Raw genomic sequence first — 143,589 nt, forward strand, 5'->3', positions numbered from 1 at the left:
AATGTGTAAGAAGTTCTTTAAGTGACTCAACAAGTTCATCTCTGGGAATTTTGGAATATACCTCGTTTTCATCTTCTGAGTCTGAATCTGATCCAGCTTCTGAAGTTGCTGTTGCTACCAACCCAACAGCTACCTTTGCATCTTCATCAGCTTCCTCTTTATTAGATCCAGATTCACTACCCAAATCATCCCAGGTTGCCATTAAACTCTGCTTAATCTGCTTCTTGAGTTTGCTTGGTTTGAATGTAGACCTCTTTGACTTGTCCTTTGACTTTTCTCTTTGAAGATCAGGGCATTCAGCAATGAAGTGTCCAGGCTTCTTACAGTTGAAGCAACCCTTCTGATCTTCTTTCTTTGAGCTTCTGGAGTTACCCCTTCTGGAGAGAAACTTTCTGTTCTTCTTGGCCAGATATTGAAGTCTGTTTGAGAGCATGGCCATTTCAGCAGCATCTGGTTCAGAATCTGAACTTGACTGTTCTTCCTCTTCAGATTCAACTACTTTGAGAGCTTTTGATGACTTGCCTTTGGATGGAAGAGCTATTGATTTACTCTTCTTAGTAGACTCATGTTCATTAAGACTTAACTCATGAACTTTGAGAGAACTAACAAGATCTTCGACACTTAAAGTGTTTAAATCTTTAGCTTCCTCAATGGCAGTCACCTTTGGTCTCCATCTGGCAGGTAAGCTTCTGAGTATCTTGCTTACATGATCAGAAGCAACATAGCTCTTCTTTAGAATCTGTAGCCCAGAAACTAAGGTTTAAAACCTTGAGTACATTTCCTCAATAGTTTCATCATCCTTCATCTTGAATAACTCATACTGATGTACAAGCAGAAGAGCCTTTGCTTCTTTGACCTTCTTGCTCCCTTCATAATTTGAACAGAGAGAAGCAAACATAGCTTTAGCAGTGGATTTGTCACTCATCTTCATGTATTTTGCTTTGGGTATGGCAGTGACAAGAGCTCCTCTGATAATATGATGCTTCTTGTAGAGTTTCCTCAGTTCTGGAGTATGTTTCTTTCTATCCACAGCAGCTCCTTCTTCATCAAGAACTAAATCACCAACACCATCTTCCAGAATATCCCATAATTCTTCATCTAGGCTCATGATGTAACTGTAAAAGTTGGTCTTCCACCAAGAGAACTCTTCAGCATCTCCATTGAACTTTGGAACTTTTCCAACACTGGATTTCTTACTATCACTATAATCATGTGAGACATGTTTATAGCTAGTATCACTAGGACCAGTAGGAGGAGGAGTAGACATGTTTTTCTCAGATCTTTGACTGTTGCACGGTTAAGTGATACACAACAGACCAAGGCTCTGATACCAATTGAAGGTGAGAAAAACACAAGAAGGGGGGTTGAATTGTGTTTTGAAAAATTCTTCGTTTCTCCTAAACAACTGAATACACTGATCAGAAGCTAGATGAGACAGCTTCTGAAGTGATAATCAGAATCTAAATGCAGTGGAATAAAACAGAGAGAGAGAGAAGAAGAACGACACAAAGCAATTATACTGGTTCCTTCCACAATCCGGAAGTAGTCCAGTCCCCCTTGCACTTCCAAGGAGATTTCACTATGAGTAATATCTGATTACAAATGCTCAAGCACACAAGCAAGAGACTTCCTTTGCTCAAGCACACAAGCTAGAGACTTCCTTTGCTCAAGAACACAATCAAGAGACTTCCTGCTCAAGCACAACTGCAAGAGACTTCCTAACTAAACAAAATTACACAGAAAATTGTTTAAGGTTGAACACTTGATATACAATCAGAGGTGCTCACAATACAAATCAGATACAGACTCAATGGACTTAAGAATTTCTAAGATATGACTTTGAGACACAGAAATTCTAAGTGAATGCAGAACAATTTCAGCAGAGGTTTGGTACTTGTGAAAATCTTGTGAGTCTTTCGTTCAGCGTTCTTGCATTACCAAATCTCTAGGTCTTCACTCCTTTATATAGAGGTGTGAAAGAGACGTTGTGAAATTGCCAGCACACCAAAGAGTCGTTGTTGAAGCTTGATCTTTCACCAATGATCTTTTGCCTGATTTGGTTGTTGTCCTATGAAGAACAAATTTGAAATCCATTCCTTATCCAAAGGAACATCTATGCAGGCGTAACCGTATTCTGGAGCTGTTTTCTTGTCTTGTAGCGTGGACACAAAACAGAGTAGTGGAGAACGTGGTTGTACAATTCGTACAAAGTACAATGTCAACGCTTTCGTCCAAATTGCAAGCACAAGCCTTCAAACACCTTTGAAATGACCGTTGCAAAATTCCACTAATCCTTTGTTTGTGTTTTCGAATCCAATAGACAGCTTTTGCATTGATAATTCTTCAATTCTTGAATCTTTTGCAAATCCAGTTGAGATTCAGCTTCTGGTGAAATGACTTCTGATGAGGCAGCTTCTGATGATGCAGCTTCTGATGAAGCAACTTCTGCAGCTTCTGATGGTGCAGCTTCTGATGATGTGGCTTCTGGACCTCTTGTCTTCAGAAGCACTGTTCTTCAGAAGCAGCTTTACTTCAGGAGCGCTATTTCTTTCAGGAGCAGCTTGACTTCAGGAGCGCTTTGCCTTCAGAATCATCTAAGCTTCATTTTCTTTTGCTCTTTATTTGCTCATTCAGAACCAATGATGATGTAACTTTATAATTATGGTCCTGTACACTTGAACAAATATTAGCTAGTCCAATTTACAATTTTTAATACCTTGTTATCATCAAAACTCTTTAAGGTTCATTGTTAAACACATTTTGTTCCAACAATCTCCCCCTTTTTGATGATGACAAACAAAAGTATTTAAAATTGATCAATTGTTGTTAATCTAATTAACAAGTTGACTTTGGGGTTCTGAGGTTTGTAAGCTCAGAGTCTGAGGTTTGTAAGCTCAAACTCCCCCTGAGTCTGATAGTCTTTAAGGTGAGGTTTGTAAGCTCCCCCTAAGTTCTATCCAGGTTAATTAAATTCATTTTTCGCACAATAAAAATATCAGAGCTTTAAAAGAAATTGAATCATTGAAAGAATTAACTTATAGATAAGAAGAATGGTTCAATTAATTTTACTTGAATTTTGATACTTCTTCGTTCGTTCATAGCTTATACCAATAAGGTAAAAAAAATGATAGAAGTTTTTCAAAAATTTCAAATGCCATTAATGGGGCTCAGAGCCTTTAAATACTTGTCACATATACTCCCCCTTTTGTCATTATCAAAAATAATAATAATAATAAAAAAAACATAAAAGACAAAAAGATTTGAGAAAAACTCAAACAGGAGAGAGTATACAAGAAATTAATTAATTCAATCAGATCAAAATATATGAGCATGAATATCCAATTATCAGAAGCAGCTAAGCAGTCAGAAGCAGTAAGCATTCAGAAGCATAAAAATAAAACAAGATGGTTTCAGAAGCAAGGACTAAGAATTTTAAAACAAACAACAAACAAAAATAACACAAAGGTGTGCAACTAAGGGTTGGTTTGTTGTTGTTTCTTCATCTCCCCCATTTCTTCAATTTTCTTCTGCAACAGTTCTTCAAGCTGTTGTTGCCTCTGGAGAAGAGCTTGTTCCCTTTCTCTAGCTTCTTGCTGCTGCTGTGCCATCTGTTTCTTCAGAAGCTTACACAACCTTGCTTCTCTGGTCAAGTAATCCGTTTCTAAGAAGAAAGGCTGGTTTGCCAGGAGCAGTGTAGAACTTCTTACTCTAAGACTCTGATTCAAATGCTCCATTAGCCTTCTGACTGAAGCTTGCTTGACTCTGATGCATTTAGCCTTGATATCTTCAATAAGCTCAGCTGCCCGGTTCTGAAGAGATGCCCAGGAGTCTTCATATGCACTTGTGAGGTCAATTGTCCTTCTTTGATCCACCAGATTATGCATCTGACTCAGGATTGTGAGAAGCTCAGCATTGATATATCCAGATTCCAGGATGTTTGTGGGTGGTTGTTCAAGGGTTTCAAGATCAGAATCACTGATTTCCAAATCTTGAACAGGGTTAGGAACTGGAATGGTAAAGTGTGTTTGTGTGTTTGAAGATGAAGGCTGGTCAGAAGCAATGTGTGTGGTAGAGGTTGAGGCTTGAACATTGACTTGAGAGATGTCAACATCCATAGGAGTTGGTGCTGGGGAGTGTTCAATTTCAGTTGGTGGTTGTTGTGGTGAAGTTGATGTTTGAGTGTTGAGTTGGGGGTCAATGGTAGCTATTGGTGATTGTGGGAGTGTTGTGGGTTTATGTGGTTCAGGTGTGTGTTGATGGGGGTTTTCTGAAACAACATTTTCAGAAGCAGCTGCTTCAGGAGTTGTTTCAGAGGCCTTTTCTGAGGTAAATTTGTCTATAGGTAACTCACCTGAGTAGTGGAGAGCAAGATTGTCTAAGACAGAAGTGTCTTCTATTGGTTCAGGTACTGATGGTGAAGAAGGTGAAATGGGGATAGAGGTGACTGGAATCTGGATTACCTCAGCTGCAGGGCCAGCTTCAGAAGTGATCTTCTGTGGACCAGCAGCTTGAGGAACTACTTCTGAAGTTCCCTCTTCTGGAGCATCTTCCATAAAAATCATCATTTCTTCATCCTCATTGTCTTCAGTAGACTTACCAGCAATGGCTCTTACTTCAGCCAATTTCTCTTTGAAGTACCTATCACAATCTTCCATACCCAGAGCCTTGAGCTTTTCATCTCTTTGATGATTGTATTGTGCTTTTAGATCCTTTTTGTCTGAAATAAGATCAGAAGCACGTTCATCTGCCATCCTTTTCCTTATTGGAGTCATCTCAACCATAGGACTCACAAGTTGAAGGGGAGCCTTCTTCTTCTTTAGCTTAGGATCAGCCTCTTCTTTCTCTATTTCTTGAAGAGCTTCCTGCAGCTGCTCTTCAGTGATTACTAAATCTGCCTTACCTTTTCTTCTTTTCTGAGGAATAGAAGCAGCACCAACCTTCTGCATCTTTCCTTTATCCTTGATAGAAACAGGTTTAGCTTCAGACTTAGCAACTTTTTGCTTTTCAGATTTAGCAATAGCAGCTTCTGACTCAGTACTAGTTCTGGCCCTCTTTCCTTTAGTAGGAGCAGCAACAGATTCTGAACTAGTTCTGGCCCTCTTCCCTTTAGGTGCATCAGAAACAGCAGCTTCTGACACAGCAACTGCCTTGGCCTTCTTGCCTTTCCCTTTAGCAAGAGCAGCTTCCTTCTGAGAACTTGCATCATCCTCCAAGACGTACTCAGCTACTAATCTAGCTAAGTGTTCAGGATTACTTTCCTTAATTAAGGAAGGAAAGTCCCTGATAATCTCAGATTCTTCTGTGGTCATCTCCAACCACTTCTCATCTTTAGGAGCTGTCTTGAAAAAGTGCATTGAATGCAAAGTCTTGCTACTGATAGTCTTCTCTGCAGTAGAAACTTCGAAGCATGTATCAGAAGCATCCCTTGTTCTTCTCAATAAATCCAGCACTCTCCCTTGATAAAAGATCTCAGAGAGCAATCTTCCATAGGGCACTTGTTTCCTTCCTTTGACTGTGCCTTCATTAATAGCCCAGCAGAGATGATCCAATACATATCTTGGGAAGTTTATCTTTTCCAGATTGGTCATGAAATAGATTGCTAGCTTCTGTTGGTTGTTGGGTTGATCAGACCCACCTGCTCTTTGAAAGAAGCAATTGTTACTGAATTTCACCAACATTCTGTTGTGAATCTCCATTTCAGAAGGCTTAGCATCTTTGTTACCACCCAGAAGAGTGTTGTAGTAGTTTTGCAGCAGGACATCATCCTTTTTAACTATTTCTTGAAATCTTCCTTCTGCATCCATTCTACAAGCTTTAGCAATTATCTCCTCTGTGATGATTACGGGAATACCCATCACTTCAGACCTTATCTCAAGACTACTGAAGGAAGTGGGATTCAACTCAATCTCCTTCTTTCCTTTCTTCGACCCAGCTGGTTTATCTGCTGCCTTCACAGGCTTTCTATTGACGATTTCAGCCCTTAACCAGAAATCTTTGATCAAGTTCACATATGTTGGCCCATTTAGCATGTTGAAGTATCCAGACAGTTTCTGAGTTTCTACATAGCCTTCCATGTCCACTTCGTACTTCTTGAGTGAAGTGAAGTCCACTGGTGATTCTACTTGGACGATTAAGGATTTCCATGGAATATCCATAGTCTTCTCTTTGTAGATGGACCCAGATTCTGGTACGCTTTGCATGTTTGATGTAGATTCTGAAACTTTTGAGCTTGATGATGCCATTTGATGATTGACGAAGATTTGAAGAAGATGAAGATTTTAGGGTTCTAAGGTTGAGAGAATGCGCTTACTTCGCAAGAGGTTTGAGAGCAAATGTGTTTGTTGTGAATGAGTAGTGTGTGAATTGTCAAAGTGTTAAAAGTAAAACGATTGCAATTCAAAAGAGACAAACAAACATAACATTAATGACAAAATTGGGGGCGCGTGAAAAGTACTTTCAAAGCTTTTAAATCATCATTGCCCTTTTAGTTATACACAAACACATACAGGCCACGTAAGAAGTTCACAGAGTAACTACCAAATTAGTGGGCCAGAAGTTAATTTTTAAAAGGTAACTTCCAACGTTTCCACTAATTCAACTATTTAGAAGCAACAAATCCAGCTTCTGGACTTCAGATGCTGACGTCATCATCAGAAGCGAGTTTTCCTCAGAACCTCAATAAAGAGCTTCTGATGGACTACCGCTTCTGAACTGACTTCAGAACCTAAAACCCTATTCAGGAGCAAGCAAGCATTTTAATCAGATACAAAGTGCATGTTCAAATTTTTCTTTATAAAATCAAATCTTTCAACAGTTAAAGGCTTAGTAAATATATCAGCCCATTGATTTTCAGTATCAATGAATTGTATATCTAAAATTCCTTTTTGAACATAATCTCTGATAAAATGGTGTTTGATTTCAATGTGCTTAGCTCTTGAATGCAAAATTGGATTTTTAGACAAACAAATAGCAGCAGTATTATCACAATAAATGGGAATACTGTTAGCAGTTATCTGATAATCTTCCAACTGATGTTTCATCCAAAGTAGTTGTGTACAACAACTTGCAGCTGAAATGTATTCTGCTTCTGCTGTAGACATAGCAATAGTTGTTTGTCTTTTGCTAGCCCAGGATATAAGATTATCACCCAGAAATTGACAATTGCCACTGGTTGACTTTCTTTCAATCCTATCACCAGCATAATCAGCATCACAGAATCCAATTAGCTTATAATCTAAGGATTTCCTATAAAGGAGTCCAAGATTAGTAGTTCCTTTCAAATACCTGAAGATTCTCTTGACAGCAGTCATATGAGATTCTCTAGGATCTGATTGGAATCTTGCACACAAGCATACACTGAATAAAATATCTGGCCTAGATGCAGTGAGGTATAACAAAGAACCAATCATACCTCTATACAGCTTCTGATCTACTTTAGCTCCTTCATCTTCTTTGCTTAAGTTGCACGTAGGGTGCATTGGAGTGTTCATCACTTTACAATCTTCAAGTTTGAACTTCTTCAGAAGCTCCTTTGTGTACTTTGATTGATGAACATAGACTCCATCTTTGCATTGATTGATTTGAATGCCCAGGAAGAACTTCAGCTCTCCCATCATGCTCATTTCAAATTCATCCTGCATTAACTCAGAAAATTCCTTGCAAAGAGATGCATTAGTAGAACCAAATATTATATCATCAACATATATTTGCACAACAAGAATATCTTTCTCAAGGGTCCTTCTGAAGAGTGTAGTATCAACCTATCCTCTTTTAAAATCATTTTTGATTAAGAAATTACTTAGTCTATCATACCAAGCTCTGGGAGCTTGTTTCAAGCCATATAGTGATTTCTTCAGTTTAAAAACATGGTCAGGATATTTAATATCCTCAAATCCAGGAGGTTGTTTGACATACACTTCTTCTTCTATGACACCATTTAGAAATTCACTCTTGACATCCATTTGATATAATATTATGCCATGATTAACTGCATAGGAAAGAAGTAACCTGATTGCAAACAATCTTGCAACTGGAGCAAACGTTTCAGTGTAATCAATGCCTTCTTGTTGACTATACCCTTGTGCAACAAGCCTGGCTTTGTTTCTTGTTACTTCACCTTGCTCATTCAGCTTGTTTCTGAATACCCATTTTGTTCCAATAATGTTCTTGTGCTGAGGTTTGGGTACCAGATCCCACACATCATTTCTTTGAAATTGATTCAAATCTTCTTGCATAGCTAGGATCCATCCATCATCTGAAAGTGCTTCATCAACTGTTGTAGGTTCAATCATTGAGATTAGTCCAGTCATTGACTCTTCTTGTCTGAAATGTGATCTTGTTCTTCTTGGACTATCTTTGTTTCCAATGATTAGCTCCTCAGGATGTGAAGACTTGTGTTTGAAAGTGTTTCTGGGAGGATCTGCTTGATGTGAGCCATCTTGTGCTTCATCAGAAGCAGCTTCATCTTGTGCTTCTGATGTGGGTTCAGCTTCTGGACTATCTTCAGACTCAGCTATCTGATCAGGTTCTGGAGTAGCTTCAGGAACCTGTATCTCTGCAAAACTTTCACCTTGCTTTGAAGTTTTATCTTCAAGCTCCTTGTCATCAAATTTAACGTGCATAGATTCTTCAACACAGAGTGTTTCTGAATTATACACTCTGTATGCCTTTGACCTTTCAGAGTAACCTAAAAAGATTCCTCTTTGGGCCTTGGCATCAAATTTCTTTAGGTAGAGCTTGTTGTTCAGAATGTAACATGTACATCCAAATTGATGAAAGTAAGAGATATTGGGTTTTCTTCCTTTAAAGAGTTCATATGCTGTTTTCTCCAAAATAGGTCTAATATAGATCCTGTTTTGAACATAGCATGCTGTATTCACTGCTTCTGCCCAAAAATGTTTTGGTAAATTGTTTTCATGAATCATGGTTCTGGCCATTTCTTGTAAAGTTCTATTCTTTCTCTCTACAACTCCATTTTGTTGTGGTGTTCTAGGAGAAGAGAATTCATGGAAAATTCCATGTTTTTCACAAAAAGCTTCAAATGGCTCATTTTCAAATTCTCCACCATGATCACTTCTGATTTTCAAAATTTTTGATTCTTTTTCAGATTGAATTTGAGTGCAGAAGCTACTGAATACATCACACGCAACATCTTTACTCTTTATGAATTTCACCCAAGTCCATCTGCTGTAATCATCAACAATGACTAATCCATATCTACTTCCATATAAGGATGCAGTACTCACTGGTCCAAATAAATCAATATGGAGTAATTCTAAAGGTCTTGAGGTTGAAACAATGTCTTTGGTTTTGAAAGATGATTTCACAATTTTCCCTCTCTGACATGCACCACAGAGTGCATCTGAATGATAGTCAATGTCTGGTAGCCCTTTCACAAGTTGTAACTTACTAAGCTTAGAGATTAACCTCCAGTTAGCATGTCCCAACCTTCTGTGCCACATCCATTTCTTATCATTCACTGATAGTAGGCAAACCACCTTCTGATCAGCCAGTTCAGAAAAATTGATTTTATAGACATTGTTAACTCTCTTTCCCTTGAACACAATGGATTTGTCTTCCTTGTTGATTACTGTACAGTTGGGTTTTTCAAAAAGCACATCATAACCATTATCACAAAATTGACTAATGCTCAAAAGGTTATGTTCAAGACCATCTACCAACCATACATTATTAATTGAGGTAGAGGAATTACCAATAGTTCCTGTACCTATGATCTTGCCTGACTGGTTGCCTCCAAATTTCACATTTCCTCCCTCTTTCATTGTTAGGCTGAGGAACATGGACTTGTCTCCTGTCATGTGTCTTGAGCAACCGCTGTCTAGGTACCATGATCTTTGCTTTGGCACTGCTCTTAGACATACCTGCATCATTGACATTTTTAGATTTAGGTACCCATTGTTCTATGGGTCCTGGAAGGTTAGTACTTAAGGCTTTACTCTTCACTTCTTGTACCTTGTGTTGTGAGTTGGGTTGCTTCTGATTAACCATCACCTTAGGTTTTGGTACTTCAGAAGCAGTAACTATCTTCTTCTGAAACTTAGACTTCAGAACCCCAGATTTTGGTTTCACCAGACTCTGAGGAATAGGTTCTGATCTTTTCAGGATCCTGACCTTTGAAGTCTTGGAATCAGATTTGATCATAGCCTTTGACTTAGAGTTCTTTGGCGTTGAAGTAATCTTAGCCTTAGGACTAGAAGCTTCAGGTTCTGATTGAACAACAGTTTCCAACTCAGCCCCTTCTGGTACAAAGAATGTTTTCAGACCTTCCTTGATGCATTCACAACAAGATTTTAGATTGGTTTTCTCAAGTTTCACTTCTGGAAAACCAATTCCTCTACCATTGTTCTTGTAAATGCTATAAATCATAGAAGCTACTCTGCTTCTGTCAATGCCAAATATAATAAAATCTTCAAGAGCAATTTCATGGTTACTTAAAGGTTTTTCATTACACTTTTCTTGTAGCTTCTGACATAAGAACCTGAGCTGATCTTCATATGTTTTACACATGAAGTCAAAGCCCCTAAGTCCTTGTTCAGAAGCTTTCAGATCCAATAGAGTTGATTTTTGCCGTTGTACCAAATCAGCATATTTTTCTTTTAAATCCTTCAACTCATTGGTTCTTACTTCAAAATGTGTAAGAAGTTCTTTAAGTGACTCAACAAGTTCATCTCTGGGAATTTTGGAATATACCTCGTTTTCATCTTCTGAGTCTGAATCTGATCCAGCTTCTGAAGTTGCTGTTGCTACCAACCCAACAGCTACCTTTGCATCTTCATCAGCTTCCTCTTTATTAGATCCAGATTCACTACCCAAATCATCCCAGGTTGCCATTAAACTCTGCTTAATCTGCTTCTTGAGTTTGCTTGGTTTGAATGTAGACCTCTTTGACTTGTCCTTTGACTTTTCTCTTTGAAGATCAGGGCATTCAGCAATGAAGTGTCCAGGCTTCTTACAGTTGAAGCAACCCTTCTGATCTTCTTTCTTTGAGCTTCTGGAGTTACCCCTTCTGGAGAGAAACTTTCTGTTCTTCTTGGCCAGATATTGAAGTCTGTTTGAGAGCATGGCCATTTCAGCAGCATCTGGTTCAGAATCTGAACTTGACTGTTCTTCCTCTTCAGATTCAACTACTTTGAGAGCTTTTGATGACTTGCCTTTGGATGGAAGAGCTATTGATTTACTCTTCTTAGTAGACTCATGTTCATTAAGACTTAACTCATGAACTTTGAGAGAACTAACAAGATCTTCGACACTTAAAGTGTTTAAATCTTTAGCTTCCTCAATGGCAGTCACCTTTGGTCTCCATCTGGCAGGTAAGCTTCTGAGTATCTTGCTTACATGATCAGAAGCAACATAGCTCTTCTTTAGAATCTGTAGCCCATAAACTAAGGTTTGAAACCTTGAGTACATTTCCTCAATAGTTTCATCATCCTTCATCTTGAATAACTCATACTGATGTACAAGCAGAAGAGCCTTTGCTTCTTTGACCTTCTTGCTCCCTTCATAATTTGAACAGAGAGAAGCAAACATAGCTTTAGCAGTGGATTTGTCACTCATCTTCATGTATTCTGCTTTGGGTATGGCAGTGACAAGAGCTCCTCTGATAATATGATGCTTCTTGTAGAGTTTCCTCAGTTCTGGAGTATGTTTCTTTCTATCCACAGCAGCTCCTTCTTCATCAAGAACTAAATCACCAACACCATCTTCCAGAATATCCCATAATTCTTCATCTAGGCTCATGATGTAACTGTAAAAGTTGGTCTTCCACCAAGAGAACTCTTCAGCATCTCCATTGAACTTTGGAACTTTTCCAACACTGGATTTCTTACTATCACTATAATCATGTGAGACATGTTTATAGCTAGTATCACTAGGACCAGTAGGTGGAGGAGTAGACATGTTTTTCTCAGATCTTTGACTGTTGCACGGTTAAGTGATACACAACAGACCAAGGCTCTGATACCAATTGAAGGTGAGAAAAACACAAGAAGGGGGGTTGAATTGTGTTTTGAAAAATTCTTCGTTTCTCCTAAACAACTGAATACACTGATCAGAAGCTAGATGAGACAGCTTCTGAAGTGATAATCAGAATCTAAATGCAGCGGAATAAAACAGAGAGAGAGAAGAAGAACGACACAAAGCAATTATACTGGTTCCTTCCACAATCCGGAAGTAGTCCAGTCCCCCTTGCACTTCCAAGGAGATTTCACTATGAGTAATATCTGATTACAAATGCTCAAGCACACAAGCAAGAGACTTCCTTTGCTCAAGCACACAAGCTAGAGACTTCCTTTGCTCAAGAACACAATCAAGAGACTTCCTGCTCAAGCACAACTGCAAGAGACTTCCTAACTAAACAAAATTACACAGAAAATTGTTTAAGGTTGAACACTTGATATACAATCAGAGGTGCTCACAATACAAATCAGATACAGACTCAATGGACTTAAGAATTTCACTACAAGAAAAAATGCGTTTTGCGACCTTTAAAATTGACGATTGCGACTGTTAGAAGGGTCGCAAATGTACATTTGCGACTGTTCCCCAACAGTCACATTTGTTGGGGTCGCAACAGTCATTTGCGACCCTTCGTAGAACAGCCACTCCAACTGCCGCAACAGATGTTGCGACAGTTGCCAACCGTCGCAAAAGAGCGCTTTAATTTAATTTAAAAGGGCTTGCGACCCTTCAAAACAGTCGCAGATGTAAGTTTTTTTTTTAAAAAAATAAAGGCTTGCGACCCTTCAAAACAGTCGCAGATGTTAAGATTTTTTAAAAAAAAAATAAAAAATGAATGGGGCAGTTTTTGTTGCCAATTTAAATAAATATATTAATAAATACATAAAATACAAAAATATATAACTAAAAATAGCAAGACCATCACATAAAATGTGTCTTAACTAACATCCTTAATAATGTTAATCTATTTGGTCATCACAATCTTCTTGACCAATGACATTATTCACAGCTTAAGCATTAGATAGCAGCCACACACTCACATGCGAACCTAACCTAGTGCCATCTGAATGTGACATGCCTCCTAAAGGAATTTTAGATGTAGATCTTCTGACGCGACTTGAGCTGCTCGGATAAGGTGATGTTCTGCTACACTCATGTGACAAAGACCTATCTTTTCTCTCCTTAGGCATTTTAAATGTTCTGAACTGAATTGAGTGAAGTAGAAGCTGCATACAGATAGCATCAACATCAGAAATTTAGCGAAACTGAATTTGCTTTAAAACTGATGTTTCACACATCAAACATCAATGCCAAAACAAATCCTGTAATTAGACATCAAAAGCAGACCATTAAACAATTAAAATGTGATGTACTCCAAAAAAAAAACAATTAACATGTGATGAAGGAATCAGTACAATACCTGATCTGTTTCTGGAATCAAAGGACAAAAGCATCAACTGGATGTATGGAAGGATCCAATATATTAGTTGCGGAAAGAGGAAACAAGCCTGCAACATAACAATGGGTTAATAACTTAAACAACGAACCACTGCATTACAAATTAGCTCAAACAATTATCTTTCATATGCATATTCGATTACAATGGCAAAGGGTTAACAACAATAACAGAGGACAAATAAAAAAAAACAATAACCAACAACAACAATAACCAATATCAGGATTATTAACAAGGAAAGGGATGGTTCGCCAAAGAAAATCAGGTTCAGGTTGAAAATCAGCATCAAAGATAGCAACATAATCACATTGTTTCACATAGCTATGTTTCATTCCCTCCTTTAGTGCACCTGCTTTGTAACCATTTCTATTGTCCCTAACTTCATACTATATATTCACACCTTTGCTTCTCCATCTATGGCATTCTACTTGTACCAACTCCTGCATTTTTTGTTTGTTCACTTGCCACAATCATTCACAATCACCTTTTAATACAAACTTAACCCTATCATTAGTCTTGTTACTCGATTATTCTCTATTTTAGAAATATTTGATGGACTGAAATGAAAAACCGATATAAATGACTATAGTGTCTAACAAGAGAACCAAAATGGAACCAAAGAAAAACTTAGGTGAAAAATAAAATTTACTAGACCAAAAGTGTAATTTAAGGTGACAAAAGTGCACATTAGTTTCGTAGCATGTATACCTTAATTGTTGGATCAGTTGAATCATCAAGAATTTGTATGATGATTCTATCAAAAGGCCAGCTGAGTCCACATGCAGCACCAATTGATAACTGATAAACCTGCATTTTGAACAATTTTTATGTCAATTTCAAAGACAGAAAGTTATGCTTTAAAAAGGTCACAAATTACATTAAAATGGAAAAAATCGATATTGAAAATTCACCTCTCTTTCATTATACATTGGAACTTGAACAAGAACCATAGGGTAATTAGAGTTTCCCAACTCAACATCATCCTTAATAGTCTCCCAATTTATCTAATCATCAAATGCCAATCCTGGAATAATTTCCATGTTTTGCGATTATCATTTCGGACAGTTTGCAAAGCACAAGACAGTGTGTGTATGACTGCCAGTCAAATTGACAACGTTAATATCAAATGCATCTTTAAGAATAATTATATGTCATACAAATTTCAATTTATCAGCGACCTACAGAAGACCAATAGCCTATCAATATATGGAATAGAATGTCTACATGGATAAGTGCATGGCTGACTGCCTTTACAAAAAACACATGCTGATAGCCTCAATGTACAAAGTACATACATATGATCAATTGTAACTTAATAAGGAAATGTCATAGTCAACTGAAGCCACGGGATTAGGGAATATATGCATTGGTGAAACATTTCTATAATCCAGCAGCAGGCATCTGTAAAGTGCAGTCAATTATAAATCCTATGGCATTAAAAAGGATGTGCCATCATTCAGTTCACAAGTTTTATGAATAAAAGGTACATGTTAGATATTGGAAAAAGAAAATTACGATCAATATATCAAGATGTTATAAATGGCAAGCACATATAGTGACGATTAATGCTAACTACATATCTAACTCATGAGTTATGAAATTGACATAACAACTAGGTTAATGTAAAGAATAGAAAACACAAATTAGCAACAACACCTCTTCAATATGGTACCCTTTTCTGGATGCTCGAACTATCATCTCCATTTGAAAGACATATCCCTTACTAACACAGCAACTAATAATATCTTTAAGCGCTGATTTCCTATAAAGTCTACAAATAACAACAATACATCAATCTCAAACCAATCAAGTGATCAACAGGGAGCAAAAACACTCACTAAACTTTTAGATATCCATTATCAATCTCTTTACCTGAAAGACCCTGTCAAATCTGAGACACCAGGCCATAAAAGTGTTTGTGCAAGAACATTTGCTCCCCTGCTTGTTAGTTTGCGCATAAGATTCCATCCATGCACACCACCACCTTTAACATAACGAGTCCCGGTAACTATATCAGCACCAGTTTCCAACTGTTTTCTGAAGAAAAAAAGGGAAGAGTTAAGTTGTGGCAGGTAAGAAGAAAAAACAGAAAGACGTTATTAACAAATTATTGGCGGCGGCGTAACATGACGGAAAACCAATTGCACAGAACTGAGAAACTAACAAAATCAATAAATAAATTAACAAACTAAATCACTCTCTCTATATTAACAAACTAAATCAATAAACTAATTTAAAAGGGCCTGCATGAATATAATATATAAAGATCATGATGACATTCATATACATAGAAAAGAAACATCAAGCGTACTTGGAACCCAAACAAGCATGCACACATATTACATATCATTTTACACTATATAGTAGCCATTTTAGGTGAGAGCATGAGAACTTGAGAAGAAGTATAGATATTTTCTCTTCTCTTTTGGTTTGATTTAAATTTTGCCCCTGAAAGTATATTCATTTGTAGTAAAATTTCGACTCCATTATACTTTTACTTGGAAGACAACACAAATTGTAATATCATTTACCATCAACATTTTTTTTTTCTTCCTAAAATCAGATTTACATTCATCATCACGTTTACTCTCTATAGTGGAATTTAAACTAGAGTTCTTCGTAATACTTTTATATGCAATTAAAGACTATCAGAAGTTTGAAACTACAAAGGTATGTGTAAGTTTCAATATATTTTAAAAGCTTCTTTAACATGTGCATGTACAACCTACTTTGTTAGTTCATGCTCAAAAGTTCTCAACCGCCTAAATTCCCATAATATGTACATGTTTTCAATGAGTAACCTTAATGAAGAATGATAACAAAAATCATCATCAGTTTATCTTAAGGTTAATTTAAAAGACTTAAAATTTTTCCTAAAGTAAATTATGTTGAAGTTCCCCTAGCCCTACAGCGAAACCCATTTGCACAGAATAAGAACGCAAAATTAGAAACTAGAAATTACACAGATTCAATTAACTAGAAATTAACTCGGGCAGCAAGAGATTACCTGTGCTCTGCTTTTTCCAGAGCCAAAAGCCCCTGCCATATTATAACAGAGATTTTAGTCATTTTAAAACGTTTTTGGTACCGAAAAACGTAAAACGACAACAATCTTACCAATGTAACCGAGGGTTAGCGGTAACACACTAAGCGTACAGGGAGAAAGGCTGGTTACAAGTCCTGCCCCATAAATTACAGCCAAACTGTAAAGTTGAATAAGAAGCATATAAAAAACCATATACACAAGTTTCAATTATTAGTGGAAATGATAGAAATAAAATCATTCGGAGGAATTTATAGTGCACCTAGTAAAACTCAGGGACGATAGTTGGTCCAGAACTGCTTCATTGGCCTGTTGTCCGGCTGAAAATAGAATGCCTCCAAACCAGTCACCGATACCTCCATCAGCCAAAGTAAAAACAGTTGCAACCACTTCCTGATTAAAAAACACAATTCTTGTTCCTGAGACCAAACTTACCCCGGAAAATAAACAAATGAAAAGAAACATTGGAAAGAGACAAGAATTGTAGAAGACATTAATGCAACCGAGACATTTAAACTTACAGCTTTTGCAGTGACTGGAGCAACCAATTGTGCAGCTGAAAATGAAAAGTTGAAGATTATTAGGTTTGAAGGCTGACCGTAGCTTTGAGAAAGAAGGTGGGTCATGAGAAATGGAAGGAAAGAGAAGTGGGGACCGTAGATTGGAGAGACGAGTGCAGGATTTGTCAATGTGGTGATTGGTTGAACGAGATTGAGGCACGGCGGCGTGGTTGGTGTAGAAGCACGGCTGCGGCGATGGCAGAGAACAGAGGGTGAGAGAGATTGGGAATTTTAGGGTTTATGAGATTAAGCATGAGAGGTGATGAAAGAGAATGAGGGTGAGATGAAGATTTCAGAGATTGAGTGAGATGAAGATTGGAGGCTTAGGGTTTGAATTTTGAGAGCGGGGAGAGTGAAATTTGGGAGCGGGGAGAGTGAATTTGGGAAAGCGATAGTCAGGAAATTGGGTGAAGAACACGTGATATAACCCAAAAAGCTCAAAAAAAAACTAAAAAAAAAAACTCAAAAAACTGCGACAGTTGCTTAAGGGTCGCAATTACTAAAAAGTTTGCGGCTGTTGGGCTTAAGGGTCGTAGAAACTGTCGCAAAGGTGTAATCAGAGGCAGTTTTAAGCTAAGGGTCGCAAAGTAAGTGTCGCAAAATTCAAAATTTCTTGTAGTGTTTCTAAGATATGACTTTGAGACACAGAAATTCTAAGTGAATGCAGAACAATTTCAGCAGAGGTTTGGTACTTGTGAAAATCTTGTGAGTCTTTCGTTCAGCGTTCTTGCATTACCAAATCTCTAGGTCTTCACTCCTTTATATAGAGGTGTGAAAGAGACGTTGTGAAATTGCCAGCACACCAAAGAGTCGTTGTTGAAGCTTGATCTTTCACCAATGATCTTTTGCCTGATTTGGTTGTTGTCCTATGAAGAACAAATTTGAAATCCATTCCTTATCCAAAGGAACATCTATGCAGGCGTAACCGTATTCTGGAGCTGTTTTCTTGTCTTGTAGCGTGGACACAAAACAGAGTAGTGGAGAACGTGGTTGTACAATTCGTACAAAGTACAATGTCAACGCTTTCGTCCAAATTGCAAGCACAAGCCTTCAAACACCTTTGAAATGACCGTTGCAAAATTCCACTAATCCTTTGTTTGTGTTTTCGAATCCAATAGACAGCTTTTGCATTGATAATTCTTCAATTCTTGAATCTTTTGCAAATCCAGTTGAGATTCAGCTTCTGGTGAAATGACTTCTGATGAGGCAGCTTCTGATGATGCATCTTCTGATGATGCAGCTTCTGATGAAGCAACTTCTGCAGCTTCTGATGGTGCAGCTTCTGATGATGTGGCTTCTGGACCTCTTGTCTTCAGAAGCACTGTTCTTCAGGAGCAGCTTTACTTCAGGAGCGCTATTTCTTTCAGGAGCAGCTTGACTTCAGGAGCGCTTTGCCTTCAGAATCATCTAAGCTTCATTTTCTTTTGCTCTTTATTTGCTCATTCAGAACCAATGATGATGTAACTTTATAATTATGGTCTTGTACACTTGAACAAATATTAGCTAGTCCAATTTACAATTTTTAATACCTTGTTATCATCAAAACTCTTTAAGGTTCATTGTTAAACACATTTTGTTCCAACACATGAAACAAAAATTAGATTCATTGTTTCTCTAACAATCTTGCTTTTAGTGATTGATGGAAAATGATTGCTAGTTAGTTATTTAGAAGTTAACTAATCAGTCAACTATAACGTCACAACGAGGTACAAAGAAATGTATTATTCATTAGCGTTTTCTAATATTCAAACTAGTTATCTAGAAATACATATGATAAACAAGAGCTCAAGACTACAAAACTCCAATGTAGACCCTCGGCTTTGAACGATGACGACCAAGGACAGTTGCCATTGCACCTTAATAGCAGAAACTTTTAGAACTTTGAATAAATACTGCTTGTCAGAGAAATGGGAAGGAAACAATGCATTTGTAGGAAAAATTTATGATTATTATTCTAATGTTGAATAGTGTGTATGCTAATCCGTTTATATTGATTGCGCTATACAGAACAAGCCTGATAAATGGGCCGAATACGATTACAAGAAAGTACAGACCTAAATTGACGTAGAATTCAGATTCCAGTTTTGCAACAGAAGTAGAAAAGAATTTTTATAAAATTACAAACAATACATGATACTATTCAACATGCATGTTCCTACAAGAATATAAATAAACAGTATGATCATAGTCCTTCTAGGAGGTACCAATTTTTCTCAGTTAGGTTCCTCTGTTCGTATTTGTAGTGTGACAAAGACCTAAATATATAAGAAACTTTGACAAAGACAATGACTAGTTTGAAATATTAATAGACTCAGTGACTAAGTGACTTAAATGTCCAATTTGGTGTTTTACTCAACTTTTTTATCGAATTCATGACTAACTTGAACTTGGAGTATCTGCACATACCACACTCACACTTGCTATACTTCTGGCTGGACTCTCGTTCGTCAACAGCAAGAAATTCGGCAGCCAGATTTTCGTCTATGAAGGTTGGTGAAACTTTGGTATAGAACTAGTTGATACATGGTTCATTTAGATGGTTCATGAAATTATGATATCAACTGTGTTATTTAATTGGTTTCTAATAGCTTGGTTAAAGGCCAAGAAACCCATCATTCTGAAACTCACATATTCTTATTTTTTGTAATGTGAAGTGAACACAGATAATATAGTTTAGACCAAACCTTTAGGATTAGTATAATATAATTTAGACCAAACCTTTAGGATTAGTACTGAGACTAATCCAAGGGAATTCACCCTGATCTTGTACCAAGCAGAATTGCAGTTTGCAGTCTGCACTTGACTCAATAAAGGGGTCGGCATCCAGTATATCTTTTGATCTGTGTACATCTTTGAAAATAAACATATATAGTGTCTGCATAATGCAATCTGCAGTCTATGCATGCTTTAATACAAGGGTCAGCATCTAGTATATATCTTGCATGTATGTCTCTCAACATAATGGATGCAATGTAGTATCATTTAATCCGTTCTAATCTCATGGATACTTGTACTACTAAGACCTTATATAGATGTACATAATGATTTTGAAGGATGATGGACTGGTTCATGAAATGTCATTCTAACATTCTTTGATGTTACTGCTTGTTATGCATTCTTTACTGCATCTTGTTTATATCCTGATCTTTACTGTTTCATATTTAATCCAATCTCATTCATTTTCTGCCTCTTATAATAAGCTTTTCTTTTCTAAATTACTTTTAGAAGTGTGCATCTTCAACCAAATTTAGTATACCAAATTATCCAACTTCTCTTTTCATGAAATTTAATGTTAAAAAGATGGACTTGTAACTTGCCACCAAAGTTAGTATCTTCATTCTTTGTATATTGTTTGCTTCAATAATTATAAGCTTTGTAACTGAAATTCATGTATGAATGTTTACTTTGGTTTTTCTTGTGTTCAGGTACTTAAAGGCTGGCAGATATTAATGAAACTAGACTGATGAAACAAACTTTACGATATTTGGTCTAGCATATGATGCACATAACTGATATCTAGTCTGTAGTATACTTTCAAATTTCATGGTTTCTATTTGGACATATTCCACCTTAGGATAATAGTTATAAGACTTCCAGATTAATTTTTGTATGAAGTTATGATTATGTTTTTTTATCTGTGGTTAACAGATTATTTTCTTACTTTACCATATTGAAGTAGCGAAAAATAGGATAGGAACGTGAATTGGTTTATGTACATGAGTATGATGAAATCTTAGTTTGACTACATATACATTCTTAATAAATCATTCCTATTACCTTTAAAGTTAACCTTAATTTAAGCTTCTAAGAAGTTATTAGAATCCTTGTACAAGTGATTCAATGTCTTGATATATACCAATATCAATTAGCCTTCACTTTTTGGTGACCGTTTGTGGAACCTCTTAGCAAATCAATCTTCTGAACTGAAATAATCATTTAACTCAGAAAAAATCAAGATCAATACTCCGAGCAAAACAATGGTTTGAATGATTTGATTTGGAAGGAAATTGTAACACCCCGATTTTTAAGACACGTATCATTTTTTTAAACTATTAACTCGCAAGTATAAACATTCAATGACGTTGTTTTCATGTAAAATCGCGTATAGTTATTTTCAAAAGAAACCGTGAACATTCAACGAATTGAATTAAAGGGAGCTTCAAAGGTGCTGATAAATTTAAGTTTACTCGTACACTTCTTTTCTAAATGAGGTGAATAAATACTTCCTACATGCAACCTTGCAGATAAATTCAATCTCTAAGAATGTGGCATCTTATATTTTCATGAACAAGTATGAATTAAGTTCTTCATGTAGTTCTAAATTAGTTATATATCTTCTGATAAATGGCCAAAGACTGTGTTTGTGTATCTTAAAAACACGTTTTGAATATCCTATTAAGCGCCAAACTAGAATTTTCTTGGCTTATGGATCTCATTCCAAGTCTATATATAACTGGCTAGAATAAGATGTACAATTGGAATGGTTCACCAAATTCATAATTGTTAGTGCAGGTCAATATTGCACAGACATGCCACGGCAACGAAGATGTCTCATTTCGTGTATGGTTTAATGGTCTTGAAGTTTCTGAGATATGAGATGACTACTATTTTCAAGAATTTCCTCTTTCTCGATGATACAAATTTAGAGTTATTGTTGATTGTTCATAAAATGGTAATATAAAATTTCTTTTTCATTGACTGCTATGAGTAATATAACAGAAAGAAGATTCAAGAAATAAAAGCAAAGGTCGTATTGCAACCAGAAAGTAAAGACTTGATCTAATAAGTAATCTCATATGGATGTACACGTACGCACACAACACTTTTCATTTGTATCTACACAACAGAATTGCTTCAAGTATAGTCACTCTAAATTTTGAAAATAAAAATACTACTTGTAAGAAAAAAACAATGATGTCAGAAACATTTTTACAGAAATTAAATTTTTGCCAGATGGGAGCTATTTACTGTCTTGAAAAATTAATTTTCACAGTTCCTAATTGTGACTGCAGACCAATATTGTACCGATATACCAATGAAGATACCTCACTTGTTGCTTGGTTCATTGAGGCAACAAGTCAGCCGATTTAGGACTGCCAGTGTATAGCTCTGTGTCAGACAAAGTACCACTCAGCCCTGCCATTCTACTTTTCCTGATGAAACCATCACCCTTGTCATTCAAAACTTTTGCAGGTATGTTGCTAGCTTCAAGCTGCCAAGGATTGACTATGTTTGTATTTTGCAAGATTTTAGGTCCATCCCAGTTAACCTATGATAAAAAATGGTAAGAATCAATATCAATCATTTGAAATATTTGATAGCTTAGTTTATATATGTATTTACACATCAAAAGTTTCTTACCAATTGATAACATGAGTAAAAATCAAGATCCTACTTAGCAACAGGAGTGTTTACAATGAGAAATGCTTAGAAGGTTCTTAAACTTCATTACTATTTCTTAAAGAATATCACTATTGAAGCAATCGATTAAGTCTATAATAACAAGCAATCGTATCTAAAATGTAATCTGATTACATAAAGTATACATTAAGTGTCATGAGATGTCTATCAAGTGAATTAATAATGTTGGAGATGGAGACTCTAATGATTTTCTGTCTCAATTTTAGAATTGCATTTGGAACTTATCCTATACGGCACAAAGCTAGCTTACATTCCAAACAGAAGAATCTACTATGTCTCCAAATTTTATATATCTATTTCATCTAATTATTGTTTCAACATCTAAATGAATCATGTATCCACTTTAACACAATTATCAAACAAATCATAAAATTATGGATTCAAGTTTAATAAAACTATAAACTTGATAACAATATTCAATTAAAATAAGAAAGCATATGCACCTCAAGAATGCGCCAATTAGGGACATTAGAAGAATAATTAAAGAAAGTATAGATTGTTCCCGTAGGCTGATAATATGTCTTTGAATTTGAAGATTCATCTTTCTTCAACGTAAGTTTGACTCTCATTCCAGATTCCCAACCAATCTTCATGGAATCATCTACAACCTTAGCATCCATCACGAAATCACACCAATTCCTAGCTGTTGGATAATACACAACTTCAAACTCCATGTTCTTGTCCGCCAATTCCACTGCATTCAAAACCGCACTCTCAGTTAAATTCCTGCCTCTTTCACCCACTTCAGCTGCAGGGAAGTTAGTGTTCCTGCGAATTCCAACTAATATCTTTCCAGCAGCGTTTTTCAAGAAAACAACAGAATCTTTGGCTACGAGTTTCTTCTCTTTTCGAAAGTGAGACCAGCCAGTACGTAGTCTACTGTTTTTCACGTAGGTCAAGCTTTGGAACTTCTCTAAGTCGAGCTTTGGAAAGATCAATTCAGCGCATTCATGAGGTATATTGAGTACAGATTTAGTATCAGTTATTCTGAGAGTTTTGACATAGGAAACAAGATTGTTTCCATCGTCGTCTTCTTTTCCGGGAACAACAGTAGGAGGAGGAGGATCTTGGCCAGTTATCGGAGTGAGGAGCAGTTTGGCGAAAACCTCATCAGTGAGAGTATCAAGAAAGAGATTAACGGCTGAAATGATGCATGGAAAGGATGGACGGTAACGATCATAAAGAAACTGGGAGATTGTGACACTGTTAGGGGAACGACATGCATGTTCCAAATGACCTTGTGGGAAGTAGTAAACTTTAGAGTGAATCTTTGAAATCTTGGCGTCGGGGCCTGCGCATATCTGCCATATTTTGGGGTTGACACGACGTGGCTCAGGCAGAGACATGGAAGTGCAATTGCAAAGAATAGAAGAGAAAAAAATTGTTATGGGGAGAGAGAGAGAGAGAGAGAGAGAGTGTGTGTGTGTGTATGATAAGCATATTTAATTTGACTTATTTGAACTTTTTTACTCATATAAGCACTTGTAGCTATTGTTGTCAAAATCACGACTTAAATCTCGAAATCCCTGATTTTGTGACTTTATTCATCTTCAATGATTCAAATCCATAGTAGAATCCCAAAAGAGGAAAAATCCTTGTAAAATTGCATCAAAATCACAGAAAATTGTGAAATTCATGCATAATGGCAGGATTTTAAAGGATTCTGTCCATAGTAGAATCAATTTTTACCTGCTAAATGAACTATAAATAACTAGATATTGTCTATTCCTTTCAATCCATCATCCTCTCCTTCAATCCATCATCATATTTGTCAGGCATCTAAGATATTTCTTTAAGTATTTTGTCTAAGTTGTTTAGCATATTATTATAACTACGAAATAATATTTGATTGACATCTATTTATGTATAATTATTTTGTGAACTTTAAATTTGAGTGAGGATTATATGCAATTTATAACATATATTTAACATTATCTTTGTTTTGGTAGAATCCATCAATTTTGATTCGATTTTACGAGTTTCGATTTTGCTATCCTATATCGATTGTACAAAAGTAGTTGAGTAAAATCCCAAGATTTTGATTGCGATTTTACGATTTTCCATTTCACTATTCCCATTCGACGTGAAGCAAAATCTGACAACCATGTTTATCAAACAATCTCGCATTGGCTAATTTGAATCTATCTAGACTGCGCGAAAAAGTAAACTACAAATCATCATCCAAAACTTGAAATTAAGTCCATCTTAGATTTCATGAGGGAATAATATAGATTTTGTTTTATTAAATGAAGGAAAAAAAATAGATGATAATATATTCACCCGATAGAGTGGCTGGGATTACAACTACCTAATTCATATAAATATATCTTGTAATTTAACAACTTCACCATAGAATTTTCCTTTTCAAATTTCCTAATAATTGGGGGGTTTTTGATGAATACAATTTCGAAGGGTTTTTGCCTATTTACTAAAAACTTCTTTAAAAAAAACAATTTGAAAACTTCAAAAATAATCTCAAAAAAATAGTAATTTTATTTGTTGATTCCAACTCCATCGTGAAATCATCAATCTCGTCTCTTCAATCACTTCTTTGTATAAACGATACAACACTTTGCTTCAGTGCCGTCGCAGTATTACTTTTCTTTTCTCTGTGATATAATCACGATGAAGAGACAAAGGCATAACCCTAACCCTAACCCAGACAGACTTAGCGACTTGTCTAATTGTCTTCTACTTCACATACTCTCTTTTCTAGACACCAAACATGCAGTCCAAACATGCATATTGTCCCCAAGATGGAACAATCTCTGGAAAAATCTTTCCTCCCTTAAATTCAGTTCTATACACTTTCCAAAAAATCTCAAGGGTTTCACCAAATTTGTTTCTCATGTTTTGTCTCTTCGCAATGACACTACCTCACTGCTAGCCCTCGATTTTCACCGTTCAGGTACAATGGACCCTCGCTTACTCAAAAGAATTTTGAAATATGCTTTCTCACATAATGTCCAACAGTTACAAGTTGATGTCAAATGTTTTAGTCCACAATTTCCCCCTTCCTTCTTTTCATGTAACACATTAACCACTCTTAAACTCACAATTGACTATTATTCTCATCAAAACTTATTTCCTAATTCTCTAAATTTACCACAATTAACAACCTTGTCTCTACATCGTTTAATCTTTTGTGTCGGCGATGATGGTTGTGTCAATCCCTTTTCGACATTAAAAAAATTGAATAGTTTGGTCATTACCGGTTGTATAGTTCATGATTATTTAAACCTCTGCATAGTGAATGCCACACTAGCCAATTTAACAATACGAACTGGCTTTTCCAAGTCTGAGATGAAATTTCAGTTATCCACTCCAAATCTTTGTACCTTTGTTTATTGCGGGCATGGTCCTTTACAGAAACTTTGTGAGAGCAATATAAATCTCTCTTCTATCGAGCAAGTAAATCTTAATGCAGAAATGTGGGTAATTTACATAGAGTCTCCTTTGTTTCTACTCAACTGGCTGGTTGAGCTTGCAAATATCAAATCATTGTCAGTCACTTCAACAACTCTTAAGGTAATTTAGCGAATATTTGTTTTGAGAAAATTTAGCAATTTTAACTTTTTTTTACAACATTTTTCTTTCCATACATGCTGATTTAAGGTCTTCTGTCACATTGATTAGGTTCTCTCCTTAGTTCCTAATTTATTGAAGGTTGAGTTCCCTACCTTGTATAACTTGAACTCACTTAAAGTAGAAATGGGAGATTCATCCATACCTAAAGGATTAGTGGAATTTTTGCTTCAAAATGCACCATCAGCAAAGGTTGACATCTTACCTCATTAAGGTAAATGTCCTTACAACTTGTAAAACACAATTTTTCTGGTTTGATTTTTGCCTTCTTTTATTTTTCATTTCCCTTGGCTTCCATTTACATGTTTGATAGAATGTTGATTATATGGTTTAACTCATTTGAATTTTTTCCTTACACATGCTTGATAAAATGTTAAGTTGATGAGTTTTGGAATTGTCTCATTAATTTTTTTGTTCTTATTTTCATATTGATTGGTATCAGCTTTTGTACTATTGTCTGATAAAATGAAAATGGCCTACTTGTGTCATAAAAGGCATGGTGGAGAATACAAAAGGTTATGGGAGATGAAGGATTTTGAACTTTGTCAATAAGTGTTGAACTAACTATTAAGAGGTGAAAGGATGATTTAGAACTAAAATGGTTTAGTTGGAAGAAAGTAAAAATTCTCTCTTTCTTTATGATTTTTCGAAAGCTGTCTGCTTGCTGGAGTTGGTTGAAATATCATACAGTGTTGCCTTGTTGCATTGAGGCGGAATCAGTTTGGTCAATTATTTTATGTACTTTCATATGGAAATGCTTGATAAAAAAATTATACTTTATTGTCAAATTTTGCAATAAAGTATTCAACTTGATTATATGACATTTATCTTTTTCTAGTTTATACTTTACTACTGGTTAACACCAAAGCTGTTTAGAACTTAAGCTACTTTTTTGAAGTAAAGTATTAAACTTGATTATATGACATCTATCTTTTTCTTGTTTATACTTTACTTGCCAATTTTTATTTCTATATGTTTAATTTTGGTTTCTATATCACATTTTTATCTTTTTGATATACTGTGATCAATTACATATTTAACACTGGTCTATTAGCCTATGATATGTTTCTAGTTTGTCTTCTTTGACTGAGTCATATCCACGTAATTTGATTAATAATCCTACAATGTTCCGCTGATTTTTTTTTTTTTTTTTTTGGTTTGTTGTGCTTATGTTTGCTGTCTGGGCTGTGATGAAATTGCAAGGAGTTTTTCTTTAGTTAATTCATTTCCCTTGTAGATAATACCCTCTAAAATTTCTTGCTTAATATTCCCTCTAAAATTTTAAATGACTTGCTAGTTGGAGTTCATGTATGGTTTTAATATGAATTTGTGGGAAGTGAATACAATTTCATACTCTTAATGGTGTTATTTTTCAGTTGATGGGTTTGCAGAAAATTCTGGCTGGAGGATACTATCTAGTGAACTCTGAGGTGCAGTCAAGGTTGTCAAAATCGGGACTTTACTTCAGGTCGAAAGGGAATAGCAATACCAGGACTCGTAAAATTGCAATCAAAATCGAAGGATTCTACTCAAGAACTTTTGTAGAATCGATATAGGAAATTGTAATATCGCAATCAAAATCGATGGATTTTACTAAAAAAATAATAATACTAAATATATGTTATAAATGGTATATAGTCATAAATGACTTAGTTTATAAGAAAACATAAAATTGCAATCAAAATCGATGGATTTTGCCTATTTTAGGATTCTACTATGGATTTGAGTCGTTGAAGGTGAAGAAAGTCGCAAAATCCTGGATTTTAGGATTTAAGTCGGATTTTGACAACAATTGGTGCAGTAGTTTTCACAGGAGATCAAATTTAATAGGAAGAATTTTTCCAAGAAAAATATTTAACTAGCTAGATAGCATATTTAAAATTTATTTATTTTCCTACGCCTTAGTAAAATTTTCCTTTCTAATATTTCAATATTTTTCTTGCGACATTGAATAGTTGTCTCCCGAGTAAGACGCATGTTGTTTTTGGCTTCAAATTTGTGGTTTTGAGAAACAGAGAAATCGTGACACGATTTCATCAACGTGTCACGATTTTGGCTATGCCGAAAGCATGTTTTGCTGGTGTATAATCGTGGCACGATTTTGGGAAAACGTGACACGATTTTCGGCTTGCTGGGCACGTTTTCAGGATAAGGTTGGTCGTACCTTGGGTCATACGTATCAAACGTGTCACGATTTGGACAAACGTGACACGATTTTGACAGCTGAAGACTGCTATATAAGTGTTTCTTTGCAGATTTTGAAGGAGAGCTGAAAGAGAGAGAAACTTGGATTACAAAGGAGGTAACTTTAGGGTTGAGTGTCTTTGTAGTGAGGATCTCTTGGGTTGGGAAACATTGTAAACACCTTGGGTAGTGAGATTTCACCATTGGAAGGATCAAAAGCTTCCTTTTGTGTTTTCTCTTAGGATTCATTGTGAGTGTGGGTGACATGAAAATGGGTAGAAATTAGGTCTTGTTCTTTTGTGAGCTTTGAAGCTAATTTCTTGTAACCCATTTGTATCACTTTCATCTTAGTGGATTGGAGGGCTGCTCTCTCCCCCAGAGTAGGTCATATTGGACCGAACTGGGTTACCATCTTGGTGTGTTTGTTCTTTTTCTTTCATTGCTTATCTTTATTGCTTTGATTATGCTTGTGGTGTTGCTCTACACTTAGATTTAGATCTGTTTTTGTTGTTGTTGCTTGGAGACACTTTATCTATTGATTACCACTTCCTTTGCTCCACACATCTTTGTTATTCATTGGTGTGATTTTGTCCGAATTCACAACAATTGGCGCCCACCGTGGGGCATAGGCGTGAATTGGTAAAGTTGGTATCATGGGTTCAAAGTGGGACATCGAGAAGTTCACCGGAAGTAATGATTTCGGGTTGTGGAAGGTTAAGATGCAAGCGGTTTTGACACAACAAAAGTGTGTAGAAGCATTGAAGGGTGAAGCGGCGATGCCGGCACATTTGACACAAGCGGAGAAGCGTGAGATGATAGACAAGGCAAAGAGTGCCATTGTTTTATGTCTCGGAGATAAGGTTTTAAGGGATGTCGCGAGGGAGGCTACCGCGGCGTCGATGTGGGCTAAGTTGGAGTCATTGTACATGACGAAATCGTTGGCTCATAGGCAACTCTTGAAACAACAACTCTATTCATTTAGGATGGTGGAGTCTAAAACAATCTCGGAGCAATTGGCGGAATTTAACAAAATTCTTGATGATTTGGCCAACATTGAAGTTAATATGGAAGATGAGGATAAGGCTTTGTTGTTACTTTGTTCATTACCAAAGTCTTTTGAGCATTTCAAGGATACCATCCTTTATGGTAAGGAGGGCACCACTACTTTGGAGGAGGTCCAATCGGCTTTGAGAACCAAGGAATTGACCAAGTTCAAGGACTTGAAGGTTGATGATGGTGGTGAAGGCTTGAATGTTACAAGAGGGAGAAGTGAGCAAAGAGGAAAAGGCAAGGGGAAGTCGAGGTCCAAGTCTAAGTCCAAGGGCTTTGACAAATCAAAGTATAAATGCTTTCTTTGTCATAAGCAAGGTCACTACAAGAAGGATTGCCCGGATAAAGGGGGCAATGGTAGTTCTTCCGTTCAAGTTGCGGTGGCGTCCGATGAAGATGGTTATGAGAGTGCGGGTGCACTAGTGGTCACAAGTTGGGAACCGGAGAAGAGTTGGGTTTTGGACTCGGGATGCTCTTATCACATGTGTCCTAGGAAGGAATATTTTGAGACTTTGGCTCTAAAAGAAGGAGGAGTTGTTCGACTCGGAAATAACAAAGCGTGCAAAGTCCAAGGCATGGGCACCGTTCGTCTAAAGATGTTTGATGGCCGTGAATTCCTTTTAAAGGATGTGAGGTTTGTTCCCGAACTTAAGCGAAATTTAATTTCCCTTAGCATGTTTGATAGTCTAGGTTATAGCACTAGAATTGAGCATGGGGTTTGTAAAATTTCGCATGGTGCATTGATTACGGTTAAAGGGTCTAAAATGAATGGTTTATACATTTTAGATGGATCCATAGTAATTGGTAATGCATCGGTAGCTAGTGTTGTACCTCATAATAATTCTGAATTGTGGCATTTGAGATTGGGGCATGTTAGTGAAAGAGGTTTAGTTGAACTAGCTAAACAAGGTTTGCTAGGAAAAGATAAATTGGACAAGCTAGAATTTTGTGAGCATTGCATACTAGGCAAGCAACATAGAGTGAAGTTTGGTAGTGGTATGCATCATTCTAGTAGACCTTTTGAGTATGTGCATTCGGACCTTTGGGGTCCTTCCAAGACTCTTACTCATGGAGGGGGTTCCTATTTTCTTTCCATCATTGATGATTATTCTAGGAGAGTGTGGGTCTTTGTTTTGAAAAACAAAAGTGACACATTTGAGAAGTTTAAGGAATGGCACACTCTCATAGAAAATCAAATGGGAACTAAACTAAAAGGGATGAGAACTGACAATGGCCTGGAGTTTGTTTCAGAGCAATTTAATGAGTTTTGCAGGTTAAAAGGAATCAAGAGGCATAGAACCGTACCGAGAACACCGCAACAAAATGGTCTTGCTGAACGGATGAATAGGACCCTTTTGGAGCGGGTGAGGTGCATGCTTCTAGGAGCTGGGTTACCTAAGAGTTTCTGGGGTGAAGCAGTGACAACTGCTGCTTATTTGATCAATAGATGTCCATCAACGGGAATAGACTTCAAGACACCTATGGAGGTATGGAGTGGGAAACCGGCAGATTACTCCTCTTTGAAGGTTTTCGGAGCTTTGGCATATGCGCATATCAAGCAAGACAAGCTTGAGCCTAGAGCTTTGAAATGTGTCTTCATTGGTTATCCGGAAGGTGTGAAGGGTTACAAGTTGTGGAAATTGGACTCTAGTGGAGGATCAAAAGTCTTGATTAGTAGGGATGTTACCTTTGATGAGACCCGTATGGGGATGAAGTGTAAAGACCTAGAGACTTTAGAACCGGAAACAATGGTGGAGGAAACTCAGTTTGAGGTGGAGCTTCCAAATGAAGAGAAAGATGATGTGGAAGATGAAGCTTCAACATCGGATACAAGTGGAACTCAACCAGTAGTGGATCCCGATTATCTTTTGGCTAGAGATAGAGAGAGGAGGACCATTACGGCACCTAGAAGATATGGTTATGCGGACTTGGTGTGTTTTGCTCTAAATGCGGCTGAAGATGTGCAAGACTCGGAGCCTAGAAACTTCAAGGAGGCATTTGAGAGCAAAGAAAGCAAGTATTGGTTGAAGGCGGTGAATGAAGAGATGGATTCATTGGAAAAGAACCAAACTTGGAAACTTGTGAAGCTACCTAAACACCAAAGGGTAGTTGGATGCAAGTGGATCTTCAAGAAAAAGGAAGGTATTCCGGGAGTTGAAGGTCCTAGGTACAAAGCAAGACTTGTGGCCAAGGGTTTTACTCAAGTGGAGGGGATCGACTACAATGAGATCTTCTCACCGGTGGTGAAACATTGTTCCATAAGGATACTTATGGCTATTGTGAATCAATTCAATCTTGAGTTGGAACAAATGGATGTAAAGACCGCTTTCTTACATGGTGACCTTGAAGAGACAATCTACATGGAGCAACCGGAAGGTTTTGTGGAGGATAAGTCTAAGGTATGTCTTTTGAAGAAATCTTTGTATGGGTTGAAGCAAAGCCCAAGGCAATGGTATCGTCGGTTTGATGAATTTCTTTTGAAGACCGGCTTTGTGAGAAGCGGGTATGATTCTTGTGTGTACATGTTGAAGAGCGGTGAGAAAGTCATTCTCTACCTTCTTCTATATGTGGATGATATCTTGATGGCAAGCTCTAGCAAGGATGAGATTGTGAAGCTCAAAGAAAAGTTAAATGGTGAATTTGAGATGAAAGATCTTGGTCCGGCAAAGAGAGTTCTTGGAATTGATATCTTGAGGAATCGTGACAAAGGTGAACTTTTCTTATCTCAACTTAGTTATTTGAAGAAGGTGGTGGAGCGTTTTAGAATGACAAACTCTAAAACCGTGAGCACTCCCTTGGGTCACCACACAAAGTTGTCCATAAAACAATGTCCTCAATCCGAGGATGAGAAGCAAGCGATGGAAAGTACTCCCTATGCAAGTGGGGTTGGAAGCATCATGTATGGAATGGTTTGTAGTAGGCCGGACTTAGCTTATGCGGTTAGCATTGTGAGTCGGTTTATAGCAAATCCGGGTATTGTGCATTGGCAAGCTTTGAAGTGGGTGTTGAGGTATTTAAACGGGTCTTTGAAGTGCGGTTTGAAATACACAAGAGCAGCTCAAGATGAAGATGCTTTAGAGGGGTATGTTGATGCGGACTATGCGGGCAATGTGGACACAAGAAAATCTCTATCGGGTTTTGTGTTTACTCTTTATGGCACGGCTATTAGTTGGAAGGCAAATCAACAATCCGTGGTGGCATTATCTACCACTCAAGCGGAGTACATTGCCCTTGTTGAAGGGGTGAAAGAGGCCATATGGTTGAAAGGGATGATTGGTGAGTTAGGAATTACTCAAGAATGTGTGAAGATACATTGTGATAGCCAAAGCGCCATTCACTTGGCGAATCATCAAGTGTATCATGAGAGGACAAAGCACATTGACATTCGCTTGCACTTTGTTAGAGACATGATTGAAGCAAAAGAGATTGTGGTGGAAAAAGTGGCATCGGAAGAGAATCCGGCGGATGTGTTTACCAAGTCATTGCCTAGATCAAGGTTCAAGCATTGCTTGGACTTGATCAAGTTTGTTGAAGAGTAATTCCCTTTTGGAGAGAGCAGCATGGTGGTTGATGGTTAAACTGACATCATCACCAAATTAGAAGTCAAGGTGGAGAATGTTGTTTTTGGCTTCAAATTTGTGGTTTTGAGAAACAGAGAAATCGTGACACGATTTCATCAACGTGTCACGATTTTGGCTATGCCGAAAGCATGTTTTGCTGGTGTATAATCGTGGCACGATTTTGGGAAAACGTGACACGATTTTCGGCTTGCTGGGCACGTTTTAAGGATAAGGTTGGTCGTACCTTGGGTCGTACGTATCAAACGTGTCACGATTTGGACAAACGTGACACGATTTTGACAGCTGAAGACTGCTATATAAGTGTTTCTTTGCAGATTTTGAAGGAGAGCTGAAAGAGAGAGAAACTTGGATTACAAAGGAGGTAACTTTAGGGTTGAGTGTCTTTGTAGTGAGGATCTCTTGGGTTGGGAAACATTGTAAACACCTTGGGTAGTGAGATTTCACCATTGGAAGGATCAAAAGCTTCCTTTTGTGTTTTCTCTTAGGATTCATTGTGAGTGTGGGTGACATGAAAATGGGTAGAAATTAGGTCTTGTTCTTTTGTGAGCTTTGAAGCTAATTTCTTGTAACCCATTTGTATCACTTTCATCTTAGTGGATTGGAGGGCTGCTCTCTCCCCCAGAGTAGGTCATATTGGACCGAACTGGGTTACCATCTTGGTGTGTTTGTTCTTTTTCTTTCATTGCTTATCTTTATTGCTTTGATTATGCTTGTGGTGTTGCTCTACACTTAGATTTAGATCTGTTTTTGTTGTTGTTGCTTGGAGACACTTTATCTATTGATTACCACTTCCTTTGCTCCACACATCTTTGTTATTCATTGGTGTGATTTTGTCCGAATTCACAACAACGCACAAGGGGAGAAAAAGAAATACACCATTAACATCGTTATTAAGTTTGATCGCTTTAAACAACTAGGATTGCAACAAAGTTATGAAGGAGTTAATGGTTTTGGCATGAATTCTTGAGCACAAAACCATTACTGAATAAGTTTGAGAAACCTAAACTCTTTTGAAGCACTTGTCTTTAAATTCAGGCAAGTTTTTGTATCGTATAAGTTACAGCCAAAAATAAGTAGATTATTCAAACTGGAAAAATCTTTTAATAGGCAATGAAATTCCTTTATAACACAACTATACCTTCTTATGAGAGTAATTCGCAAGCTGATGGTAATACTTTGTGAAGACACAATCTAATCTATCTACATAAACTATCAACTGTGCCAGCAAGGAAAACATATTAGTATTTGCAAATAACAAAAGTTGCACCATAAAAAGATTGCTTGGAAGAATAAGTGCAGACCAAAGCATATGGGTGGACTTGGAGTTAAGAATTTGGAGTTATTCAACGTGGCTTTGCTCACCAAATGGAAATGGAGGTACCTTTGTGAGGAGGAAGCGGTTTGGAATCCCTTACTTGTGCATAGGTATGGGAATTCCTTTGGTAATTGGGTTACTACAAGTCAGTGCAGAAATAGTTCAAACGTCTTACTTTGGTGGAGAGATTTGAAGCTTTTAGACTGCTGCATACCAGATTGTGAGGATTGGTTTGTTAATTCGATTCGTCGTCGGATAGGAGATTGGAATGACACTCGCTTCTAGCTTCAAAGATGGGTAGGTGCATGATTTCATTCTTAAAGATAAATTTCCTAGACTTTTCTCTATACGTGTTTCAACAGAAAATTGCAACTTTGGATGCCCTAAAGGCGAAAGGAATCGTTGATAATAGCATTGACATTCCTTGTGTTTTCTACTTAAATTATGATGAAAGTTGTGACCATCTCTTTATCTCATGTTCGTTTGCTAATTCTGCGTGGACTGATTTCTATCATTGGCTGGGCGTTGATAGTGTTAGAGCGGTCATTTTGTTAAACATGGATGCCTTTTTAAAGAGAAGCAATGGAGGAGATGGAAGCATTTGTTTTGGTTTTCAGTCTTGTGCTCTCTATGGTCTGCAAGGAATAATTCAATTTTTAATGGCATGGCAACAAATAGCAGTGTGGTTTTGTTGAAAACAATGTCCTTGTTTTCTGACTGGTTGTTAAACCCAATTTCTTGCTTGAATTTTGTGTTATTGCTTCAACTTTTGCTGTTGGTTGATCTTTATCTCTTCGTTGTACTGGGTTTGAGCCCCTAATAATATCTTTTTGTTTACCAAAAATAAATAAAAAATTGCACCAGAATCTAGACAAAGATGCAATGGTAAATGCTAGTACGTAACTTTGTGAAAATTTGTTATAACTTGAAAATGTCCATTTAATGGCTCAGTTTGTTTCGCACAAGGAAATTATAAAACGAAACTAGAAAGAAAAAACAAATAGAATGAATTATGAAAGCTTCTCTATGATGATTGCAGTGGATTTCTTCTATGACGAAATCCTATATGATGATTGACATGAATTTCTTCAAAATATTCTCAAGTGTTGATTTTGGTGTTCGAAAAACATCTAAATGAAAAATTACCTGAATCTGCAAGCCATTATACTGTGTTATCCATTTCATATTATCAACAACAAGAACAAAAACATTAATTCAACGGGCAAAGCTATTGTTTCGCCACGTTCCAAGATTAATTGTCTCTTTTTCTTTTTCTTTTTACCTATTTTGTCAAATTAGTCTAATTTCATTTTAAACTACTTATATTTGCAATGCAAGGTTGCTATTTTTTCTTGAAATAATCGGTTAGTATTCACAACTTCACCTTTTAATTCTAATGAACTTATAACAAAGTAAACTTGCTATAGTCATCAGCTGTGACAGGTCCATACTTCTTCTTATTGATAGACTCTGTATCAAATGATTCAAACACATCAACGTGAGGTAGTTCTGAAGAGTCTGGAGGTGTAAGACAATGTTCTTTGTTTTAAAAAAAGATTTTAACAAATCTTCTTTTTCTGGAATGCTCCACAGAGAGCATCTGAGTGCTGGTGCAGCTTTGGTTGTCACTTGACAAGTTTTTAACTGGCTAAACTTAGAGAATAATCTCAATTTAGCATGTCTTAACTTTTTATACTAGACTTCTTTTTATCACTTCAAATGCCATGTTCTTTTTCTTACTTAAGTGACATATTCCAGTAATGCTGAGATTGGAGATTCTATAATAATTTCCTGTTATTGTTAATGATCACACTCATCAAAGATTCATACGACAATATCTTTGAAGACATCTCTTCCCTTTTAAAATTCAACTGCATTTTATGATCGTTTATTCTCTCGATGTTAACATTTATTTAAATTAGAGAACTGTGATCTTAAACTCTTTTTAATTGCAAACATTTTTAACAAAGGTAAGCTTGAATTGAGTCCTTATAGCAATAATTTCATGAAATTTATCAGTGTACGAAATGGAACTGAGATGTTCTCCAGTGGAACTTCTGAAAGCATTGTAGATCAAGCTATCGATTCAGAAGAAGCACAACACAATGATATCCTTTGCCTGGTAACACAGAAGGGTTCTAGAGGAAAATTGGTACATTCTTGAGGACTATAATCATACTATTTATTTATATTCTTATAGGAACATGCATGTTAAAGGGTATCAAGAATTGTTTGCAAATAAATAAATAAAAAATCTACTGCTGTTGCATAATTGGAATCTGAATTATATGTCAATTTAGGTATGTACTTTCTTGTAAATGTTGACATCTTTCTTGGGTTTCCGTTTTACAAGTATCTGTAATTATTTGTAATAATCTTATTCAGCCCATTTATCAGGCTTGTTAAGTATAGCACAGTCAATATAAATTTTTCCTACAAATGCCATTGTTTCCTTCCCATTTCACTGACAAGCAGTATTTATTCAAAGTTCTAAAAGTTTTTGCTATTAAGGTGCAATGGCAATGGTCCTAGGTCGTCATCGTTCAATGCCGAGGGTCTACATTGGAGTTTTGTAGTTTTGAGCTCTTGTTTATCATATGTTATTCTAGATAACTAGTTTGAATTAATATTAGAAAAGGCTAATTAATAATACATTTCTATGTTCCTCGTTGTGACATTATAGTTGACTGATTAGTTAACTTCTAAATAACTAACTAGCAATCATTTTCTACTAATCACTAAAAGCAAGATTGTTAGAAAAACAATGAATCTAATTGTTGTTTCATGTACTTGTAAAACTTTACATGAAATCGAGCTTTGGCGCAAAAATAATGTAGTTTTCTTATTACACGGGGATTACAAGTTCAAAATTTGAAAATATCTTCTTCTCTTGCAGGGTTAAGATTTAGCAGATCTACGTTCAGAGTTCACATCAAACTTTCTTCTAATGTTGCTCTCCATATTTCTTCAAGTTTATTCTTTCGATGCATTTTGAGTAGCTAGATAGAATCAGAAATTTCAGTACCATATGCATACACTAAGCATTCAATTCATTCACTAAAATCGCAACAATGATTTAAATTTCGAGTTCAAACCGAGTTTCTAAACTCATTTGTATTTGAGTTGAAGGCACAAGCTGGTAACATATGAAACGGGATGGAACTGTTTGGATTGCTTTCATTTGATGTTTCTGAGATATGTGATACAAATCTATAGTTATGTTGATTGTTCAAAAAGTGGTCATATGAAATTTCTATTTTATTCACTGATATGAGTAATATAACAGATAGAAGATTTAAGAAAAAAAAACAAAGAATCTACTTTCCATTGATTACAAGCCCAAAGGTATTTATGCAAGCTGAAAGTAAAGACTTAAGGAATAAAAACCAACCCAAAAGCAAACTGAAATAACAAACAAAGGGAGTGCGGCAGAATTATTGATCTAATAAGTAATCTCGTATGGATGTACACGCACGCAGACAACACTTTTCATTTGTATCTACACAACGGAACTGCATCAGTATACTCACTCTAAAATTTGATAAGAAAAATTATGCTTGTAAGTAAAAACAATGAAGTCAGACACAACTTTTGCACAGATATGCCAATGAAGATACCTCACTTGGTGCTTGGCTCATTGGACCTATTATGGTTATGAAGCAACGAGTCAGCACCGTTAGGACTGCCAAGGTTTGGCTATGTGTCAGGCAAAGTACCACTCGACCCTGCCATTGAATGTGGAATTTGTTGGGGGGATGAACTCTCAGCAAGTCTAGGAGTTTTTCTTGAGGTGGAGTTGTTGGTGGAGGAGGAAGTCGAAGGTGCAGGTATGTTGTAAACTTCAACCTGCCAAGGATTGACTAGGTTTTGATTCTGCGGGATATTAGGTCCATCCCAGTTAACCTATGATAAAAAGATAAAAAATGATAAGAATCAATATCAATAATTTGAAATATTTGATAAATTATATATAGTATATATGTATAAAATTGAGCCTTTTGTAATTCACGCTATTTTTTATAGTGAAATATATATTTTAAAGAAAGAGTGGGTGCAATTTATGTCGATTGTAACCTACTCGGTTACTTCCCACTAAGGAAGACATGTTTACTTTTTTTTTTTATCCACTTTTAGGCTACACTATATGGTTCTGTAGTAAAAAAAAAATTGTAGTTAAATGAATAGCTATTTATGCACGGAAAAGTTGAGAGCTACTTATACCCTGTATTGTTTTTTTAAACACTGCATTCCTCATCAAAGAAAAGTATCGCTTTTTTTTGAGGGAAAATAGCTTATAGCTTTTCATTAATAATCAAAGTCGCAATACAAAGAGGTGCAACATTAAAGGTATGGGGACTAGCTAAAAATGTGGCCTCTCGAGCTAGAGTGTGAGCGACCTCATTCGCTTGTCTCCGAGTAAACTCTACCTTAGAGTTTTCAAAGTGAAGATTACAACTTCTTCTACATTCTTCCACTATTACTCCAAACTCAGTTATATCATTACTCCCATTATTGAAATAGTCCACAACTTTCTTAGCATCCAATTCAAAATCCACATTTGTTAGTTGTAGAGCATGTACCCATCGGATAGCATGTGAGAGTCCCAAACCTTCTCCAACATCCGTTGAGCAAACCGGATTCGACCACATTGTTTGTGCTTGTACAAAATTTCCAGCCTCATCCCGAATGCAAAAACCAAAACCAACACAGTTTAAAGCTTCCGAAAATGATGCATCAACGTTACATTTCAATCTTCCATGTTCCGGCTTCTGCCATCTAACCTGAACCTGCTGTACAACATTTTCCCCATCTGCTAACTGCTGAACAGCTGAAATCAGCCCAGCTGGTGCAGCAGCCGTGCTGTCATGTTGCTGTACAGCCAGCCTGCTGTTCTTCTGCTTCCGGTTCGCATCCCTCCATCTGAAAAGCAGCTGCCTTGCGCGTTCCAATATGGCTTGACTTGTTTCCGTGACATTCTGCCACAATCTCATATTACGGATCTTCCACAAAATCCAAGCTTGAACACATGACAGTTCTCGTAGCAACGCAAAAATGAGTTCAGCCGCTGTGTTATTATTTAGCATCACTGAATTCACCTTACTTAGTAGCAAACAATCCTGCCATATTTTCCTTGCTCACGGACAATCGAACAACACATGACTCGCATCTTCATAGCTTTCTTCACACATAACGCACAATGATGTGCAATTCACTCCTTTATCCAGTAACCGTGCTCGAGTCGGCAAACACTCCCTGCAAATTCTCCACAGCAGATTTTTTACTTTCGAAGGGACTTTAAGCTTCCAAATATTAGCCCAGTCACCCGAGCGATGCAAGTGAGAATTATCTGCTATATTTTCCATACACAACCTGTACGCACTTTTAACAGAATAGTGGCCATTTTTCTCAGCTCTCCAAATTAATTTATCTTCTTTAACTTGACGAATAAGAGGAGTCTCAAGAATCTCATGAACTGTGTCTTGATCAAAATAATAATTAATCAAGTTATAATTCCAACAATTATTATTATGATCAATGAGAGAATGAACTTTAGCCTGTGTGATAGCCTCATTGGATTGGCCAACACCTGAGATACAACCTCCATTTATTAACCAAGGCGCTTCAAAAATAGGGATTTTTATACCATTCCCGATTCTCCATCTAGTACATTCACGAACCACCCTTCTTGCACTAAAAATACTTCTCCATACAAAACTCGGATTCTGACCTATCTTCGCCTCTAGATAATCATTGCGAGGGAAATAACAAGCTTTAAATAATCTTGTAACCAAACACTCAGGTTGAGTTTGAAACTTCCAGCCCTGCTTGCCTAACATCGCCAAGTTGAAGGCTGTTAAGTCTCGAAAACCCATCCCTCCTTTTGTCTTATGAACCGTGAGCTTATCCCATGAAAGCCAGTGAATTCCTCTGCTGCCATTACCCCATTTCCCCACCAGAAGCCATTTATCATTTTTTCAATAGAATCAATAAGAGTAGAAGGTAATAGAAATATATATACTCATGACATAAGATGGAATGGCATGCAACACCGACTTAATCAACACTTCCCTTCCAGCTTTCGACAATCATTTACTGCTCCATGAAGTGATTTTCTGCCACACTCTATCTTTAAGAAAAAGTATCGCTATTAGAGATACATAGTTTAGTTACAAGTAGTATTAATCCTATTAGTATATGTAGGTGTAACCTCCCCATAAGTGGGACAACTTTCTCATATTGTAATATTCATTTTACATCAATACAAAGAGCTTTTCTATATTTCTCTCTTTCCTTCCATGGATGCCATGTTTCCTAACATGGTATCAGAGCAAATTTGGTATCCTCCTTGAAGGATTTTCCGCTGCATTTTCTTGAGAAAATTTAATTTTCTCACGTCAGTTTCATTTTCCTTTTCTTTCTTATTCTTTTTTTTTTCTTTTCTCATTTTCTCGAGAAAATGTTCTCACTTTTCTCTTTCAATCTCGTTCCTCTTTTCTCATGGTTCATTTCTTTCTCAATCCATTTTCTTCATCATTCCATTTTCTGTGATTTTCCTTCACTTTCTTGAGAAACCTAACTACTATTTCGTTAGTGAAATTGTTAATGCTGTTTCATCTATTGATTCCATACCTTTGTTTCTGATTCCATTTCTCATCTCTTTCTTGAATTTGCTTTCCACTTTGTCCTGATTTTCCTTCTCATCGCCTTTGTTTCTTGCCTTCGATCGAATATGCTTGTTTTTGGATACGATTCATGCAATTCCAATTGCAATTCATGTTCGATTCGAATCCGTCTTGTGATTCCACTTTATCACAATTTTCGTTTATGTCTTCATCCCCAAATCTTAGGGTTTACAAATCAATTTTCTTGTTGTGATTGATTCCTTTTACTCTGATTTTTAGTTCGGCAACAATTTCAATTTCCAGTCTTCGATTCGAGTCGGTGTCGTCGTTTTACATTGATTCTCTTTGTCGTCGTTTCAGAAAGGAGTTGTGTTGTAATTGAAGTCTGTTACTCTATTGTGCTCACAAGGTGTTTGTTGAAAGTCCTCATTGGAAACCAGATTGGTATTGTGTTCGGTTATGAGATTTGTTGTTGTTGAAGCCTTTTCTCATCTTGTTTGATATCGATTAGTTCGTTGTCCAACTATTGGTTTTCAACAATCTTTGTGTAAGGAGCAGCTCTTACTATGGTACTCATATGATGATTGAATGCAATTTTGAGATTTTGTTTGGATGTTGTTATCACTGCCAGATATTTGGATATGATTTGTAGTTAGTTGGATGTTGATTGATGTGTGGTATATTGTACGGTTTCATCATCACTGTCATTAGTCCTGTTTTGAGCAGCCAGATTTGTTGGTTAACATTGCTTTGGATACTTAGAAGTTACTTCATTTTACATGAGAGTGTTCATGCGTCTTGACTGCCACTGATTGAGTAACCTTGCTGGTTCTGGTATGCCTCTTTTTCATGTCCCAGCAACTTATTTTTCTCTCTGATATAATGTTGGCTCTGGTGTTGTATTGTGATATAATGCATTGGAAGATTTGGCATGAAGAAACTAGTGATGGAATAAGTTGGCTTCTTTGTTGAAAGCTTTTGATTGTTGTTTTGGTCCTGGAGCGTTGCTGAATTTTTCTCCAATTTAGTTAGTGTTGAATGTCATTCCAACACAGTACAATCCTTTTTCCTACTAGTGCACCTTTGATAATTGGTTATGGATTAGTGGATATGATTTGCTACTTTGTTGGTCTTCATAGTTTGGAGTGGTTTGCTTTCTGAAGCTTGTGATTTGGACTATTATCTACTTCTGGTTTGCCCATTATTGTGAGAATTGAAGACTATTTTTGGATTTGGTTTAGCTTCATTATTGGAAGCATTGGTTTTGGCCTATGGTTTGAATGCATCAACATGGATTTGTTTTCTATGGTTTGAAGACACATCACATGGCTATGCATCTCTATTGGTTTGCTTTTGTTTTTTCTTGTCTCGGCTCGGCATTGGGGGGCATCACTTTTTATCTTTGGAACCTTGGTCTTGTATATGACCTCCTTCCATTGTAGACTATGGCCCTTCCTTGCACTTCTTTTCTTGTCTTGTGCTTCTATCTTGAGTGATTGAACACTCTTGATGGTTAAGCGTTGTGCCTTAATTGGCTTTGTTGATATTGGCTTCTACCGGATGATGGTTAAGCGTTGCTTTGATGCTCCTTCCTTCAATTGGTTCAACCTTGAGTTGTGGTTGCTTCTTGTTGGATGAGCACTTGTTTGATATTTTCTTAGCCGATGTATTTCCGGCATCTTTTCTTGTATCTTCTCTTTTCAAGTTGGATGTGTTTTTGAACACCTTCCAACTTGAGGGGGACTATTAGAGATACATAGTTTAGTTACAAGTAGTATTAATCCTATTAGTATATATAGGTGTAACCTCCCCATAAGTGGGACAACTTTCTCATATTGTAATATTCATTTTACATCAATACAAAGAGCTTTTCTATATTTCTCTCTTTCCTTCCATATGGATGCCATGTTTCCTAACGCATTCAGATGGATAAATCTAAAAAATGTTGTTTTATTGTTTGCATTAGTAAAACTTAAAATGGGTGCGTGAAAGTGTTGTTTGGTGTGTTTTGTTTTTGGGGGAATCGATAGGAATGCTTTCAATTGATGCCTAGCGGCTGCCATGGGCCAGTCATTACCGTGGCTGTGTATTGCGCTTTCAGATCCTTCCTCCATGGTGCCAACAAACAATAAGTCTTTTTCTCAGGTTGTTTAAAAGGAGACTATTTATACATTATGATAACTTAATACGTGTATGAGCAGGGGCTGGGTTATTCTCAACAGAAGATTCACAGACTGTTGGTTCTTAACAAGGGTGACAAGCTGATACAACAAAAGAGGTCTCACTGATGCTGTCAAAGATTTGGAAAACTTCATATCCTTGGTGTATGATATCTCTAGGTAGAGGGCTCTTTGAGTTCACTTTTGGTTTGGTCACATTTTACTGTTAACATGAAGCCAGGGCTGGTTGACTTTCGTAGTGGACAAAGGATTTTAATACACACTCTCAAAGAAAACTCATGCCATAGTTTGGATGAGGTTGATGGAATTACCTCAGGAGTATTGGCACGGTCGCACTCTTCTTGAATTTGCTGGTGAAATAGGTACACCCTTGACCATCGATACTTCTACACGAAAAAGAGTTTTTGGTCATTATGCTTGTGTTTTAGTCGACGTTGAATTTTTCACATCGTATATTTGGCGAGATCATGGTTGAACGAGAGGGTTTTGCTTTTAAGTTAAAAGTTGTTTATGAATGGCTACCAAATTATTGTTCACATTGTCAGATAATTGGCCATGATGTTACGGCATGCCGTTGGCTCCACCCTAAGCAAGTTGTTGAAACAATTGATCACGGTAAAAAACATGTTGTTGTCCGAAAACGTACTACTCAAAAATATGTTGAAAAACATAACCCAGATGGGATTGGTCGCATTCTATATATTTCCATCAAGACTTCCATTCCTTCCTGCAAATGCCTAGTTTCAAAGCCTTTTACTAAGAATGATGGGATGGATAGTTTGGGATTTTCTGTTAGTGACATTGATGACATGCAAAATGGTCTCACAATGTGCTTTGTTAAGTGCTACACCTCTTAAATAACTGTATCATAAACTTGTTACGGCATGTTGCTTTGATAAAAAGAAAATTATTCCCTTCTGCCTTTCCTCCCTTTGTCCTAACCTTATACACCCTACCCGGTATCGTATCAGAAGCATAATTACATTCCTTTACCAAAACAAATCCAAGGACAAATGGAACATTGCAAATATACTCCAACGTGAAAACACTACCGTGTTTCCTAAAATCTACTAACCGGTAATTCCAACAGAAATTGGCCATCTTGAATTGCAATATAATCGTACTTTTTTTTTGTCTTTCTGACCTAGAACACAACAGCAATAGAAAAAAGTGCTTTGATGAGTAAGAGAAAATTAGAATTTTGAGACAAAGAAGTCTTCATATGGTTTGTTGGGTGGCAAAATATAGAGTTTGTCCTGTACCTCGTTTATTGGATCGTTTTGTCCTGTGAATTTAAATATCAAACATGGAACAATTTTTTTATCCTATCTACTCTCTCATTTTAAACCAATCATCAAATCTGTTTGATTCACTGCCTTGTGACTTTATTATTATATCTTCACATTGCTGATTTCTTTTTTGGTTTTGGTGATGATATACATTAAAGGACTTGCAGATTTTGGCAATGTTTCATTTAGATGCATGTTTTTCCAATACCAAAATCAACAATTGAGAATATTTAGAAATAATTTTTTCATATTGGCTCATTCGTTCGAAACTTCAGCGAGCGTGAAGAAGTCTTCATATTGGCTCTTCTAAGTATGGAGTAGAGCGAATCGCAAAAATCTACCAGGGCTCTTTGGTGTCTGTTAAAAGACATCATTAAATATGTTATCTCATTAAATATCTTTAAGAAAAAGTATTGCTTTTTGTTCTTATTATAATATTTTGTTTTTGTCTAGGTCCATAGAAATTTAACGTCTTATGAAACTGCTGTGCAGCTTTTGGAGTGCTATTCTTGCAAGCTACTTCCATGGTATTCGTATTTTCAGGGCTTACATAATATTGTCACTTTGTTGTGACGATGTGGACTTTCTTTATTATGATATGATAAATAATAGCTTATATTTTGTATTAGAAAAAAGAGATAGACTAATAAATAGTGCAATCAGTTACTGAACTGTTCACAACATTATGCTAATCAGCAACTAACAAAATTTCATTTATGATATTTTGAATTGAATATGGGAAGGATCCTCGAAAATGGAGGCACGGAGGAGTTGATAATTCAATTTTCTGTGGATGTTTGGAACCAGGCAGGAAACTGCATAGATAATCCAAGCAGTAATGATGATTTTTCCTGCTTGTTCTGCAAGGTCTATTTGATTCAATGGTGAAAGCGATGAGAGTTTCGGCTTGTAGAGTGAAAATGCTATAACTCAAAAAGCTTACAGTATACTATTGTCACATACCAACTTTCAGCTCGATGATGTAGGAAGATTGCCATTAACTTTTGGAAAATAGGACATCTCTCTTAGGGATAAAGGGATACTTTCATTATTTGTATGTGTAACTATTTCACTTTTCCCCAAAACATACATTCTAAATATAATAATCCTCCTCAATGGTGTTGTTCCAGTTGCACATATTTTGGGATCTATAGTCAAAAATATCATTTCAAAATCCAATGGTGCAGAGAAGTCTGATGAACGTACCTTGGAAGAAGCTCTTGATATTATATTCAACAAACTCATTTCAAAATTCAACATAAGTGACGCTGATGATTTTTTGAACCGAAATTTTCATGCCACGGTACGGCTTCTATATAAGCAGAGGATTTTCTCTTCCATGACGCCCATCTTTCTGCAGTTGATCTAAAGACCTGATTCTTCATCGTCCAGGTAGATGTAATGAGCTCTCACGAACAAAAACTATTTTACCTTGTAGTCGCATTTGTGAGTAGTTTTTTTATATAAATAACTTTGATTGATACCTTTTTAAAGGTAACTAGTCTGTAAATAGCTATTTTGACATGCAGTGTGCTATATATTGTCTCCGTTTGCCACAAAAATATCTTAACTTTTTTTATTTCTACAATTTCAGATCTTTATTGTTACGGTAACTAGTCATGTTGGACACTCCGCTGATTGTTATGCTGAAAGAAGTTAAAAAGGTTAGTTTGAGAAATTTTAAACTATCGGCAATTACTTAGCTTACTTGTAACTTTGTTGCAATCCTGGTTGTTAATTTAGAGGATCTTTTCTCCCTTTGTGCAGCTTATTCGGGAGACAACTATTCAATGTCTTGTTGCATTGTCTGAGCTTCCCCGTGTGTGTATCGATCCTTTGAATAGACACAATGCTTTGAGTTGCATTCATTCTCACACTTGTTTCACTTTCCAATCTGTGCTAATTTCTCAATGCTTTGAATAGACAATTTCATAAATATTATGCATATTATTAAGCTCTTTGTATTTTCATTTTTGGAAACATTTAATTGCCTATTGATTATTCTTCATACTATTTACGTTGAAAATATTAGGAACCCCTTCTGCAAGCAATATCGAAGTGTCTTGATGGTGCAAATAGTTCTGTTCGCAGTGGAGCTGTCAAATGTCGGCAAGCATGGTTAGTATTTCAGATTTTTCAGGAAACTTTATGATTCTCTGTGTTGCAGTTAACTTTTATGTTTTCTTTCTTTAACTTATATTTGCATAACCATTTGACAGGGCATCAATTGCATCATTCAGGAGTCGTTGATTCTGAAGTTTAGAACCAGCTTCTCAGTCCCAAGATTATGTTATCAACTTTGTCTTATTAGTATATACCTGAAAAAATATTACTCAATTCTAGTTAGACGATACTATCACATAACAGAATGCACTTTATTATATGGACAAGCTGCTACAAGACGTACGTACGTACGTATCGTGAAGATTCTCCAAATGTTGCGCCGCAAACTGAGAGACCTGTATTAACATCTAAAAACTTCTTACAATATCAAGTTGTTTTAAATAGTTTTTGTTGAGAATTATCTTTGAAAGATATTTTTTTTTTAGTGATCTTCGTTATAACAAACATACAAAACAGCTTATTTTTCTCTTAAAAATCTTTACATTAAGGACTGTTATGACTGAGATCAGTTGACCGTGGCCATAGAGAGTTTGAAGATTGGCATATCTTTAGCAGTTTTAATTTCTGGACCGCATGTGGCTCCTATACTATTGTTACGGATGAGTTTGCAACGACATCAGCCCGCAATTGTGTTCTGATTATAAATAACAATGAAACACCTATCGCAAAACCACAACGTAGTGGGAACAAACAACGCCTACATTTGACCGCAATGGACTATATAGTACTTGCACAATTTTTTTTCCTAACTTCCTCTTTATTGGAATCAATATTTTGATAATGAGATAGATATGAGTTTTTTGAGGGAAAATAGATATTTGTTTATTAAGATAGGCAATGAATTATAATAATTGGTACGAATTAAAAATAAATCCACATCACAAGGACACAATATTCATTGCAACAGATGCATGGTCTGTAACCATGTGATTGATATCGCAACCTCAGCCACAATTTAAAACAATGATTTTGAGCAAGAAAAACACACCTATACAATCATTTTCCACCTGATCTCATAAATAGCTAGAGTCTGATCTCAAAATATGACACCTGAAAATAACTAACTAGCAATCATTTTCCACCAATCACCAAAAGTTATATACAATCAGAAATTTTAGTTCCATATGGATACCCTAACTAGCATTGAATTCATTCACTAAAATTACGGCTCTGATTTAAATTTCATGTTGAAACTGAGTTTCTAAACTCACTTAGATTTGTATTTGTGTAAATTGTGAGTGAAAGGCACAAGCTGATAACAAAGGTATTTATGCAAGCAGAAAGTAGAGACTTATGGGATAAAAACCATACGAAGCAAACTGAAATAACAAACAAAGGCAAGTATTCGCAGGCACACAACTTTTCATTTGTATCTACACAGCAGAACTGCTTCAGTATACTCACTCTAAATTTTGAAAAGAAAAATAATGCTTGTAAGTAAAAACAATGAAGTCAGACACAACTTTTACAGAAGTTAAACTTTTTCCAGATTGAAGCAATTGGCTTAGAGAATATAGTGTCCTGAAAAACTAATTTTCACTGAGTACCTAATTGTGACTGCAGACCAATATGCCAATGAAGATACCTCACTTGGTGCTTGGCTCATTGGACCTATGAGGCAACAACTCCACACCTTTAGAACTGCCAAGCTTTAGCACTGTATCAGCCAAAGTATCACTCGACTCTGCGCCCAAGTCCGCACCTTTAGAACTGCCAAGCTTTATCCCTGTATCAGCCAAAGTATCACTCGAATCTGTGCCCAAGTCCGCACCTTTAGAACTGCCAAGCTTTAGCCTTGTATCAGCCAAAGTATCACTCGACTCTGCGCCCAAGTCTGCACCTTTAGAACTGCCAAGCTTTAGCCTTGTATCAGCCAAAGTATCACTCGACTCTGCGCCCAAGTCCGCACCTTTAGAACTGCCAAGCTTTAGCTCTGTATCAGCCAAAGTATCACTCGACTCTGCGCCCAAGTCAGGGCCTTTAGAACTGCCAAGCTTTAGCTCTGTATCAGCCAAATTATCAGTCGACTCTGCGCCCAAGTCAGCGCCTTTAGAACTGCCAAGCTTTAGCACTGTATCAGGCAAAGTACCACTCGACTCTGCAAACAAGTCAGCATCTTTAGAACTGCCAAGCTTTAGCCCTGTATCAAGCAAAGTACCACTCGACCCTGCGAACAAGTCAGCACCTTCTTGCCTTACTCCTTGCATGCCAGATGGAAAAATAAACAGTGGAGGCGGTAATGGTGTCAGTGTACTTGGCATTAAAGAATTTTGAATTTGTCGGGGAGAAGAACTCTGAGATAGTTTAGGACTTTTTGTTGTGGAGATGTTGACAGTGGAGGAGGAAGTTGACGGGTAAACTTCAACCTCCCAAGGATTGACCAGGGGTGGTTTCTGCGGGGTATTAGGTTCATCCCATTTAACCTATGATAAAGAGATAAAAAATGGTAATCAATATCAATAATTTGAAATATTTGATAACTTAGTATATATATATATATATATGTATTTAGACATCAATTAATAAGTTTCATAACAATTATTAACATGAGCCAAAATAGAGATTCTACTTAGGTGTGATACAAACAATTGATTCTAAAACGTAATCTACTTACATTAACGGTCATGAGATATCAAGAACAATGGAAATAATAATGTAGCAGATGGATATTCTGTAATGATTTTTTGTTTCTTAATTTTAGAATTACATTTGACATTCAAAACAGTAGCAACCTACTAAGTCTCAAAATTTTATATCTATTTCATCAAGAATCATCTAATTATAGCTTTAATATCTAAATCAATCTTGTTTATTATGGATTCAACTTGATAACAATATGCAATTGAAATACCATTAGAACAAAATAAGAAAGCATAAGTACCTTAAGCATGTGCCAATTAGGGACATTAGAAGAATCATTAGAGATTGTCCCCTCCCGCTGAAAACCTCTTATAGTTAAATTTGAAGATTCAGGTTCCATCAAACGAAGCTTTGCCCTCATTCCAGATTTCCAACCAATCTTCATGGCATCATCTACAACCTTGGCATCCACCACAAAATTACACCAATTCCCATCTGTGGGATAAAACACAACTTCAAACGCCATGTTCTTGTTAGCCAAATCCACTGCACCCAAGACCGCACTGTCAGTTAATTTCTCACCTCTTTCAGCTGCAGGGAAGTTAGTGTTCCTGCGAATTCCGACATATATTTTTCCGGCAGAGTTTTTGATGAAAACAACGGAATCTTCGGGGACGAGTTTCTTCTCACTTACAAAATTAAACCATCCTTTAGTTAGTCTACTCTGTTTTGAGTAGGTATAGGTGTAGACTTTGCCTGGAAGGTCAGTGACAGAGACTTCTTGAGACTTCTGCAACTCTGGAAAGATCAAGTCTGCGCATTGACGAGGCATATTGAATCCAGATTTAGTATCAGTTTGTGTGAGAGTCTTGACATAGGAAACAAGATTGTTTCCATCGTCGTCTTCTTGGCCGTGAACCACAGGAGGAGGAGGTTCTTGGTCTGTTACGGGAGTTAGGAGCAGTTTGGCAAAGACCTCGTCGGTGTGAGGATCAACAAAGAGACCAACAGTAGAGACGATGCATGGAATGGATGGACGGTAACCATCAAGAATGGTGATTGTGGCAGCATTAGGGGAAGAACATGCATGTTCCAAATGACCTTGTGGGAAGTAGTAAACTTTAGAGTGAATCTTTGGAATCTTGACGTCGGGACCAGCGCATTTCTGCCATAGTTTGGAGTCCATAGGAGGTCGGTGAGGAAGAGATATGGCGGAGGTATTGCAGAGAGAGAGAGAGAGAGAGAGAGAGAGAGAGAGAGAGAGAGAGAGAGAGTTCTATTGGGTTGGGTGTGTGATAGTGAAAAATAGAGCGCGAAGTAGTTAGTTACTAAATGCTTAAGTTTATTTATTGTGCTTCAGTTATAGATGATTGCATGGATTAGCATGGGCCTAGTTTGGATGAGTTTTTCAGTTATAGTCTACCTTATCCATCTTTTTAATTTAACATGAGTTTATGAGAACTATTAAAATACTATAAGTTCGTTTTAATTGACTCATTTGAACTTATTTACTAACCTAAGCACTTGTGAGATTGTTTATGTGAACTATTAAATTCAAGTTATGACCAAGTTGTTTTTCATTCCTCCACTAAGTTGTTTTTTAATTATGCTTAAACCTTTAAATTTTTAATTATTTTTTACAAATATTTTAAGAACATTATAAGAAACATAAAAAATCAGAATTTTTAACATGAAATGAAGCAAATATAATTTTTTTTTAAACGCAAAAATTCCAAGATAAAACAATTAAAAATTTTGAACAAAAAATAAATTTTTTTGTTATTTTTTTTTCAAATGAACTTTTTATAATGATATAAACAAGTCTTTAAAAAATTATTCTAAAATTTAAAAGTTTAAGCACAATAAAACAATTTTTAATTTAACAGGGACTAAAACTCTACGCTGAAAAATTTATAGGGACCAAAAACTCATTTAACTCTTAAATCAAATATTAGTATTATTTGTAAATGATCTAAATCAAGAATAAAAATATATAAATGTGCTTCTAAATTGAGAAATTTATTTCTTTAAAAAGTTCTTAAACCAAATTGGATAGTATTTGTCCTTTTTTTTATCCATCTACTAACAAAAAAAATTAAAACGTTAACAAATTTAACGTCTTTAACGCCTTCATTGATCAACATTGTTTCCACACATCTTATTTATAGAACTCAATTATACCAACTAGTGTGGTTAACTAACTAACTCGAGTGAGGAACTAACTTTAACTCACTAACTAACTCTAACCACCTTAACTAACATGACTTATCTTCTAACTACTTTAATAAAATATTTGTATGAATATTACATATCAATGAAGTATAAGACCAGGGAGGAAGTTATCCAAGTAAAAATATAATGGTCAATGTATGACTTACAATCTGTAAAAGGTGTGTTTTATGAAGCTTGTTTGTACTCCTAATTACTTGTTTCAAGTTTACTGCCTATGGCTCTCTTATAACACATTTGTTCTTGACTCTCTTGTAGGAGGAAGACCTTATTTTTGGAATTTGTGAAGCTATTGGTAAAGAAAAGGAACCAGAATGTTTGAAACACTTTCCAAAAACTCTTTTTTAGTTTTTAAAAACTTGAAAATTTAAAACTTGTTTGCTAAACTATTTTTAAAATTACAGTTTTGGAAACTATTTTGAATTTTTTAGTCTTGGGATTAAAAAACTAAAACATGTAAAAGGATAACTATTGTGAAAAGAGAACTTGTATATTTCAAAAACTGAAAACAAAAACTATTTCAAACAGGCCCTAATGTTTGGTTTTCATATTGTCGAGTCTTTGGCACGAATATATCTGCGTGATCTATCTGGTCTACTTGCAAGCTCAACGCTTCACATATATTTCTTTATTGAACATCTTCTTCCATTTATGCATTCTGATTTTATTGCTACTCCTCTTAAATAGCTGTATCATAAACATTTATTTGATAAAAAGAAAACTAGTCCCTTCTGCCTTTCCTGCCTTTCTCCTAACCTTATACAGCCCCTACTTGGTATCGTATCAGAAGCATAATATAGTACTTCAAGGTGAAAACACTACCCCAGTGTTTCCTAAAATCTACTAACCGATTATTTAAAGAAAATTAGTAACCTTGCATTGCAAATATAAGTAGTTTAAAATGAAATTAAACTATTTGACAATTAGGTAAAAAGAAAAAGAAAAAGAGACAATTAATCTTGGAACGTGGACAATAGCCATGCCCGTGACTGCGTTGTTGGGGTAATGTTTTTGTTCTTGTTGTTGATAATATGAAATCGAAAACACAGTATAAGGGCTTGCAGATTCAGGTAATGTTTCATTTAGATGTTTTTCGAATACCAAAATCAACACTTGAGAATATTTTGAAGAAATTCATGTCAATCATCATAGAAGAAATCCACTGCAATCATCATAGAGAAGCTTTCATACTGCGATTCTATTTATTTTTTCTTTCTAGTTTCGTTTTATAATTTCTTGTGCGAATGAAACTGAGCCATTAAACGGACATTTTCAAGTTATAACAAATTTTCACAAAGTACTAGCATCACAGATTCTTCCAACTAGTCCAAGCAATCTTTTTTTTGGTGCAATTTTTGTTATTTGCAAATACTAGTAATGTTTTCCTTGCTGGCACAGTTGATATTTTATGCAGATTCACTTTTGTCTTCACAAAGTATTACCATCAGTTGTCTAATTAAGCTTGTGTTATAAAGGAATTTCATTGCCTATTAAAACATTTTACCAGTTTGAATAATCTACTTATTTTTTGCTGTAACTTAGACGGTACAAAAACTTGCCTGAACTTAAAGACAAGCTGCTTCAAAAGAGTTTAGGTTTCTCAAACTTATTCAGTGATGGTTTTGTGCTCAAGAATTTCTGCAAAACCCATCAACTGAAAAAATAACACCATTAAGAGTATGAAATTGTATTCACTTCCCACAAATTCATATTACAAACCATACACGAACTCTTAACACGCAAGTCATTTACACATTACACAATACATCCAAAAATCAAGAACATAGGAAGTCAATCCTTATGTCAACATCTTTAAAATTTGAGGGAATATGAAGCAAGAAATTTTAGAGGGTATTATCTACAAGGGAAATGAATTAACGAAAGAAAAACTACTTGCAATCTTATCACAACCCAGACAGCAAACATAAGCATAACAAACCAAAAATAAATCAGCGAACATCGTAGGATTATTAATCAGATTACGTGTATATGACTCAGTCAAAGAAGACAAATGAAACATATATCATAGGCTAATAGACCAGTGTTAAATATGTAATTGATCACAGTACATCAAAAAGATAAATGTCGTATAGAAATCAAAATTAAACATATAGAAATCAAAATTGGCAAGTAAAGTATAAACAAGAAAAAGATAAATGTCATATAATCAAGTTTCATTCTTTCTAGTAGCTTAAGTTCTAAACAGCTGTAGTGTTAACCAGTAGTTAAAAGTCAGTAGGCCATATCAAAAGAGGATTGGAAATTGCAAAATTTGACAATAAAGTATAATTTTTTTATCAAGCATTTCCATATGAAAGTACATAAAATAATTGAGCATATAAATGACCAAACTGATTCCGCCTCAATGCAACAAGGCAACACTGTATAGTCTTTCAACCAACTCAACCAAGCAGACAGCATTTGAAAAATCATAAAGAAAAGAGCCATGCTATTTCTCACGAGCAATAACATCGCGAACTGTTCCCGAATGGCTCTCAACCGCTTGATCAACCCATTTAGTGGAATGCATGGGTCAAAGTAAAATTGAGCGGGGCCTGTTGCAGTAACAATTGTGATGTCGTGATTTTGTCGGGACAATGTTTTCTCTACAAGTAGCATTTCTGTAAAGAAAAAAAAAAATTTTACTTTCTTCCAACTGAACCATTTTAGTTCTAAATCCTTTCAACACTTATTGACAAAGTCCTAAATATAAATGACCCTCTCTCTTGATTCCAATCTCCTGGAAAAACTTCTCCATCTGACAACACTTTGTATCCTCCACCATATATAAGCTCAATTCTTCAGTGAACTTCGTTAAGGTTTCAACTTAAAACATAATACCATTTAAGAGTACAAACTTGTATAAACTTCCCCATAAATTCAGATTACAAGATATATATGTATTCACACAAGTAGGCCATTTTCATTTTATCAGACAATAATACAAAAGCCGATACCAATCAATATGAAAATAAGAACAAAAAAATTAATGAGACGATACCAATCAATATGAAAATAAGAACAAAAAAATTAATGAGACGATTCCAAAACTCATCAACTTAACATTCTATCAAGCATGTGTAAGGAAAAAATTCAAATGAGTTAGACCATATAATCAACATTCCATTAAATATGTAAATGGGGGCCAAGGGAAATGAAAAATAAAAGAAGGCAAAAATCAAACCAGAAAAATTGTGTTTTACAAGTTGTAAGGACATTTACCTTAATGAGGTAAGATGTCAACCTTTGCTGATGGTGCATTTTGAAGCAAAAATTCCACTAATCCTTTAGGTATGGATGAATCTCTCATTTCTACTTTAAGTGACTTCAAGTTATACAAGGTAGGGAACTGAACCTTCAATATATTAGGAACTAAGGAGAGAACCTAATCAATGTGACAGAAGACTCTAAATCAGCATGTATGGAAGAAAAAATGATGTAATAAAAAGTTAAAATTGCTAAATTTTCTCAAAACAAATATTCGCTAAATTACCTTAAGAGTTGTTGAAGTGACTGACAATGATTTGATATTTGCAAGCTCAACCAGCCAGTTGAGTAGAAACAAAGGAGACTCTGTGCAAGTTACCCACATTTCTACATTAAGATTTACATGTTCGATAGAAGAGAGATTTATATTGCTCTCACAAAGTTTCTGTAAAGGACCATGCCCGCAATAAACAAAGGTACAAAGATTTGGAGTGGATAACTGAAATTTCATCTCAGACTTGTAACAGTAGGTTCCTATTGTTAAATTGGCTAGTGTGGCACTCACTACGTATAGGTTTAAATAATCAAGAACTATACAACCGGCAATGACCAAACTATTCAATTTGTTTAATGTCGAAAAGGGATTGACACAACCATCATTGCCGACACAAAAGATAAAACGATGTAGAGACAAGTTGGTTAACTGTGGTAAATTCAGAGAATTAGGAAATAAATTTTGATGAGAATAATTGTCAATTGTGAGTTTAAGAGTGGTTAATGTTTGACATGAAAAGAAGGAAGGGGGAAATTGTGGATTAAAACATTTGACATCAACTTGTAATTGTTGCACATTATGTGAGAAAGCATATTTCAAAATTCTTTTGAGTAAGCGAGGGTCCATTGTACCTGAACGGTGAAAATCGAGGGCTAGCAGTGAGGTAGTGTCATTGCGAAGAGACAAAACATGAGAAACAAATTTGGTGAAACCCTTGAGATTTTTTGGAAAGCGTATAGAACTTAATTTAAGGGATGAAAGATGTTTCCAGAGATTGTTCCATCTTGGGGACAATATGCATGTTTGGACTGCATGTTTGGTGTCTAGAAAAGAGAGTATGTGAAGTAGAAGACAATCAGACAAGTCGCTAAGTCTGTCTTGGATAGGGTTAGGGTTAGGGTTATGGTTATGCCTTTGTCTCTTCATCGTGATTATCACACATAGAACAAAAAAGCAATTATGCGGCGGCACTGAAGCAAAATGTTGTATCGTTGATACAAAGAAGTGATTGAAGAAACGAGATTGTTGATTTCACGATGGAGTTGGAATCAACAAATAAAATTACCTATTTTTTTGCCATTATTTTTGAAGCAATCATCAAATAAAATTACCTATTTTTTTGCCATTATATTTGAAATTGTAACTTTCGTACAATAATACCCCCAATTATTAGGAAATTTGAAAAACCTAGTTAAATTGTCAAATGTTAGTCAATTACCCCCCTCCGCTTTTTTTTATTGCTACACTCTATGTTGTGGAAGTTAACCGTACATGTGGCACCTCCACAAGTACTAAACGTTATGGAATATCATAGTGGAGTAATAGCAGAAAAATAGACGATAGAACTGTTGGAACAATAGTAAAAAATTAGTTAAAAAGTTGTTAGTCAGATTATTTGGCTGAGTCGCAGACTAGGTCGCTCTCTCTAAGACGTATTGTGACATTGTTTAAAATTGTGCAAGTAGACTATCAACCACTTTTGACATAATTTTTTGATGGGCTTAAAACTCAGGTAGTTGTAATCCCAGCCACTCTATCGGGTGAATATATTATTGTCGCGTCATTTTTCGGAGATCAAGGCTATTTGATTAGCTTTTGACTCACTTTTCATTTCACGACTGAACATTTTAATTTTTTAAGAAAAGGGGGAAAAAAAATTCAAACCACCCCATATTGAAAAGATTTAGGGTTCGGGGGTTAGTTACATAAAGGGAAGGTGCAAGCACCCTTTATGTCCGTAATACTCTACGGGAACCTCTTGGTTTTATCTAAATAATGTGTTATAACTTGCTTGTTTTGAAAAAAAATGGAATTTTGAATGATTAAAAGTACAAAGACCTAATTATCTACATTTTATTGATTTGGAAAGACAAATGTCCTTTGCCTACGTACCCGTGAGGGATCAAAATCACGTAGTTCGTGGTACAGCTCACATTTTGGATCGGAATGGAGCCTGTGAATTCGGATTTGGATAGACGAGCGTGAACAGGATGTGTTTGGACTGGAAATGCTTGCGTGACAGTTTTTTTTTATTTTTATCAACTAAAAAAAATCTAAGAATACAAATAACAAAGGAATGAAAATAAAAAAGATAACTATACGGAAATTAGTTTTTTTTTTTGGGACTTATCTTAAAGAAAAAAAAAGAAGTAATTAATTAATTAAATAAATGAATGACTAATTAAAATAAAAAATGACTAATAAGAATAAAATCGAAATTAATTAAACAAAATAAAAGATGGAAATAACGACTAAACAAGAGAAGAGGGCTTGACTCGGAACCAAAATGAGGTATTTTAAAATACCTCTCTGCCGAATTTTTGATTGAAAAATCAGAGATCGATCAGGGTCAGGTGACGCGTGTCAGTGGTGTCTTAGGTCAAAAATTGGGGTATGACAGATGCCCCTATGTAAGTTTCTTCGTACGAAGATTTGAAGATAGAATCTTTGATTCGATCGAACCGAAGAGACTTAAATACAAAGTACACCAATTTTGGACCTAAGATGTTACGAATGCTCGTGATGCAAGTATGAATGTAGGACGACAAATATGACTTGACTGAGACGAGAAACAACAACGAGATACCCAAATTCATTGAAGAAAAAGGGATCCGACTCCGCTAGGGAGAATGTAGTTTCACTGGGGAAAATGATTGTCCACTATCTGTATGATAGATGTATGAAAAGACAAATGAAAGGAAACAAAATCTTGAACAGACACTGGGAATTTTGAAATGTATTTGTAAACTGATGGTTTGTAGAAACTGACATTTGAAGTTAAATTTGATTGGTGACATCTTTGAACCAGACACACTGGGGATGATACTTTTGACATTCCGTCATCCGACAAAATGGGGAACGACACTTGAGAAAACATAAATTGAGTGGCGTCTCGTCATCCGACATAACGGGAGATGACACTGTTGACATTCCGTCATCCGATAAAACGGGGAATGACACTCTTGATATTCCGTAATCCGACTAAGTGGGGAATGAAATTCTGATATTCCGTAATCCGACAAAGCGGGGAATGATGACTTTGATCTTCCGTAATCCGACAAAGCGGGGAAAGACACATTTGATATTCCGTAATCCGTTAAATCGGGGAATGAAACACTTGATATTTCGTAATCCGACAAAATGGGGAATGATGGTTTGATATTCCGTAATCCGTTAATACCGGAGAATGAAACACTTGATATTTCGTAATCCGACAAAACGGGGAATGATGATTTGATCTTCCGTAATCCGTTAAACCGGGGAATGAAACACTTGATATTCCGTAATCCGACAAAACGGGGAATGACGATTCAATATTCCGTAATCCGTTAAACCGGGGAATGATTTTGATCTCCCGTAATCTGTAACACCCCGTTTTCCCAACGTAAAAATTTCTTAAATAAAATCAGAGTTTTTCATCATAAAACGGAATGTCACATTTCTTAAAAAACGTAAATGGAATAATAATTTATCCTTCAAAAATATAACAACATAATCTTTAAAACTTCGCAGCGGAATAGTTTGACAACTTAAATAATCTTTGGCACAAGGGCCTCAATATAAAATTTCATAAAACTTAGTTCAACATCAATTCTTGAAAGATTCATAAAGTAATACGTAAGGAACAGAAAGTAAAGACATAATCCCATCCTCTTACGTATCAGAGCACCTAAGACACACTTGTGAGGAGTCCACTCACGACCGCAACTAATCCTGGTTACCTGCAAGTTACCCATACGAAGAGCAACATTTCCAAGCAGAGGGGTGAGATTTCTCAAACAATAATATTAAGCATATAAATCATATAAAGTACATTCAACAACTTAAACATCTTATAATTCATTAATCATATCTAATAACTTAAACTTCCTTAACTAGTGTCATTATCCTTCCTACATTAGTCATATACTTCATCAAGTAATCTCAATTATTATTCATAAAACATCTTATCTTAAATCATGATCATAAGCATCAATATCTAACACCAAATATAATCGTAAGCATCATCATATAATTCACATAAGTATCATTATCAAAACATAGCATTTATCGAAAACAACTTCATAATCAAGTTCATAATCAACTTCATAAACAAACATCATCATTAAATCATAATCATCAAATCACAATCAAACTTCATAATCAAACCTCACTTAACTCGACAATGCGACTCAACTCGACTATGTAACTCTTAACATCTCAATCATCTTAGCATCTTGACAACTTAAAAACTTGACAACTCGACAACTTCACATCTTAAATCATCTTAAAACTTCTTGATATGCAAATGCATGTGGTACCATTCAACAACATAAATGAGCGTAATTAGGCTCTTCAACATGTGAGCATAAAGCTGCCGGGCTTAAAGCCCCCAACTTAGTTTGAGCACAAAGGCTGCCGGGCCTAAAGCCCCCAACTTTAATGAGCACAAGGCTGCCGGGCCTAAAGCCCCCAACTTTAATGAGCACAAGGCTGTCGTGCCTAAAGCCCCCAACTTTAATGAGTATGCAATGGACTCAACTTCCTACAACTTAGACAACTTCATGAACATCTATGACATCCTAACATCTTGATATCTTGACAACATAACATCTTAATAACTTGATGACTTCATAACGACTTGACGACTTAACAACCCTTATCATCTTAACGTCTTAACATCTTAACATCTTGACAACATATGGATCACATAAATAATTCATGTCATATCATAATATAACAATATCAAATGATAATAAACAACATCTTAAAACATCATATTCATCAATCATAAACAACTTCATATAACATCGTATTTAAACATCAACAATAATTCACTATGTATCTTTGTAAAAACATAATAAATTATCCACAACATATTTTCATGTCAAACCAAAACTATTGGAAAGATATCACAAATATCAACAACTTTCATGTTTACAACAAAGATCAATTCAAAACAGAAACATATGAACAAAACGCAAAAACATGAAACAGAGAATGCTGTCACCGTACAATTTTGCAAAGACCTCTCTGTAGTATTTTCATCATAACTCACAGACCAAACATCATTTTCACGTCAAATCAAATCCACTAGAAAGCTAACAAAATTATCTAAAACTTTCATGTTTACGCCTAAGACCAATTCTGTACCGATCAATATCAGTTTTCATTTTAAATTCGGAAAAGTTGTGCTGAAAGTCCATAAAAATTTACTGTGACCTACGTGCAGTAATTTGATCATAACTCAAGTTCTATAAATCCTATTGACGTGAGACCAACGGCATTAGAAAGCTAACATCCATACATACAACTTTCGTGTTTACACCGAAACCCAGTTCGGAACTTAAACTTGTCAAACTGAGACAATAAAAACACGTTTTGCACATTGACAGCAAAATCACAGTTCAGCTGCGATTTCGCTTTGGGGAAATCTTTTCCACTTCTTATTCGATCCAATACTCTCCAAACTTGACCCTAATCTTTACCCTATGATTGCCCTATCATTAGAACACTAATTATTCATCAACTTACTGTATGCAAATTCAAAGGGTTCTCAAATCTATTAACAACCTATTACAATTATTAAACCCTACTTCTTAAATTCACCAACATCTCATCCAATTCCATGGTTTTAACCTCAAAACTACATACAATAATCATCCTATGGGTTATCTAAGGACTGTATACAATTTCTACATCAATTCAACAAGTTTTCATCATCTAATCATCAAATCTCTCTCAAAACCCTAATTCTCAAATTCTCACAAACTTTCCCCAACTTGTTAGATGCAATCTAATGATTTAACAACTTAATATTAATGCAAGATAGTCTCACCTTCACCTTAGATTAATTCCTGAATCAGCAGCAGCGTTCTTCTTTCCTAAGGTCTTCTCCTCTTCTCTTGACTTCTCTCTTCTCTTCTCTTCTTTCTTGTTCTCCTCTTTTCCAAAAAGCGGTTTAAGGTAAACTCTTTCTAACCTAAGCTTCTCTATTTATAATACTAAAATATTCTTCCCAAATCTATTTAGGCCCAACAACTTATTCTTCTTTCTATTCTAACCCCAAATTCCACTCACAGTAATAATCCTCATAATCTTATTTATTTCTAAATTAAATATATCTCTCACAAATAACAAATATATTTCTACACCAAATAACAAATATATCTCTTCATTGAATAATAAATATATTTCTACACTAGATAACATATATATTTCCACACAAAATAACAAATATATTTCTACACTAAATAACATATATATTTCTACACAAAATAACAAATATATTTCTACACCAAATAATATATATATTTATACACAAAATAACAAATATATCTCTTCATCAAATAACAAATATATTTCTACACAAAATAACCCCACAACTTAATATTTATTTTATTTTCGAATCTTATTTTATTAAACAATAAAATAAGTCACAACGTCTCATAAATTTCTCTAAAATCATATCAATCACATAAATCTTATAAATCACACTAATCATATAAATATATTCTAAAACTCATTTAAAATAATTAAATAAAAAGGAGGGCGTTACATAATCCGACGAAACGGAGAAAGACACTTGAGAGAATAGAAATTGAGTGACGTCTCGTCATCCGACGTACCGGGAGATGACACATTTGACATTCCGTAATCCGACCAGGAGGGGAATGAGATACCTGAGAAGATAAAGATTGAGTGACATCTCGTTTTCTGACAAAGCAGGGGACGACACTTTCGAGAAAATAAAATGTGATTTCAAACTGTTCATTGGTTGTAACTGATCGTTTGAAACATGATGAAAGGTAAACTCTAGCGGTCCATTGTTTAGGACTGGCAGCTTGAAACAAGATAAAAAGGTAAACTCAATCGGTCCGTTGTTTAGGACTGGCAGCTTGAAACAAGATAAAAAGGTAAACCCAAACGGTCCGTTGTTTAGGACTGACAGCTTGAAACAAGATAAAATGTAGACACAAGCGGTCCATTGTTTAGGACTGGCAGTGATGACAGTCAGTCATTCACTATTTTTAGAGTCTTTTTAATTAAGTTTTTAGTCTATTATTATTAGTTTAGTATTTAAGTTAAGGTCATTTTAAATAAATAGTTGTTTTTAATTTATTGAGTCAGAGTATATTATTATCATCTATTAGCACTAATGGTGGCTAAATGACCAACAAAAAGAGCCACAACGTGGCAGACCATTGAAGAAAAGAAAATGTGTTTCATTGGCTTTGAAATAGACAAAAACTAGCATGTCTCCTTACATATATATTCAAGCAACGTGATGCATAAGTGAGAAAGGAGAAAATAATGGAATGGGCCTTTGACCCAAATTTGCCTTGGTTGACCCGAGAATAAAAAGAAGGATTGGCAATTGTTATAAAGGCTGCGCACAGTACAGAAAAGGGGCACATTCACGTTATGGAATAGAAACCCACATCACGGTTTTGGAGAAGGAAGAAACGGAAGTGAAGAATTGTGGGAGGACAGAAGCTGCGCATACACAAAGAAATAGAAGGCACTAGGATCGAAGAAAAGCAAAACATCTATGTTTGTAATTTCTTTTATTCGTGTTTTTTATTCATTTGCTATGTCTAGCTAATTTCTTTGATTAGGTCTGAGATGATTTTAATTGGAGCTGTTTGAACCATGTGATTGTATGAACTCTTTTCAATACAATTATAATCCTAGTTTTATTCAGAATTGTTTGCTCTTAATGCTTTTTGTATACTGATCACATATAAACTGAATTCAAATAATCTAATAATTCTGGTTAATCTAACGGCTCAGTCTAGGGATAGATGATTGTTAGGTTATGACATAAAAATTAACGTTCATAAACCCTTTAACGGTTACGAACTCACATAAGGGATTAGGGTGTTGTAGCTTTAGAAGTGTGTTCTGAGTCAAGGGATTGATCAAAACAATTTTGTTAATTTGTCGTGAGTCTAGGAGAATAATTGTAGAGGCTAGGTGCAATTTACCAAACATCGATAATTAATTGATTCGAAAGACCTGATCACTTTTTATCTCTATAATTTCCAAAACCATTTATTTTGATTTTTATTTCCTGTTGAACTCAATCAAATATATGCTCTACATACTCACTATTTTTTAAATCCTTTATTTTAACGATTTTTCCGAGTAGAAATTAAAACAGTCCCTGTGGACACGAACTTATAAATTTTATTACTTCGATGCATTTTTAGTACACTTGCTAAAAGTCTATCAGCTTGAAACAAGATAAAAAGTAGACTCAAGCGGTTCGTTGTTTAGGACTGGCAGCTTGAAACAAGACGAAAGGTAAACTCAAGCGGTCCGTTGTTTAGGACTGACAGCTTGAAACAATTGAAGACTGAAACAAGAGAATACGATCAAACAAGACTTTGGGTGACTGATGCAATCATGTGTGAATGATGTTGTGTATATATTGTGTATATATGCATGAATGTATGAATATGTGAAAGTATTAATGTATGAATGTACGATTGTATAAATGTTTGAATGTATGGATGTAACTTGTACGACTGTATAAACTGTATATGACGGGTGACTCGATGAAACGAGACACGACGAGTAAGATGGGAGGTGGACTGACATCGCAGTACAAACATTCGACAAACTTCCTTGAAGATGATATTATTGTGAAAAAAAATTGAGCCATTGATGGGGGTGAAGCCTGGCACAAGGTGGCAATTGATGCTTCTTGTGGATAAAGCCTATTGTTAACCAAAAGAATCTGGAAGAAGTCGCCATTTTGTAAACCGGCGCAGAGTGTTCTTCCCCTGGCATGCTTCAGCAGTCATGTTTTTTGTATATTTTTTGTTTTGAAAATCCCTAACTTTTGCCTGGACCGCCCTTTCAGGTTTTCAGTCCACCGGGAGTATATTCCTTTTTTATGCCCCTAATTTTTGCCTGGACCGCCCTTTCGGGTTTTCAACTCATCGAGCTTTTATTTTTGTATTTTTTTGTATTTTTGGACTATAACAGCATCTTGCTCAAAGCAGAGGTCTTCTCCATAATGATTAGCCATGTTTCTCTTCCGGAGTGTAACCGTTCTCGAGGCGGATGCTGATGTACGCTTCATCTTCTCACGAGTTCAAAGAGAGTGTGCTTGTTGTTCACACTTTTCAAAAGATGTAAAAAAAGTTTTGTATTTTGAAATTTTTGCTTCAAGTATTGCCATCAAAAATAGAAGAAATTTTGCAAATAGAATAAATGAGAATTCCAAATAAATGGGCACAGGCTTCAAATTTGATTAATTGAATGGTGGCCTACAAATGGCGAGGCCCCACGGATCTTTGAAAAATTTGGAAAATGTTAAATGTATGGGAAGGTACATTAAACACAATAACCGTTATATTCCTTAACAACTTTGAATGCCCCAGCTCCGAGTCTTTGATCTGCAGATGCTTCGAATAGGAGGTTCTTTTGACGACTGGATGCCCCAAGAGGACTGTGCTGGCTGATGTAGTTACTTGTCATGATCCTTAACTTTTGCATAGATCGCCCTTTTGGGTTTCAATCTATCAGGATAATCATTTTTGTTCATGTCTCTAATTTTTGCCTGGACCGCCCTTTTAGGTTTTCAATCCACCGAGATGCTCATTTTTGCCTAAGTCGCCTTTTCAGGTTTGCGACTTATCGAGCTTTTATTTTTGACGAAGTATTTCTTGACTGCATCGGCACTCACGGACGTGCGAGTTTGTGACCATCCATAGTTACGAAAGTCATTGCACACAACTCTTCAAAGTTAGGCATCCACTTGCCACTGGAGTCTGGTTGGAAAGTAGTACAAAGTTCCCTTCTTGAAATTCATGGGGACGAACCTTTTTGTAAGAAGCTTGTTTCAAACCTCTTTTGATATATTTGTACAAGGTCGTCATGCGTTTAAATTCGATCAAGCTTGGACTTTAGCAGAACTCCTATTGACAGGACTTCGATCTCCGCGGGAGGCAGGGTCTCCATGTTGTATACTTGAGGGAAGGAGGGGGGCTGCCCCTGTTGAAATGTGTAATGAAGCACGATACTCCTGTGAGGCAATGGTAATATCTCATGCCAGTCTTTGTAAGTGACTGCCATCTTCTGAACAATGTTCTTGATTTTTGTTTGCAGCTTCGATGGCTAAGATGCCCCCGTATGTGAGAGATCTCATCGGGAGTCTCTTCATTCTTCCCTTCTTCAGCTTCGGACACAGGGAACTCAAAGTTAGAAGAGAGTACATGGTTAATGTGTTCAACGGGTTTATTAATGCATGATTTGATTATTGATTTGGACAAGTAAGTATAAGTTATGATTATGCAGATATTTGAGAATGATTATATTTTTGGTTTTTTGTATTACCATTTTTCCAGAAAAAAAACACAAAATAAAACAAAGTCGGGATCAAAACGACCTTTTTCTTAATGACGACAATACTTAAAGCAAAGAGCCCGCACAAGTTCACTTTCGCCTCGGGCAGAACGAAAGGATTCTTTTTGAAAAACGAAAATCAACAAGCAACACATTATTCGAACAAAAGAAATAGTTGAAGGAACAAAACACAACGACCCTAAATGCGGCAAACCACTCCATGTTTCACTAAAATTACGCACCACCTCTTCAGGATGAGGTCCCGTGGTTCGGTATCATATTAGCTTTGCACATTTTGATTCAAGTCTGTGAAGGACAGGACTTTGTCTTTGACTAAATCTTGAACTGCATTCCTCAAAGCATAACAGCGCTCAACATCATGACCTGGAGCCCCTTGATGGAAGACACATGAGAGGTCGGCTCTAAAACCTGCGGGCAATTTTCCGGGCATCGGAGGAGGCGGCCTGGTTTGGACATAATTCCCTTTGAGCAAAGATGGGAGCAACTCAGCAAACTTCATGGGAATTGGATCAAACCGTGTCCTCGGAGCCTGTTGTCGAGGTTGTTGTTGCTGATACGGTTGTTGAGGCTGATAAAGCGGTTGTTGAATGGCATTGGTAGCGGGTGTAATAGCAGCCACATGTTGATAAGCCGGACGTTTTTGCTAAGGTCTCCCCTGGGCCAACATGCTCACTTCTTGTTCGTTCTTTCTCAGAACATTGTTCCCAAATTGATTAGAACTGCTGGCAGGTACACTTTCCATAACTTATCATCCTTCTCGGACTCCTTCTTCCAACTGTACACCCATACCAACCATCTCTGCAAAGTTCTTGGGCGCACTTCCGACCATCTTCTTGTAGTAGAACTGATTGAGAGTTTTTAAGAAAAGTTTGGTCATCTCCTTCTCTTCTACACGCGGGCTGACCTGGGCAGCGAAATTTCTCCACCGCTGAGCATATTCGTTGAATGTTTCTTTTTCTCCCTGAGTCACTACTAGAAAACTCGGATTTAGCGACGGCAGTATTCCGTCGCAAAATAGTAAAAAATCCGTAGCAAACGATTTTCTGACGGATTTTGCGACGCGACAGAAATCCGTCGTAATAATGGGGGTCGGAAAAAATTAGCGAGGGAAAATCATTTCCGTCGCTCATTGCTGCGGAAAACAACCGGTCGCAAACCCCAAAAACCCGTCGCTAAACCCCAAATAATATGGTTGTGTGTCACCCAGTTTTCCGTCACAAAATACCGACGTTTTATTTATCCGTCACAAATTTCTAAGGGATAAAACCGTTGCAAATTTCTGAGAGAATACTTCCGTCGTAAAACTTCTGGGAATTTGTCTAGCGTCGAATTGGTGGCGGACGCTTTTTGTGACTCTTTAAAATTTCCGTCGCAAATATAAAGCTTTTTTTTCTCCCTAAAAATTAGATTAGGAAATTTCTCAATTTCTTCTCAAAACATTTTTGAATATAAAAAAAGGTGATGAAAAATTACAATATAAAATATATTAATATGATAAGATATGATAAAAATCACATTAATACTTAATAAAAACCCTTTTTGCTTGCGTTCACAAAAATCACACTACTTATCTTTTGCATGAAAATATATTGAAATAATTACTAAATAGTATTAGAACATTTACTTTAAAATTCTCAATAATATGATAAATAATCAAGTAAGTGGACACGTATGTTGATCCTAACTCGAACGATGAGGTCGATAAGGAGGTAGATGTGAATGGCATTGTTGAAAAGACTCCTTGAATTTCTGAAACTACTCTCGGAGCAATTGCGAATCCTCCTGTGACTGTTGTGACTGCTCTCGAGCTAAACGTGACTCCTCCTGTGATGCACGAATTAATTCCTCATTAGTTTTCAACCGCTCCTTGAGTTCCATGTTTTCAGCTGACATTTTAGATATTGCAGTCCTCATATGCTCATATTCAGATGGTGAGATGCCGTCAGATGATCTGGATGAAGAATGCTTGTATTTTCCTGCCTCTGTCCCCAAACCATATATGCGTCCTTTCTTGTCGACTCCTCCAACTACGTCCAAGAAGATGAAGTTATCTGACTGATGGTCATTAGACACATCATCCCCCTCTGTTTGCTGTGAGTTCCTTTCAAAATTCCATCTTTCATATTCATCCTACAAAATTAGAGTTCATCTTAATTCTAACGTACAAAAATATGAAATTAAATTAATTACTACAATTAAATTCATATATAAACCAATCAATAACAACTTAAACAAATTAAAACCAGCTTTTAATTAATAACTAAGTTATCATGACTTCTTTCTAAGTGAAGAAACATAAGATTATCACGTTCAGATGTCAGAACCTGATGAACAATAATAAGCATGCAGAACATTAAAAACTATAGCACAAAAGCAGGCAACATACAACAATATACATGATTAAATAACAAAAAACAATTATAGCACATGATGGCAGAGTTATAGTATAGCAGCATGCATCAATACACATAAGGACAATTATAAATACTAATTTTAAAGTATTTCTAATTACCTTGACTATCCACCAGCATACCAAGTCCACAAAAGGATATAACTAATTCTAGAAATTTTTTAATTATTTTATGTTTATTTGACAAAAGGCTGGAAATGAAAATCTCATCGAATTGTAACTTACCGCAACCATTTGAGATTTGGAGGATACCCACTTTGATGGATCACCTTTCATTTTGTATGTCTTTTGATACACCTCCCAGCAGCTTGGAGTCATCTTTGAGTCAGTTTTCTATAGTACAAGATAAATAGATTAGTATTATTATTAATTTAAATCACTATGCTTTGCTGCAAATATAATTTGTTTACTTACTAATCTTTTAGAATGCTCGGTTGTTGGAATTGACCCACAAGTGTGCAATGGACCATCAGAGGATCTTCTATTTTGCTTATTAACTTCTGCCTTGTCCTTCCATTTACTATCGTACCCATCAGATGCCTTATGATGATAAGTCTTCTTTATGTCTTGCTCATGCTCAGGAAGCCACTTATATATCCTCTGCAATAAAAGCAATGTAAGTAATATAGGATAAACCGGACATCAAACTAGGAACTCCAAATGTGACCTTCACAATGCATTACATATGTTATTCAACTAATAAAGTTCTACGCATTGTGTCATAAGCAAACCAACTCACATATGCACATTAACAAGCAAACCGATTCACCATCACTTACTATATCTTCAGTTGATTCATGGATTTTCATACCACAATACTATTTCAGCAAATTAATCAATATGTCACATACCAAACATTCACAATTTATGCCAACGCATTTAATTACAATCATGCAAATGTTTGCTAATTTCTGCCTCATTGAATAATATGACCAAGATAGCCAATTTAATTTAAAGATTTAGATCACTAAGTATTGATATGCTGTTAAGTGCTTACTTCAATGCTCCTGTACACTGAAATGAGACAAACGTATCAATTTTATATGGAATAAACTCTCACATGATATCTCTCCCCAATGGTTTATAATATTAAAGTAAACAAATGTATCGGTAGATACATTGGTGATTATGCATATGTTTAATGTTTGTGAGAACACATGTTTCATATGATATTTCGTAATGGAGCTGTGAAAGAAAATGAAGATCCAAATGTATGGGTAAAAGTTAGACTAGTTATTTTCAACACTCAACAACCTAGTAATATGGGTGAGTAGTGATTACTGATTACATAAACATATGATGCTTGGAAGTGAAAATCTGTTAGAAGTTATAACTGGAACTTGCAAAGGGTGTCACTGGAAGTCTCGAAGTTGTAAAATTTACATGGAAATGTTTACAAGAGTGGTGAAAAAAAGTGCACCCTAGAATTATTAAATTTGTATGTGTTTGAGAAATGGGATGATGTGTAGGTTGCCTTGTAGATTGGGGTTGTTGGATATTTATAGGTTGCCTAGTATAGTAAGGTGGTTGGGTGTCTGCAGGCCTAGGTGCTTGAAATATGGAAGAATGTGACAAATTAGTTTTATGCTTACCTCTCCCTTTTTCTTTAACTTTTTTTATGCCTATACCAACACCTCTTCCACTGCCCCTTGTGTTATCATTGTCTTCCATCTATATACATATAAAACTAAGTACTACCTACGACCCTATATACAAGACCCTTTTGTTAAAATCACGGAAATTAATAAAGTAGATATTTATATTAAAGTTGTTTGTAATTATTATTCTTTTTACAATTTTATCCTTAAGAGAGAGAGTTAGTTTATGTTTTCCATATGCTATTTATTGCTAATTCAAGAAAAAGATGTATAATAAATAGAGGCATGTATGTAAAAAAATAATTAATGTAGTTAGAAATAGCAAAGGGGTCTTGTAAAAAGGGACACAAAAATTTCTCAAAAGGGTCTTATAATTAGGGACGGAGGTAGTAATTAACTACAGTACATAAAAAAGTTAAAAGAAATTAAAAGGCACACAAAATTAAACATGGGCATAAACAAGTTATCAGGCGCTGATGCATTATTTACCCATCACTACAATATTAGTCATGGACAGTATATCACTTGATAAATTAATATCAAGTGTTAAGAACTTACGGGAAACTAAGATTTTGCTTATGTCTCCTTCTTATAAAGACTAATCATGGAAAGACCAAGTACATTGCTCTCTGTAAAACTAATCATGGACAGAGTTCCATGTCAAAGAACATCACCCAAAGCTTAGTAAAAATACTATGAAAAAAAAGACAACAAAAAGAGTGCTTGGGGAATACCTCAAGCCCAATACCACCCGTTCTCCCTAATTACTCATTAAAAACAAAATCAAAAATCAAAATTATCGATCTATACAAAATATGTTCTCCCTAATTAATAATTAAAAAAAATTAACCATCCAAATTTCATACACTAGTTTGAAGCAAACAACACAAAAAAGGGGATTCAACCGGAAGAGAGACCAAAAATTCTTCGCTAACTAAAACATATAAATCTGTAAAAAAACCAAATCACAAACAAATTGACAAAATACCAGAAAGAAAAATCAAAACCTCAATAGATAAGCATTCAAATTGTGCATACCCAATTCAGTTAGCATAATTTACAGCATAAAAACAAGAGAATGAGAAAAAATAGTTTGAAACCTGTTTGCAGCAACCAAGTGAGATGAGCTAAGTGAGCAACGGGCTGAGAGAAGTGAAGGATTTAGGAACCTGTTTGCGACAGCAAAGTAATATTAGCGATAAATTGATCGAAGTGAACTGATGAGTGAAGGCTTTGGGAATTAGATTGATGAAGTGAAGATTTAGGGCAAATGAATTTGGGAATTAGAGAGGGGAGATTAGGTTAGGAACCAATTGGGGGACTGTTTGGGAGTTAGATTGATGAAGGATGAATGGATTTTGGTATCTGTTACAAACCTGATGAGCGATTGCTGATTGATGGGTGAATGAGGAAAAATTTGGGTTTTGTTATGTATCTGTTTGTTATAATAATAATAATGAACGATGTGAGGGAGAAAGTGGTGTTTTGTTATTTATATAATAATAATAATAATAATAATAATAATAATAATAATAATAATAATAATAATAATAATAATAAAAATAATAATAATTGCTTCAAAAAAAAGAAAATAATAATAATAAAAATAATAATGATAATAATAATAATAATAATAATAATAATAATAATATTAATAATAATAATGTATCACAGTATATAATTGGGAGCAAAAATGTTCTATTGTTTGTGTTATTGAAAAGATAAAAAAATTTATTATATATTTTTTAATAAAGAATTTTTATTATATTTGTTATATTATTGTTAAAAGATTAACGTAATTTGTTACCTATAACAATGAAACCGTTATATCTATTTGAAAAATTCAAGTTTTTTTTTTTATAACAAACTTTTGTTACATATAATAGTGAGAGTAGAAATTCTATAAATAAGACTGTAATGTTGTATCAAACTAGTATAAAAGTGGTCAACTCAGACGTATGCACCCTACAGATTTCAATTCCCCAAACAAAAATGAATATTCAATACATGTTTCCTTACTGAACCGATTGGAAGTAAGAATAAGAAAATAAATAAACCAATCTGGACTTATCAGTGATAGACAAGATTAACCAACATTTACTTCGGAACCATTTTTGAATATGTAATTAATGATTTTATATATCAATAAGTTTTGTACAGGAATAGGTAGCAAATGAACATAGATCCCCTTTACCCAAGGTCAAAACCAAGAAAAACACAAACAAGGACCATTTCAGTACACAATTGTTCATATTTTCTATTGTTAAGCTAGTGTCATGAATCAACTTATCAACAATCTCATAATCCTAAGCTATTACTAAGTGAGGATACTTGAATGGAGTTAGGGTGCGTTTGTTTCAGCTTTAAAAAAAATAGATTTTGTGTCAAAAGAATCTAGAGATTTTTTTTTAGAGATTTTAAAAAAATCTGAAGTTATTTGTGTTTGCCTACTATCCATAAAAATCCATTTTGTTAAAAAAATGAGTTCTAACATGCACATGTGTTATCTCCTTGTTGTTGAAAAAAATAGATTTTGAGAAAAGCTAATCCTAATAGCTTTTCATTTTAGGGTCAAAATAGATTTTTTTGATAAAATGATTTTTCTAAAAATCCTAAACAAACACTTAAAAATGAAAAAAGTGATTTTTTTTTTAGGGATAAAAATAGATTTTTTTTGAAAAAAATCTGAAACAAACGGGCCCTTATATGGACGTCTCTGACACTGCCTCTCACATGAGTTACATGGGTTTGAAATGTTGCTAATGTACAGCTCTCCCTATCTAGTGCTGAAATTCAATTGAATGTAGTTATCACGTATTTTAACGCCATTAACCATCTAAATTGATGTCAAAATTTGATTTCAAATTTAAGTGTCGAAATTACACAACTCAAAAATAAACATACCGGTGGATTAATGAGTATTAAGTTGTTAAGCTTCTCCTGGTGATTGCTTGCATACTTAACTACAACTGGTACGAAATATCCCTGCAAACAAACAAGACTAATGCTATGTCAAAGAAGAAATTACTTTAACTAGTCGATCCATGATTCTTAGTAGCCAATGGAAACTTACTTGAACAACAAGTGAGACTTTGGTAAAAGCTAGCTCATCAATAAGTGACTCCAATGATGACACATATTCTGCATGGAATAAGAAAAATAAATCATTTCAGTTTTTCATGAATCTTTCATTATTTTGTTTTTCAAAGCAAGAATCCTTAGTAATCAAAATAGATTCTAGAGGTATTGAATTTTTTTGGCATGTTTGAATGTTTTTGCCTTTAGAATTTGAAGTTTTTGCCTCTACAGTTGACTTTTAGCCTCAAATTTATTGTTCAACTCACTTTTACATGAATGTATCAAAATATAAATCATTTTACATTAAACTCACTTTTATTCAGAATCAACTCATTCAATGTCAATTTTTGTCACTATGAAACCAAACATACACGCAATTACAGTCAAGGGTGTAGTCGAACCCATATTTGGGTTGAGGCTTATCAGAAAACCCAAATCCTGAAATAGAAAATGAAAATGGAGTGAACATTTAGACTCCTTACACACAAATTGAACCACAGATCTACTAAATTTGAGGTAAATGAAAGCTTACTTATCAAGGAAATATAGATCCCAAAAATAACATTAACAAACTCAATATCTGTTCTCAAAGATTTCATTCACTGAAAGTATTTTACAAAATTCTATGCTTCTAAAAGCATCCATTAATTTGGTTTATATCAATTAAAAGCCATAAAGTAAGCATTGACACAAAGCATAGTTGAATATGTCAGGACATATAACTACAAATAAAATAGAAGAAATTCTAGTTACCTATTCAATGAAAACAGTGTGATCTTACCTAGCCAATCAAATGTTACAGCGTGATAGTCCTTGGAGAGTACTGGAAGAACCTTATGATAAGAAAATACCTAGGCAGCAACATAGAAATCATGTTAATTGTGATTGATCATATAAGAATATGCCTAGGGAGAAACAAATGAAACTCACATGTAAAGGGAAACCATGGATTAATATCACTGAAGGATTATCAACACTTCCGCGTTCGACACAAAACCGTCTATTTTAGAGAATCATATTCAAATAATACGATTCAATTAGTAATTAGGAATAAAGTACAGTGAAAAAACTGAAACTGATTCTTAATCAAGTATTTTAGCATTACATATAAATGTCAAGCTTAACTTCAACTGAGATAATAACTGCATTTTTCCTTAATTTGTCATGTGTTCTTCTAATTTGAAAATAGAAAATCATTGACATAATGATACACTTAGTTTAATTACCTGAAACGATCGCAGGTAGCTTGAGAGCTTGTACCCATTGTTAGCCCAAAAATTGGATCTTTTGCTTTTTCACCAGTTCCAGGAATTGAATAGGCTTCAACCTAATCATATCAACAACAACAAAAGTTGGATAAAAAACATATTATAGTGTTCAAAATTTTAACATTCTAACCTCAACTTAATGAAGTTCAAATAATAAAAGGGATTATTTTCTGTGTATCATAATATTGTAACCTTACACTTCACAATCAATTTAGTCATGCTCAGAATGTATTTTTCAAAGTAATAAAAACTATACTATACTTTAACATTTGAATTATAAAGTAAATCCTTAGTTATATATCATTCAAGTCTAGAAAAATTATCACTTAGGTCCTTAGAAAGATTTTGTAACCAAGTTAGTGCCACAATCACTAGCATGCTAACAAATTTGTCACTGACGGTTGAATTGTTGGCAAAAAAATTTAGATAACCATGGTGATAACAATTTTTTTTCAATACAAAAAAACATCACATTGCTGCTAGACATGAGTGAAACCCCTTCTAATTATTGTTCAAGAGAGCTCGAGTTCAATTCCTAACTAGAAAAATCGTTTGCCAAACTTTATTTACTTCGCAGTCGAACTCTGGATCACCAGACCCTTGGAGGCCGGAGGGTCAAGACAAAAAAAAAACTTTTGACAGCAACTAAGAAATGGATGAACTCATAAAATGGAGACTTAAAATCAAACTAGATTTCTTATTGAAAGAAGCTATGTGGTACCATGTCATGAACTAACTATCCTAAAAGAACTAATAGGTGAAGGGGTATGAATGATATTTTTGACATCTCAACGGCCAATACCAAGTAGAAATTAAGTCTATAGGCTTCTCTCATTATCTGAGAAGTTATGCTAACTACTGTTTTTACTAGAGTCAAAAATACCTTCATTTAATTGAAATAATAACAACAATTTCCCAACCTATTTTATTGAGAGCAGATTCTTCATGAATAGGATATAGAATTAAAAGAAACATAATGAAAACACTATGTATATCATTATTTGAGAAGTGCTATATCTTCGCATAATTTATTTGAGAAGTGCTATTATTTGAAATTTTAATTTAACATGAATGTAAACAAGAAGGAAATCTGGATGTCTATTTTCTCATACCTGTGAATCTCCTTCAGCCATTTGTCTATGCATGTTCTATGAAATTCATGATGGCAAGGCAGAACTCGCACGTTGTCTCCATCCTTTACTCCACAAGGCATTTATAGCATCTGATAAATTATAAGGTTAGCATTGGTAACAGCAAAATACCGCTATTATAATCAAATATTAGTGAAATACCTACGCTAAGTAAAGATCAGAAAAATAAAAGGTCCACAAACATACATGTACACTGATGAATAAATAGTGCTTTTTCTCTTTTTTTCTTCTAGCAATTAAGAAATGAAAAATGTTGTTGTTCAAAAACTATATTTACATATGTTGAGTTAATCTAGCTAGCTGGTTATTATTATCCATTATAAGTTATTAATATATTTTCATATGTTATTCTATCAATTGTTGCCTACTAAACTTTTATACTTTTTCCCAGCATTTGCCATTACTTCTTATATATTTCACAAAACATGTAGAGCCTTGACTCTGGAAACTTTAGCATCTCATGCATTTGTAGCTAACCTGCACAAGTGTAGTTTTAGAAAGAATAGAGCGGCGCATTTGGGGCATTTGATATTGGGTCAGGGGGTAGCAGTTAATCCCTCAAAGATCAAGTGCATTCCATTATTTTCCAGCTCCACGTATGCTCGGCCTCACAAGCTATTATCGGAAATTTGTCAAGGATTATGGGAAGGTGGCGAAACCCTTGACAGAATTAACCAAGAAGAACAATTTTCATAGGGAAAATGAGGCAACTGAAACTTTACAAACCCTTAAGAGAAAATGACGCAACCACCGGTGTTCGCCTTACCAAACTTCACCATACTCATTGAGGTGGAATGCGATGCATCAGTTAAGGAATTGGGGCGGTGCTGATGAATAATAGACAGCCTATTGCATATTACAGAGAGGCCTTATCTGAAGGCAATTTGAAGAGACAATAATGTTGGTGTAAGAGGATCATCTTAGAATTAATGGCTAGGCTAGTAGTATCCTTCTACTAGATTTGGTTTTTTCTTTCTATTATGTTGTAACTTCCTCCATTTGTATTCTAATAAAATTCCATCTAGTTCATTCTCATTCTCCTTTGACTCTATTAGTTTGAGATATAAATGGTTTTGTTAGTTAAATTTTGTTTAGATAAAGGGTATATTTCTGATATAAGTTGAGTTGGTTGACAATTATTAGATTTCAACTTCGTATGGTTGTATAAATATCTATCATGAGTAGATTGCAAATATAGCTCATAGATTGTAAATATAGCCGAGTTTTGTGGTGATCTAAATTCCTATATGCACCACAGCTATCTGTTAGGACTTTTCTGCTGAAGATTATTGTCTCCTTTTATAAACCATCGCAAAACACCTCAAGCATAGTTTTGAGCCTTATTCTAGTTTGTATTAAAATGATAAAGTGAAAATAATATCATGCTGGGATTTGTACTATTCAATTATGAATGAATAAATTCACAAGACACACATCATAACCAGCTTGTAGACAAATAAGAAGTAACTCGAAATCAAATAGATTTCGTCTCCCTTATTCGAAAGTTGTCTTGGTTTGTCATGTGATGCTTGTACACCCTGTTTTGTTAAAACATTTTGTGTGTGTGTGTGTGTGTCTATATATATATATATATATATATAAAGACCTTAGCAATAATTTCAAACTAGCAGATTCCCCTTACTATAACATTGACAAGGAACGCTAAAATATTCCTTTGACAGCCTATAGCCACAGTAGGCATAAATTTTAAAAGATTGCTGATTTGAAATCATAACTACAAGTTTCTCTCCTGTTACCGAGAACCTGCAAGGGTTTAACTTTAGCTTGTGTAAGTGATGAGAAACTCTATTTTCCCTCATTCAAATTAATGGAACAGTCTCTCTAGACCCAATAAGTTATCCCTCTCATAAAACCTCAACATTTATACCACTACATCAACTCAATTTGCTTCCGCCAAGTTGGTTAGTAAAAACACATGATGCTCAATACATTGCAATTGCAAATTTCATGTATCTAATCACAGTTAAACATAGAGCAACACATTAAAGTGTAACGGTATAGGATTATCATAGGTTATATTGGACCTGTCTACACCATTAGTTTTCCATCGACTTTTAGCTGGTACAGATTATAAATTCCATAGAGATGTAATGTGAAGTTTGATGGTACCATAGCTAATATACATAAGATTTGTCAAGTAAATAATTTGTCAGAGGTAACATCCATACTATGTCAGAAGTTATTTCAACTTGTCAGAGGTAACATCATTTGAAATTGCATACTATAGTAAGTACTTGTGTTAGTTGTGTAAGTATTTGGAAGAGCCTATTGATATCATACCATAAGCTATTTTCAGCTTATCTTTACAAACTAGCTTATAAAAACAACTTAAACAGAACTTACATTAAGTCCTCCTTATTCCCTATTCAATCGTCGAAAAAGTTTACACTTAACAGATAACCACATGCCCATTAAGCCAGTATTGAATAAGTGTTTAACTAAACGGTTGACTCAAACACCCCTTACACCTTGTTTTTATTGAGATTTGCTTACAGACTTAACCTCTTACAATGAGAAAATGAGAGCATTCATCGCAAGCAAATTTATATGAGAAGAAAGATACATACGATTTGCAAGCCCTTCAGATGCTGCTTTCAACTTCTTCGGGTTAACATAGATGTCATACCGATCCTGACGCAATTCATTCGCTGTAGAGGCTGAAACCCCATGTTTTGCTTCAGGCAATTCCCACCTGAAACACAAAAACAAAAAATTGCCATAGTTTAGAAACTACAAACAACTTCAATTCCCTCTTAATACCCAATTTACTAACAAGTGCAGCTTTGAATGAAAAGTAATTCTATTTAAAATTGCCACAGTTTTGATTCTAACTTGGAAATAATTTTTCACCATAGTAGAACAACCAATCACACGCAAAATCAATAACCTAGAAATTGAATTGAAAAAAAAATGAAAAATTGAAGAATAATAAGGAATGAAAATGAACCTTCTAGCGCCAAAGGTAACTTGTGGAAGAGAAACGAAAGCGCGAAGAGGATTGATAGCATCAGGAGATACAGAAGATCGAAGTTTGGGATCAGATTGAAGAACCCATTTCGATGCAGAGAATGATGAAGACGACGCCATTTCATCTCTGAATAATTTGGAAGTAAGACAGTGTCGTAGAACTTCGGGAAGCACGTCGGCGTTATCTTGAACGACGTGTCGTTCATTAACAACGTTGATTTTTGCGATTGGATTATTCTTTTGTGCTAATTTGGTTACAGCTTGTTTGGATTCTTGGAAGAAATAAGTTGCTTCTTTTCCTGCTAACCTTCCCGCTAGAAAACTCATTTTCCAGATTATTTACACTTTGTTTTTTTTTTTCTGGAAATGAAGAGTAATTGAACAGATCTATGTATAAAGAGGCTTTCACGCGTTTGTCTAAGTAAATGGAAGACTCTTAACAAAAAATATGTGCTACATAATAAATAATACAATTAAAATAATATAACAACAGGGTCATCATGGCCTGGTGGTAATGCGTCGTGCACATTTGTTGAGGGTCACGGGTTCGAGTCTCAGCACAAACATAAGTAAATATTAATTTATTTTTGCATCATTTGATATCAAAAACGCGAAAATCTCGTTGTGACGGGTATCCAAGGACGTCGCAAAGCATTTGTGGAATCTACGACAGAAAATGTGACGGAACAGTTATAGAAGGAACAAGACCGTCGCTAAATCCCTCACAAAACTTGGGAATCTCAAATTTCTGACGGAATTTATGACTGATAAGTATCGACGACTGAAACCCTCGCAAAACCCGTCGCTAATGACACCTTATCAGTAACCCTCACAAAATCCGTCACAATTTGCGACGAAATTTAAACCCTCACAAATTTCCGTCGCTAAAACCGAATTTTCTAGTAGTGAGTCATAGCCTGAAGATCGCTTCGGTCTGGGGCCATATCCACATTATAATTGTATTGTTCCACAAAAGCATTACACAAATCACTGAAAGTTCAAATCTTCGTTTTGTCTAGATTCATGTACCACTTTGAGGCAGGACTAGCCAAACTCTCTTGAAAGTAATAGATAAGGACCGAATCATCCTTGGCATAGGTAGACATCTTTCTCACATACACTGTTAGATGTTCCTCAGGATAGGAGTTCCCCTTATACTTCTCGAAAACTGGTACCTTGAACTTGTGGGGTATCTGGACGTTTGGCACCAAGCAGAGATCGTAAGCAGATTTCCCAAACACTTTCTTCCCACGGAGAGCTCTCATTTCTCGCTGCATCTCATCATACTTCTCTTATAGGTCGTCAACCCTGTCATAGACCCCCACACCCCCAGAATAGAAGATGGGTTCCTCTTCTTGTGGGATAGTATGAACAGCAGGTGCTGAGTAGGTCATGGCAGCTGGAGGAAACGTCCTAACCTGCTGAGGAACATGAGTTTCACGTTGAAAAGTAGGCATCTGAGCTTCACAAGCAATGGGACGGAGTATTTCGCCAGTAGTAAGAGGCGGGAACCAAGGCACGGAGCGTTGCAGTGTAGAGTACTTCGGGGTATTGGTACAAAACGTCCATTCAGGGCCAGTATAAACAGCTTCGGCTAGAGTCCTGATAGGAGGAGGAGGAGGAGCTTGTGCCTGAGCAACCGTCAGTGTCTTCATCAATTCAGTCATTTCGTCCATCTTAGTCTGCATGGCTGTCATTTCTTCACGGAGCAATTGATTTTCTTGCTCGAGAAAATACATCTTCTCTTTATGATTGCTCGAGTGTTGTACATGCGAGTTGGTTTCGGACGAGGACGCCATGACACTTTTGAGACGGGTTGACCTTTCATGGAAAATGGAAATTTGTGAGACTCGGAATTGAGACTATGAGATGCAAAATGATGCAAGATGCTTATGCAAAAATAGACGCATTTTTTCGAAGGACTCGTCAAATTGATTGTAAACATCATTAGGAACATTGTTCCGTTTGATAATTGAAAATATTATAAACAGTTCCCTTTTTAAGAACAAAAGCAAAACTAAGGGAAAAGTCCCTATCAAAGCTAAAGTCTAGTCAAGACTTTTGAAGTTCTATTTCTTGGTGTTCCTGTTTACAAGGTCAATACCTCTGATGTTTACAAGACGACTTATCTAAGTCCTTCGATGTTTTGATGAGAAAAAGTTTTTATGAATGAATGCATGAGGTTAAGTCCATAATGTTGGAGCTTAGGGATAACAACGCCATTTGGTAAGGACTAAGGTTTCCATTTGCACTTGTAACAAGGGTTCTACCAAGTTCCCAAAGTTTTCAACCACTTCCGAATATTTGTTAGGTGACGAGAGTACTCTCGTTCCAACAATATTCATAGGTTAGTCTCGTTTGGGTGTAGTATCGCGTGTCAACCAATACGAGAGTACTCTCGACTAGCCACCGTACTACGTCCTAGAAAGCGAAAATGGGTTAAAGGTCACTAAAGGTTCTCAACTTCGACGGTCACTTGAAAGTAACATGCCATACGCGAGTACTCACGTCGACAAAAGTATACCTCCAAGATCCCTCCATTGAGTGGGTTATCACATGTACCAATACCGAAGAGTACTCTTGGCATGGAAACTATGATTATACCCGGTCCTATCTTAATTTCCCTCAAGTCCGGGTGTAGGACTTATCTCACCACTCACGTTAAAAGAAATAAGAAAGAAGAAGGAGAGAATTTACATACACGTATTTCCATCTTTTTTTTTAGCAAGTAATAGCACAAAAATTTAGATAAAACCAAGTTAGGCTCAACCCTCTTAGGGGGGTCCCCAGTGAAGTCGCCATTTCTGTCGCGTCATTTTTCGGAGATCAAGGCTATTTGATTAGCTTTTGACTCACTTTTGATTTCACGACTGAACATTTTAATTTTTTAAGAAAAGGGGAAGAAAAAATAAAGTTCAAACCACCCCATATTGAAAAGATTTAGGGTTCAGGGGTTAGTTACATAAATGGAATTTTGAATGACTAAAAGAACAAAGACCTAATTATCTACAATTTATTGATTTGGAAAGACAAATGTCCTTTGCCTACGTACCCGTGAGGGATTAAAATCATGTAGTTCGTCGTACAGCTCACATTTTGGATCGGAATGGAGCGTGTGAATTCGGAGTTGGATCGACGAGCGTGAACAGGCTGTGTTTGGACTGGAATTGCTTGTGTGACAGTTTTTTTTTTTATTTTTATCAACTAAAAAAATATAATAATACAAATAACAAAGGAATGAAAATAAAAAAAGATAACTATACGGACATTAGTTTTTTTTTGGGACTTATCTTAAAGAAAAAAAAAGGAATCAATTAATTAAAAAAAAATGAATGACTAATTAAAATAAAAAATGACTAATAAGAATAAAATCAAAATTAATTAAACAAAATAAAAGATGGAAATAACGACTAAACAAGAGAAGAGGGCTTGACTCGGAACCAAAATGAGGTATTTGAAGATACCTCTCTGCCGAATTTTTGATTGAAAAATCAGAGATCGATCGAGGTCAGGTGACGCGTGTCAGTGGTGTCTTAGGTCAAAAATTGGGGTATGACAATTATCATCTATTTTTTTCCTTCATTTATCAAAACAAAATCTATATTATTCCCTCATGAAATCTAAGATGGACTTAATTTCCAGTTTTGGATGATATATGATTTGTAGTTTACTTTTTCGCGCAGTCGATAGTTGCAAATTAGCCAAAGCGGGATTGTTTGATAAACATGGTTGTCGGATTTTGCTTCAGGTCGAATGGAATAGTGAAATGGAAAATCGTAAAATCACAATCAAAATCTTGAGATTTTACTCAACTACTTTTGTACAATAGTCCATATAGGATAACAAAATCGAAACTCGTAAAATCGAATCAAAATTAATGGATTCTACCTAAACAAAAATAATGTTAAATATATGTTATAAATTGCATATAATCCTCACTCAAATTTAAAGTTCACAAAATAATTATACATAAATAACACAAATGTCAAATATTATTTCGTAGTTGTAATAATGCTAAACAACCTAGACAAAATACTTAAAAGGAAAATCTTAGATGCCTGACAAATACGATGATGGATTGAAGGAAAGGATGATGGATTGAAAGGAATAGACAATATCTAGTTAGGTATAGTTCATTTAGAACTGGATGTACGGTGAAGAGCCAGTGTGGTGTGAAAGAATAGAAAAACTTGGTCTGTTATGTATTTATAGAACCGGTCACGAGTACAAACCTGTCATTTGACGAAGAGGGTAAAAATTGATACGTATAAAAAGAATGGACAGAATCTTTTAAAATCCTTTAAAATCCTGCCATTATGCATGAATTTCATAATTTTCTGCGATTTTGATGCAATTTTACAAGGATTTTTCTTCTTTTGGGATTCTACTATGGATTTGAATCATTGAAGATGAATAAAGTCACAAAATCATGGATTTCGAGATTTAAGTCCGGATTTTGACAACAATACATACAACATTCCAAAGATTCACCCTAAAGTATACTATATCCCACAAGGTCATTTGGAATATGCATGTCGTTCCCCTAACGGTGTCACAATCTCCCAGTGTCTTTATGATCATTACCGTCCATCCTTTCCATGCATCATTTCAGCCGGATTTGTTGATGCTCTCACTGATGAGGTTTTCGCCAAACTGCTCCTCACTCCGGTAACTGCCCAAGATCCTCCTCCTTCTCCTCCTCCTCCTCCTCCTCCTCCTCCTCCTCCTCCTCCTCCTGTTATTCCTGGCCAAGAAGACGACGATGGAAACAATCTTTCCTATGTCAAAACTCTCACAACAACTGATACTAAATCTGTATTCAATATACCTCATGAATGCGCTGACTTGATCTTTCCAAAGCTTGACTTGGTGAAGTCTCAAAACATCACTGTCACCGACCTTAAAAGCCAAGAATGGGGGTGCACCTACGTGAAACTCAGTAGACTACGTACTGGCTGGTCTCACTTTGTGAAAGAGAAGAAACTCGTCGCCAAAGATTCTGTTGTTTTCATGAAAAACTCTGCCAGAAAAAAATTAGTTGGAATTCGCAGGAACACTAACTTCCCTGCACCTGAAACAGGTGAAAGAGGCAGGAATTTAACTGAGAGTGCGGTTTTGAATGCAGTGGAATTGGCGGACAAGAACATGGAGTTTGAAGTTGTGTATTATCCAACAGCTAGGAAATGGTGTGATTTTGTGATGGATGCTAAGGTTGTAGATGATTCCATGAAGATTGGTTGGGAATCTGGAATTAGAGTCAAACTTACGTTGAAGAAAGACGAGTCTTCAAATTCAAAGGCATATTATCAGCCTAAGGGGACAATCTCTACTGTCTTTAATTATTCTTCCAATGTCCCTAATTGGCACATTCTTGAGGTGCATATGCTTTCTTATTTTAATTGCTTATTGTTATCAAGTTTATAGTTTTATTAAAGATGAATCCATAATTTCATGATTTGTTTGATAATTGTGTTGAAGTGGATACATGATTCATTTAGATGTTGAAACAATAATTAGATGAAATAGATATATAAAATTTTGAGACTTCGTAGATTCTTCTGTTTGGAATGTAAGCTAGCTTTGTGTCCTATAGGATAAGTTCCAAATGTAATTCTAAAACATTGAGACAGAAAACCATTAGAGTCTCCATCTCCAACATTTTAGAATCGATTGTTTGTATGACTTTACTTGCTTCATTAATAATGATAATCTTTAAGAACCTTCTAAGCATTTCTCATTGTAAACACTCCTATTGCTAAGTAGGATCTTGATTTTGACTCATGTTACCAATTGATAAGAAACTTTTCATGTGTAAATATATATATATATATATATATATATATATATATATATATATATATATAGACACACACACACACACACTAAGCTATCAAATATTTCAAATGATTGATATTTGATTCTTACCATTTTTCCCCTCTTTATCATAGGTTAATTGGGATGGACCTAAAATCTTGCAAAATACAAACATAGTGAATCCTTGGCAGGTTGAAGCTTGCAACATACCTTCACTAGATATACCATTCCCTTCAAAAAAAAAAGTCCTAGACATGCTCAGTGTTCTTCCCCCCTACAAATTCCATATTCTTCTCCGTCAATTACCGTGCCTCAATACCGCCTCTACCACCAGCTTCCCTTTTCATTGCTATGTAGGAGTTACCTAATTCAACAATGGGATCCTTGAACCAAACATGGTTGGATTCTGATACTTTTTCAGCTGGCATGCAGGGAGCCAGGCACGACCATTTATCTGTTTCAGATTCTTCAAAAGTTTTGAATGACAAGGGTGATGGTTTCATCGGGAACAGTACAATGGCAGGGTTTAGTGGTACTTTGTCTGACACAGAGCTATACATTGGCAGTCCTAAATCGGCTGACTTGTTGCCTCAATGAACCAAGCAACAAGTGAGGTATCTTCATTGGTATATCCATAGGAGATTAGTAACTCAGTGAAAATTAGTTTAACTTCTGTAAAAGTTGTGTCTAACTTCATTGTTTTTACTTACAAGCATTTTTTTTCTTTTCAAAATTTAGAGTGAGTATACGTGAAGCAATTCTGTTGTGTGACACTTTTCATTTGTATAGAAATGAAAAGTGTCGTGTGCGTGCGTGTACATCCACATGAGATTACTTATTATATCAATAATTCTGTTGCACTCTCTTTGTTTGTTATTTCAGTTAGCTTGGGTTGGTTTTTATCCCTCAAGTCTATACTTTCTGGTTGCATAAAGACCTTTGTTCTTTTTCTTCTTGAATCTTCTTTCTGTTATATTACACATACCAGTCAGTGAAAAAGAAATTTTATATTACCATACACGAAATGAGACATCTTCGTTGCCGTGGCATCTCTTTGCAATATTGACCTGCACTCACAATTATGAATTTGGTGAACCATTCCAATTGTACATCATATTCTAGCCAGTTATTTAGACTTGGAATGAGATCCATAAGCCAAGAAAATTCTAGTTTGGCGCTTAATAGCATATTCAAAACGTGTTTTTAAGATAAACAAACGCAGTCTTTGGCCATTTATCAGAAGATAACTAATTTAGAACTACATGAAGAACTTAATTCATACTTGATGAAAATATAAGATGCCACATTCTTAGAGATTGAATATAACTGCAAGGTTGCACGTTGGAAGTATTTATTCACCTCATTTAGAAAAGAAGTGTACTAGTAAACATAAATTTATTAGCACCTTTGAAGCTCCCTTTAATTCAATTTGTTGAATGTTCACGGTTTCTTTTGAAAATAACTATAAGTGATATTACATGAAAACAACGTCATTGAATGTTTATACTTGCGACTTAATAGTTTAAAAAAAATGATACGTGTCTTAAAAATCGGGGTGTTATGCTCGGAGTATTGATCTTGATTTTTTCTGAGTCAAATGATTATTTCAGGTCAGAAGATTGATTTGCTAAGAGGCTTCAACAAACGGTCACTAAAAATTGAATAACCATCAGAGTTGATTGAATGGGGATTAGCTTTACCTGAGCATCATGACATTTGATTTTGTGGTTGACTACCTCATTTAGAGGATTGCTGATTCATTGTATCTTCCAAACCTGAACTCACAAGTGAAACTAACTTATATTTTAGGCAAACCTAAATGGCCAAATTGATTACACTAGGATCCCTTATACTCTTAAGTCACTGATTCATTGTATCATATGCTAGACCAAATATCATAATTTGTTTCATCAATCTAGTTACAATAATGTCTGCCAGCCTTTAAGTACCTGAAGACAAGAAAAACCAAAGTAAACATTCATACATGAATTTCAGTTACCAAGCTTATAATTATTGAAGCAAAAATAAACTAAGATAACCACTATAGCTTGTTCAATAATACACTTTACAAAGAATGAAGAAACTAACTTTGGGGGCAAGTTACAAGTTGGATAATTTGGTATACTAAATTTGGTTGAAGATGAACACTTCTAAAAGTAATTTAGAAAAGAAAAGCTTGTTATCAGAGGCACAAAATGAATGAGACTGGATTAAAGATGAAACAACAAAGATCAAGATATAAACAAGATGCCGTGCCTGCCAGTTAGAAACATGATTCCCTGATAGCAGGGTCAATTCATTATAGCATATCATATACATTAATATCATTTATCTGTCAATTGTAGCCTAGCATAATTGTTATTAATGTATAACAAATAGTCATCATGACTAGCATGATTCTAGGATTATGTCTTGCAAAACAATGTTGTATATATGTGTATGTTGTGGTCTGTACAGATCATTACAAGAAATGCAAATACAAATTATTTTATCTTGGCATCAGAGCTCTATTGCCAAAAGGCTCTTGATGGATACATGCTAGGGACAAAGGAGTGTCCTGAGCAATTCATCACTAATACCGATTCAAGCAAAAAGCTGAATCCTGCATTTGAAGATTGGCAAACTTATGACCAACAACTCCTTGGTTGGTTAAAGAACTCCATGACTGCAGACATTGCAACACAATTCTTGCATTGTGAGAACTCAAAGCAACTTTGGGAGGAGGCCCAAAGTCTAGCTGGAGCACATACAAGGTCCAGAATCACCTACCTGAAGTCAGAACTTCATAGCACCAGGAAAGGTGAAATGAAAATGCTAGATTATTTGACCAAAATGAAGAATCTTGCTGATAAACTCAAACTAGTAGGGAATCCTATCCCCAACTCAGATCTAATCATTCAAACTCTGAATGGATTGGATTCTGAATACAACATAGTCACACGGTTCGCAATTCGCTTTGGTACGTGGTACGGGTTCGGGTACGCGGTTCGCAACTTTAAAAGAATTCGGTACGTGAGGGGGTATACAGAGTCGGTACGCTTAGGTTCGTGGTTCAAATATAATAATCGGTATACTATGGATTACAAAATTAATTAATTAAAAATATAAAACAAACAAAGCAAATATATAACATGTTGAACCTCACTGATAAATTATTTTACAAAAATATGAGATATACTAGTTTAACCTCACTGATATGAAAGCACTAGATATATAAAATGAGCTAAGTCCCACATCGACTACTTAGCAGCATGGAATGAAAAGCTAAAGTTATAAATAGAGCACCCTCCTCGCATACTTTCCATTGAGTTGAAAGCGCTTCCCATGCCTTTAGTAGGTGGGGCCAGTGAATTCTCTCCCTTCTTTAATAGGTGGGGCCAGTGAATTTTCTCCCTTCTTTAATAGGTGGGGCCAGTGGATTCTTTACTGGTGAGAATTTGTTTTTCTATTAAGTTAATTAGTCTAAGGGTGTGTTTGGGAATTCTTTACTGGCGAGAATTTGTTTTTCTATTAAGTTAATTAGTCTAAGGGTGTGTTTGGGAAGAAGGTTTAGGAGGGGAGGGTTCACTTTTATTTTTTAAATTACGAACAATATAAAATGTCTTTTTAAGATAAATTAAGTGTTTTTGAAGTATTATATGATCATTTATCATGTTGTTAATTCAATTTTTTAAAAATCATTTTATAATGTCTTTAAATTAAAAAAGAAATGTAGACCCTCCCCCCCTTTCCCTCTTAAACCCTCTTTCCAAACACACCCTAAGTTTTTTTTTCTTTAGTCTTTTGAGCTGGTTCGCTAGATACGTCGTTTTGAATGAATTTCCTTGCGAATTTTAACGAACCGGTTCGTAAAAGTTGAATTGAACAACTCAATAGCTTCAATAATCACAATTGCTGAGTTTTGAGAGTAGAATTGAACAACTCAATAGCTTCAATAATCTAAACCTTAACGCCTCAGCAAATATAGCCAACAAAACTGACTACAAAGGAAATTGGAGAAGCAACAAGTTTGGCTCAAATGGAAACTGGAGAGGCTCCAACTCAAGGGGTTGGAGAGGAGGCAGAGGTAGAGGCAGGTCCTCTAAAGTAACTTGCCAGGTATGCTCAAAGACTGGTCATACAGCAGTGCAGTGTTTCTATAGGTTTGACAAAACCTACTCAGGGCCGAACCACTCAGCAGATGATGACAAACTAGCAGCACACAATGCCTTCCTAGCATCACCAGGAGCTGATCAAGATTTTGATTGGTACTTTGATAGCGGTGCAAGCAACCATGTGACACACCAAACTGACAAATTTCAAGATTTATCAGAACATTATGGTAAGAATTCTCTAATTGTTGGAAATGGTGAGAAGTTGGAAATTGTAGCCACAGGCTCATCTAAACTTAAATCCCTTAACCTGCATGATATCTTATATGTGCCTAGTATCACCAAAAACCTACTAAGTGTATCTAAACTAGCTGCTGACAATAATATACTTGTTGAGTTTGGTAAAAATTGTTGCTTTGTGAAGGACAAGTTAACAGGGAAGGCAGTACTAAAAGGGGCACTTAAAGATGGATTGTACCAGCTCTCAGGAATCAAAAGGAGCCCAAGTGCATATGTATCTGTCAAGGAGAGCTGGCATAGGCGACTTGGTCACCCAAACAATAAAATATTACACAAAGTCTTGAGAAATTGTAATGTCAAAGTACCACCTAGTGATCATTTCAGTTTTTGTGAGGCATGCCAATATGGTAAAATGCATCTTTTACCTTTTAAGTCTTCTTCTTCTCATGCTCAGGAACCACTTGAGTTAGTTCACACTGATGTATGGGGCCCTGCACCAATAATGTCATCCTCTGATTTTAAATATTATGTGCACTTTGTTGATGATTTTAGTAGGTTCACTTGGATTTATCCCTTGAAACAAAAGTCCGAGACTGTGCAAGCTTTCACCCAGTTTGAAAACTTGACCGAAAATCAATTTAATAAAAAAATCAAAGTAATTCAGTGTGATGATGGTGGTGAATACAAACCTGTGCAAAAAATTGCAATAGAAGCTGGCATACAGTTTAGAATGTCATGTCCATATACCTCTCAACAAAATGCAAGAGCTGAGACGAAACACAGACACATAGCTGAGTTTGGGTTAACCTTGCTTGCACAAGTGAAAATGCCCTTACATTATTGGTGGGAAGCCTTCTCTACTGCAGTATATCTCATAAACAGGTTGCCATCACAAGTTACTCAAAATGAGAGTCCCTATTCACTCATGCTTCATAAAGAACCTGACTATAAGCTTCTAAAACCTTTTGCCTCAAACCTTATAACCAACACAATCTACAATTCAACACAACCAAGTGTGTGTTCTTAGGCTATAGCAACTCTCACAAAGGGTACAAATGTCTCAACTCTCATGGAAGGATTTTCATATCAAGACATGTCATCTTCAACGAAGATCACTTTCCATTCCAAGATGGGTTTCTCAATACAAGATGCCCTTTAAAAACAACAATTAACAATCCATCTAATTCTTTTCCTTTGTGTAGTGCAGGTAATTCCAACAATGATGAAAGCACACCAATGACTGAAGAAGAAATTCCAGTTGAGATGAATTCAGAAGAAGCACAAAATGAACCACTTCAAACTGAGCATTTTCAAGATGTGAACAGCGACACTGAACAGACTAATAATAGTTCATCAGAAGCTGACACAACTCATGAAAAGTCACCAGACATAGCTCAACAAAATGTGAGTAAATCAAGTCTGAACACAAATACAGGAAACACAATTCATACCAGGAGTAAGTCAGGCATTCACAAACCAAAGATACCTTATGTTGGACTAACTGAGACCCACAAAGACACAATGGAACCTGCAAATGCCAAGGAAGCTCTCACAAGACCTTTATGGAAAGAAGCAATGCAAAAGGAATTACAAGCCCTCATGTCCAACAAAACATGGATACTAGTGCCCTACCAAGATCAAGAAAACATAGTTGACTCAAAATGGGTTTTCAAAACCAAATACAAGTCAGATGGCTCCATAGAAAGGAGGAAAGCTAGACTTGTTGCAAAAGGGTTTCAACAAACAGCTGGAATTGACTATGAAGAAACATTTAGTCCTGTAGTCAAAGCTAGCACAGTTAGAATTATCTTTTCAATTGCAGTGCACCTCAATTGGGAAGTCAGACAACTAGACATCAACAATGCATTCCTAAATGTATATCTTCGAGAAACAGTATACATGCATCAACCAGAAGGATTTGTTGATCCAACCAAGCCTAATCACATATGCAAACTATCTAAAGCAATTTATGGATTGAAGCAGGCACCAAGAGCTTGGTTTGATAGTCTGAAAACTGCATTGCTAAACTGGGGCTTTCAAAACACAAAGAGTGACTCTTCTCTCTTTCTTTTAAAAGGTAAAGATCATATCACCTTTCTCCTTATATATGTGGATGACATAATCGTCACAGGCAACAATAATAGGTTCCTTCAAGATTTCATCAAACAACTCAATGATGTCTTCTCTCTGAACGATTTGGGTCAATTACACTATTTTCTAGGCATAGAAGTGCAAAGAGATTCAGGTGGAATGTACCTCAAACAATCCAAATATATAGTTGACCTGCTGAAGAAATTCAAGATGGATAATTCCTCACCATGTCCAACACCTATGATAACAGGTAGGCAATTCACAGTTGAGGGGGAGAAATTCAAAGATCCAACTGTGTTCAGACAAGCCATAGGAGGACTACAATACCTGACTCACACAAGACCTGACATAGCTTTTTCAGTAAATAAACTGAGTCAATACATGAGTTCACCCACCATTGACCATTGGCAAGGCATAAAAAGGAATCTTGAGATATCTCCAAGGCACCATCAATCATTGCTTGCACATCAAACCATCCACTGACTTGGATATAACAGGCTTCTCTGATGCAGATTGGGCCACTAGTGTTGATGATAGAAAATCTATGGCTGGTCAGTGTGTGTTCCTTGGTGAAACACTTGTCTCTTGGTCCTCAAGAAAACAAAAGGTAGTATCAAGATCAAGTACAGAGCTCTAGCTGACCTAGCTGCTGAGATAACATGGATTCGTTCACTACTTATCGAGCTTAAACTCCCATTGCTAAGGAAACCCGTACTATGGTGTGATAACTTAAGTGCCAAGGCTCTGGCTTCTAATCCAGTTCTGCATGCTCGTTCTAAGCATATTGAAATTGATGTTCATTATATCAGAGACCAAGTACTACAAAATGAAGTTGTTGTGGCTTATGTTCCCACAACTGATCAAATTGCAGATTGTCTCACCAAACCTTTAAGCCATACTCGTTTCAGCCAAATCAGAGACAAAGTTGGTGTGATCCACTCACCAGTTTGAGGGAGGGAGTTAGAAACATGATTCCCTGATAGCAGGGTCAATTCATTATAGCATATCATATACATTAGTATCATTTATCTGTCAATTGTAGCCTAGCATAATTGTTATTAATGTATAACAAATAGTCATCATGACTAGCATGATTCTAGGATTATGTCTTGCAAAACAATGTTGTATATATGTGTATGTTGTGGTCTGTACAGATCATTACAAGAAATACAAATACAATGCATTTCCAATACAGTGAAGCAAGTGAATCATGAATTATGTATTTGGTTGGACCCATTGGTTACAATTCCAAATCAAATTGTAAATTTAAGAACCAAAAATTATCATCACACATAACTGAGCAAAACAACAATAGATGACTCTATCATTTTTATATAAATAGTCAATTAAATTAGCATACCTGTACAACTAGTAAACTGTCCTAAAAACTAATTTTCACCGAGTTCCTAATTGTGACTGTGTACCAATATTGCACAACTATGTCAATGAAGATACCTCACATGGTGCTTGGCTCATTGGACTTGTTATGGTTATGTGGCAACGAGTCAGCACCTTTTGGACTGCCATTGAACTATTCCCAGTGACTTTATCACTCTTATCATTCAACTTATAGTTTATATAAAAATAGTTTGACTTCATGTCATCGATCTAAAATAGAAAGTTAGAGCAGAACAGTTTTATGGTTTCTTTGATCTTCATTATTTGTTTTTAACATAGACAGTAGTTAGTTTAAAACCTCACAGTTCTGGAGATAGGCAGAAATTGTTGGGCCTTAAGTTGAATGTTCCTTTTAAGAGATTTGTCATTGGTTACCAAAATCCACGTACAGTTATGATGCTTTAATGATCCTCTTACACTCTTAAATACCCTCACAATGTCCCTTCCTTCTTTCTTCCCTTCATTTTTCTTAACCTCATACACTCTACTCGGTGTCGTATCAGACGCATAATATATAAAACATGTTGAAAGGTTAGTCTACTGACTATCACTGCTATCAACTTGAACTTGTGTTGTTTTGCATGTTTTCTACAAAGATTATTGTTTCCAATTACTTCTACTTTGATTACATTTCCAAATACACCATTTGTTGGTACCTCTCCTTCCAACATGTTAAAATTGTGTCGATTCAGGAATGGTCTTTGACTTTCTATATAAACCAAATTCTTTCCATACCATACATCCACTTCAAGTTCAATTTCATCTACAGGTGAATTAAATTGAATTGACTCAATTCCTAGTTCATCAGCCTCAAATGGATCTGATATAGGTGTGTTTTTCTTGCTCAAAATCATTATTTTAAATTGTGGCTGAGGTCGCGATATCAATCACATGGTTACAGACATTGCATCTGTTGCAATGAATATCGTGTCCTTGTTATTACACAATCAAGTTAATAAGGATCCTAAGCATGAAGATGACACTTGCTTGCAGAACAAGTCACATAATGATGCAGTACAAAAGATTAGTAATGTAGTACAATAGCTTAGCTGGTAGTACATTTACATTCATGCAGTACAATAAGATTTGTATATATACTTGATGTACCTTCATTCACAAGTTAATGAATCATTTTCTCTTCTACTACATTCTTAATATGGTATCGGTTTCTTTCTCTCTCCTCTTGAGAGAGTTTGTTACGATCCAAACCCTAGCTTCCGCCATTGAAGCTTGAGCTTTAAGCTTCATTTTTCCTCTTCTTTTCTTTGATTTTCGCATGATTCTTTGCAAATTCTTCTTCTTTCTTCTTGTTTTGATCTCAATTCTGCATTGAGAACCTTCTTTTCTCGTTATTCACGTTGTTTGTGATTTTGAGCTTCATCTTCTTCATTGCTCTGTTCTTCGCATTCTTCGTTTTTCATCCTTTTTTCTGCATTTCTTTTGCACTATGCCTCCTCGTCGAGCTCCGATTGTAGTTCAACAAGCTGATACTGATTCTGCATTCTACGTTCATCCAAGCGAAGGACCAAATTCAGTTACCGTTACTCCTCTTCTTAACGGTTCTAACTACCTCGCATGGAGTCGTTCTATGCAATGTGCACTTGGTGCGAAGAACAAGCTTGCTTTTGTGGACGGATCCATTCCTATTCCTCCTTTTGATGATTTGAATCGTAGTGCATGGGAGCGTTGTAATCATCTCATACATTCTTGGATTTTGAATTCCGTTTCTCCGCAAATTGCGCAAGCCATTGTCTTTCATGAATACGCCATTGATGTTTGGATTGAGCTTCAGGAACGATTCTCTATGGTTGATAGAGTTCGTATTGCTTCACTTCGTTCTGCCATTAACAATTTGAAGCAAGGTTCCAAATCTGTCCTTGATTATTTCACAGAGATGAAATCTCTTTGGGAGGAGCTCAATTCACATCGTCCCATGCCTGTTTGCACTTGTCCTTTTCCTTGTAGATGTGAATCTATGCGTGCTGCTAGAGAATTTCGCATTGAGGATCAAGTGATTCAGTTTCTTACTGGATTGATTGACACTTTTTCAGTTGTGAAGACTCAAGTTCTTCTCATGGATCCTCTTCCTTCAATAAACAAGGTTTATTCCATGGTTGTTCAAGAAGAGAGCAACAATACTGCACTCACTTCTGCTTCAACTTCTACTGAAGATTCAAGCATTCTTGTTAATGCTTCTGATGCAAGAAGGACAAATGCTCGTGGAAAATCCTCTTCTGGTTTTCCTCAATCTAAAAATAATTCAAGATATTGCACCTTTTGCCACAGGAACAATCATACTGTGGATTTCTGTTACTTGAAGCATGGTTTTCCCAATAACAATAAAACTCATGCTTCTTCTAATGCTGTAACTTCTGAAGGTTTAACTGATTCTCAATCAGTTGGTGAAGGATCTTCTATGGTTTCTCAGACTGGTTTGACTCAAGAGCAGTATGGTCATCTGGTCACATTGCTTCAACAGTCATCTTTGATTCCTCAAGCAACCAGCCCTAACCCTGCTAGCACCAACCACATTACTTCTTCCATTCCTTCCTTCACCTCAGGTATAAACACTGTCATTTCTTGCTCCTTACATGTTCAATCAAATTATTGGCTCATTGATTCTGGAGCAAATGAACGCATTTGTTCTTCTTTACATTTGCTTCATTCATTTCATAAAATCAAACCTATGCTTGTTACTCTTCCTAATGGCACTACCATAATTGTTCATTATGCTGGCACTGCTGTTTTCTCTCCTCATTTTCACATCACTGATGTTCTTTATTCACCACATTTTAAAGTCAATTTGATTTCTGTCTCTAAGCTTTGTAATATTTTATCCTATCATGTTAATTTCTTACCTGATAAATGTGTGATACAGGACATGAAATCTCAGAGGATGATTGGTTTGGGTAGTGTTTGTGATGGTCTCTGTAGGTTGAATCCTGATTCTTGTAATAAAGAGCCATCTGTTTCTGTTTCTTCTTCTACAAGTTTCTCCAATAAAGTTTCCCAAACTGCTTGTAATTCTGTTTGTTCCAATGTAGTTGTTTCCCCTATCCCTTCTAATGCAATCTGGCACTTTAGATTAGGACATTTGTCTAATCAAAGGTTGGCCAAGATGCATCAATTGTATCCCTCTATTTCTGTTGATAATAAAGCTGCTTGTGACATTTGTCACTTTGCCAAACAAAGAAAATTGCCTTATAACTCAAGTCATTCTATTGCCAAATCTAAATTTGAATTACTTCATTTTGATATTGGGGGGCCTTTGGCTCAAACTTCCATTCATGGACATAAATATTTTCTCACTATAGTTGATGATTTCAGTAGATTCTTATGGGTTATTTTGCTCAAAACCAAAGCTGAAGCTTTTATAGCTGTCAAAAATTTCATTCAATTGATTGATACTCAATATCATATCACTCCTAAATTCATTAGGTCAGATAATGGCCCTGAATTTCTTTTGTCTGGTTTTTATACTTCAAAAGGCATTATCCACCAAAGAGCTTGTGTTGAAACTCCTGAACAAAACTCTAGAGTTGAAAGAAAGCATCAGCACATTCTCAATGTTGCTAGAGCTTTACTCTTTCAATCCAAACTTCCTAATATTTTCTGGAGTTATGCTGTTTTACATGCAGTCTTCCTTATTAATAGAGTCTCCAATCCCATTCTTCATTATAAGTCTCCTTATCAGGTCCTCCATGACTCTTTACCAGACATTCATTTTTTTAAAGTGTTTGGTTGTCTTTGTTATGCTTCTACACTTCAAGCTCATAGAACCAAATTACAACCTAGAGCTAGAAAGTGTGTTTTCTTGGGATACAAGTCAAGTTTTAAAGGTTCTGTCCTTTATGATCTAGATTCCAGAGAAATTTTTGTTTCAAGGAATGTTTTTTTTTATGAAACCATTTTACCCTACATTTCATCTTCTCCTTCTTCTACCACCAACTGGCAATATGTCTCTGATTCCCCAGTTTCTACATCAATTTTTGATGAGCCAGTCACTCCTTTAAACCCTCCTTCTCCATCTCCATCCTTACCAACTCATGACATTCACCCTCCATCTTCACCATCTTCAACTTCTTCTACATCTTCTCCCACTGATTCTGAATCCTCTCCTTCTCCATCACCTCCACCTATTCCTGTTCCCCTTAGAATTTCCACTAGAAATAAGATTACTCCTGCATACTTACATGACTATATTTGTACTGCACCTCATATTTCTTCTGCCAATACCAGTAATTGTAAGTATCCTATTTCAAGTTTCATTTCTCATACACATTTATCTAACTCTCATTCCATATTTGCTATGTCTCTTGTTTCATACACTAAACCCAAATCCTATGCTGAGGCCATCAAATATGACTGTTGGAAACAAGCGATGCAGACTGAACTTGCTGCTCTTGATCAAACTGGAACCTGGAAAATTGTGGATCTTCCTTCATCAGTCAAACCTATAGGGTGCAGATGGGTTTATAAAGTGAAACATAATGCTGATGGCTCTATTGAGAGATACAAAGCACGTTTAGTAGCCAAGGGATATAATCAAATTGAAGGCTTGGATTATTTTGATACTTTTTCACCAGTTGCCAAAGTCACAACTGTGAGATTGGTTATAGCTTTGGCATCAATCAATCACTGGTTCTTGCACCAACTTGATGTCAACAATGCTTTTCTTCATGGAGATCTTCATGAAGATGTTTACATGACTATACCACCAGGTGTCACTACTTCAAAACCCAATCAAGTTTGTAAGCTTTCAAAATCCCTTTATGGACTCAAGCAAGCCAGTAGAAAATGGTATGAAAAATTAACTGGACTTCTTATCAGCAATGGCTACAAACAGGCAACTTCAGATGCTTCCTTGTTCACTAAGAAAGTTTCTGATAGTTTCACAGTGCTCCTTGTATATGTTGATGATATCATCCTTGCTGGTGATTCTCTTGTTGAGATCAGTTCTATCAAGAATGTTCTTAATCAAGCTTTCAAAATTAAGGATCTTGGTAAATTGAAGTATTTCTTGGGACTAGAGGTTGCTCACTCTCAAAATGGTATTTCTTTGTGTCAAAGAAAATATTGTCTGGATTTGTTAACTGACTCAGGTTTACTTGGTTCCAAACCAGTCAGTACACCCTCTAATCCTTCCATCAAGTTACATAATGATGCTTCTCCTCTTTACAATGATATTTCTGCTTATAGGAGATTGGTGGGGAGATTGATTTATTTGAACACAACAAGACCAGACATCACCTTCATCACTCAGCAACTTAGTCAGTTTCTCAGCAAACCTACACAAACCCATTATAATGCAGCTCTGAGAGTTCTTAAATATCTTAAAGGCTCTCCAGGTCGTGGCCTTTTCTTTCCCAGATCCTCAGGTTTACATATTCAGGGGTATACTGATGCAGACTGGGCAGGATGCAAAGATACCAGAAGGTCCATCTCAGGCCAGTGCTTCTTTTTGGGTCAATCTCTTATTTCTTGGAAAACAAAGAAACAGCCTACTGTGTCAAGATCATCTTCAGAGGCTGAGTATAGAGCAATGGCATTTGCAACCTGTGAACTTCAGTGGTTGACATACTTGCTCAAAGATCTTCATATTGAATGTGTGCAACTTCCTGTTTTGTATTGTGACAACCAAAGTGCTATACACATTGCAGCCAATCCTGTTTTCCATGAACGCACCAAACATCTTGAGATTGATTGCCACATTGTGAGGGAAAAACTTCATGCTGGTTTGTTCAAGCTTCTGCCAGTCACTACACATGATCAGTTGGCAGATTTTTTTACAAAATCCTTATTTCCACAGCCTTTTAACCTTTTACTTTCCAAGCTGGGATTGTTAGACATCTACCAATCTCCATCTTGTGGGGGGCTATTACACAGTCAAGTTAATAAGGATCCTAAGCATGAAGATGACACTTGCTTGCAGAACAAGTCACGTAATGATGCAGTACAAAAGATTAGTAATGTAGTACAATAGCTTAGCTGGTAGTACATTTACATTCATGCAGTACAATAAGATTTGTATATATACTTGATGTACCTTCATTCACAAGTTAATGAATCATTTTCTCTTCTACTACATTCTTAATACTTGTGATGTGGATTTATTTTTAATTCATACCAATTATTATAATCCATTGCCTATCTTAATAATCAAATATCTATTTTCCCTCAAAAATCTCATATCTATCTCATTATCAAAATATTGATTCCAAAAAAGAGGAAGTTAGAAAAAAATTGTGCAAAGTACTATATAGTCCGTTGCGGTCAAATGTAGGTGTTGTTTGTTCCCACTACGTTGTGGTTTTGCGATAGGTGTTTCATTGTTTATAATCATAGCACAATTGCGGGCAGATGCCGTTGCAAACTCATCCACAACAATAGTATAGGAGCCACATGCGGTCCAGAAATTAAAACTGCTAAAGATATACCAATCTTCAAACTCTATATGGCCACGTTCAACTGATCTCAGTCATAACATTCCTTAATGTAAAGATTTTTAAGAGAAGAATAAGCTGTTTTGGATGTTTGTTATAACGAAGATCACTAAAAAAAAATATCTTTCAAAGATAATTCTCAACAAAAACTATTTAAAACAACTTGATATTTTAAGAAGTTTTTAGATGTTAATACAGGTCTCTCAGTTTCTGGCGCAACATGTTGGAGAATCTTCACGATACGTACGTACATCTTGTAGCAGCTTGTCCATATAATAAAGTGCATTCTATTATGTGATAGTATCGTCTAGCTAGAATTGAGTAATATTTTTTGATAGTATCGTCTCCTAAAAAAACACAAAGTTGATAACATAATGTTGGGACTGAGAAGCTGGTTCTAAACTTCAGAATCAACGACATGATGCAATTGATGCCCTGTCAAATGGTTATGCAAATATAAGTTAAAGAAAGAAAACATAAAAGTTAACTGCAACACATAGAATCATAAAGGTTCCTGAAAATTCTGAAATACTAACCATGCTTGCCGACATTTGATAACTCCACTGCGAACATAACTCTTTGTACCATCAAGACACATCGATATTTCTTGTAGAAGGAGTTCCTAAAATTTTCAACGTAAATAGTATGAAGAATAATCAATAGGCAATTAAATGTTTCCAAAAATGAAAATACAAAGAGGTTAATAATATGCATAATATTTATGAAAATGTATATTCAAAGCATTGAGAAATTAGCACAGATTGGAAAGTGAATCAAGTGTGAAAATGAATGCAACTCAAAGCATTGTGTCTACTCAAAGGATCGATACACACACAGGGATACTCAGAAAATGCAACAAGACATTGATTAGTTGTCTCCCGAATAAGCTGAACAAGGGGAGAGATAGATCTTTAAACAACCAGGAGTTAAAGGTTTTGGCAGGAATTCTTTGAGCACAAAAAAACCATCACCGGAATAAGTTTGAGAAAACTAAACTCTTTTGAAGCAGCTTCTCATTTAATTCAGACAAGTTTTTGTACTGTCTAAGTTACAGCCAAAAATAAGTAGATTATTCAAACTGGTAAAATATTTTAAGAAGCAATGAAATTCCTTTATAACGATACCTTCTTATGAGAGTAGTTCAAACAAAGCTTAATTGAACAGCTTAATTAAACGATTCCTGCATTCTCAATATTTACAGGTGATTCTTTCTTAGATGTTTGTCATCATATTCATCCCAAAACAACTATGAGTAGGATGCTAATACTTTGTGAAAACACAAGCAGAATTACATAAAGTGTCAACTGTGCTAGCAAGGAAAACATACTAGTATTTTCAAATAACAAAAAATGTACTAGAATAACTTGTAACTTTCGGTTCTAATGGCTCAGTTTCTTTCGCGCAAGGAAATTATAAAACGAAACTAGAAAGAAAAAATAAATAGAGTCACAGTATGAAAGCTATCCAAAACTTGTATGAGCTGCAAAATTTAGAAGTTAAGAAAAAATATCAATCGACAAACAGTTAAGATACATGTAAGCTAAGTCATTGCCAATGGTTTAAAATTTCTCAAACTAACCTTTTTAACTTCAAAATAGCTATTTACACACTAGTTGTAACACCCCGTTTTCCCAACATAAAAATTTCATATTAAATCAGAGTACTTAAATCATAAACGGAATGTCACATACTACTTGAAAGTCATAAAATGGATGATTAGCATTATCCTTCAAAATTCAACATCATAAATTCTGAAACTTTGCAGCGGAAAATAGTTCAACATAATAAAAGTCTTGGCACGCAGGCCTTATCAGAAAATCTCATAAATTTTAGTTCAATACTTATTCATAAAAAGTTCATAAAAGACACGAACGCCTCTAGTCTTTATTACCTGCAAGTTACCCATACGAAGGGCAACATTTTCAAGCAGAAGGGGTGAGATTTCACAGTCAATAAATTAAGCATATAATTCATCAAAATGCATTTAACAACATAAAACATCATTATCATACCAAACATTTATCACTTAGCAATCAAATTATTCATAATCAAATATCGTCATCAAATATCATCACTTAGCAATCAAATTATTCATAATCTAATATCATCATCAAATATCTTATTCGGATCAGCACTTGACTCGACAATGCGACTCAACTTGACAATGCAACTCTTAATAACTTATATCATCGTAAACTTCTTGATATGCAAATGCATGTGGTACCATTCAGGGCATCAAGCCCCCAACATATATGAGCGTAAATAGGCTCTTCAACAAGTGAGCATAAAGCTGTCGGGCCTCAAGCCCCCAACGTATTTTGAGCATTAAGCTGTCAGGCCTCAAGCCCCCATCTTTAATGAGTATGCAATGGACTCAATCTTCCTACAACTTAGACAACATCATGAACAACTCTTATAATTCCATTATTATGGACAATTCTCACATCTTTTCAACTTAGAACGACTCATGCAACTTCAAGACATTAATTGGTCAACAACATTGGACAACAGCAAAATACAACATATAACAGTGTTTGATCATCATAACATCATTAAAGGAATGCATCATATCAACTTAGCATCATAAATCATCATAAATAATACTTATAAACCAATACTTCTTTGCTAATAATCACAATTATCTAACTCAGGCTTCCGTGTAGCTCTAAACGGTCTAAACAACTCTCATTCTTAACTCTAGGTTCATCTCTTAATCACATGTGCGAAAAGAATCGCAACGGGAACAATTGGGCAACTAACAGTGTTGCCCACAGTGGCGAGGAACTTGGCTCGCAATGGCGAGTATCTGGGCTTCTCGCAGTGGCGAGTGATTTTGCTCGCAACGGCGAGTGTCTTGGTTGCTCGCAGTGGCGAGTAATGTTGCTCGCAATGGCGAGAGATGAGTTCATAGCTCGCAGTTGCGAGTGTTGCTGCTCCCAGTTGCGAGCGATGAATGTCAGTACGGGCAGAAACCTAAAAATCTCAACTTTTCATCTATCTTCATGGTTCTATCTTCCAAATAGCATCTAATTATCACCCTATGTAATATCTAAGGTCTGTATACAAGTTTTGCATCAATCTAACATCTTTTCATGGTTCAATCATCAAAATCGGTCATTAACCCTAATTCTCAATTCTCCCAAAAACTCAACCTAATCATGCTAAATCCATTTTTCAGAATCATACCCTTAATAATATTGAAAGTTAGTCTCACCCTTACCTGGTTTTGATGAAATCGCAGCTCTCCCTCTTGTTCTCCTCTTTTCTGACTAAGTGTTTCACGTAAAAACGTTCTAACTTATGTCTGCCCTATTTATCTCTTCGTATTACTCTACTCACCTCTAACTTACTCATTTCACCTCACAGCCCCACTTTTAATATTTTTATTTTATTTTTCATATCTTATTTTATTTAATAATAAAATAAGTCACACCAACATTATAACTTCACAAGATCATATACTCCACATAAATCTCGAAAATCACATAATTTATCTATAAATCATGTAAACCACTTAAATCCATAAATCATATAAATCACACATATAAATCATATAAATATATGCTAAAACTCATCAAAATAATTAAATAATTACGACGGGCGTTACACTAGTTACCGTTAAAAAGGTATAAAAGTTAGTTATATAAAAAAGCTACTCACAAATGCCACTACAATTTATTGATATTTAAAATCACAAGAGTAAACGATCATATAAATCGAGGTAAAGGACAAACTCTAAATTTGCCACGCAACAAACCATATGAAGACTTTTTGTCTCAAAATCAACACTATCACAAAGATAAAAAATTTAACTTTCTTTTACTCATCAAAGCGCTTTTTTTGCTCGCTGTTGTGTTCTTGCTGCTCAGAAAGAAAAGAAAAAAGTACGATTATATTTGCAATACAAGGTGGCTAATTTTTGTTGGAATAATCGGTTAGTAGATTTTAAGAAACACTGGGGGTAGTGTTTTCACCTTGGAGTATATTATGCTTCTGACGTGATATCGAGTAGGGTTTATGAGGTTAATAAAAATGGAGGAAGAGGAAGGGACTAATTTTCTTTTATCAAAATAAATGTGCACGTCACATGTTTATGATACGGCTATTTAAAAGGAGTACCACTTAACAAAGCACATTGTGAGGCTAAAATAATGCCACCATTGTGCATGCCATCAATGTCAATAACATAAAATTCCAAACTATCCATCATTCATAATAAAAGGCATTGAAACATGGCATTGCTGGAAGGAATGGAAATCTTGGCGGAAATATAGAGAATGCGACCAGTAGCATGTAGTTTCTTCTTTTTTTTTATAGTGCTGTACATGTCATAAGATGCAATGTTGATGATAAAGTTGACTGCACAATAAGCTTTTGAAGGAGGTACAGAGCTATGGTTATTACTCAAAAATTTAGAATGAAATGCATAATTATATTAAAGTAACACAAACCTTTGCTGAATGTAGTGAAGAAGAAAGGGTTTGAAGAAGGAGAGGAATAACAAATGGCTCAAAAAGAGGTGTAGAAGAGAATGCATGATTTGCAAACACAATTAAATTGAAGGAGAGATTTCACCGGTAGCTTCACGAGGATTTTGCCAATGAGTTCTTCCGGCAAGAACGGTAATGGATTGTTGGCTGTGGTTTCATCGCCAATTCTAGAACGGTGGCATGCAAGTGTGCGCTACGCAGTATTAACATCTTCATCGCCCATTCGAACGAGCATGTAAGTCTGCAGCCTTTTAGTTTAGTTACATTAAAAGAGAAGTCACTCTATTTAAACTTATGATTTGAATATGTTAAAAGTTTTTTTTTATGGGTGCTGCTAACTGGTGCCCCCGGGGCACTGGTTAAGGAGCAATAAATAAATGGATTCCCTCAATTAAAGTTAAAAACATGTCAATTAATTAGAATAAGAAACAGTTGTATTTAATACTTGTCAAATTTCTTTTACTTTACACTGTTATACATACAACACACCACCCCTTTTTCTTTGTTTTGTTTGTGATTTTAATTTCAGGAATTGTCCCATTATATCTCTGGTAACCTTCCTTCATTTCTTAACAAAAATTTGTTTTCCTGTGAATTTTAAACAAGCCAATTATTTTTTCGTGAATTTTTTGAATCATTTTTTTCTTTCAAACCAATTCATGGAAAGCCTATGCATATATGGCAAGCCTACACACACGTATGCATACCAATATAAAAGAAAGACAAAACTTAAACCCTATTCAAATAGAAAAAAATATATAGGAAAGAGCGTACATAAATAAAAAAAGAGTTGTAATATAGTACCCATAGAAAATTGGTGGCAAATATATTTTACTTAAGAAATTGAGAAGCAAGATTAAATGGCTGAGTTAAGAGGCGTGTGTATCATATGCAAGTCTTTTATGATAATTTAATTAGTTGACTTATTTTTCGTTTTAATTGAAGTAAAACAAGTGGGATATGTTAATTTAATGATTCTTAACCAGTGCCCCTGGATAGCATTACCCTTTATGATATTTTTTTTTTATTGAAAAAAAAAAAGTAGAGAAACAAGAGCATGTAAGAAGAAATGCCATTATGGAGAATATTGAAATGTTACTCAACAATTTTTCGGATGAAGTCATTAGAAGTGAAAAATTGATCCATCATTTCTATGTTCAACCGATGTCAAAAACAATGGTAGCTTTTTTAGTATTTTTCAATGAATCTAGCATTTGTCTCCATCTCCTCATATCTAAAGTAACAATTTCATGTGCACCTTTGATTTAGGTTTTCTTTCCTTTCTAAGCATGCAATACATAGTTTACTTATCTTCAATAATGAATACACACACACACACACACACACACACACACACACACACACACACACACATATATATATATATATATATATATATATATATATGTTTATGATCATGGAAGACTAAGATACAAATTATCTTTATGAAAAACATGTGAGAGAAGAAACTATTTGAACTTTGAAGCATTAGCCTACAAAAGGGATGCTTATAATATTATTTTCCTTATCATGTTGCTTATTCATATTTGAAAATCTCAAGTAAAGTTCTCTATCAACAAATTATGATTGTCAGGTAACACCACCTTCAATTGCATAGTAGATTTTCCCTCACGGTTTATTAGTTTTCGATGATTAGTGTAGCACTACTCATTGTACAAATGCTTCATTCTCTTCTCTTTTCTTTGTGATATTTTCTCTTATAGGTTTTAGAGAATATTTTGTTGCAAAAAGTTTATTTAAATCTTTTTTTTTTAAGATCGAAAATCAAATTTTTTTCCCGAACTCATCCAACCTCCCACTATATAAGTAATCTTAAAGTCTCATTATAAGTACTACTTTTAAATTTTGATTCATCCTAGTCATTCCATCCATATATAACTTTCCCCAATCTTTAAATTCTCTTACACTTTTCTTTAGAGAAAAAAAAAACTGTGTATAAATGAATTTAAACTTCTTAATCGTAACATAATATGTTTTTATCTTCCTATTTCCATTTAGAAAATTCTAAATAATGGCTTCCAATATTTGGAACATGGTTATAGTGCCAAAGGACTGTACTTATTGTTCTTAATGATACATATATTTTTATATTCCTCTTCACTAATCCAACACGTCCAAAAAAATCAACACGGACTTCTAATTAGTTTTCCTACTAAACCATGTCACTTTTAGTTGTATTTCACTAACCCCGTCCCACTAAACCACAACACTAATATTCACTTGTTTACTTTGAATGATGAACTCACTAAAATAAAATAAAAAAAAACTCTTTGAAATACTCAAGCACCTATTTTCTTCAAGGTCTAAATTGAAAGCACGGCCAATATTATTCACACGTATATTCAAAACAATATATTTAAAGTACACCGTTTATTAAGAATAATTCTATAAATATTGTATGTGCATGCACAGGTAGACGTCTAGTAAATAACAAATTGTCAAACTCAACATCATACACAATAATAGCAAAATAATCTCATAAGGATAATACAAGTCTAAAAAAATAAAAGAAAAACGAGTTAAGCGCCTCGCGTCCGCCCCATTTTTCATCTAGTTAAGCGGGGCGAACCAACTATAGGAAGCAAGTCCGCTAAAAATAACAGGCTAAACAGGACAGCCCGGCTTGTTGGACCCGTTTTGCCAACCCTACGTATCAGATACCAGTACGTCATCCATTTTTGGGTAATAGCGCTTCTTCAGATCGGAAGCAATACCAGATAAAAAACTTGGAACTTTATTGAGTATAATTTCAGCAGATTTGTGATCTCCTGAGGCCAAAAGTACGTGATACATACTACAGCCATAAAGTAAAATCATAAGGAGAAGGAAAATACTATAAGAAAGGGAAAAAATAGTATAAAGGTTAGAAGCCCACCTCAAGTAGCTTAATGAACCATAAGGATATTTAGCAGATACAAATTCTCTCCAAACCAAATTAGCATTATTCAAATCTCCTTCTTCGCCACAAAGAGTTAGGAGAATATCAAGACACCTTTTTGGAGGAACACAGCCAAGCTCTTTTTTTATTAGATCCAGCAAGTCCAATCCAAATTGCAAATATGTGGTACCATTCTTCAAAATTCGAAAATACGCCTATAGATACATGAGACCAATATGTCATGCTTCATACACGCAGAAATATTAAACCAAAATTTAATTCTTATAATCGCGAATCCTTATTCAAGTCATAAGGAAACAAAAACTTACTTCATTAAAGACATCCCCGCTCATTCTTCTGAAATAAAAAATATCATTTCCCTTGGATCTTCTCTCGGATGCATCATTGTTGTAATAATCCTTGAGTTGTTTAAACAGTTCAATGGTAGAACTACGAAATATACAATGAACATAAACAAATGGCAGAATAAAATCATAATTTAATATTGGGAAAAAAGAACCGTCATACCTTAAATTTTTGTTTTGAACTGAGTACAGAATAGCCCACCTGCAACCGTCAACCCAATCTTGACCACTCAGCTCCTTGAGTAGGAGAAGCACCCTCTCCAACTCGCCATGTAAATTAAATAACACATCCTAAGAATGTACAATGATTGATGAGTTTTAAGGTTGAAAGTGGAAAGTATACATATTAGTAATAATCTAAAACCCTACCATGAGACTTACAACATGCTATGTCCTTTACAAGGTCACTCCAAAAGAGAAACCGTAGAAAGACAGCATATTTACACAAACATACCTGCTCTTCATAATCTTCAGAATCTTCATCTTCAGAATCTTCAGAATCTTCACTGCAAGCCGCATATGCATGAATTAGCGCTACAAAAACTTCTTTTGTCAAGTGGATTCCAGATTGTTCCATCTCTTCGTAATACTACAAGTTAATATTCTAATTAGCAACTCGATTATTGAAAAATCAAATCATAATCTCAATACTTGATTTAAAACTAACGACCAAGTCGCTGAAAGTATCTGAATATATGGATTTTTTTTTTTGGAAAGGAAATTACATATGGCTTAATTGCATGTTTGATCCCTTATGTTTATTTTAGTTTTCAATTTGGCCCTTCATGTTTTAAAAGTTTCAAGTTGGTCCCTTACGTTTTAAAAGTTTCAAGTTGGTCCAAAACGTTACTCACGTTGAAATAAGTTTGTCTCTTCCGTCACTTAAATTTAAAGATTCGGGTTGACAATATGGGTGATGGAACTTAACTTATTTAAAAAATCAATTTTAAAACATTTTTTTAACTTTTTTTTGTTTTATTAAACTCAATATCATGTCGTGGAAGGGACTAACTTATTCCAACTTGAGTAACGTTTTGGACCAACTTGAAACTTTTAAAACGTAAGGGACCAACTTGAAACTTTTAAAACATAGGGACCGACTTGAAAACTAAAATAAACATAAGGGACCAACTTGAAAACTAAAATAAACATAAGGGAAACATGCAATTAAGCCAACTACATATACAAGAAAATGATAACGAATGTACAAAGAGAATAAGCACACCAAAGGTGGCCCACGGAAAAAAAAAACCCAACAATAACATGAAAAGAACATCTGTGGGATATGAATTCCTCAGTAATATGAGCGTCAGTAATATTACTGACGGAATTTTCCCTTGGTAATGGAGAGGTAGTTCTGACAAAACATTACTGAGGGATTATTCCACCAGCAACACTACTAGGGGGAACTAAAAAACCAACACAATCACAAAAACAACAACAACACAAAAACAAATGAAGAATGGACCAAGCCAACGTCACCAGAGAGATAAGACACATGAAATCAGGAATCGGACCAAAAACCCCGCTTAGAGGCCCCCAAACTTGAATATATGAAATTATTAAACTCAACTTACTTTTTTAATCTCTTCTTTTGTTTCACAATTGCCAATCAAATAGCTGAAAGTGTATGAATCGAGCTTTAAGTTGGCAAGTCGCATTTGTTTGAGAACCCTCAACCCACCAATGATGTTTTTCTAAAATATCGAAAAAAGTGAGAATATGAACGAACTATTTTAAATAGATTTCATACACTCATTTAAATATATTTTTTAATGAATGAAATCATTAAGGGAGAGAAGCTTTTATAGTTGAAAATCTGAGTGAGAGCACAATCCAAAAATGATACCTCGGAAAAATATCCTGCCATAATGGCATTATACATGGTTGTTTTGTATTTGAAATACTTTTTCTGCAATTCATTAACCATCTTGAACGCACGTTCAAACTGCATAATTAAAGTAAATACATTATCAGGTTAGTAAAAAGCTTTCTTTCAAAATATATCATTGTAGAAAACAAACATTCGTTAAGAAGAAAACAAAAGAAAAAAAAGAAAAAGAAAAAAGAAGGTAAAACTTACATCTTTCATCACTACACAACAGTGTACCAAAAGCCTGCAAATCTCTCCATTTAACTCGAAATGGTGGGGATGACGACTTATGATGGAATAGATTTCAAAAACCTTAATTTTCAATATAGCAAAAGGAATAGAAAATGAACAAACGGATATTAGTAAAACAAGACAAACAAGAAACAATGCTTCAATTAAGGGGGAAAAAGGAATCATAAATTTCATTATGTAATTGTAAAAGTTTAAGGGTTAGCCTTGGAGGAACGGTAAAGTTGTTGTCACGTGACTGAAAGAGAGGTCACCAGTTCAAGTCCTCTAAATGGTGGAACCCCTTCTATCATAAACCATATCTGGATCCAACTCATTAACCTCTAAGTCTTTCCTAACAGTTTCTCTTATAGTTTTTCTAGGTCTTCCTCTACCTCTTCTAATCTCACTCTCCTCCGTCTGATCAATTAGTCTATTCTAAAATGTCCAAACCACCTTAGCCTATTTTCTACCATCTTTTCTACCAACTACCCCAACTCTCTCTAATGGTGTCATTCCTAATCCTATCTCGTCTAGTCTTGTGCCACTCATCTAACGCAACATATTGTGCGAAGAAATGGATTAGATGCTTTACGTAAGATATATAGTACCCGAAAATGTTGATTAGTTTCCGAGCAAGTCTCTAATACAGATTGCATTACATGACTAGAGAGCGTAAAGCCTGCTGCTTCACACATTTTATCAACAACATGAATAGCCACATCCACCTGCATAAGTGAAAAAGAAAAATGAAATGCAGTGTTGAAAAATGATGGTAACAGAATTTGATATGAAGGGAGCAATGGATGACTTTATGACAATTATATTTATTTGATTTGATAACCGTAATATAAGAATGAATAAAGATGAAAATTATACCTTGTCCTTGCTACAGCAATACAAAATTAGCTTTTCATACATAGAGGACGCAGGCAACACACCATGCAAATTCTCGATCTTTTTTACGATATGCTCAACCTTGAAATTATCAATAAACCATACAATGTCTATATTTTTCAACACAACCGAAATCTGGTCACTTTCGCTTTCACAAAGTTGTTGCGTATCCTTTCTAGAAATCCACAATTGTTTCCTCTCCTCTTGTCTTGTTGAAGCGTAGTCAAGAAGCGGAGGAGCTACACATTTGAATTCAGTCTAACTTCACAAACAGTTGGTGTTCATTCAATATATAAGAAAACTGAGATACACATTAGTTTTAGATACCTGTGGAAGAAGCATCATGGAGTTTGAAAAACATTAACATGTCCTCGTCCGTTACACGGGTTAACACACTAGTACATGCCAAATTCGATCAAATTTAGAGGTAAAATCGATTCTACTTATTTTTTAGATAAACAAAATCAATACAAAATCAATACTACACCTTTAAAATCAAATTTGACTCCTCCAAAAGTAGACACAAACATATACTATAGTGTCGTTTGCACTGAATTATTTTTGAGCTTATGCAAAATAGTTTATATAAATAAAAATAAATAAACTTTTATGTATTACTTATAACTAGTCAAAGTAGTTTATGAAAAAATAGTTTATAAAAATACAATTTTCGTAAGTGAGAATTTATTTGCATAAACTATTTTTCATAAGCTTACATATAAGTCAATCCAATCGGGTCCTACACTCATGGTAATATTTATCACTTTTCATAAACAAATGGTTCTTCATTCATATTTTATAACTATTCTCTCGTTCAGTATTATATTGACGTAGAATTTAAATTTATAAATTGATGAGTTACAAGTTTTTTTAATTGCTTGTTATCTTATTCACTTTACAAACAAAAAAGAAGAATTAAGTAAGTAAAAAGATGGTAAACTAAACAATAGACTATAAAAAGAAGGGACCAATGAAAGTTTAGATAAAATTTCACTAAGTAAAAGTTTGAGAGGAAAATCTAAGAGTTTGGAACTTTTTTGAGTATAATGTCAGCAGATTTTTGATCTCCTAAGGCCAAAAGTGTGTGATACTCCCTCCGTTTTAAAATGAGTGTCGTTTTAGCCAAAAAAAAATTGTTTTAAAATGAATGTCACTTTCAATTTCCAATGCAATAATAACTTTTTCTTTTCAATTGTACCCTTCAATTAATACTATATACACTACTTCTAAAGTTTTATTTTTTCTTTAATGAAAAACTAACCAATAGTTGATTAGGATAATTTGGTAAAATAACATCTCTTTTTCTTTTAAATAATATATTTCGTAAAGTGTGTGTAAAAACCTTAAATGACATTCATTTTAAAATGGAGGGAGTACATACTACAACCATAATGTAAAATCATAAGGAGAAGGAAAATATTATAACGGAATATAAAGGATAGAAGCCCACCTCAAGTAGCTTAATCCACTATAAGGATGTCTAGCAAATACATATTCTCTCCAAACCAAATGAGCATTATTCAAATCTCTTGATATGGCACAAAGAGTTAGGAGACCATCAAGACACAGTTTTGAAGGAACAAGGCCAAGCTCTTTTCTTATTAGATCCAGCAAGTCCAATCCAAATTGCAAATATGTGGACCCATATTTCAAAATTAGATAATAGGCCTATACATACACGAGACCAGTAAATATGTCATGCTTCATCCACGCTTCATCCACACAGAAATATTAAACCAAAATTTAATTCTTATAATAATCGCGAATCCATATTCATGTCATAAGGAAACAAAAACTTACTTCATCAAAAAGATCATGTCCCTTTCTTTTTAAATAAAAAGGATCACCTCTCTTGAATGCATCATTGTTGTAATAATCCTTGAGTTGTTTAAACAGTTCAATGGTAGAACTGCGAAATATACAATGAACATAAACAAATGGCAGGATAAAATCATAATTTAATATTGGGAAAAAAGAGCCGTCATACCTTAAATTTTTGTTTTGAACTGAGTACAGGATAGCCCACCTGCAACCGTCAACCCAATCTTGACCACTCAGCTCCTTGAGTAGGAGAAGCACCCTCTCCAACTCGCCATGTAAATTAAATAACACATCCTAAGAATGTACAATGATTGATGAGTTTTAAGGTTGAAAGTGGAAAGTATACATATTAATAATAAACTAAAACCCTACCATGAGACATACAACATGCTATGTCCTTTACAAGGTCACTCCACATGAGAAATTGTAGAAAGACAGCATATTTACACAAACATACCTGTTTTTCTGCATCAAATTCACTGCAAGCTGCATATGCATGAATCAGGGATACAAAAACTTCTTTTGTCAAGTGGATTCCAAATTGTTCCATCTCTTCATAATACTACAAATAAATATTCTAATTAGCAACTCGATTATTGAAAAATCAAATCTTAATCTCAATACTTGATTTAAAACTAAACGACGAAGTCGATGAAAGTATTTGAATATATGAACTTTTTTTTTTGGAAAGGAAATTATATATACAAGAAAAGGATCTCGAATAAACACAGAGACTAAGCACACCAAAGGTGGCCCAAGGAAAAAAAACCCAACAATAACATAAAAAGAACACATGCAACACTACCAGGGGGAACTAAGAAACCAACACCATCACAAAAACAACAACACAAGAAATCTCCCTCCCTCATGACGCCCAAAACAAAGGAAGAATGGACCAAGCCAACTCCACTAGAGAGATAAGACACATGAAATGAGGAATCAGATCAGAAAAAACCCGCTCAAAGGCCCCCAAACTTGAATATATGAAATTGTTAAACTCAACTTACTTTTTTAATCTCTTCTTTTGTTTCACAATTTCCAATCAAGTAGCTGAAAGTGTATGAATCGAGCTTTACGTTGGCATCTCGCATTTCTTTGAGAACCCTCAACCCACCACTGATGTTTTTCTACAATATCAAAAAAAAGTGAGAATATGGAAGAACTATTTTATATAGATTTAATACACTCATTTAAATATATATATTTTTAATAAATGAAGTCATTAAAGAGACAAGCCTTCATAGTTGAAAATCTGAGTGACAGCACAATCCAACAATGGTACCTCGAAAAAATATCCTGCCATAATGGCATTATACATTGTTGTTCTGTATTTGAAATACTTTTTCTGCAATTCATTAACCATCTTGTAAGCACCTTCAAACTGCATAATGAAAGTAAATACATTACCAGATTAGTAAAAAGCTTTCTTTCAAAAGATATCATTGTAGAAAACAAGCATATATTGAGAAAAAAAAAAAAAAAGTTAAAACTTACATCTTTCATCACTACACAAGAGTGTACCAAAAGCCTGCAAATCTTTCCATTTAACTCGAAACAGTGGGGATGGCTTCTTATGATGGAATAGATTTTAAAAACCTTGATTTTCAATATAGCAAAATGAATAGAAAATGAACAAACAAATATTAGTAAAACAAGACAAACAAGAAACAATGTTATAGGTGCTACCCCAACTCTCTCTCTCTCTAATGGTGTCATTTCTACTCCTATCTCGTCTAGTCTTGTGCCATTCTTAATCCCATCTCGTCTAGTCTTGTGTCACTCATCCAACGCAACATATTGTGCGAAGAAATGGATTAGAATATAATTCAAAGAAGAAGAAAAAAAAAACATGGAAGCTGCGTTACGTAAGATATATTGTACCAGAAAATGTTGATTAGTTTCCAAGCAAGTCTCTAATATAGATTGCAATACATGCAAATTCTCGATCTTTTTTATGATATGCTCAACCTTGAAATTAGCAACATACCATCTAATGTCTATATTTTTCAACCATGTAATGTCTAATGCCTTGTGGTCACTTTCGCTTTCACAAAGTTGTTGCGTATCCTCAAGAAGCTTAAGCTTCTTCTCAACAGGAGGAGCTGCAATACATTTGAATTGAGTCTAACAGTAAATTTCACAAACCGTTGGTGTTCATTATAATATAGAAGAAAACTGAGATACGCATTAGTTTTAAATATCTGTGGAAGAAGCATCATGGAGCTTGCGGGACGAGAGAATCAGGTTCCATGAAGATGATGTTCTGCGAAAGTTTTCTAGTTTTTTTAGGCAAAAGGCGCTCATCTTTAAGCTGCACACTCACAACTGAGGCAAGGTGCGTTTTGGAGATCTGAATCGGAAATTTGTAGAAACGGGTGGAATCGCCGTGAACAGTTAGATCGATCGAGTTTTGCTAGAGATACAAAGGTGTGTCTAGGTTAACCTTTTAAGTGGTTGGATAAGGATGGATCTGGATCCTCTCCAATCATCTATAACTGAAACACAATAAATAAACTTAAAACATTTTGTAACCCAACCCAATAGAACTCTCTCTCTCTCTCTCTCTCTCTCTCTCTCTCTCTCTCTCTCTCTCTCTCATTTTCTGCAATACCTCTGCCATGTCTCTTCCTCACCGACCTCCTCTGGACCCCAAAATATGGCAGATATGCGCTGGCCCCGACGTCAAGATTCCAAAGATTCACTCTAAAGTTTACTACTTCCCACAAGGTCATTTGGAACATGCATGTTCTTCCCCTAATACTGTCACAATCACCATTCTTGATCGTTTCCGTCCATCCATTCCATGCATTGTCTCTGCCGTTGATCTCTTTGTTGATCCTCACACCGACGAGGTCTTTGCCAAACTGATCCTAACTCCCGTAACTGACCAAGAACCTCCTCCTCCTGTTGTTCCCGGCCAAGAAGACGACGATGGAAACAATCTTGTTTCCTATGTCAAGACTCTCACACAATCTGATTGTACAAGAGTATTACATGTACCTTGTGAATGCTCTGACTTGATCTTGCCCAAGCTTGATTTGGACGAGTCTCAGAACATCACTGTCACCGACCTTAAAAGCTGAGAATGGGGGTACACTTATACCTACGCGAACCTCAGTAGATTACATACTGGCTGGTCTTACTTTGTATGAGAGAAGAAACTCGTAGCCAATGATTCTGTTGTTTTCAGCAAAAACTCTGTCGGAAAGATATTTGTCGAAATTTGCAGGAATACCAAGTTCGCTACAGATGAAGCGGGTGAAGAGGCAGGAATTTAACTGAGATTAAGGTTTTGGATGCAGTAGAATTGGCGGAGAAGAACACCGCGTTTGAGGTTGTGTATTATCCCACAGCTAGTGGTTGGCGTGATTTTGTGTTGGATGCTAACAATGCTGACGATGCCATGAAGATTGGTTGGAAATCTGGAATGAGAGTGAAACTTCCTTTGAAGAAACATGAATCTTCAAATTCATAGATGACAAATTCTTTTTGTGTTGGATGCTAACAATGCTGACGATGCCATGAAGATTGGTTGGAAATCTGGAATGAGAGTGAAACTTCCTTTGAAGAAACATGAATCTTCAAATTCATAGATGACAAATTCTTTTTGTGTTGGATGCTAACAATGCTGACGATGCCATGAAGATTGGTTGGAAATCTGGAATGAGAGTGAAACTTCCTTTGAAGAAACATGAATCTTCAAATTCATAGATGACAAATTCTCAGCCTCTAGGGACAATCTCTTTTGTCTTTAATGATTCTTCTAAAGTCCCTAATTGGCGTATGCTTGAGGTACATATGCTTAAGATTATTTGATTGATAAATATGAGTGTTAAAGTTGATACATGATTCATTTAGATGTTGAAAACTATAATTAGATGATACTTGATGAGACAGAAAATCGTTACAGAATCTCCATCTCCAACGTTATTAATTCCCTTGTTCTTGGACTTGATAGATATCTCATGACGCTTAATGTATACTTTAGGTAATCAGATTACGTTTTAGAATCGATTGTTTGTATCACACCTGTTTTTATATGCAACTGCCTACTAGACTTGCTCCACCAGTGATATTCAGTAAAAAATAGTTATGAAGTGTAAGAACCTTCTAAGCATTTCTCATGATAAATACCCCTAATGCTAAGTAGATCTTGATTTTGGGTAATGTTGTTAATTGATAAGAAACTTTTCATGTCTAAATACATATATACTATATATATTTTATCAAATATTTCAAATTATTGATATTGATTCTTACCAATTTTTATCTCCTTATCATAGGTTAACTGGGATGAACCTAATATCCCGCAGAATCCAAACCTAGTCAATCCTTGGCAGGTTGAAGTTTCCAACATACCTGCACCTTCGACTTCCCCCTCCACTGTTAATCTCACCTCAACAAAAGCTCCTAGACTTGCTGAGAGTTCATCCCCCCAACAAATTCTACATTCAATTGCAGGGTCGAGTGGTACTTTGCCTGACGCGTAGCCAAACCTTGGTAGTCCTAGAGGTGCTGACTCGTTGCTTCATAACCATAAATAGGTCCAATGAGCCAAGCACCAAGTGAGGTATCTTCATTGGCATATCTGTGCAATATTGGTCTGCACTCACAATTAGTTTAACTTCTGTAAAAGTTGTGTCTGACTTCATTGTTTTTACTTACAAGCATTATTTTTCTTTTCAAAATTTAGAGTGAGTATACTGAAGCAATTCTGTTGTGTAGATTCAAATGAAAAGTGTCGTGTGCGTGTGTGTACATCCATACGAGATTACTTATTAGATCAATAATTCTCTTGCACTCTCTTTGTTTGTTATTTCAGTTTGCTTTTGGGTTGGTTTTGATCCCTTAAGTCTTTACTTTCAGCTTGCATAAATACCTTTGGGCTTGTAATCAATGGGAAGTAGATTCTTTGTTTTTTTTTCTTAAATCTTCTGTCTGTTATATTACTCATATCAGTCAATAAAATAGAAATTTCATATGACCACTTTTTGAACAATCAACATAACTATAGATTTGTATCTCATATCTCAGAAACATCAAATGAAAGTAATCCAAACAGTTCCATCCTGTTTCATATGTTACCAGCTTGTGCCTTCCACTCAAATACAAATGTGTTTAGAAACTCGGTTTGAACTTGAAATTTAAATCATTGTTGCCAATTTAGTGAATGAATTGAATGCTTTGTGTATGCATATGGTACTAGTAATTGGTGGAAAGTGATTGCTAGTTAGTTATCTAGAATTACATATGATAAACAAGAGCTCAAAACTACAAAACTCCAATGTAGACCCTCGGCTTTGAACGATGACGACCAAGGACCGTTGCCACTTGCCATTGCACCTTAATAGCAGAAACTTTTAGAACTTTGAATAAATACTGCTTGTCAGAGAAATGGGAAGGAAACAACGGCATTTGTAGGAAAAATTTATGAATATTATTCTAATGTTGAATAGAGTGTGTATACTAATCTGTTTATATTGACTGCGCTATACTTAACAAAGCCTGATAAATAGGCTGAATACGATTATTACAAATAATTACAGATACTTGTAAAATGGAAACCCAAGAAAGATGTCAACAATTACAAGAAAGTACATACCTAAATTGACATAGAATTCATAATCAGATTCCAATTTTGCAACATAGTAGAAAAGGATTTTTATGTATATACAAACAATTCATGATACCATTCAACATGCATGTTTCTAGAAGAATATAAATAAACAGTATGATCATAGTCCTACTAGATTGTACCAATTTTTCTCACATAAACAATTCCAATGATCTGTGTTACCAGACAAAGGAAGTTGCACTGGAGAACATCTCAGTTTCATTACGTACACTAAGATAAATTTCATGAAATTATTTCTATATGGACTCAATTCAAGCTTACTTTTGTTTAAAATGTTTGCAATTAAAATGAGTTTAAAATCATAGTTCTCTAATTTAAATAAATGTTAACATTGAGAGAATATACGATCTGAAAATGCAGTTGAATTTTAAAAGGGAAGAGATGTCTTCAAAGATATTTTGTCATGAATCTTTGATGAGTTTGATCATTCACAATATTAAAATTTATTTTCACTTTATGGAAACAGCCACTTCTGGAAAAAAACAGGGTAAGGATGCCTAAGGGGACAATCTCTAATATGTCTGATGCACCTTCTGATGTCCCTAGTTGGTGCATGCTTCAGGTATTTTTGGTCCTATAGAAAAGTTTCAGAGAATAATTTCATATATATCTTCATAGAGTAATGCAACGTTACATATTTACACAAGACTCCCTATAGTTCCTCCTCTATTAAGGGAATGACAGCTGCCAATTAACTACACACTGTACAATTGACTAATTTACATTTACTGCTATCATAATATCTTACTGCCTAATTTAGCTAACAGAATAGTTGACTTATCTTAACACCCCCACTCAAGTTGGTGCATGGATATCACACATTCCCAACTTGAATAATGACTCATTAAACACTCTGCTTGTCACTCCTTTGGTGAGAACATCGGCTAACTGCAGTTCCGATCTTACAAAGGGAAAGGAAATTACTCCAGCTTCAAGCTTTTCTTTGATGAAATGTCTATCAATCTCTACATGTTTTGTTCTATCATGTTGGACAGGATTATGAGCAATTGCTATTGCTGATGTATTATCACAGTACAACCTCATAGCTTCCTTTGGTTTAAAACCCATATCTGACAAAACATTTCGTACCCACAAAAGTTCACATACCCCAAGTGCCATGCCTCTAAACTCTGCTTCAGCACTAGATCTTGCTACTACCGGTTGTTTTTTACTCCTCCAGGTTACAAGATTTCCTCCTACAAACGTAAAGTAACCAGAGGTAGACCTTCTATCATTTTTTGACCCTGCCCAATCAGCATCGGTGTACCCTTCAACCTCTAAGTTTGCATGATTTGAGAACAAAATTCCTTTTCCGGGAGTAGACTTCAAATATCTCAAAATCCTCTCAACAGCATCCATATGAGGTTTGCGTGGATCATGCATAAATTGACTAACAACATTTACTGCATAGGTAATATCAGGACGTGTATGAGACAAATAAATTAATTTTCCCACTAGCCTCTGGTACCTCCCTCTATCTATGCTAGCTGAATTTGAACATTGAAAAAGCACATGATTTTGTTCAATTGGGGTATCAACTGGTTTACACCCAAGCAACCCAGTTTCAGATAATAAATCAATAGTATACTTTCTTTGACATAGAAAAATACCTTGGTTTGATCTAGCTACTTCAATACCCAAAAAATATTTGAGGTTTCCAAGTTGTTTCATCTCAAATTCAGATGCAAGATATTTTTGCAAACTAGAAATCTCATCTTGGTCATTTCCTGTAACTATCATATCATCTACATAGATAATTAAGGCTGTAATTTTACCTTCTCCTTTCTTCAAAAATAAGGTATGATCATAGTTACTTGCTTTATAGCCAAAAGCCTTCATAGACTTGGTGAACCTTCCAAACCATGCTCTTGGGGATTGTTTTAATCCATACAAAGCCTTCTTTAATTTACAAACCTTCATTCCATTTGAATTTATCATGGACTCTGCCATACCTGGTGGAAAATCCATATAAATTTCTTCTAAAATTTCTCCATGTAAGAAAGCGTTTTTCACATCAAATTGTAGAAGAGGCCAATCTTGGTTTGCTGCTAGTGACAAAAGTATTCTCACAGTGCTGAGCTTGGCTATCGGCGCAAACGTCTCTTGATAATCTACACCATAAGACTGAGTGTAACCTTTAGCAACTAGGCGAGCTTTATACCTCTCAATACTTCCATCAGCCTTGTGTTTTATTGTAAAAACCCATTTGCACCCCATTGGTTTCTTCCCACTTGGTAAAGTCACAATATCCCAATTGTTGTTCTTTTCTAAAGTTTCATCTCCTCAGCCATTGCTTCGGTCCATCTAGGATCTGCCAAAGCTTCCTGTACATTACTAGGAATAGAAATTGAGGATAATTGAGATACAAATGATGCATATGACCGGGATAACTTGTGAGTTGACACATAATTACTAATGGGATATTTAGCTTTGGATTGAGGGTCTGGTTCATATCTGACAGGAGGTTGACCACGATTAGACCGGGGTGGAAGAATATATTGGACAGTTGTCGACTCAGTGTTAGGTGTGTTGGTGGTCTCATGTAAACCAGGATCAATTTCATGATCAGTTTCAGAATTAAAAACAGGATCATGTAAACCAGGATCAATTTCATGATTAGTTTCAGAATTAAAAACAGGATCAACTTCATATGTATGTGTATTATCAAGGATAGGATAAAGAGATACCTCTGAAGAGTCATGTTGAACCTGTAGAGAAGATTGAGCTAGTTGGATATGATCGGAAGACACTGTATTATCTAAAAGTGGAATGTCCATATTTAAGACTGGCTCACTTCCTGCAGAGTGATCCCCACAAGATAATTTTACATTTGAAATGTCAAATAAACTAATATCATGATGTTGCACTTCATTTTCATTCCCCCCCTGAAGTGTAGAATTGAAAAAAAAATTATCTTCATGAAATGTTACATCCATAGAAATATAAAATTTCTTTGATGTGGGATGGTATGCAAGATAACCCTTTTGAGTTGATCTATACCCAACAAAGACACATTTAACAGCTCGTTCTTCAAACTTTGTACGTTGATGTGGGTGTAAGTGCACATATATAACACATCCAAAAACACGAGGAAGTAAATGAACAATGGAAGGAAGAACACAATGATCAGACAACACATCTAGAGGTCTTCTAAAGTTAAGCACACTAGAAGGGGTTCGTTTAATCAAGTAAACGGCAGAGTTCACAGCCTCACCCCACAAATGAGATGGAACATTACCATCTATTAAGAGTGATCGTGTCACTTCTAATATGTGTCTATTTTTCCTCTCAGCCACTCCGTTTTGTTGGGGTGAGTAAGGACATGTAGTTTGATGCAAAATGCCTTTAGAGTTCATGAACTCCATTAATTCCTTTTTAAAATATTTCCCTCCATTATCAGATCTAATCACTTTTATACATGTGTTAAATTGTGTAACTATCATTTGATAAAAGGAGCGAAACACATCATACACATCACTTTTATGTTTTAACAGATATACCCAAGTTACCCGAGTTCAATCATCAACAAAACTGATAAACCATTTTTTCCCATTATGTGTAGATTGTGGGGCAGGGCCCCAAACATCAGTATGTACTAACGAAAAAGGAAAATCGGTTTTTTTATTGCTTAAAGGATAAACAGCACGATGGCTTTTTGCCATTACACAAGTTTCACAAAGAAAATCTGAAATATTGCATTTATGAAATAACGATGGAAATAATTTCTTTAGATAACTAAAAGAAGGATGTCCTAATCGTTTATGCCATAGCCAAATTTCCTTTTTATTTTTATCTTGTATGTGATCACTTGAAAGATGAGCCAATGCTCCAATATGGGTTTGTTGTGAAACATTTTCAAGATAATACAGTCCTTCACTTTGTCTACCACTGCCAATCTTCTCCTTGGTATGTATACTCTGTAAAAGACAATGAGTTGGGTAAAACATAGCAACACAAGAATGTGATTTGATTAATTTGCTGACAAAGAGAAGGTTACAATTCAAAGTAGGAACAAATAAGACATCAGATATTGATAAGGAGGGTGAAAGGGATACAGTACCAACACCTTCAATAGGAGATGGGACTCCATTGGCATTAATAATGATTGTTTTAGAATTAGAACCACCAGAGAAAAAATTAGTAAATACATGACGCTCACAAGTCATATGGTCAGTAGCCCCTGTATCGATTATCCAATCTCTACCCCTAGTAACAACAGAAAGATTAAGAGCAGAGTTAGATATATCTGATTTGGTTACGAATCCTGCAGCCGTAGAATTATGGCTCTTCATATTTTCTGCCTTATTGCTGGAATTACTTTTTCCTTTTGGATGCCAATCTGGATATCCATGGAGTTTAAAACATGCTTCCACTACATGATTATCACCATTACAGTGGGTACACTTACGAACTCCTTTCTTGGGATACTTCTTCACAGAGAAAACAGACCCCTCAGTAGGCTCACTACCAAGCATAGCTTCTTGGCGATTTGCTTCAGCACAAACAGTTGCATACACTGATTGAACATTTGGGAGCGGAGTGGTAGCAAGGATACGACCACGAACTCCATCCAAATGTGAATCCAGCCCGGCCAAAAAAACATAAACTCGTTGGGAATTAACCATCTTGTTATACTTCTCAACATCTTTAGGGCATTCCATGGTACAATCATTAATAGCATCATACTCTTGCCATAACCTCTGCAATTTACTAAAGTATGTAATAGCAGATCCACCGTTTTGTTGAGTAGAGATTACCTCACGATACAATTGATATGCTCTTGATGCATCTTGGTTTACTGAATACGTCTCCTTCACGGTTTCCCAAATTTCCTTTGCCGTAGCCAAGCGAATGAAGAGGGATCTGGTTTCTTTGGTCATAGAATCCAGAAGCCAAGACTTGACCAAGCAGTTTTCATCTTCCCATGTTTCATATTCCTCAGATTTCTGGTCATTTGGTGCAGCCTTTGTTCCGGTGACGTAACCCCAACGTTTTCTGCCTCTGATCTTGTTTTGTGCATTCAACAACCACTCGACATAGTTGCTGCCGTCAAGTCGTTCCGGGGTTAGTGCATCATGATAGTGGATCACAGCGGAAGAATTGGGTAACGGTTTCTCCGGTTTATCATTCTCGGAAGAAGCCATAAGAAATTATTCAAAGAATCCAACAAGCACTGATTCCTATATTGTAGAGAGGAAGTCAGTGTTGGCTCTGATACCATATACAAAAGTTTCAGAGAATAATTTCATATATATCTTCGTAGAGTAATGCAACGTTACATATATACACAAGACTCCCTATAGTTCCTCCTCTATTAAGGGAATGACAGCTGCCAATTAACTACACACTGTACAATTGACTAATTTACATTTACTGCTATCATAATATCTTACTGCCTAATTTAGCTAACAGAATAGTTGACTTATCTTAAAGCTCCTATTATGTTTCATGTGCATGTTGATATTGTTATTAAATTTTTGGTTATTACCAAAGTTGAATCCATAATTATATGATTTGTTTGATAAATATTAATGTGTAGTTGATTCATTGATACATGATTCATTTAGATGTTGAAACTAAAATTAGATGATGGTTGATGTTAGTATGTTATTGCTGTTTCAAATAGATTTGTGCACTATGAAGTCCTATGTATGCTTCTTTCTTTGTCTCAGAAGCCTCTGATGCATAGTACTCTGAATGAATGATTGGTTTGGTCATGGATAAGTTCGCAATCTTTTGTTGTTAGTATATTTGGCCCATTGACATTCTGAATAGAGTATAAAGTTCCTCAACTGTGACTGAGTTACTGTCGCTATGCGTGGTTTCTGATGTTAAGGATTAGCAAAGTAGTCAGTGCCAATCATGCATCAATTTAGGCACTGCTTTAAAAATAAAGGGTAGACAATTGTCATAAAAAGGAATGACATTGCAAGAATGTAGTGACGCATAGTGAAAGAATAAATAGAGCTGTCTTCTCGATTGCAAACAGTTGGTCTAGACATTGTGCATGATCCAAATAGTACAAGAGAGCGAGATGATTCACTTATATCCAGTATGAGACAGATGATTTTATTCTTTCTTGTGTCCTTTCCCTTTTATTTTATTTTTTGAAGGAGTGTCCTTTCCCTTTTAAATGTATAAAGAAGCTATTTTGTAATGATTTTGGGTCACTAAGCTAAGAATGTAGTTAATTTAATCTGCTTTGTGTTAGTAAACATGGCATCCATGGAATGAATGAGAGAAAAGCTATGGAAGTGTTGTATTGATAGTAAAATATGATATTACAAAGTGATTGAATTAGCCCACTAATGGGGTGGTTACAACTATATATACTACTATAGGACTAGTACTACTTGAAGCTAAACTATATCTCTAATACTTTGTTTTCTAAAGAAACTTATAGATACTTCATTCCTTTGTTATAAGTGCTACCACATTAAGTTCAATGAGTTTAGCATCTTTATACTCCAATGATGCAAATCTTTATGAAGTTGAAATAGGTTTAAGAAGTTATCTGACATACATCTGTATACTTGATGTAAGAAGATTACATTTTAATGTTTAGAATAAGTTGTTTAAATTTCAACGGTTTTTTAAATGTTGCTTTAACTTACTCCAGTAGTGATATTCTCTAAGAATCAATTTTGAAGTTTAAGAACATTTTAAGCATTTCCCATTTGTAAATATTCTTAATGATCAAATGATTGATATTGAGTCTTTACCATTTCTGATATCTTATGAAATTGAAGGTATTGACAAAACTTGCACAAAATTACTCAACAGGCTTTGTGAAAGTAGTTATGCAGATTGTACAGGTATGCTAATTGAATTGACTATTTATATAAAAATGACAGAGTCATCTATTGTTGTTTTGCTCAGTTATGTGTGATGATAATTTGTGGTTCTTAAATTTACATTGACTTTAATTGATTATAGACTTCCTATAACTGAGTTATCTTTTACAATTTGATTCAGAATTGTAACCAATGGATCCAACCACATACATAATTCATGATTCACTTGCTGCTTTGTATTGGAATTGCATGATAATAGTAGGCACTGCATCTTGTTTATATCCTGATCTTTATTGTTTCATATTTAATCCAATCTCATTCATTTTCTGCCTCTTATAACAAGCTTTTCTTTTCTAAATTACTTTTAGAAGTGTGCATATTCAACCAAATCTAGTATACAAAGTTATCAAACTTTTCATTTCATGAAATTCAATGTTAAAAAAATAGACTTGTAAATTGCCCCCTAAGTTAATGTCTTCGTGTATGAATGTTTACTTTGGTTTTTCTTGTGTTCATGTATGCAACAAACTTTAGGATATTTGGTCTAGTCTGTAGTATACTTTCAAATTTCATGTTTTCTATTTGGACATCTTCCACATTGGGATAATAGTTATTAGACTTCCAGATTAATTTTTGTATGAAGTTATGATTATGTTTTTTTTTTTTCTGTAGTTAACAGATTATTTTCTTATTTTCCATATTGAAGTAGTGAAAAATGGTCTAGGAACGTGAATTGGTTTATGTACATGAGTATGATGAAATCTTAATTTGACTTCATATGCATTCTTAATAAATCATTCCTATTACCTTTAAAGTTGACCTTAATTTAAGGTTCTAAAAAGTTATTAGAATCCTTGTACAAATGATTCGATCGATGTCTTAATATAAAGTCAATTAGCCTTTAGGTCTCAAAATGCATGTTTAACATACCAATATCAAACAGCCAGTTATGTCCAAACAAAATCCTTCATCTAGCATGCCTTCACTTTGCAGTAAACCCAACAAGTTCCTTTGCGCTCTCCATCTCCATGTCACTATTAAACAGTGACTTAAGAGTTAAGAGTATAAGGGAGCCTAGTGTAATCAATTTGGCCATTTAGTTTTGCCTAAAATATAAAATAGTTTCACTTGTGAGTTCAAGTTTGTAGGATACAATGAATCAATAATCCTCTAAATGAGGTAGTCAACCACAAAATCAAATGTCATGATGCTCAGGTAAAGCTAATAACCAGTCAATCAACACTTTTCATTTGTCGTATCTACACAACCGACTTCCTTCATGTATACTCAATCTAAATTTTGAAAATAAAAATACTACCTGTAAGCAAAAACAATGAAGTCAGAAACATTTTTACAGAAATTAAATTTATGCCAGATAGGAGCTATTTACTGTCTTGAAAAACTAATTTTCACTGAGTTCCTAATTGTGACTGCAGACCAATATTGCACAGATATACCAATGAAGATACCTCACTTGTTGCTTGGTTCATTGAGGCAACATGTCAGCCGATTTAGGACTGCCAATGTATAGCTCTGTGTCAGACAAAATACCACTCAACCCTGCCATTGTACAGATCCCGATGAAACCATCACCCTTGTCATTCAAAACTTTTGAAGAATCTGACACAGATAAATGGTCATGCCTGTCTCCCTGCATGCCAGCTGAAAAAGTATCAGAATCAAACCATGTTTGGTTCAAGGATCCCATTGTTGGGTTAGGTAAATCTGGCATAGCAATGAAAGGGGAAGCTGGTGGTGGAGGCTGTAATTGAGGCACGGTAATTGGCGGAGAAGAATATGGAATTTGTTGGGGGGAAGAACACTGAGCATGTCTAGGACTTTTTGTTGAGGGGAATGGTAGATCTAGTGCAGGTATGTTGCAAGCTTCAAGCCAAGGATTGATTATGTTTGTATTTTGCAAGATTTTAGGTTCTCCCAGTTAACCTATGATTAAGAGATAAAAAATAGTAAGAATCAATATCAATCATTTGAAATATTTGATAGTTTAGTATATATATGAATTTACACATGAAAAGTTTCTTATCCATTGATAACATGAGTCAAAATCAAGATCCTACTTAGCAATAGGAGTGTTTACAATGAGAAATGCTTAGAAGGTTCATAAACTTCATTACTATTTCTTAAAGAATATCACTATCAGTTGTTGTGAGAGTTTTGACATAGGAAACAAGATTGTTTCCATCGTCGTCTTCTTGGCCAGGAACAACAGTAGGAGGAGGGGGTTCTTGGCCAGTTACCGGAGTGAGGTGCAGTTTGGCGTAAACCTCGTCAGTGAGAGCATCAACAAAGAGATTAACGGCTGAAATGATGCATGGAAGGATGGACGGTAACGATCATAAAGATGCTGGGAGATTGTGACACCGTTAGGGGAACGACATGCATGTTCTAAATGACCTTGTGGGAAGTAGTAAACTTTAGAGTGAATCTTTGGAATCTTGGCATCGAGGCCTGCGCATATCTGCCATATTTTTGGGTGGACACGGCGTGGCTCAGGCAGAGACATGGCAGAGCAATTGCAAAGAATAGAAGAGAAAAAAATTTGTTATGGGAGAGAGAGTAGTGAGCGCGAAAAATAGAGCGCGAAGCAGTTATAAAATGTTTGAGTTTAGTGTTTCAGTTATAGGCGACAAAATAGATGATGGAATGAGCTTCCATCTTATCGAAATTTTTAAGCTAGCACTTGTTTGTATAGTAAATCATTTCCGAAGAAGTAATTTTAAGCTTATAAATAATTGTGTATGATAAGCATATTTAAATTGACTTATTTGAACTTTTTTAGTCACATAAGAACTTGTATTGTTGTTAAAATCCCGATTTAAATATCAAAATTCAGGATTTTGCAACTTTATTCACTCTCAACGATTCAAATCCATAATAAAATTCCAAAAGAGGTAAAATCCTTGTAAAATTGCATCAAAATCACATAAAATCGTGAAATTCATGCATAATCGCAGGATTTTAAAGGATTTTGAAGGATTTTGTCCATTTTTTTTTATACGTATCAATTTTCACTCGGTTTGTCAAATGATCGGTTAGTACTCGTGACCGGTTCTATAAATACATAAAAGACCAAATTTTTTATTCTTTCACACCACACTGCCTCATCACCGTACATCTAGTTTAAAATGAACTATACTTAACTAGATTGTTTATTCCTTTCAATCCATCATCCTTTACTTCAATCCATCATCGTATTTGTCAGGCATCTAAGATTTGCCGTTAAGTATTTTGTCTAGGTTGTTTAACATTTTTTTGTTGTGGTGGCTGAGATTTGAAACTCAGACCTTTGCTTATATTATACATTGTCCTTACCAACTGAGTTAAGCTCACGAGGACAAGTTGTTTAGCATTATTATGACTAAGCTTTGTGTTATTTATGTATAAGTATTTTGTGGACTTTAAATTTGAGTCAGGATTATATGCCATTTATAACCTATATTTAACATTATTTTTGTTCTGGTTGAATCCATCAATTTTGATTCGATTTTACGATTTTTCGATTTTGCTATCCTATATCGATTATACAAAAGTAGTTGAGCGAAATCCTTCGATTTTAATTGCGATTTTACGATTTTTGATTTTGCTATTCTCACTCGACCTGAAGCAAAACCTAACAACCATGTTTCTCAAACAATCAAACAATGGCTACCTTGCAACTATCTAGACTGCGTGAAAAAGTAACCCTATAAATTTGTATATTAAAAGTAACCGACAAATCATCATCCAAAACTGGAAATTAAGTCCATCTTAGACTTCATGAAGGAAGTGTTGCTATATGGTGCGTATGAATATTCGCGTGACTTGCACAAAAGCGTTATTTAATACCCAATATTCCTTCAAAAAAAAAAAATACCCAATATACAAAGTTATGGTCTTTCTTGTTGGTTCTTTTTTATTCTTTTGGTAAAATACTTCTTTGTTTTTTGAAAAGGGGCAAAAATATTATCTTGTTTAATTTAATTTCAAGTTTTGATAATGTTTATATAGTGTTGCTGGGTGTATATATGATTATTATTTTTTAGATTGTGAACATAGTTCAATTAATAGGTGATCTAGTGTATATTGAATCAATGTATATTCAATCAACATAAAGTGTACAAGAAGTTTTCTAATACGGCGGGGCTATTCTAGTTAATGGCGGAGGTAGTTCTCTGGTGAAATTACAATGAGGTTACAAAGAGGCTCTAGTATAAGAGTTGATAAAAATGGTGAAAATCATAGAATACCTAATTTACTATCACATCATTAAATTAGATGGTCAAAATCATATATTAGTAAAAGAAATTAAAATGGAAGACCATAATAGCATAATTAAAAATAAGGAAAATGCTAAAGAGTGGCCTTAAGGCATTGGTTAAGAGAATGAAAATAAAAATATTGCATTAAGAAATGATGAAAACCAAAAAATGATGAATTTGACTTTTTAAAAATTTCTTATACACATTAAGTGGATCAAAAGTACACTAATCAATGTAAATTTCTTTTACAATAGAAATATTCAACTATAACACTAAAAATAAGGGACCGAAATTACAATTTTAACAAAATAAGTCGATCAAAAGTACAATTAAACCTATATATTTTTTTAAAAAGATATAAGAATTTTTTATTATTATTTTAATCAAAACGAATTGTAAACTAAATATGTATAAAAAAATTATAAAATGCCTATATCCTTAAAATGTATTTTTTTTTTTTGAGAGAATATCCTTAAAATGTATAAAAGCCTATCGATGCACCATGGCATTTAGTAGGAGAGCACATGGCTGCCGCGACCTCATTTTCTAGAGAATATGAACTGAAAAACTTAAAAAAGGTAATTTGTGGGTTTTGCACGATAAATGATTCGCACCATACAACATTTTTCTTTAATAATAGATAAATAGATAGAGAGGAAATGAAGAAAGAAATGTAAGAAATAACAAATGAAATAGTAGAAACATGAATCTAAATAATGCATCATCCTTTTCTTCAATACATCATCTTATTTGTCAAGCATCTAAGATTTTCCTTTAAGTATTTTGTCCGGTTTTTTTTTTTTTGAATAAATGTATTTTGTCTAGATTGTTTAGCATTATTATAACTACGAAAGAATATTTGACATCTAGACTTTGTGTTATTTATGTATAATTATTTTGTGAACATTAAATTTGAGTGAGGATTATATGCAATTTATAAAATATATTTAACATTTTTTTTATTTTGGTAGAGTCCATCAATTTTGATTTGATTTTACGAGTTTCGATTTTGATGTCCTATATAGATTGTACAAAAGTAGTTGAGTAAAATCTAATTTTACGATTTTTCATTTCGCTATTCTCATTCGACCTGGAGCAAATTCTTACAACCATGTTTATCAAACAATCCCGCATTGGCTAGTTTGCAACTATCTTGACTGCGCGAAAAAGTAAACTACAAATCATCATCCAAAAAAATTGGAAATTACGTCCATCTTAGACTTCATGAGGGAATGATATAGATTTTGTTTTAATAGATGAAGGAAAAAAATAGATGATATACATTCACCCGATAGAGTGGTTGGGATTACAGTTCTCTCCATCCAATATTTCGGTGGTAATTCCCACAGTCGAATCCAAGCTTGAGTATGTGTCTGACGTTGTGTATGAGCATTAAATTCTTTTGTCCATTCAAATATACGCATCACACCCGGCTTCAAATTGACCATGCCTAGTGCCCATATTGCTCGCAAGTCTTCATAGGTAGCAAAAAATAACTCATAATACCTACGGCCCAGGGAACTCATAAACTATACAAATATAAAACCAGTCTATGTGTTTAAGACTCTTTCAAATTTACTATACGTTAATTACTTTTTAACATGAATCAAAAGTAATTTTTTATTATAATATTTATTATTTATTTTAAAATTTTGTGTCATTGTTTCATGATTAATTGAATGATAATTTTGAAAAATCAACAAACATTTTTGACAAATTATGACACTAAACTCTTCCAATGGGAAATATCGGATATTTTATTTACATAAGTCAAGTGTATTTGCTCTAAATTTAGACTACATATATTTGAATTTTGAATTCATTTTAAAAAATAAAAGGGTGATTTCATTTATAGATGTACTATTTATTACACAAAGAACGATTTTGATTGATTACTGAAATTTAACTATTTTATTGGAACTTGGATCAGATATTTAGACCTAGTAAACATTAATAAATAATTCAGAATGTACATACAATAAACAAAAATAATATAAAACATAAATTTTTTATTACATTTTTTTTATGTATGTTAATAAATTACTAAACGCATATTATAATTGACATTTATGAAATTTCATGTTTTAAAATTATTAAATGACAAACATTTGTTAGACTTAAGAATGGCTAGTTTATTTTATTATTTTCTTAAACATATTTCTCAATATAAAGTCACATGACAATATATAATCCGTAAGATCGATATATTTTAAATTACGAGACATTAATTTTACTATAGAAACCAATATATACTAAAGTAAACTTAACATATATAAAGCCCATATAAAATAGTTTTTTTGTTTGAAAATTCCATGTAACTAGTATAGCCCATATGATATTGTTTTTGTGTTTATAAAGACCTTGAAAATTGTTTGCGATTTTTAAATCGGGCCTCCAAAATTGATCAGGGTGTAGTCAAAAGCCCAAAATGTAGGTTATATATTCTTATGGCAAACCTTAATTACATAGACATCTTATACCAAGAACACAGATCAGCCGCCGATCTCATTTATTCACTCTTCTTCACATGTTGCAAGTTTGTTCATTTTTTCATTCTTCTTTTGCTTGCAACTTTCTACTCTACTCTCTCGCACCTTTCTTTTCTCATTAACAGATTATTATATAAACAAAATTTCATATGATCAAAAGCAAAAAAAAAATAAAAATTGGGTGATATGTCCAATTTTTATTAATTCATGTTGTGACTTTCATCACATGCTCAAATACATATGGATCTGTCCATCACAACTGTGACGTACTATTCAAAAATATGGTTTTTCATATTGAATTTCACATATCGTCAAATTGAATCGACGAAGTACCAAATAAGTATCATCAAATTAGTTTGCAGCATTCTCTGCATCCTTTCCTTTTGATCACCGCCTGAACTCCATGCCAATATTATATTCTTACATCAAGTCCTTGGGAGTTTCAATCATCACAATGGGATAACTTTAGTCCTTGTGGCGATTTTTAGTTGGTGTGATTGTTGATGTTGTTGTTGGTGGCGTTTACCAACTTTGGACCTTTTTCCTTACAAAACGGGGATAACTTTCGTCTAGCATGAAATGGTGTGGTACAAAGTTACGGAAGTAAGTTTTGAGCAATTAGGCGGTTGAGTACATATCCCCTTGTGAAATGTTTCTAAAGAATTCTCACGATTGTTTTGGTATCTAATATCAGTGAGTTAAAGAACACTCCCTCTCGTTGTCTATTTTGATAGGTTTGTGTTGTCGTGGGTGTTTTTGTCGTGTTACGTTTATCCTTGTTTGGGTGTCTAGGTGGCCTGTTTTGATTTTAGTTGTATTGTATTACCGTTAAACTAGCAACACAAAAATTTTAGTTATATATCATGTATGTAAAACAAATGTTCAATAGTTATTAAAACACACATAAATTTTTGAATGACATAATTTTTTTTAAAAATCTCAATAAATGTTTAATATTTTTATTTATAGTTTATCTTTACCCTTAATAAAAATATTATTTTACGTATATCACATTGTATGATTATTGTATTCAATGTAATTAAATTTTTATGTTAACAAAATATATAAAATGCTTGTAACTATAAGATATAATACCTTATGTATACATATTTTTACTCTAAAGATAAAATAATTTAATATATTACAAATTAATTTTCATTAAAACAAATATGAGTCATTTTTTGTTATGCTTTGAATATATGCACATATTTAAAATTTATTACGTAGTAGTAATTAATATATCTATTACATATAAACTATATAAATATTTTTTTTATGAATCAAAAGCAATGGAAGACAGCAAGTGGCGTCAAGATATCCAAACTCAATTTGCACCCCAAAACCGCCTCCAACTTTGCCACAATGGTCAGAAAATTTTATTAAAAAAAGGAAAATTGTACAAGCAGGGGGACCAAACCAAAACCAGCAAAATAGAAACAGAAAAACAGAAGAAAAAATTAGAGACCTAAAGGATCGGAGCCCAATCCGGTCTCTAAAAAATCGTGACCATGCCCAATCCAAAAAAATAACTTCATTGAGAAGTGGTATGGTGATCACCCTTGGAGCATGTATTGTATGCCGACCTAGTAAGAGCTTTATATTGCTTCTTTGTTAAAATTGACCTAAAAGGAGCATTATTTTCATCTTTTTATTCCAACACTTTCCTCAGTAAATCGAGATCTTTACGAAGTGTAGGACAAATATCACCAGTGTTTACCTTCACTATTTGCGTCACTGAAGCCGAACTCGCAAGAGAAGAGAAAGTGTTTCTCCTCTCGACAATCATCTCTTTCTCCAAAGGTGTAACACGTTCCAAAATTGGCTTTTCTAGTTAAGAAACCATATCAAAACAGGGCCGCACAATCTCATCTGAAACATTCACCAAACCAAAGTGAAAAGAAGTGTTTTCCTTATGTGTATGTGTTTCCTAAACTAGCTCTACTGCGTCTACACTACTATTCAAGTCAGTAATTTTGGAGCCTCCTTTGGAACTTTTGTGATAGTCGCTGGAACAACAGCTCAGTCACGCAGTATTTGTTGTGCACTAGCAGATGTACCCACACGACCTGTGGTTGGTGTCTCCTGCGCATCAATATGGTCTGCTGGTTGCTCAATATGAGTAACTGGTACAATAGTTCTCCCCTTATCTGTTTGTCCGTCTGCAAAATCTGTCACATGAAATGCGTGCACCTCCTTCTGATGAGGATGAGGAATAGTCAGTGTCGTAGCCTCAAATGCTTTGGATGAGCCAATACCAAATAGATTATCCTTCGACTTCCATCGTTGTGTAGACTGCATCTAATAATGTTCAGTTTTTTCCCTTTGTCAACTGGAAGAATCTTCTCTTGTTTGTACGATCTGTTCGGATGTAACCACCAACAAGATGTTACATTATGGCCAATACTTTTAAAATGAATGCAAAATTCAGGCAGTCCCTCGTATTCAATTTTTGCTGGAAATGCATAACCTTCCTATTCTGGAAAGGTCCAAGTCCACAAAGACCCTGACATAGTGACCAAACAACCCGTTCTTGGTAGCATTATCGATTAACAACGGTGTCCCGATAGCCCCTGTTATTTCATACAATGTTCTCTCCACCCAATATTCCTGCGGTAATTCCCACAGTCGAATCCAATCTTGAGTATTTGTCTGACGTTGTGTCTGAGCACTAAATTCTTTTGTCCATTCAAATAGACGCATCACACCCGGCTTCAAATTGACCATGCCTAGTGCCCGAACTGCTCGCAAGTCTTCATAGGTAGCAAAAAAGAACTCATAATACCCACGGCCCAGGGAACTCATAAACTAAATAAATATAAAACCAGTTTTTGTGTTTAAGACTCTTTCAAAATTACTGTACGTTAATTACTTTTTCACATGAATCAAAAGTAATTTTTTTATTATAATATTTATTATTTATTTTAAAATTGTGTCTTTGTTTCATGATTAATTGAATGATAATTTTGAAAAATCAACAAACATTTTTGACAAATTATGAAACTAAACTCTTCCAACGTGAAATATAGGCAATTTTATTTACGTAAGTCAAGTGTATTTGGTCTAAATTTAGACTACATACATTTGAATTTTGAATTCATTTTAAAAAATAAAAAGGTGATTTCATTTATGGATGTACTATTTATTACACAAAGAACGGTTTTGATTGATTACTGAAATTTCACTATTTTATTGGAACTTGGACCAGATATTTAGACCTAGTAAACATTAATAAATAATTCAGAATGTACATACAATAAACAAAAATATTAAAACATAAATTGTTTATTATATGTATGGTAATACTAAACACATATTATAATTGATATTTATGAAATCTTATATTTTAAAATTATTAAATGACAAACATTTGTTAGACTTTTTTTTTTGACAAACAACGTTTGTTAGACTTAAGAATGACTAGTTTATTTTATTGTTTTCTTAAACATATTTTTCAATATAAAGTCACATGACAATATATAATCCGTAAGACCGATATATTTTAAATTACGAGACATTAGTTTTACTATAGAAAAAAATATATACTAAAATAAACTTAACATATATAAAGCCCATAAAAAATAGTTTTTTTGTTTGAAAATTTCATGCAACTAGTACAGCCCATATGTTATTGTTTTTGTGTTTATAAAGACCTTGAAATTTTTTTGCGATTTTTAAATCGGGCCTCCAAAATTGATCAGGGTGTAGTCAAAATCCCAAAATGTAGGTTATATATTCTTATGGCAAACCCTAATTACAAAGACATCTTATACCAAGTACACAGATCAGCCGCCGATCTCATTTATTCTCTCTTCTTCACATGTTGCAAGTTTGTTCATTTTTTCATTCTTCTTTTGCTTGTAACTTTGTACTCTACTTTCTCACACCTTTCTTTTCTCATTAACAGTTTATTATATAAACAAAATTTCATATAATCAAAAGCAACGAAAAAAAAATTGGGAGATATGTCCAATTTTTATGAATTCATGTTGTGAATTTCATCACATGCTCAAATACATATGGATCTGTCCATCACAACTGTTACGTACCATTCAAAAATATGGTTTTTCATATTGAATTTCACATATCGTCAAATTGAATCGACGAAGTACCAAATAAGTATCATCAAATTAGTTTGCAGCATTCTCTGCATCTTTTCCTTTTGATCACCACCTGAGCTCCATGCCAATATTATATTGTTACATCGAGTCCTTGGGAGTTTCAATCACCACAGTGGGATAACTTTAGTCCTTGTGGCGATTTTTAGTTGGTGTTATTGTTGATGTTGTTGGTGGTGGTGTTTACCATCTTTGGACCTTTTTCCTTACAAAACGGGGATAACTTCCGTCTAGCATGAAATGGTGTGGTACTAGGTTACGGAGGTTAGTTTTGAACAATTAGGCGGTTGAGTACATATCTCCTTGTGAAATGTTTCTAAAGAATTCTCATGATTGGTTTGGTATCTGGTATCAGTGAGTTAAAGAACACTCACTCTCTTTGTCTAATTTGATAGGTTTTTGTTGTCGTGGGTGTTTTTGTCGGGTTACGTTTGTCCTTGTTTGGGTGTATAGGTGGCCTGTTTTGATTTTAGTTGTATTGTACTACCGTTAAACTAGCAACACAAAAAATTTAGTTATATATCATGTCCGTAAAACAAATGTTCAATAGTTATCAAAAGACATAAATTTTTGGATGACATATTTTTTTTTTTAAATCTCAATAAATGTTTAATATTTTTATTTATAGTTTATCTTTACCCTTAATGAAAATATTATTTTACGTATATCATATTGTATGATTATTGTATTCAATGTAATTAAATTGTTATGTTAACAAAATATATAAAATGCTTGTAACTATAAGATATAATACCTTATGTATACATATTTTTACTCTAAAGAGAAAACAATTTAATATATTACAAATTAATTTTCATTAAAACAAATATGAGTCATATTTTGTTAAGCTTTGAATATACGCACATTGTAACACCCCATTTTTCCAACATAAAAATTTCTTAATAAAAATCAGAGTTTAACAACTTAAACGGAATGCTACACTTTTTAAAAATAATAAATGGAATAAATAATAATTTATCCTTCAAAATCCAACAATGTAATATCTAAAACTTCGCAGCGGAAATTATTTCAACATCTTAAATAATCCTTGGCACAAGGGCCTCAACATAAAATCTCAAAGCAAGTTCGATAATAATTCATGAAAAATTCTTAATAATACGTAAGGAATAGAAAACGGTGTCAAAATTCTCATCCCGTTACGTATCAGAGCACCTAAGGACACAGTGAGGAGTCCACTCACGACCGCTACTAATCTTGGTTACCTGCAAGTTACCCATACGAAGAGCAACATTTTCAAGCAGAAGGGATGATATTTCTCAAACAACAATATTAAGCATATAACTCATCAATTACATTTAACAACATAAACTTTATATAATTCAACAATTATAGTCAAATACATCGTTATCATCAATTCATCTTAGAAATTTTTATCTAACACCTTAACTTCATTGATTAGGATCACTATTCATCATATGACAGTCTTAATCATCATCACATATCATCATTAATAATTATAACATCATCACATATCATCATTAATAATCATAACATCATCACATATCATCATTAATAATCATAACATCATCACAAGGTAATTCGTTAAAACATCACAACTTAACAACTTGACTTGACAATGCATCTAGACTCGACTATGCAACTCTTAATGTCTTAAACCTATCTCGAATCATCATGAAATGCAAATGCATGTGGTACCATTCTAGGGTATAAGCCCTCATCGTCGTTGAGCATAAATATACTCCTAGGGCATAAGCCCTCATCGTCGTTGAGCAAAAGCTCCTATGGCATAAGCCCTCGTCGTCGTTGAGCAAAAGCTCTAGGGCATAAGCCCTCATCTTTAAATGAGTATGCATGGACTTAACATCTTACGTCTTATAAACTTCATGAACATCTTACAACTCTTTGACTTAGACCGACATTTACATCTTAAATAAGATCAACAGCAACATATGCAGCACATATAAATTCATTTTGTATCAGCATCACAACATAACAGTATCAAATGATAATAATAGCATATTAAGCATCAAATCAACATAAGCATCATAATAACACACAATGCATATGCGATTATATATATCATCAGTAACAACAATAAATCATCTTATAACAACTTCACAGATCATCATTAATATTATATTCGAACATCAACAATTCATCATATAACATCGTATTCAAACATCAACAATTCATCATATATCATTGTATTCAAGTATCAACAATTCATCATGTATCTTTGTAAGAACATAAATAATCATGCACAACATATTTTCATGTCAAACCAAGGCTACTGGAAAGATATCACAATTATCAACAACTTTCATGTTTACAACAAAGATCAATTCAAAATAGAAACATATGAACAAAACGCAAAAACATGAAACAGAGAATGTTGTCATTGTGCAATTTCGCTAAGACCTCCTTGTAGTATTTTCATCATAACTCAAATACCAAACATCATTTTCACGTCAAACCAAAGCCACTGGAAAGCTAACAAAATTATCTAAAACTTTCATGTTTACGCCTAAGACCAATTAAGTACCGATCAATACCAGTTTTCATTTTAAGTTCGGAATAGTTGTGCTGAAAGTCCATAAAAATTCACTGTGACCTATGTGCATTAATTTGACCATAACTCAAGTTCTATAAATCCTTTTGAAGTCAAACCAATGGCATTAGAAAGCTAACATCCGTACCTACAAATTTCGTGTTTACACCTAAAGCCAATTCATAATTTAAATGTGTGAAAAAGATGCAAAAACATGAAACAGAGAATGCTGTCAGAGATAGCTCTCGGGAAAACTCCATTTTTCATCCCAAAATCCCAATTTTGAATCCCCTAAGCCCAAATTTGGTCCCAAAGTTTGTTTAAACGTTTCTAAACATGAAAAGACATCCAAATCCATATAAAACTTGAACTAAAACACCCTTTCAAAAAAAATCACCATTTGACCCATTTTTCATGAAAACCTTCAAGAACAACATAAATGCACTTCAAGCTCTATGATTATGATTACCCATGGATTATCTAAGGTTTGTACACAATTTCTACATCAATCTAACAACTTCTCATCATCTAATCATCAATTCTCTCTCGGAACCCTAATTCGCAAATTCTCAGAAACTAATCCTAGAACATGTTAATTGCAAATTCAGAATTAGAGACTTAATATTACCGAATGATAGTCTCACCCTTACCTTAGAATTATCGATTGGCAGCCCTTCTCTTGGTTCTTCTCTCCTCTTGTTCTATTCTCTCTAAACCTTGTTTTCTTCAAATCCTTGTTTTTTTTGCATATATTAGTCTTTCAACCTAATATCTCCTCTATTTATAATACTAATTTCTCTTCTTAAATCTAATTGGGCCCAATAACTCTCTTCTTTTTATTTCAGCCCCCAAATCTACTTATTCTAATAATTATATTTCTCCAGTAAATATATTTCTCCACTAAATATATTCTTCCACTAAATATAATATATTCTCTCACTAAATATATTCTTCCACTAAATATATTCTCCCACTAAATAATATTCATACACCAAATAACACATAATAGCATATTTCATCATAATATATATGTATATAATATTTTAACACCAAATAACAAATATATCTCTACATCAAATAACAAATATATTTCTACACAAAATAACAAATATATTTCTACACCAGATAACATATATATTTCTACACAAAATAACAAATATATTTCTACACCAAATAACATATATATTATACTGGTAAATATCAGCGTATAACATAACAAAATATCACTCATCAAAATAAGTCGACTAAATTATAAAAAAGACATATAATCTCAATAAAATAATAAATAATAAAAGTAGGGCGTTACACACATATTCAAAATTTATTACGTAGTAGTAATTAATATATCTATTACATATAAACTATATAAATATTTTTTTTTATGAATCAAAAGCAATGGAAGACTACAAGTAGCATCAAGACATCCCAACTCAATTTGCACCCCAAGACCGCCTCCACCTCTGCCACAATGGTCAAAAAATTTATTAAAAAAAGGAAAATTGTACAAACAGTGGGACCAAACCAAAACCCGCAAAATAGAAATAGAAAAAAAATTAGAGACCTAAGGATCGGAGCCCAACCTGGTCTCTAAAAAATCGTGACCATGCCCAATCCAAAAAAATAACTTCATTGAGAAGTGGTATGGTGATCACCCTTGGAGCAGGTATTGTATGCCGACCTATTAAGGGCTTTATATTGCTTCTTTGTCAAAATTGACCTAAAAGGAGCATTATTTTCATCTTTTTATTCCAACACTTTCCTCAGCAAATCGAGATCTTTACGAAGTGTAGGACAAATATCACCAGTGTTTACCTTCACTATTTGCATCACCGAAGCCGAACTCGCGAGAGAAGAGAAAGTGTTTCTCCTCTCGACAATCATCTCTTTCTCCAAAGGTGTGACACGTTCCAAAATTGGCCTTTCGAGTTTAGGAACCATATCAAAACAGGGCCGCACAATCTCATCTGAAACATTCGCCAAAGCAAAGTGAAAAGAAGTGTTTTCCTTATGTGTATGTGTTTCCCAAACTAGCTCTACTGCCTCTACACTACTATTCAAGTCAGTAATTTTTGAAGCCTCCTTTGGAACTTCTGTGATAGTCACTGGAACAACTGCTCAGTCACGCAGTATTTATTGTGCACCAACAGATGTACCCACACGACCTGTGGTTGGTGTCTCCTACGCATCAATATGGTCTGCTGGTTTCTTAGTATGAGTAACTTGTACATTAGTTCTCGCCTTATATGTTTGTTCGTTTGCAAAATCAGTCACATGAAATGCGTGCACCTCCTTCCGATGAGGATGAGGAATAGTCAGTGTCGTAGACTCAAATGCTTTGGATGAACCAATACCAGAAAGATTATCCTTCGACTTCCATCCTTGTGCAGACTGCATTTAACAATGTTCAGTTTTTTCCCTTTGTCAACTGGAAGAATCTTCTCTTGTTTGTCCGATCTGTTCGGGTGTAACCACCAACAAAATGTTACATTATGGCCAATAGTTTTACAAAGAATGCAAAATTCAGGCAGTCCCTCGTATTCAATTTTTGCTGGATATGCATAACCTTCCTATTCTTGAAAGGTCCATGTCCACAAAGACCCGAACATAGTGACCAAACAACCCGTTCTTGGTAACATTATCGATTAACAATGGTGTCCCGATAGCCCCTGTTATATCATACAACGTTCTCTCCGTCCAATATTCATGTGGTAATTCCCACAGTCGAATCCAATCTTGAGTATGTGTCTGACGTTGTGTATGAACATTAAATTCTTTTGTCGTTTCAAATAGATGCATCACACCCGGCTTCAAATTGACCATGTCTAGTGCCCATACTGCTCGCAAGTCTTCATATGTAGCAAAAAAGAACTCATAATACCCCGGCCCAGGGAACTCATAAACTATATAAATATAAAACCAGTCTATGTGTTTAAGACTCTTTCAAAATTACTATACGTTAATTACTTTTTAACATGAATCAAAAGTAATTTTTTATTATAATATTTATTATTTATTTTAAAATTTTGTGTCATTGTTTCATGATTAATTGAATGATAATTTTGAAAAATCAACAAACATTTTTGATAAATTATGAAACTAAACTCTTCAAAAGTGAAATATAGGTAATTTTATTTACATAAATCCAGTGTATTTGGTCTAAATTTAGACTACATACATTTGAATTTTGAATTCATTTTGAAAAATCAAAAGGTGATTTCATTTATAGATGTACTATTTATTACACAAAGAACGATTTTGGTTGATTACATAAATTTCACTATTTTTTTTTAAGCAAAAGGAAGCAAGGAGCTCCTTGCAAATATATTCAACGAAAAAAGAAATTTCACTATTTTATTGGAACTTGAACCAGATATTTAGACCTAATAAACATTAATAAATAATTCAGAATATACATACAATAAACAAAAATATTAAAACATAAATTGTTTATTATATGTATGTTAATAAATTACTAAACACATATTATAATTGACATTTATGAAATGTTATATTTTAAAATTATTAAATGACAAACATTTGTTAGACTTTTTTTTTTGACAAACAACATTTGTTAGACTTAAGAACGACTAGTTTATTTTATTTTTTTCTTAAACATATTTTTCAATATAAAATCACATGACAATATATGTTATTGTTTTTGTGTTTATAAAGACCTTGAAATTTTTTTACGATTTTTTAATCGGGCCTCCGAAATTGATCTGGGTGTAGTCAAAAGCCCAAAATGTAGGTTATATATTCTTATGGCAAACCCTAATTACATAGACATCTTATACCAAGTACACAGATCAGCCGCCGATCTCATTTATTCTCTCTTCTTCACATGTTGCAAGTTTGTTCATTTTTTCATTCTTCTTTTGCTTGCAACTTTCTACTCTACTTTCACACCTTTCTTTTATCATTAACATTTTATTATATAAACAAAATTTCATATGATCAAAAGCAACGAAAAAAAATTGGGTGATATGTCCAATTTTTATTAGTTCATGTTGTGAATTTCATCACATGCTCAAATACATATGGATCTGTCCATCACAACTGTGACGTACCATTCAAAAATATGGTTTTTCATATTGAATTTCACATATCGTCAAATTGAATCGACGAAGTACCAAATAAGTATCATAATATTAGTCTGCAGCATTCTCTGCATCTTTTCCTTTTGATCACCACCTGAGCTCCATGCCAATATTATATTGTTACATCGAGTCCTTGGGAGTTTCAATCACCACAATGGGCTAACTTTAGTCCTTGTGGCGATTTTTAGTTGGTGTTATTGTTGATGTTGTTGTTGGTGGTGTTTACCATCTTTGGACCTTTTTCCTTACGAAACGGGGATAACTTTCGTCTACCATGAAATGGTGTGGTACTAGGTTACGGAGGTTAGTTTTGAACAATTAGGCGGTTGAGTACATATCTCCTTGTGAAATGTTTCTAAAGAATTCTCATGATTGGTTTGGTATCGGTTATCAGTGAGTTAAAGAACACTCACTCTCTTTGTCTATTTTGATTGGTTTTTGTTGCCGTGGGTGTTTTTGTACTGTTACGTTTTTCCTTGTTTGGGTGTCTAGGTGGCCTGTTTTGATATTAGTTGTATTGTACTACCGTTAAACTAGCAACACAAAAAATTTAGTTATATATCATGTCCGTAAAACAAATGTTCAATAGTTATCAAAACACACATAAATTTTTGAATGACATAATTTTTTTTTTAAAATCTCAATAAATGTTTAATATTTGTATTTATAGTTTATCTTTACCCTTAATGAAAATATTATTTTACGTATAACACATTGTATGATTATTGTATTCAATGTAATTAAATTGTTATGTTAACAAAATATATAAAATGCTTGTAACTATAAGATATAATACCTTATGTATACATACTTTTGCTCTAAAGAGAAAACAATTTAATATATTACAAATTAATTTTCATTAAAACAAATATGAGTTATATTTTTTTAAGCTTTGAATATACGCACATATTCAAAATTTATTACGTAGTAGTAATTAATATATCTATTACATATAAACTATATAAATATTTTTTTTATGAATCAAAAGCAATGGAAGACAGCAAGTGGCATCAAGACATCCAAACTCAATTAAGGGCTTTATATTGCTTCTTTGTCAAAATTGACCTAAAAGGAGCATTATTTTCATCTTTTTATTCCAACACTTGCCTCAGCAAATCGAGATATTTACGAAGTGTAGGACATATCACCAATGTTTACCTTCACTATTTGCGTCAGCGAAGCCGAACTCGCGACAGAAGAGAAAGTGTTTCTCCTCTCGACAATCATCTCTTTCTCCAAAGGTGTGACACGTTCCAAAATTGGCCTTTCTAGTTGAGCAACCATATCAAAACAAGGCCGCACAATCTCATCTGAAACATTCGCCAAAGCAAAGTGAAAAGAAGTGTTTTCCTTATTTGTATGTGTTTCCCGAACTAGCTCTACTGCGACTACACTACAATTCAAGTTAGTAATTTTTGGAGCCTCCTTTGGAACTTATGTGATAGTCGTTGGAACAACAGCTCAGTCATGCAGTATTTGTTGTGCACCCGCAGATGTACCCACACGACCTGTGGTTGGTGTCTCCTGCGCATCAATATGGTCTGCTTGTTGCTCAGTATGAGTAACTGGTACATTAGTTCTCGCCTTATATGTTTGTCCGTCTGCAAAATCAGTCACATGAAATGCGAGCACCTCCTTCTAATGAGGATGAGGAATAGTCAGTGTCGTAGCCTCAAATGTTTTGGATGAGCCAATACCAGATAGATTATCCTTCGACTTCCATCCTTGAGTAGACTGCATCTAATAATGTTCAGTTTTTTCCCTTTGTCAACTGGAAGAATCTTCTCTTGTTTGTCCGATTTGTTCGGATGTAACCACCAACAATATGTTACATTATGGCCAATACTTTTATAATGAATGCAAAATTCAGGCAGTCCCTCGTATTCAATTTTTGCTGGAAATGCATAACCTTCCTATTCTGGAAAGGTTATTATTTATTATTTTATTGAGATTAGATGTCTTTTTATAATTTAGTCGACTTATTTTGATGAATGATATTTTGTTATGTTATACGCTGGTATTTACTAGTATAATATATATGTTATTTGGTGTAGAAATATATTTGTTATTTTGTGTGGAAATATATATGTTATTTGGTGTAGAAATATATTTGTTATTTTGTGTGGAAATATATATGTTATTTAGTGGAGAAATGTCATTATTAGAATAAGTAGATTTGGTGGCTGAAATAGAAAGAAGAGAGTTATTGGGCCTAATTAGATTTAAGAAGAGAAGTTAGTATTATAAATAGAAGAGATATTAGGTTGAAAGACTAACATATGCAAAAAAAAAAAAAAAAAAACAAGGATTTGGAGAAAACAAGGTTTAGAGAGAAGAGTACAAGAGGAGAGAAGAACCAAGAGAAGGGCTGCCAATCGATAATTCTTAGGTAAGGGTGAGACTATCATTCGGTAATATTAAGTCTATAATTCTGAATTTGCAATTAACATGTTCTAGGATTAGTTTGTGAGAATTTGCGAATTAGGGTTCTGAGAGAGAATTGATAATTAGATGATGAGAAGTTGTTAGATTGATGTAGAAATTGTGTACAGACCTTAGATAATCCAAGGGTAATCATAATCGTAGAGCTTGAAGTGAATTTATGTTGTTCTTGAAGGTTTTCATGAAAAATGGGTCAAATGGTGATTTTTGTTGAAAGGGTGTTTTAGTTTAAGTTTTATATGGATTTTGATGTGTTTTCATGTTTAGAAACGTTTAAACAAACTTTGGGACCAAATTTGGGCTTAGGGGATTCAAAATTGGGATTTTGGGATGAAAAATGGAGTTTTCTCGAGAGCTATCTCTGACAGCATTCTCTATTTCATGTTTTTGCATCTTTTTCACACATTTCAGTTTTGAATTGGCTTTAGGTGTAAACACGAAATTTGTAGGTATGGATGTTAGCTTTCTAATGCCATTTGTTTTACTTCAAAAGGATTTCAAGAACTTGAGTTATGGTCAAATTACTGCACGTAGGTCACAGTGAATTTTTATGGACTTTAAGCACAACTTTTCCAAATTTAAAATGAAAACTGGTATTGATCTGTACAGAATTGGTCTTAGGCGTAAACATCAAAGTTTTAGATAATTTTGTTAGCTTTCCAGTGGCTTTAATTTAACGTGAAAATGATGTTTGGTCTTTGAGTTATGATGGAAATAATATAAGGAGGTCTTAGCGAAATTGCACAGTGACAACATTCTCTGTTTCATGTTTTTGCAATTTTTTCATATGTTTCTATTTTGAATTGATCTTTGTTGTAAACATGAAAGTTGTTGATAATTGTGATATCTTTCCAGTAGCCTTGGTTTGACATGAAAATATGTTGTGCATGATTTTTTATGTTCTTACAAAGATGCATGATGAATTGTTTATACTTGAATACGATGATATATGATGAATTGTTGATGTTTGAATACGATGTTATATGATGAATTGTTGATGTTTGAATATAATATTAATGATGATCTATGAAGTTGTTATAAGATGATTTAAT

At 34.8% G+C, this 143,589-nt stretch overlaps 12 protein-coding genes and 2 pseudogenes across 17 annotated transcripts; 6 read left to right on the plus strand and 8 right to left on the minus strand.

Moving 5' to 3' along the window:
• Positions 1–12,820: 12,820 nt before the first annotated feature.
• LOC146922527 (uncharacterized) lies at positions 12,821–15,742 on the minus strand. Of its 2 annotated transcripts, none has more exons than XM_085715404.1 (5): positions 15,305–15,742; positions 15,089–15,203; positions 14,141–14,239; positions 13,397–13,484; positions 12,821–13,202 (listed from the first exon to the last, which is right to left on the minus strand). In XM_085715404.1, the coding sequence occupies exons 1-5, from the start codon at positions 15,388–15,390 to the stop codon at positions 13,168–13,170; spliced, it is 423 nt and encodes a 140-aa protein (XP_085571530.1). In that variant the 5' UTR covers positions 15,391–15,742; the 3' UTR covers positions 12,821–13,167. The 2 variants fall into 2 exon arrangements, 1 of the variants encoding a protein (XP_085571530.1); XR_015012493.1 differs by lacking the exons at positions 12,821–13,202; positions 13,397–13,484 and adding exons at positions 13,736–13,872; positions 14,344–14,456 and having other exon boundaries at positions 15,305–15,476.
• Positions 15,743–16,374: 632 nt separating this feature from the next.
• LOC146922528 (cytochrome c-type biogenesis ccda-like chloroplastic protein 2) lies at positions 16,375–17,465 on the minus strand. Of its 2 annotated transcripts, XR_015012494.1 has the most exons (5): positions 17,131–17,465; positions 16,997–17,031; positions 16,738–16,868; positions 16,550–16,635; positions 16,394–16,471 (listed from the first exon to the last, which is right to left on the minus strand). XR_015012494.1 is itself a non-coding variant. In XM_085715405.1 (4 exons), exons 1-4 carry the CDS (start codon positions 17,099–17,101, stop codon positions 16,416–16,418), a joined length of 378 nt encoding a protein of 125 aa, XP_085571531.1. In that variant the 5' UTR covers positions 17,102–17,432; the 3' UTR covers positions 16,375–16,415. The 2 variants fall into 2 exon arrangements, 1 of the variants encoding a protein (XP_085571531.1); XM_085715405.1 differs by having other exon boundaries at positions 16,375–16,471; positions 16,997–17,432.
• A 4,632-nt stretch (positions 17,466–22,097) lies between these two features.
• Positions 22,098–23,802, minus strand: LOC146922529 (auxin response factor 17-like). Its single transcript, XM_085711550.1, has 2 exons — positions 22,900–23,802; positions 22,098–22,304 (listed from the first exon to the last, which is right to left on the minus strand). The coding sequence occupies exons 1-2, from the start codon at positions 23,800–23,802 to the stop codon at positions 22,098–22,100; spliced, it is 1,110 nt and encodes a 369-aa protein (XP_085567676.1).
• Positions 23,803–25,081: 1,279 nt separating this feature from the next.
• LOC146922530 (F-box protein At4g22280-like) lies at positions 25,082–27,597 on the plus strand. Its single transcript, XM_085711551.1, has 3 exons — positions 25,082–25,984; positions 26,093–26,233; positions 27,418–27,597. Exons 1-3 carry the CDS (start codon positions 25,082–25,084, stop codon positions 27,595–27,597), a joined length of 1,224 nt encoding a protein of 407 aa, XP_085567677.1.
• Positions 27,598–37,867: 10,270 nt separating this feature from the next.
• Positions 37,868–50,399, minus strand: LOC146922531 (auxin response factor 17-like). Its single transcript, XM_085711552.1, has 3 exons — positions 50,391–50,399; positions 49,269–50,243; positions 37,868–38,074 (listed from the first exon to the last, which is right to left on the minus strand). Exons 1-3 carry the CDS (start codon positions 50,397–50,399, stop codon positions 37,868–37,870), a joined length of 1,191 nt encoding a protein of 396 aa, XP_085567678.1.
• Positions 43,442–46,513, plus strand: LOC146922532 (uncharacterized; annotated as a pseudogene).
• Positions 50,400–54,419: 4,020 nt separating the features above from the next.
• On the minus strand, positions 54,420–55,704 carry LOC146922533 (putative F-box/FBD/LRR-repeat protein At1g78760). Its single transcript, XM_085711553.1, has 2 exons — positions 54,690–55,704; positions 54,420–54,581 (listed from the first exon to the last, which is right to left on the minus strand). The coding sequence occupies exons 1-2, from the start codon at positions 55,602–55,604 to the stop codon at positions 54,420–54,422; spliced, it is 1,077 nt and encodes a 358-aa protein (XP_085567679.1). The 5' UTR covers positions 55,605–55,704.
• A 10,901-nt stretch (positions 55,705–66,605) lies between these two features.
• Positions 66,606–74,546, minus strand: LOC146922534 (uncharacterized). 2 transcript variants are annotated; one of them, XM_085715406.1, is made up of 9 exons: positions 74,500–74,546; positions 73,346–73,446; positions 73,050–73,119; positions 72,901–72,970; positions 72,115–72,182; positions 71,946–72,026; positions 67,858–68,043; positions 67,669–67,776; positions 66,606–67,163 (listed from the first exon to the last, which is right to left on the minus strand). In XM_085715406.1, exons 1-9 carry the CDS (start codon positions 74,530–74,532, stop codon positions 66,789–66,791), a joined length of 1,092 nt encoding a protein of 363 aa, XP_085571532.1. In that variant the 5' UTR covers positions 74,533–74,546; the 3' UTR covers positions 66,606–66,788. The 2 variants fall into 2 exon arrangements, with proteins under 2 accessions (XP_085571532.1, XP_085571533.1); XM_085715407.1 differs by having other exon boundaries at positions 67,074–67,189.
• Positions 74,547–77,064: 2,518 nt separating this feature from the next.
• Positions 77,065–77,853, minus strand: LOC146922535 (uncharacterized). Its single transcript, XM_085711554.1, has 2 exons — positions 77,507–77,853; positions 77,065–77,251 (listed from the first exon to the last, which is right to left on the minus strand). The coding sequence occupies exons 1-2, from the start codon at positions 77,851–77,853 to the stop codon at positions 77,065–77,067; spliced, it is 534 nt and encodes a 177-aa protein (XP_085567680.1).
• Positions 77,854–81,673: 3,820 nt separating this feature from the next.
• On the plus strand, positions 81,674–83,937 carry LOC146922536 (auxin response factor 17-like). Its single transcript, XM_085711555.1, has 4 exons — positions 81,674–81,719; positions 81,968–82,902; positions 83,475–83,603; positions 83,698–83,937. The coding sequence occupies exons 1-4, from the start codon at positions 81,674–81,676 to the stop codon at positions 83,935–83,937; spliced, it is 1,350 nt and encodes a 449-aa protein (XP_085567681.1).
• Positions 83,938–85,875: 1,938 nt separating this feature from the next.
• On the plus strand, positions 85,876–87,896 carry LOC146922537 (uncharacterized). The gene is made up of 3 exons (XM_085711557.1): positions 85,876–86,299; positions 87,308–87,688; positions 87,856–87,896. Exons 1-3 carry the CDS (start codon positions 85,876–85,878, stop codon positions 87,894–87,896), a joined length of 846 nt encoding a protein of 281 aa, XP_085567683.1.
• A 5,120-nt stretch (positions 87,897–93,016) lies between these two features.
• LOC146922538 (uncharacterized) lies at positions 93,017–94,073 on the plus strand. The gene is made up of 2 exons (XM_085710843.1): positions 93,017–93,721; positions 94,039–94,073. Exons 1-2 carry the CDS (start codon positions 93,055–93,057, stop codon positions 94,071–94,073), a joined length of 702 nt encoding a protein of 233 aa, XP_085566969.1. The 5' UTR covers positions 93,017–93,054.
• Positions 94,074–104,483: 10,410 nt separating this feature from the next.
• Positions 104,484–112,212, minus strand: LOC146922539 (pentatricopeptide repeat-containing protein At4g21880, mitochondrial-like). Of its 2 annotated transcripts, XM_085715409.1 has the most exons (19): positions 112,058–112,212; positions 111,671–111,772; positions 111,459–111,557; positions 111,184–111,303; positions 110,634–110,738; positions 110,343–110,470; positions 110,156–110,264; positions 109,806–110,023; positions 108,683–108,750; positions 108,338–108,594; positions 108,070–108,186; positions 107,441–107,542; positions 107,207–107,305; positions 106,935–107,054; positions 105,812–105,946; positions 105,521–105,648; positions 105,322–105,442; positions 104,990–105,207; positions 104,484–104,908 (listed from the first exon to the last, which is right to left on the minus strand). In XM_085715409.1, exons 2-19 carry the CDS (start codon positions 111,677–111,679, stop codon positions 104,761–104,763), a joined length of 2,301 nt encoding a protein of 766 aa, XP_085571535.1. In that variant the 5' UTR covers positions 111,680–111,772; positions 112,058–112,212; the 3' UTR covers positions 104,484–104,760. The 2 variants fall into 2 exon arrangements, with proteins under 2 accessions (XP_085571535.1, XP_085571534.1); XM_085715408.1 differs by lacking the exons at positions 104,484–104,908; positions 112,058–112,212 and having other exon boundaries at positions 105,023–105,207; positions 105,322–105,411; positions 111,671–111,995.
• Positions 112,213–112,274: 62 nt separating this feature from the next.
• LOC146922540 (auxin response factor 17-like) lies at positions 112,275–114,963 on the plus strand (annotated as a pseudogene). Its single transcript, XR_015012495.1, has 3 exons — positions 112,275–113,631; positions 113,868–113,968; positions 114,460–114,963. The product of XR_015012495.1 is annotated as an auxin response factor 17-like (transcript).
• Positions 114,964–143,589: the final 28,626 nt, after the last annotated feature.

This window comes from Medicago sativa, chromosome 5 (genome assembly GCF_051527215.1).
Source record: "Medicago sativa cultivar Bolivia chromosome 5, Bolivia_mono, whole genome shotgun sequence".
In the NCBI taxonomy this organism is placed as follows: Eukaryota; Viridiplantae; Streptophyta; class Magnoliopsida; order Fabales; family Fabaceae; genus Medicago; species Medicago sativa.

What these genes read in the sequence shown, in the direction of transcription:
- LOC146922527 (XM_085715404.1), bottom strand. Translation starts at nt 15,390, where the DNA reads ATGCGCAAACTAACAAGCAGGGGAGCAAATGTTCTTGCACAAACACTT. An exon ending in AAGGGTACCATATTGAAGAG is followed by an intron (nt 14,240 to 15,088) that starts GTGTTGTTGCTA and finishes TTCAAAATGCAG; the next exon opens with GTTTATCAGTTATCAATTGG. An exon ending in TGATTCCAGAAACAGATCAG is followed by an intron (nt 13,203 to 13,396) that starts GTATTGTACTGA and finishes ATCTGTATGCAG; the next exon opens with CTTCTACTTCACTCAATTCA.
- LOC146922528 (XM_085715405.1), bottom strand. Translation starts at nt 17,101, where the DNA reads ATGACCCACCTTCTTTCTCAAAGCTACGGTCAGCCTTCAAACCTAATA. An exon ending in CTCCAGTCACTGCAAAAGCT is followed by an intron (nt 16,869 to 16,996) that starts GTAAGTTTAAAT and finishes TTTTTTAATCAG; the next exon opens with GAAGTGGTTGCAACTGTTTT. An exon ending in GCTAACCCTCGGTTACATTG is followed by an intron (nt 16,472 to 16,549) that starts GTAAGATTGTTG and finishes ATAATATGGCAG; the next exon opens with GGGCTTTTGGCTCTGGAAAA.
- LOC146922529 (XM_085711550.1), bottom strand. Translation starts at nt 23,802, where the DNA reads ATGTCTCTGCCTGAGCCACGTCGTGTCAACCCCAAAATATGGCAGATA. An exon ending in CTAATTGGCGCATTCTTGAG is followed by an intron (nt 22,305 to 22,899) that starts GTGCATATGCTT and finishes TTTTTATCATAG; the next exon opens with GTTAACTGGGATGGACCTAA.
- LOC146922530 (XM_085711551.1), top strand. Translation starts at nt 25,082, where the DNA reads ATGAAGAGACAAAGGCATAACCCTAACCCTAACCCAGACAGACTTAGC. An exon ending in TCACTTCAACAACTCTTAAG is followed by an intron (nt 25,985 to 26,092) that starts GTAATTTAGCGA and finishes CACATTGATTAG; the next exon opens with GTTCTCTCCTTAGTTCCTAA. An exon ending in AAAATGCACCATCAGCAAAG is followed by an intron (nt 26,234 to 27,417) that starts GTTGACATCTTA and finishes GTTATTTTTCAG; the next exon opens with TTGATGGGTTTGCAGAAAAT.
- LOC146922531 (XM_085711552.1), bottom strand. An exon ending in CTAATTGGCACATGCTTAAG is followed by an intron (nt 38,075 to 49,268) that starts GTACTTATGCTT and finishes TTTTTATCATAG; the next exon opens with GTTAACTGGGATGGACCTAA.
- LOC146922533 (XM_085711553.1), bottom strand. Translation starts at nt 55,604, where the DNA reads ATGAAGAGACAAAGGCATAACCATAACCCTAACCCTAACCCTATCCAA. An exon ending in TCACTTCAACAACTCTTAAG is followed by an intron (nt 54,582 to 54,689) that starts GTAATTTAGCGA and finishes CACATTGATTAG; the next exon opens with GTTCTCTCCTTAGTTCCTAA.
- LOC146922534 (XM_085715406.1), bottom strand. Translation starts at nt 74,532, where the DNA reads ATGCATAGACAAATGGCTGAAGGAGATTCACAG. An exon ending in TCCATGGTTTCCCTTTACAT is followed by an intron (nt 72,971 to 73,049) that starts GTGAGTTTCATT and finishes GTTGCTGCCTAG; the next exon opens with GTATTTTCTTATCATAAGGT. An exon ending in AAGTCTCACTTGTTGTTCAA is followed by an intron (nt 72,027 to 72,114) that starts GTAAGTTTCCAT and finishes GTTTGTTTGCAG; the next exon opens with GGATATTTCGTACCAGTTGT.
- LOC146922535 (XM_085711554.1), bottom strand. Translation starts at nt 77,853, where the DNA reads ATGAGTTTTCTAGCGGGAAGGTTAGCAGGAAAAGAAGCAACTTATTTC. An exon ending in GTTACCTTTGGCGCTAGAAG is followed by an intron (nt 77,252 to 77,506) that starts GTTCATTTTCAT and finishes TTTGTGTTTCAG; the next exon opens with GTGGGAATTGCCTGAAGCAA.
- LOC146922536 (XM_085711555.1), top strand. Translation starts at nt 81,674, where the DNA reads ATGTACGGTGAAGAGCCAGTGTGGTGTGAAAGAATAGAAAAACTTG. An exon ending in TGAAAGAATAGAAAAACTTG is followed by an intron (nt 81,720 to 81,967) that starts GTCTGTTATGTA and finishes ATGGATTTCGAG; the next exon opens with ATTTAAGTCCGGATTTTGAC. An exon ending in AAGTCCTAGACATGCTCAGT is followed by an intron (nt 83,604 to 83,697) that starts GTTCTTCCCCCC and finishes ATTGCTATGTAG; the next exon opens with GAGTTACCTAATTCAACAAT.
- LOC146922537 (XM_085711557.1), top strand. Translation starts at nt 85,876, where the DNA reads ATGCTAGGGACAAAGGAGTGTCCTGAGCAATTCATCACTAATACCGAT. An exon ending in ACGGTTCGCAATTCGCTTTG is followed by an intron (nt 86,300 to 87,307) that starts GTACGTGGTACG and finishes CAGCAAATATAG; the next exon opens with CCAACAAAACTGACTACAAA. An exon ending in TTCTCTAATTGTTGGAAATG is followed by an intron (nt 87,689 to 87,855) that starts GTGAGAAGTTGG and finishes TGCTTTGTGAAG; the next exon opens with GACAAGTTAACAGGGAAGGC.
- LOC146922538 (XM_085710843.1), top strand. Translation starts at nt 93,055, where the DNA reads ATGAAATCTCTTTGGGAGGAGCTCAATTCACATCGTCCCATGCCTGTT. An exon ending in CATTCCTTCCTTCACCTCAG is followed by an intron (nt 93,722 to 94,038) that starts GTATAAACACTG and finishes TGTGTGATACAG; the next exon opens with GACATGAAATCTCAGAGGAT.
- LOC146922539 (XM_085715409.1), bottom strand. An exon ending in TGGCAGGATATTTTTTCGAG is followed by an intron (nt 111,304 to 111,458) that starts GTACCATTGTTG and finishes TTGATATTGTAG; the next exon opens with AAAAACATCAGTGGTGGGTT. An exon ending in AGTGGATTAAGCTACTTGAG is followed by an intron (nt 108,751 to 109,805) that starts GTGGGCTTCTAT and finishes GGCATGTACTAG; the next exon opens with TGTGTTAACCCGTGTAACGG.